At 31.4% G+C, this 144,179-nt stretch overlaps 1 protein-coding gene and 1 pseudogene across 1 annotated transcript; both read right to left on the reverse strand.

Moving 5' to 3' along the window:
• Window positions 1–32,419: 32,419 nt before the first annotated feature.
• LOC125064442 lies at window positions 32,420–32,582 on the reverse strand (annotated as a pseudogene).
• A 6,842-nt stretch (window positions 32,583–39,424) lies between these two features.
• On the reverse strand, window positions 39,425–101,281 carry LOC125064275 (netrin receptor UNC5C-like). Its single transcript, XM_047671232.1, has 12 exons — window positions 101,064–101,281; window positions 89,045–89,129; window positions 79,920–80,492; window positions 74,259–74,458; window positions 70,036–70,114; window positions 60,749–60,919; window positions 53,066–53,218; window positions 43,343–43,480; window positions 42,772–42,919; window positions 42,318–42,439; window positions 41,799–42,032; window positions 39,425–41,458 (listed from the first exon to the last, which is right to left on the reverse strand). The coding sequence occupies exons 2-12, from the start codon at window positions 89,103–89,105 to the stop codon at window positions 40,287–40,289; spliced, it is 3,051 nt and encodes a 1,016-aa protein (XP_047527188.1). The 5' UTR covers window positions 89,106–89,129; window positions 101,064–101,281; the 3' UTR covers window positions 39,425–40,286.
• Between the last annotated feature and the right edge of the window lie 42,898 nt (window positions 101,282–144,179).

Here is a 144,179-nt window from a genome sequence, read left to right on the forward strand (position 1 = left end):
GCGACCAGCCACCCGTGAAGCCTCGATAGCGATGTTACGATAAAACTAATAGAGTTTTGGACTAACGTCCAGTTAATGTAGTTTGGGTAACGTTTTCAGTAAAAATTAGTGGACCGTGAAACGTGTGTTTTATGAAATTATTAAACAGGCACATTTTTGGGTTAGTATGCGGTTATGGAATGGAATTGATTTAGGAGAAATTGTGTTAAGCGTCCGTCGTATTTGGTTATTCAATATCGATACATTTTATTTTTTACAATTTAATGTAATACCTGTGGTAGTTAGTATACATTAAAAGAAAAATTACGATGGAACTTAACGAGGAATTTCAATTAATGAGTCTTATAGTTCTTTGCGAACGAAAGTTTATTTTTTTATTATATTAAAGATATTCAATTGACTATAAGTTGACCGCTTCATTATGTAATATTCAACATTTTTGAATAGTCAAACTATTTCTCAATATTGCGACGCTAATATCGGTTTAGTATGTTAATTGGGTAATTTTGGTCTATGTACATTATATTGCTACAGTATCAATAGCATAAGCCAATATGCTACTAATATTGCGTGTCATTTTCTCAATTATGACTGCCATTACACTGAGCTTACCACCGGTATGCAATGACTGTAAGTTTTGTCGCTAACTATCAATAATTATTCTAAATACTATAGTAAATATTTGACAACATCATACATCATACTCTGATCCCAATGTAAGTAGCTAAAGCACTTGTGCTATGGAAAATCAGAAGTACCGACGGTACCACAAACACCCAGACCCAAGACAACATAGAAAACTAATGAACTTTTTCTACGTCGAATTGGCCGGGAATCGAATACGGGACCTCGGAGTGGCTTACCCATGAAAACCGGTGAACACACTACTCCACCACGGAGGTCATCACTATAGTGGAATATATTCTGGCCGAACGGTTAGAACACATGTATCTTATGAGTACAAATCTGGGCTACTACCATTGAATTTCTTAAGGAAAGCGTCGTAAGAAAAATTACATGTATCCGGTGAAAGATTACTACGTGAGTACAAATAATGGTGCAGCGTGGCGAAATAATCGGCAAATTTTCTTCTTAAAGGGGAAAGTAACCTTTAGCCTAGTATTGGGACTTTCACAAGTCGTTGCCGTTACTCCAATTTTTAATTGACATGTTCCTTGTACCAAAGTATTCCTGATTGGCGATAGATTAGGTTGTACCCAGACTTGTAGAAAGTACTGCTGACGTTTATTATATTCAGATATCCATATTAATTATAAATATTAAAAGGAAATCTTAACAAAGCGTTAGTGCAATGTAAAGAAAGCAATTCCAGCGTTTTCCAGTTCCAATTTGTCATGAACATCGCGATGAAGTCTTGCGTCACGGCGAGGCGAAATCAAAACGTGACTTTCAGCACTGCTGAGGCATTTTGTTGTTTGTTAGTTATTCATTTCATTTTAATTGTTTTATTTGATTTTTTGAAACGATATTCAATTAATTTTTATGTTTTTTTTTTTCAAATTGTTTCTTTGATTAACTTATAAAAGTCGTGACGTTCTGGTGGTTAGAACATCAATATTTTAGGCGAAATGCAGCAATTGAATGCATTTGGATTAATGATGCGTGCACTTTTGAAACACACACATACATAAAAAAATAGCTAACTAACAGCTGTCTAGTACATATGTGAATTATTTTCTGGTTCAATACTTTGTAAAGGGTCGATAGCCGTGGGTATTAACACCTGGACCTTAAAAGAAAGTAATGCTGCTTCGTTTTCTATAAATAGTATAAAACAAAGTCTCTTTCTGTTGCTGTCTATCTGTCTCCGATTACTACTTGTAAACCACTCAACGGATTTTGACGTCGTTAACATTAATAGGGGAAGGTTTTCAAATATCATTTGTAAATGTTTTGTCCAAACTAGCTGATCTGTGACGGTTTTTTATCCAAAAATTGGTTTTGTATTCTTACAAGTGGCAACGTTGGTAAATGAATCATTGTGAATAGTTGATTCTCTAGCATTTGCAATTTTTAAAATTATTTGGGCAAAAATTATATTATAGATACTACGCTCGCTCAGAATATATTGCTGGCATTCTATATAACTCTATAAAATTATTTATAAAAGTAAGGGCCTGTTAATGTTCCACTGCTGGGCAAAGGCCTCCTCTCCCTTTTAAAAATAAGGCATGGACCTTACTCCACCACGATGCTCCAATGCATTTAAATGAAAACACGATACAGATCTCATCTGCCGCGAGCAGGTTTCTTCACGATATTTTCTTTCAACTCTGAGCACGAGATGAACTATAAGCACGGGTTTGAACTTAGAATAATCGACTAAGATTCCCGTCTTGGAACCACTGGGCTACGCTTCTTATTTATTAATATACAGTTAAATAATTGAAGGTTTCCTTTTCAAATAAACTGTCTATTGTTTTACTTTATAAAAGCTTAAAACTTGTACCAAAAACAAAATTTTGACTTACTATGCAATTTTATCTACGTCGATAAAGAAAGCGCATTGCGTTGGTAATATTTTTCCAGCTACCAGACACAAAGTGAAGAAATTCTCACAGGACTCATAAAATATGCGTCACATATGCAAAAGTTATCGTCACAGTGAAATACGTGGCCATTCGAAGTTTTCGCCGGCAAATACTTACTCATAATACGCTCTGTAGATACAGAAAATGAAACTTAATTTTCACGTATAAGGTATCAACATAATTTTGTCGGATTATAAGATACTAAGATAAATTTAAAGAACTAGCAACCCGCCCAGGCTTCGCACGGGTTCAATTTATTAATACAGTAAGATCAACATTTTATCGTTATAGGCAGTTATTCGTATTACATAATTTAGAATCATATTTTCTAGAAAAAAAAATGTTTTTGTGTCTTTATATTCTCCGACCCGCTAGACATAAATTGTGATAGATCGGCTAATATGCATGAACTAAATATAATTTATATAGAACTCAGGAACTCTTCTTAAAATTAGATCAAACCTGTGATTACATTCCAAATAAAAAAACGACTTTTTAATATCACCATGCAACCGAATAACCTTTACCATTTTCATAGTCACACACCTTTATTACAAAACCTTTATTATTGATCTTAGTTTAGAATATTTATGTTTGAAGATTTGGACAAAATCTATATTGTCATACTTAAAGACCACCAAGGTTTTAGGTTACCGATACTTCTATGTCTACATTTTGAATCAGCTGGTTCTTACTAGTATATATTTCTAATTCTGAAGAATCATATTGATTTTTAAACGCAAAGTCTGTGTAATCTAAATTCGAATCAATTTCGATTTCCATTTAGTTTAAGTCATATTCTGCTATAAGATTATGCTTAATATTTTAATCGTCTGATATATTTAGCGCTACATTTATTCGGGGAATAAGCCCGAAAATTACCCAAGAACACGATTGTGACGAAATCAATATGCGACATTGACCAAAATAATTAATACGTTTAGAGAACATATTCGTCAAAAAAGTGTATGTAAGTACATACAGTAAATACCTTTTTAACATTACACGAACGAGATACGAAGCGAGTTCATACCGAGTAGCGCTGCAAATCTTATCAAATATCAGAAAATGTCATTACTTATAAAATATCAACATTAATTTCGTCCGTGCGAAATCGGAACAGCTACCAAGTTATAATACAGACATGTCTAGGCTTTTTGTCTAATCTTCAACAGGATTTGTTTTGTCATTTGAATTTTACGCTACTGCTCGCATTTCAGAGATATATCGTGACGTTTCACTGATATTGCAATATCGTGAAGAAGCGTATGATATTTTCTTTGTTGTAAATCTGCTTGAGATGATAAAGTTATTCTTGTTTTAATGTCAATTGTTGACTTTCTTCGTGACATTACTTTCATTTGATATTTCGCTTGGACTTTTTGGTAGACTTAAAAATTACTCATAGCATCGTAGCATATTATAATTATGACGTCACGATTGCTTCGTATTCGAAACTGCAATTAGTATATTTCTATACAAGCTTTATTGCTAGACCAGTAATTTTCTTTATTCACGACATTTAGATTGAATGCTGTTCATTTTAAATTTTCTATTATTTTATTCAATTTAAATATTATTTGAAAAATTTGCTCTTGGATGTCACATTTCTTGGCATCTCGGACACAAAGACCTCTTAGTAGACCTGCTGTTCAATGCAAGTGCGTGTGTGAATAAACTGTGCGACAATTGAGGTTTAGTTACATTTATACAAATTTCAATTATAAACTTAAATTAGGCACACGATAACTTAATGTTCTGACCGTATTTGAACACGTTATTTTAAAATCTTATTAAAATATTCTTCATGTCGTCCCTTGCAATCAATAACCATTGACTAATCACAGCTACGATAAATATAATACGATTCCTTTCACATTGTAAACGTGACTTTATAAATATATTTTACGAATATATAGTCATTTTATTATTCTCTTTAGCATTAAATAAATTGTCTGATTCATCTTTTACCGGTACCTATAAATACGCACGAATCACAGACAATTAACGACAGAATAGCTGCTCTGTGGGTGGTAGGTATTGTGTGATGGGCCTACACGGGCTGCTACTATTGGTTAAAATATTTGAAGGCAATTACCATCACGTACATGTTATCAAATTAAAGTTAGACAAGATAAGATTACGAATAGACCGATAATTTAAATAAGCGATAATCAAAGAAAATAATTCCTTATTAAGCTTCTTGTTATTAGAATTTTATAGCTATGAAAGTTCATTAATAAAACTTAATTAAGTTCACATTAAGACCGTCAGAGCGGATTTACTGAACGTCACTTAAACGAATTAATGGGGATCTGGAGAGATTAAAGGGAACACCTTTAAGTGTACATACGGGTAGAGATTGGGTCTGAAAACGCAGCGTGTGAAAAACGACAGTCATTGATACTTATTGGTACAGTGAATAATAAATAATGTTGTAAAATTATTAAATAATTAAATATCGATATCACAATAGCTTCCTAGTTGAACAAGTATAATACCGATTTATATTCTTTTTAATTATCATATGTCATTAATTTTTAATAATTATTTTTGTTACATACCTATATATGATATTTCTATATAGATACATCAAATTAATCACTTTATGTACAGTATTTTTAGATTTATAATAAACGCTAATTATACTTGTTAAAAAATATGCTTCGATCTTTTTCTCGCACGACTGAACGTATTTAGTAATTTTGCTATGGAAGTTGATTAATGTACAATCGGTCAGACGTTACTTTTTAATGATTTCTAATTTAAAAAAAAAAAAAACTATTCTATTTTAATTTACGTCTAGTAAAGTAAAACGGTAACACAATTTATTTACATTTATTTATATTATTTTAGAATAACAATAGTTTTCGACAAAATATCGTACTGTATGTCGATGTCAAGTTACGTTTTCGCTTCAGTTTTGAGGCGCTTTGACCGTCTGTTTTCGTGAGATTAAATCTGTAATATAATGGACTTTTCTTCGTTGTTAATTGTGGGCAATGATTTAATCATGGTGCGGTAATTTACCACAAAAGAAGGCATATTTCATAATTATAAGGAATATATTATAAAATAAAAAAAATATATATATTTTTAGGATATTGGTAACACAATCAATTCGGTATAAAGTCTTATATTTTCCATAAAAGCGGTGTACACACTACTCGACCATGGAGGTCGTCAATGTTTTGTTATAATGCATTTGATCTAAAAAAAATTATACTCATGCTCACATGTTGCCGTAAGCGATTTCAATACAATATTTTGTTTTATAAAAAAAGTTAAATCGTAAATACTTATAATAATTACTCCCAATAATTTTCGGTAAGTATCGAGTGACGTTCATTCTTATTATTAAAACTGAACTGAACTAGCAATGATTGTTTGTCAGTTGGTTGGTTTAAGTCTATATTGCAACCTAAATTGAGACACGTCCGCGGATCTGAAATTTGAGTTCCCATGACAACGAATTTTTATGGTGAGCATAATCTAATTCTACATCCCGAATTGGCTCCAGGTTTCTTTTTGTAAGGATTCCTTCAAATTTATCATTTAATTTATTTATTTGAAAACAATATATAAATAAATTATAGAGCATATGTACATTGACCGTAGTAGTACTCTTTGCTTGACTCCAGTAAATAAAAAATAAAAAATCTAATTTCTTCATAATACTTCAAAGTTTTTTGATCATTTATATAATTAATGCGAAACAGAACAGTGATTACATATCAACATAAGTAAATCTTTAAAAGAAATCTATACTAATATTATAAAGATGTAAAATTTGTTTGTTTGTATGTAATCTCCGAAATTAATGATCCAATTTTATTCATATATTCACTGGTAGAAAGTTAAATTTATACGTGCGAAGCCGGGTCACAGGTCGCTAGTCATTTTTAATTTAAACATGATAACATAATTTCTTATTAATGTTGGTTACATTTTCCCCTAATAACGCGCACGTTACAATGCACAGTAATACTATTTAAATAAACAAAAATCTAGCAAACAAAGCCATACTGAATGTAAATTTCACCTCGTTATTTTTATCTTTCAGTTCGGAGTGTCAGACAAAATAAATATACGTATGTCACATCAAACAGGCGAGACGGAAGCAGAAACGCAACGTATACAAATACGACGTTTATTTCCGAAATTGTCTTCCAAATGTTATCTTTCTTCATACTTTTGTTTCTTATTTTAGTTTCTATTTCGAACGTTTCACAAATATTTAAACTGTAAATTATTAAAAAAAAAGATATTGTAAAAAGTATCCGTTTTTGATCTCGCTGATAAAATGCGTGATGCGTGTAGCGTATTTGGGAGTCATTGGTGTCTAAAATTCCTATCACACCAGTGTCACAGTTCATAAAACATTCTTAAAAGTAACATAATCTAATCTATCTCCTAATTACAATTATGTTTACACATATAATATTAAGGTAGTACTCATCACTTATTCTACCACTAGTTAGTACTATTTAGTATCGGTGTGAAGGGTGAGTGAGTCAGAGTAAATGTGTATAGGTGGTGACCACTCACATCAGCTGATCCATTTTCCAGTTTGTCAACCTATCGTAACTAAAAATGATTTTGTATCGCGCATAACTCTGATTTGTATTAATCTATTGTGACAATGGAATGAATAAATACGGTTCGATAGGCTTATAATAATTTTGTGTTACAAACGAAATGTCATCGAAAATTGATTCATGGTTAGAAATACATAGTGGTTAGTGGTTGTTTTATCCCAAATAATATTGTTATGAATTCATATTTCAGTTTGGTTTTATTACAGAGAGTAATTTTTTGATCTTATTATAGGAACAATACCATTTAATATTTTAATATAGTAATTAGAAGAGGTTTGACTAAAGTAATAGTTTGTATATGTTCCATCACTGGACAAGGCGTTCAACACTTGAGGAGAAAGTTTACACTGAACGAAAATCAAATCAAGACTGCAGAACAGAATATTGTTGAAAAATATTCAGAGCCGGGAAGGCCCAATGGTGAACGTGTTCATCTTAACCGATGATTGCGGGTTCAAACCCAGGTAAGCATCACTGAATTTTTATGTGCTTAATTTGTGTTTATATTTCATCTCCTGCTCAGTTGTGAAGGAAAACATCGTGATAAAACTTGCATGTCTCTAATTTCAACGAAATTCTGGCACATGTGAATCCACCAATCCGCTTTGAGCAGCGTGGTGGAATATGCCGCTAATCTTCTCCTCGAAGGGAGAGCAGACCTTAGCCCAACAGTGGGAAATTTACAGGCTGTACATGTGTATGTTGAAAAATTGATAAGTGGGCAGAGTACATCATCTGTCCAATATAAAAACTCTCATTAAAAGTTACACGAAACGTAAATAGTCTATTCGTTTGTGTATAAATCATAAGTTAGATAACCTACGGATATTGAGTTTGAAAAAAAGTTTACCCGTAGCTTTATTTAAGTACATTGATAGTATAAAACCTATAAGTATTATCATAAATTTCTCACCTCGCTTCTGAACAAAAATTATGCTAGGATTACGGGCTCCGAGGGCGGTGTTGCGGTAACTTCCAATGCTCATCCATAAGCCTGTCGCCTGCGTATTTTCTAAAACTGTTAACATTGCATTGAAAAATCGCCGAATAAATTCTGGGTCAGGTACAATTACTTGGTCATCTTCTTTGTTGTCAATTTGTGTTTATAATTCATTTAGTATTTGGCAGTTTCAGAAAATGGTTGAATATTACGGATAAAACTCTGCATTATGTCATGCCAAATACTGGAACATTTTGGTGTCTTTCAACTCTAAGTGTCTCCTTAACCTGTATCTATACCAAAGGGTTCGTTTTCACTTCATTGAAAAATAAAATAATTTTAGAACTGAAGGCTATAAATTACTAGCACAAAAATGTTCGAATACATACAGGTATATCCGAATAAAGGGTTAAGAATAGATAGCGTTTTTAATCAGCTGTGGTAAATTAAGACACAGTTACTATACTACATAGTAATACTATAAATAATTAACTTATTAAGACGTTATATACTGTTCAATTTGTACGATCAAATTTCTCAAAATAAAATTGCGTTATCCAATAAAAGATGTATAATTTTTTACTACGAGTCAATCAATGTGGACAATACGTTCTTATCTTGACCAATCCTCTTTGAAACTATTTCAAAGGGAATACCATTAAAAAGAAATCCGCTTACGAACATACCTACAATACCGTAATCAATTCTGAAGTACCCTTCTAATATTTGGGGTCGATTACAACATCTGTTACTGCAAAACTTGACAACTTTTCAATAAACATTAAATCGTTCGAAAATGATTCTTATAGCAACGTGATAAGAGACCCTAAAATTGTAAAATAATGTAACACGCATCGTGTTTGCCACATACCGAAACACCGATACAATACAGGCCTTAACAAAGAAATATGACCCTTATGTCCTTATAATAAGATTGGATCGGAATGAAAAATTAAATTTTTATAAATCTCGCGTTTACCACATGCTAGTCCGTAGCAGTTATTAATATACAATTGGGCCTTTTTTACCCCGATTTTTAAGCCCCGTTGATAAAAAGATAAAAATCATGCCATTTTCGTTTTTTTTATTAATTCGGATAAATTAAATTGAATTCTGTTATGTTTCTGCGTGTTGATTGATATTTCAATAATAATGTAAAAAGATATGCGGAGTAAATGCAGTCTACAATTTTGTACAGCAAATCGTTTGACTGGTTTTGACAAATTATTTGGTTTGTGTAAGTACTGAGTAGTGTAGGAGTTTGACGTGTAATTAGCTTTCTTTCTGCACGACTTTGTTCCTCACCGTGAAGAACGAGATACATTTTTTTTTAGTAAATTGTTTAAGCGATTCTGACGGGTCATCTGATTTTAAGTGGTTACTAAAGAGAACTAAAGAGTCTACTCTATTAAATGAAAACATCTAAAATAAAAATAATCAAAAAAAATATAAAAAAATAATTGAAAATGTAAATAATAGAACCATAGTGGAATTATCAAATATTCCCAGTAAAAATTTCAAATACTAAAAGCTAATAAAGCAGTGTTTACACTAGCAGGGCTGGCAGTCGAGTTCAAACTATCCCTATCACTAGCGTACTATAAAAATACCAGGATAGAAGCGATGGTTACTAAGATAATAGTGCCAACCATAAAAGTGGATGTTGCGATAGTACCGTCGTGTTATACAATTTTAATTCTTCGCTATCAATTTCATTGAAGTAGTTTCTCACGAGCGCTTCGAAATCGCTTTATACTATTATGAAAAATAAAATGTATATGTTACTGTAAAAGATCGAACTACGGCAAATCTTAAGATTTTCCAGTAAAACCTAAGATTTACCGATTATGAATGGTAAATGTCCATAAAACTTTGGGATTCGAACTTTTACCATCATTCACTTGGTAAATCTTAGGATTTACATGTAAGGTGAGGTTAGGTTGGAGTGGTAGAAGTTCGAATTAAAGTCGTCCCTTTATAATAAATACTTACATTTACCAACTCATGTCGGTAAATCTTAGGTTTTACAGGTAAATCTTAAGATTTACCTTAGTTCGAGCTTTTGCAGTAACATATACATTTTCCAAATGATATTATACGAATTATAATAAAACTATTGAAATTTCCTTTTTCAATATAAAAGCTATCACTCATTTGGAATGTAAATACCATACGAGCAGAACTGATAAAAAACGCAGGAGTTATTTGTTTTCATTAATCATTTAATCAGTATCACTAACGACATTGGTTTCACATGGGTTACATTTAGTATGGTGATCAGAGGATGTTTGGGACATTTTTTATCGCAGTTTTAAGAGGTCGAACGTTATGCTTTAATGCTTTATTTTACTGTCCTTTGTGGTTCTACTGAATTATCTTTCCTACGAGTAACAGCAATGAAAACAAAATAAAGCATAAATAAAGCGCTAATGATTCTTATAAAGAATGTTGGAAATCGGATGAGCAGCTCCGGATATTTATCCTTCATCAAAACTTTAGTTTATTTATTGTACACTCTGTAAAAAAATATCGATCAAGCTATTAGAGCGTAATATATAATTTTGAAGGATTCAATTAGCAACATAAAAGCAGCAGCATGTTTGCAAAAATTTGAGTGAATTGACGATTCTAGCTTTATAGACGTGTTAGACAATAATATAAAAAATAGATATCATTAAACATATGATTAAATCATTAATCTCTCTATCTATGAAAGCTGTTTTCACAGAGTTCAATGATACAAAGCAAGGGGAAAATGCAATTAATTTTATCACAAAAGCCGTTTCGATTGGGGCGACCAATAACATAATAGTTTGGAATGTCTTATTCGCAACTAACGAGGGAAGAATTTTCTATAAATCTCCGGGGAAATGTCTTAATTGTTCGTTATGGTATTTGTTATTTGGTCTCGTACAATGTTTTGTACAGTTTCCAAAGTTGTATTTTATTATGACTTAATTACAGTATATCTATCATCGATACCAAAGAATCATTGTGGTTCTAGTAACAGGACTGAGAACGAATATTTAGAGACTATTGATTGATATATATCTTAATAAAATTTTTGACAGTTACAGCTACAATAGAAGTGCCATAGTTACGCTGTTGTTCAATAAGATAAATTTATATGAAGGTTGACAACTTGATTTCGATTTTCGGAATCTTTGGAAATTCGAGCATATTCCACCAGGATTAATAGTTTGATATAATCACTTTACAAAAATTTTTGATAAATAAATATTAACTTTATTTATATAAGAATTGTTATCAATAAGGCCGTAACTAAAATAAAAGTTACAATGAATAACAAGAAACGTTTATAAATTCTGTTCACCAAATGACTTATTCATTGAAAAACTGAGTGGAAGGGATGTCGGGGCACTATATAACGCCCAATGCATAGAAATACGGCTTGTTGGATTAAGCTTGATCCTTAACGTAACAGCGAGAGAGGCAATTACTTACATATTTAATGCTGTAGAAAACATTGCTTAGGAGTTACGATATATTTAATAAAAAAACAACTCTGTATAATACCTTATAGAATATCAGCCTTCGTTTAATCTTTTAACCTCAATACTCAATCAAACATTATAACGTATAAAACCGGTTCAAGTTCTTGCTGAAAAAAGTTTAACACAAGAGGGCTGAAAACAAGCAAAATCGCATGCAACCTGTATTTACATAAAACATCGCCCTTATCCCTTGAGCCAGGGTCTTGAACCCTGAGCCTTTCACAATTAAAATAGGTCATTATCGGCTTTCCCTAATCCAGCAGGTTTAGGGTCCCACCTGACCCGACCTGGCACGACTTGAAAATGCAAATCAATAGACGATAAGAAGTAATGTCTGCCAGGGAAATATATTTTGCTAAATTTTCCTTGTACACTATAGGGAGATATAACGTTAAATGTAATTTGGCATCATGGGTTCCACGCATCACGCAAGGACGAGTGCTCGGTGGCTCTTTGTATCATATACATATTTGTACTCACTAAAAAGGTATTTCTTATGTATTGTAGGACAACAAATTCTGTATATGTTAATACATTTTAAAACGTAGTGGATTTTTGGGTTTGGATACATAGTTATCAGCCCATAGTAATATTATACGTGAGAAAGTAACTCGGTCTGTTATCTAATTACGCTTAAACCGTTGAATCGATTTAGAAAAAAATAGTGTGGAGATAGTTTGAGTCCAAGTTTTGTTAATCCGCAGTTTCAGCTAGTTCTTATATATTTGAAATGCACACGATATCATGAAATCAGCCAATATTTATTTATATTTCTTACCATAATACATTTTAACGTTAATAATTTAGTAAATACTAGCGAGATTTCATAACCAGATTGACTTGTGTTTGGACATACTTCTACCAATAAAGAAAAAGGATAATTTTGTTTAAGGATATTCTTAAGGAAAATCTATACAATCCCTTTTCCTTTTGCAAACTCTTGCCGATATAACTCTTAGGTAACATTTTCAACCTGTAAATTTCCCACAGCTGGGCTAAGGCCTCTTCTCCGTTTTTGGAGAAGGTTAGAAGCACGTTTACGCTTCCCCAATACTATGTCTCATGTGAATCCACCAACGCGGTGGATTCACATGAGACAGAATTTTGTTGAATTATAAACGTAAATTGAGTACATAAAAAATTCAGTGGTGCTTGCCTGAATTTGAACCCGCAACATCGGTTCAGATGTACGCGTTCTAACCACTAGGCTGTCTCGGCTCTCACTCGAGTCTACTGAACGGTTTTAAGTACCAGTAAATCATTGTTGCAATAATCGTTGAGGTCCACATTGAAATTGCTTTCGCTGCGGTTGCCTTAAAATAATAAGAACGACTTAATTCGATAAATAATAATAATAAAAATCTTTGATTGAAAAGTGGTTGAATTCATTAATTTTATTCATACAAAATCAAAATCGGAAGTCACTTCTGTAACATTCATAATTTCTCTGGAACAATAGACTTAATAACGAAAATTCGGCAGAAGAGAATCTTTAACTTGAAGATACAAAAGCACATTATACCAATTTTAAACACTCTCAACCGGGAATTGATGGTCGATTATGGACGTTGAAGCGATTTTTAGAAAGAGTCAATATGTCGTAAATAATAATAATATTCAACAAATATTAAGTTAATCATTTTTTTAATCTGAATCTTTAATATTGGTGCATAATTAGTTACATATGTATTTGGTGTGTACCTATTTTCTCCCAATTATCCCCTTATATGTATTTTCAATTGAAAGAAAATTATGACATCACAAATGGCTACCAAGCAAAATTCTAATTGCAAAAATATTCTCGACCACGCATGAGGATCGCTCGTTGGCAACTAAATAGGAATCTTGAGATAAAATCGACATCGTGTCGACGCCGCTATTGTCTTCAAAAGAAAGGCAAGACGCTTCGAAGTTAAGAATCTAATTAACATTTTAAATGCGAATCAATTATAGCCCTTACCTTTTGAACTCGATGATAGATATTTTTTTACATATAAAATATACTAAAAAAAATTGAAATAAAAAACAATATGAGCTCACTTGTCTTTTGCTATGTTATATTCTTAAATATATATAAACTTTTTAAGTTTTTTTATGAAATAAATAAACGTCATAAAAGTTTTTTTTTCATTTTTTACTGGCTTTTGTTTAATTTCATTTATCTTGTAATTTAATTTTTATTTAGTTACACCTAACCTTTTTGTTTTGGTCATACAAACCAGTACATATACTGAATTCGATTTGTTTTAGAAGAGATGACATAATAGCTCTTTATTAAAGTTTTTATATCATCTTTTATTACCTTTACTTGTTTAATATGATAAAATTATTATTAAATCATAAATATTTCGATTAACATACGATTTGATTTATATTTTTATTGAAATTTAATTGTTAAAAGTTTCAAAAGGTATAGAAATTGAAATACATGAAAATACAAAATAATAATATCGAAAACACGTAGTAATCTATCAATATTTATTCAGCCAATTATGCGTGCAAAGCCTTTAATTTATCGAATAATACCGCCTTGTATTCGATAATCAATTTAAGTCGTTTCCACAATGGTTTTACGAATGTATTTTCTATGTTAACTAATTATTATAATAATACATTTTAATGCTAAGCACTTTACAAAATAAAGCGACGATTCTTGTAATTGATTTATAATTATTAAATAGTACTTTATTTGATAGTATTGGGATATTTATAAGACTAGGTGGTTCTAGGTTCCACAAACTGCATCCAGCTTTTCCATTTACCCCAAGTTTTATTACTTACACTCATATATGTGTGTGTAAGTGTTCACACGCACATATTCAACTGTTTTTGTGTTTGTGCACTAGTGGGAGAGAACTGAATATCACTTTAAATATATAAATAAATAGCCGTAAATTAATTAATTACTGTTAAAATTCAATATATTGCAATTTATATTTGTGCATTGTTATGAAGTGTTTTATAAAAATATATACACTCATTTTTGATATTGATACAAAAATACATCAAATCAAGCCCTCAGGCTTGAACCACGCAGGACTTATCTGCCCGGGGGTCTCTGCGTTGAAAGTGGGTCATATGAATAACGCATTGGTATACAAAGAAACAAGAAAGTTGCCACTGTCTAAAAGATAAATTGACTACATCCAGTAAAAAAAAAACGTGGAAATAAAACAACAGATACATTTAATAATTGCACAAACAACTTACATGTCAATAGTATTGCTTTCGAAAGCTATGTCCGTTAATTGGAATTCCGCTGGCCTAGACAAAGTAACGTATCGATTGACAAATTCGTTTGCAGAAAAGTACCGAAATGTACACGGTTTGTGTATGGAAATTGTGTAGGTATTTGATGTGTCACGTGATCAATGGGTGTTGTATTGAAAATGACGAAGGTAGTTTATTTTTTAAGTGACATTTCATAAAATCAATATTTATTTCACGATATTTTTATGTTAGTGCCTCATTCACGTGAAAATTAATGAACATTTTGCTAGGAGACTATGACGAATCGAATATAGGGGATAAAAATATTAATTCCATTAATCCCTTAAGTATATTCCAACTTTTTTATTTTATTTTATGATGATTAATTCAGAAGTTAAGACGTGAAAGCATAACAAATATAAATAACAGCTAAAAAAATATATATTTTTGGTAAAGTTGGACGGGTAAATGGCCCGTCTTATAGTGAGAGGTCCCCGCTGTCCATAGACATCGGCACCGTGAAAATAAGAACTAATCCTTACATCGCCGCTGCGCCACAAACTCTGGAAACTGAGTTTTGTCCCTGCAGTTACACTGTCTCACTTACCCTTCAAACCTGGACGGATTGGCTTTCAGAAAGCACTACCACTAATCATTTCATCGTTAATTTTATATTGAAATCGCTAAAGAAAGCGAATCACTATTATAGTATATTTTTTTAGCCCTGTGACGTCATAGTAAGAAATTAACCTGCGTATACACTATTAAAAAAATACATTCGCTAAATAAATTGTCTTATAAGAAAACACTTACATTTTAATTATTATAAACAATTTATTATAACATAAATTCACTCATGTAAATACATCTCAATCCGCATACATCCTAGCGTTTGATCGAGTTATGCATTATTAATGAAAACCGATAGTAATTATGGGGCTTACAGATTTATCGCTGCAGGCCTTCGACGTTTAAGGCGTTTCTCCGAAGGGCGGTGCGTGCGGCCGAGATTGATACGTCCGATTTTATATTGAATACTGATGTTGATGTTGAGAAGTGAGTTAAAATCGAGTTACGTGTATGATATGAATCGGATTTGAGGACTTTGTAAATATTTGTAAAAAAAAAACACGATCGTAAAACGTCTGAATGTGAGTGTCGTATTGACTTCAATGATTATTTAACATTTAAATGATATAAGCATCGAAATAGCGTAAATTTTTACAGAGAAGTACCTATTGTTGTTACATTTTGTTTTCGATGAACTAGCGAGTTCGAGTCGAGCTAACACAATATTAGTAGTTTAATTACATACTACATGATTTTTATCGTTTCTTTTGTACTCTAAGTATATAATAACTTAATAATGGTATTTATAAATTTATTAGTGGAGGCGTTTGGTGTTCACAAAAATTAAGGTATAAAATTCATATAAGTTTTTTATTGTTTTTTTCCTTAATTGCTCTTACGAGTGAGAAAAGTACGTGAGGATGATGCGAGTGAGGATCGACAAATAATTGCAATGGTAGGAATATGAATTATGCATTCTGGTACAGAACTATTCTTATGTTAGCTACCTATTTCGCCTTTACGCGGGTATTATGTAAACATTATTAATTGCTGTCTATTTATTAAATGGGATTAAAAAAAAATTATCGCGTCAAGTCGTCTCTTCGTTTTAGTATGATTATATATATATTTTTTGTTGGTATTTAATGAACACGAATGATAAAATTGTAATTAAAAACATATGATTAATATTATGTGCATACTTCCAGACTTACTCAACATATAGTTTATGAAAGTAGAATATTCTTTGCTCTTAATTTAAAAATTATTTAAATAACTTTTTGTGGACTTATGTCTTATAAATTTTACAATATTACTATTTAAATAATTGTTTTATCAATAATAAGTCTTCAACGACACGCGTCGCTTTTTTTGGTGAATTGGTAAAGAAGGCACACGTAACGGGATATGGAAGGTGGAATGAAGGTGGGATATGTCCAGCAGTGGATTAGATGAATGATGATGAAGCAAGAGTTATAAAATCCTACACAACTAATTGTGTCGGTTTAAGTACCCACGTACGACTATTTACGTCACACATACAAAATTGTAGTGAAAGTCTTATTCCATCTTGTTCTAGAACTCGATACGGATCATTAGATTTAGTTTATATATATGCATCTAATTTAGTTAACTTTTATAGTTATTATTTAAGCAAGCCACCTTTACTTACGGGCAGGTCTGTGCGTAGATGACCTGTTTTTATAGTTGATATCAAATATTTTGTCAAATAAAGTGATATATCTGCACGATCACGCCAAACTACATAAAGTACCGCATTTGTACTAATATTGAATTAAATAAATTATAATTTTAAACCAAAATTTTATTAATAGACAGGTATTATTTGTATGTCACGTATGTTAACGAGGATGACTCTTAATTATGAATAAGTTAATTAGAAAGATGAACTATTTTAAATAATAAAATAAATTTTATTTGTCATTAAAATTTACTAAGTGAATAAACGCAATATGATGTCCAAAAACGGTGAACTTGATTACCACTTAGTGGTGGAGGTGTGTGCAAGCCCGTCAGTGTAGGTCAGCAACAAGACACCCTCTGTGATAGTGTCATGTTGCTAAAGGCAGCTTAGAGTGGAACGTAAGGAGTATGTTTCCGCTAACTCGCTCCACCGAAGATGACCGGGGAGAATGCGTCGGTGCTATGCGTAAGCGCCGAAAACAGGTCTCTGTAATCCGAAATCCAGGAACCCCTCTAGCTTGAACGCCTGTAAAGCTGGGCCAACCATCAGGACATCACGGTAGTATGCACAAGCGATCTCCTGGTGCCTCTCGATAGGGCAGAGTGGGTACCCCTGTTTTTTAGTGAGTATTCCGGAGTGCTGGAACGTACTAGGAGCTTTAGAGACCGGCGAGTCCTAAATAACGAGTCCGACAAGGAAGCCTTAAAACTGTTAACTTCTGAACTCCGTAGTATATTGAAAATTTCAAAACAAGAGCTTTATCTTTTATTATAAGCTTTACCCGAGTCAAGTTCTCATTAGCCACTAGATCAATAATGCAGTTAAACTGATATCGTTACTGATAAAACATGACCTGATCTTACTGCTTAGTCATATTAAGGAATATATATCTTATATCCTAATCTCGCAAATCATTTTGTTTAAATAATAAATAAGATAACGCAAAAGTGATATAAAGACACTAAGTAAAATATTTCTCTTTTTATAGTTCTCTCGTGCGTTGTGCAATTGACCGATTAGAAAAATGGACGCAAAGTAACACGCAAATATAAACATAAGCGAGTTGCCTAACATTTTCGTGTTCGGACAGTTAATGCAATATGCGAACATACAACGCGATGTGAAGTGCCGTCATAACGTGTCCTCGCATTAGATAATTATCCGATGAATATAATTTTATGAATATTTTGGTAACTATAATAAAATGTTACTATAATTTTTTAATGTTTTTTTTTTTTATAAATTACTGTAGGTTTAAAGGAAATTTAAAAGTTTACAGCAAGAGCTGTAAATGCTGTCTTAAATTGTACTATTACGCTTCTTCTTAGAATTAACCTTAGACTTAGACTTCATTCCAAAGCGCTGCACCAAAGTAGTTTAGGATTCATAATGATGTTACAGATCGGACTTATGCAGGTTTTAAGTGAGAAATAATTTATAGAAACAAATGAAACACTTGAAAATTCTATGTTTTTTACTGATTGTGATTTATACTAATATTATAAATAGGAAAGTAACTAACCATGTCTGTTTTACTGTTACGATTTTTCGGCTACACCACTGATATACGATAGTTTTTATCACATAAATCTTGACTAGAGGGTGAAAAGGTGGTTGGAATTTAGTATAATATATACAGGGACGAGTCGTTGGCAAAAGCTAGTATAACATAACACGCGAATGTTAATTTTATGGTGGTTATTCTCCGTTTTGTTAGTAATCGAACAATTGTCAAAAATCTCCAAATTTTCAAAAGTATAAATCTGGGGCCAGTGGACTAAAATTCAATATTTAAACTGTCAGACAGTCAGACATTTTTAACTTTGCCGTTTTATAAATTCAAATCATTTTTAAAAAAATACTTTGGTAAAGAAGGCATATTATTCGATACAAGATTATATAGATGATAAAAAATCGTGGAGTTAATGCTTGTTGACTTCCAGGCAGGATATATAACATAAATATATAATTGTATTTAACTAACATGACTGTATTTTTAGATGTTGAAAAAGAGTAACTACTGATTTTCTTGCCGGTTCTTCTCGATAGAATCTACATTCCGAACCGGTGGTAGCTTTAATTAATTCAAAAGTGACTCAAAAGTGCTTGTAAAAGCCTACTTGAATAAAGTTTATTTTGATTTTGATTTCAAAGATAATATATTTTCATTAAATACTAAAACAACTAGTTTTCTGTACGCCATACATATAAAAGAGAAATAATCGATTTTAATGTTCGTGCGTTGCAAAATTGCCATACAAAATTTATAGTTCACTGACACGCGAATTACAGCACATCACATTATTGGAGTCTCGTTCAAAAATTCGTTTATAATAATTAACAACGCACGGCGAGCTCGTATATCGTATTTGTGAAGTGAATTTAATGCGAATAAAATTGTTGAAATAAATTCGGGGATATATTTTTTACCTTCATTCTGCTTTTAACTCTGTGTAGGGTACCAGGTATTATGGAGCATTGAGTATTCCAATATGGAAATAAGAAATTTTGTAGGCTAACGCATGGACGACAGCTAAAAGTATTTGTCTCTATAACAAGACTTAAAATTACTATACTTTATACTTTAATATTATTGGAATTCATATGTAGGAATTTAGCAAAATTTCTCATGGATTGGTTTAATTATGATGTACATATCATCTGTCTACGAATAGATTCATTAAATAAATTTTATTCCTTATCAAATAAAATTAATTTGATGGTATTATCAAAGGTATGATGGATATCCGCTGAGTTTCTTTCGCCGGTTCTTCTCAGGTCAGGGTGTTTTCTTTTCCGAACCGGTGGTAGTGTTTAACTTGACAATCAATAAGAAAGTGTAATACTTCTATATTGAATAAAGGAATTTGAGTTTGAGTTTGAGTTTGATGATGAAGAAAATAGTTTTGGTGAGCCAAAGCAATTAAATCTATTATACAATTTGTATCCTTCTGACTGAATTTCGTCCCCAAAAATTGCGCAGAATAGGATTATAATGAACAAGTATGAACACAAACTTAGGTGCATTAGGTATTTTTAATTTCCATAACCCAATGGAAAGGCAATCCACGAGCGGAGAGGAATTAGACTCACGGCGTTATATGCTTTACGAGGCATGAATTGCCAAATGTCTAACATTGAAATGTTCCTGGAAATTCATTGATAAAAAGGCTGAATAACATTTATTATTACTATTTGGGTCCTGCAACCATATAAGGATAGAATGAAACAGAAACGCAACGTAAAACCATGAAATTGAAATTAGTGAAAACCTGTTAAGAACTATCGGATCCGTGTGAACATTATCTTGGTTTCATCCAATTTCATCAAATTTGATCAGAAGAATTAGCTAGATTGCTCGGTATGTACTGAAAGACTTGCACGGTTTCTGCCAAGCTGACGACATCGTCCGCAGATCTCAAGTGTGCAAGGTTACCTTTATGTTTCTGCTCCGTCTTTCAGTGTACCATTTTGAACATTATATAATTTAAAGCATAGCGAACGTCTACTATGACCTACATAGAAAATATATTGCCTTTGCTCAGATAAAACGGTCAGGTCAGTTTTAGAAATATTGAAATATTTTTAAAAATACAGATTAATGTGCACTGTATCAGAGGGAACGGAGAAAGTTTTATTTATAATATTGCATCCAACTTCGCTGAGGGCCACGACACAGTACATAATTATATAACAATACAAATGCCTCGTCATCGTCTGCGATCAACAAATAACGAGCTCATTAACTGTTTAAATCCGATTTGTTTGCAGTTAAAAGCTTGTTCGCTCTGATTGGGTTAAGCTGTGGTAAATAAATGGCGGTTTAAACACAACTAACGGTGTCACAGAACAGAAATCGATGAAATTGGTATATAAATTCAAGATCATAAATTTTGATTTTCAATATATGATTGTATAAATACGTCTAGCGTATTATTTTTATTTTTTCAAGGCAAAAGTGGTAAAACGAGAAGGAAGTTCACCTGGAGAGTGGCATGCCGATGCCGGAAAATGAATGGATTCTTGTCTTCACGAGTCGTATCGGATCGTAAAAACCGCCAGCGAAAGCTGCTTCCACAGAGAAAATGCTTCAAAATGTCTTAATATTTGTCTGTCTGATTTTATTTTTCTTCTTAAGTCTACTGGAAATATCTCCACCAAAGAATACACCCGTCTTTATACTTATTTATAATATGACGTCTATATACTTATCTATATATAATTCATTGATGTGTATAAATATGTCTTAAATATTTTACAATATTAATAAGTATAATACGTATTCATTTAAAAAAATCATGATATAAATTTTTGATATTATAGATTTGTAATATATGTATAGAGTAAGGCATATATCATCTTCAAAATAAATCAAAAACTAAAATTTTTTAAGCACTAAGTGATGGATAGTTCGATTTTCAATCGAACGATCATTTTATGTAAATTACAATAAGCATATTTAATAAATATTATAATATAGTACCTATTATATATTGTTTGTATGAAGAATATACGCCAATTTCTAGTTATTTCATTTAATTAAAAACACAACAACAATACCATACGATAAATACCATATTATAGTAGTAGATAATGATGTCAATTTTATATATACTTACCTTTCTATGTAGTATATCACATTTGAACTAACGCTAAAGCTTGTTATTTCGCTTTTATTTCGACGTACCTTTAATCCGTGAGCTCGATAAATACGCCGAAGATGCCAATGTACGGCGCCCACGTGCAATTAAGTATTTAGATAAAGGACAGTATTGTGTGCGAACAGTGAAAGCATTTTGGTGATGATAAACTCTTGGCTCATAATGTATAAAATGAAATAAAAATAGCCTTTATTTCTGTAGCTTAATATTTATTAGCCAGTAGATTGTATTGATTGCTATAATTATAAGGGAAGATAGTTAATAGAAAATTAATTAAAGGCTAGATTTAACGCAGTAAGGTTCTCTGCAAACGTTATAAGTCTAATCTAGATCATTCAACACTTGTTTTTCATGATTTATACTTGTCAATTTTTCCGTTGAGACTTATATATGTAGTTTGTCTTTCCTCCACCTAATTTGGTTTATCCTATAAGACGAGGTAGAATGGGTTTCTATCAATACGGGTTATCTATTTTCAATTGTTGTATTTGCGTATACTGAAATAATTCGTTTCAATTTTATTTTAATCAGATAAGGAGAAAAAGAAAGTACAGTCAGCAACAAATGTTATTTGTGATATAAGCATGAAAGTCAGCAAACAAATTAAAATGTTACCAATTTAAATTATAGTTTAAAGGGAGATATTAATAGTAACGAATCTGTGTTGTTGCACCACACATTGAACTTACATGCAGATACGTATTTACAAACGAGTAAGCTGAAAAATTCTTAAATATTAAAAATAATATAAAGCGTTTACAGGTGTCTATAGTTCTTGAACAAGGACATATTATTCAATATAAGATATACTTTATTCAAGTAGGCTTTTAGAAGCACTTTTGAATCGTCATTTAACAAACTATTTAATGTAAAGCTACCACCGGTTCTTAATGTAGATTCTACCGACAAGAATTTTGTGATAAGTTGATTTTTAAACAGTAAATTATTTTTGGCTGCAGCTTTAACCGCGCGAAGTGTATACAATTTTATAGCAAACAGATTGTAATTCCCCGGGGACTCAAACGATCTCCTCCTAGACCAAATTTCATCTAAAACAGTTCAGTGGTTTAATCCTGAGTATTATTAATATATTTATTGATATTAATATTAGTAAAGATATAAATCGGTACTTAATTGAAATCAAGGAGCATAGCTTTTCAGAGTACTAAAATCTTACATCATCTCTGCTATAGCTTTCATTGACATAATGCCATTCCATAGATTCCCATTAGCGTGTAAAGTCTATTGGTCAAATCCGGTAAGTATATTTTGCATGTCAAACTTGTGAATATATTTTAGCATAATTTTAACGGACGACTGGTTCGATTCCAGGTCAATAAAAAATTATTGGTATTTTTGAATCCAGCCATTCTCAATGGCATTCCGGAATTAGGGAGCGGCCGATTTTTATGCTCCACTTCCACCTTCGAAAATACGGCATTAGCCCCGCGCCTGACCTCTGCCCGGTAGTATCGCATCGTCTTCCCTTCGGATAAGTATTAGAATCATAAAAATAATGTACATGTGTTTTCGTACATATTCTTACACAATAATTTCTCCTGCGGTATTTGAGGTTAGTTGTGGCTGAAATTCGATCAGAAAGATACTATCATCATATATAATTTCACGCCCTCAAACAAAATAGGTAATAATTTTAATTAAATATACAAAGATGTATTAACACAATTAGATATCTAATCTTTACAATAAAAAGATGAAGGAGGGTGAAGGATTTCAAGTCAGTATTGAAGACCAGACGCAAAGAAATCGACGGACTAGTCTAATCAAATTTAGCAGCCGTTTGAAAAACCGTTCGTGCAGTTCCTTCTTCTTCCGTATGAGGTTTCTTAGTCAGTAAATAACGCAGTATTATCAGGCCCAAACTCCATTCAGATGGTTCTACTAAACTCAATAGTGATATTCAGAAAATCCAGATGGCCTGATACCTCTAGGTGGGTGAGGGCTACAATGAGCCTTCATTTTCTTATGATATAGGTAGGCGGACGAGCAAATATTCCACCTAATGGTAAATGGTCCCCACTGCTCATAGAAATTGGTGCTGAAAGAATTTTTTATCAAATAATCTTTCAAGTCTTACACTAACATGTTATATCCCTTCGCCTGTAGTTACACTAGCGTACTTGCCCTCCAACCATCAAACTCAAAACTCAAACTCAAACTCAAATTATATTATTCAATATAGAAGCATTAGACTTACTTATTGATTGTCAAATTAAACACTACCATCGGTTCGGAAAAGGAAACACCCTGATCTGAGAAGAACCGGCGAAAGAAAATTAGCAGGTCATTTTTTTTTGTCAAAATAAGTGCTAAGTCTCATAAGGCGGTAGATTTTATGATCAGTAGGTATAGTAGGTAGGTAGCTAGGTAGGTAGGTAGGTAGGTAGGTACTCTAGCAAGCTTGCACAAACCCCTATAACCAAAAATTATTCCAGTAAACTAAAAAAAAATTACATGAATCATAAATAAAAGAAATTAATATTTAATCGGCGCCATTGCTTTATATAACGGCTGTCTCTCATATTCTATTAATATTAACGAATAAAAATTCCAAATACTGACTAGATTAATATGCTAATGTAGTTCATAAAAATTGATTTACTGATCCAATCGATTTTACATCTCAATCATTAATAAAAAAACAATTATAATTAATCGATACATTTTTACAACCAACTCTGTTATTATATACGTTTTATTTATAGTCGATATCTTTCAATAATAAATTGTATTAATTACATGTTAGATGGAATAATAGTACATGTTTCATTATAGACTTTGTTGTCTGGTTGAATTTATAAGGTTTTTATTATAATTCGGTCGATGAGTGCTTAAGGCCTTATTCACACTAGTTGATTCTTAATTAGCCTCTATTACTTTTGTGAATAAAATTTACAAATTTTTGGATTTTCGAACGACATTGAATTTAGCCAACTTGTCGAGAATCTATGACTTTCATAATTATAGTGCGTGATCATTTTGTACTATATTGTGATAGTTCATTAGAAAACATAATTACACTAATTAAATGAGAAATATAATAAATAGTAATAGTCCTATATTTATGACGTCACAATGTATTAAATATAATAGTTTAGTAATTATTGTTTGAATAAAAATATAACGAGTAAAAGAAGTTTTTCTAAAACTTCTTTTGGGTCTTTGTTACTCATACTATTTACCTCTTTATTATTTTTTTAATTTATTAAGCAACATCCACTGGGTCACAGTTGCACGTGCCTTTTTTTTTACTTTGTGTTTTTATTTATTTCTGGAGGTTACAATTATACCCCTACAATTTAACAAAGTGCTGAGTGGGGATGACGATGATGCAAGGGTTGAGGATCGTCCCTGCCAAAATGGCATATACGGCTAGGCTTTAAACCAAATCTTATTTGATAATATATATAATATAATACTCTTTATTGGACTGAGAAATTTTACATGGTAATTTTACTCATGAGATTATTGTTCACAATGGCGGGCTTATTTCTAAAAGAAATTTCTTCCAGCCAACCCACAGCTGTAAGAGATAGTGTTATGTAGCAGGTATAAGTAGTGCAACATTAGATACTCTTACTAATAATATATAAAAGAAACAATAATAATATGTTACTGATATTAAAATTATTTTTTATGATATTATCCATAAATTTATGTAATATGTTTTGGATTTCATTGCATTTTAGGTCAGTTTTTAAATATAAGTTTTTTGTAACGGCAACATTCTGTAGTAACAATCAAACAGCGTCAAACTTTCAACAAATTCAAACAGCGTCATTTTGAGAATTTCACTCTTTTTAATCACGGAATGTACAAAGCATCTTCATCAAGGATCGGTCATTAATGACTTTTGTGATCGTTTTTAAGACTTAATGAGCCGAAGTTTATTTATGGATAGGGTTATTGACATCATAAGTAGGTAATTTCTTACTTAATGGACTGCATGGAAGCACTTTAAAACTATTGTTAAATACAGTCAACATTTATCTATACGGTTATAATAAATAGGTATGTCATATACGTCTTGTAATTATTTTAGATTGAGATATAAAATGCGCTTGAATGAATTTCGGCTACCAATTACGGAGTACAATCTTTATTTTTCTATGTTTCTGATTATTATTTGTGTTTGTAATTTCCTCGTTGGTCTCGTAGCTAGCTTATAAGATGACTAATACTAAGATTCTGAGGTTGTGGGTTGTAATTTTGGATTGGTCCAAGAAAAAGTCGTGTCAAAAGATTGAGAACATTTTCAAATAAAGGCCCAAATTATTTTATCCGTAGAAGCGATTTATTAGTATATTTTTTTGTAAAAAAAATTTACGTCGGATAGAATATTTTTTAAAGTTATAGGTATGGTTATATCATGTTTATAGGTATGGTTAAAGATACAATTTTTATTTTCAATTATACTTAAAATATTTTTAAGATTTATATCTGACATTAAATTTATTTGACTGTAAAATGTTATTTCAATAACAACTCCCTAATCAAAAGAGACTTCAAAATTTACCTGAAAGGTAAAATCACTCCGAAAAAACGAACCCTCAAGTCAATTTTAAATTTACCCTCGTCATAATAAAAGTCTTAATTCTTATCAGTATTGATCTCCACATAAAGGCGAGTTCAGATTAGTAACTAATTTATAAAATATCACAAATATAGAATAAAGAATGATAATTATGAATCATAATTAATTAAAAAATTAAAAAAGATATGTTATATCAAGCATACATATTGAATATTTGGATAAGTGAATATTTGGTGTCATACAATTTAATGACACTAAATATTCACTATCATAATAATATATATATATACATATAAATAAACGTTTCATTTAGTGGACTTGAGTGGCATAATAGCATTATTAAATATAATTATTTTTAGTTATCTTAAATTGATTTCCAATTTAAACATACCTTTAACTTCAAAGTTCTCACCGTATCTGATCCACCTGTCGTGAAGATTCGTATAACATTTTATTATTTTGTTCCTAGCTCGTTTGAGTAAAGAGACGGCCTCACAGTGCGCCATGATTTGGGTTGCCAGCTAATAAAATATTTTTACCTACAAATTTTCCTTACCTCTAATAATATTTATTCTACCCTAACTTTAAATGTTCTGTTAAAACATGAAAAATTATCAAGACTACAATGTTTAATACATTTTTATAAAAGGAAAGATATACTTATAATTCGTAAAAATAAAAAGATACGTATAATATGAGTGAATTAATTTAAATATTGGTAATCCGCAAGTAAAAAAAAGGGTTTAAATTTAGGGGTAATAACCCAATGTGGCAACACTGGCCATGATATATGGTGAGCGATTAATGATAATGAAAATCGGGTGGATCAAAGCGACGAGTTAAACGAATGACGCTGATGTTAAGAATTCACTGTGGGTGGTAATTAATAAAGAAATGTTTTGTCTTGTTTTATTTCTATACCGTGTTTTCTGGCTTAAATAGAGTGACAAATAGCCGTAACGCTGCAAGCGATTGCTATACGAGTGCAATTTATAACAATTGATGCATATTTTTCAAGTAAACTCTTTTAAAATCGTTGTGATTTGAAACTTGGTGAAACTAAAATTCGTTGCGGCAAAAAAAACAAACATGAAAAATCACACACATTTTTTTAATCAATTTTCTACTGAATATCGGTTTTATAATTGAGGTTAAAGTTATAAATCTTGGTATTTGATTATGAATTTAACTCACTTTGCTAAATTTAGGTTACATTAACTAAAAACTTAATACCTACAAATATTTTTCTACAAATAAAACAACTTCTCAGTTAAGAAGGAACTCCTCAGAATATATACTGAAGAATTAAAAGATACATACATAAAAAATACAAAATATACATAAGAAATTAGAATCCCCGCCACACAGGTGGAGTCAGTAATAGAAAACAACATCATATCTCCCTAATCATTAATTTCAAGATTTTTGGTAGTAAATAATTAAAAAAAGTAAAGTCACAGCTTTTAAATGTCCCAATGCTGCGCTAAGGCTTCCTCTCCTTTTTGACGATAATATTTACACCGTCGCCACCACGTTGCTAAAATGTGGGTTGGTGGATACACGTGCGACTTAATTGCATTTAGATGCATGCAGGTTTCATTTAAAAGCGGTGGTGCTTGGGTATAAACGCGCAATCATTTGTTAAGATGTACGTGTTTTAACTACTGGATCATCTCGGATTTTGTTAAGTAAGTAAGTGCTAGTGATTGATTTAGTATTAGAACCACATGACACACACGACCATTTTTTTATCTATAATAGATAAGTGAACTTATATAAGTGAGGCAATTGGGGCACCTCCTATTACCACACTAGCACTACCCAAAGTCACTGGCGATGTTGGTAATATTAACCAATACTAATGAACCACCAATCCATTTGATTGGGAACTAAGATGTTATGTCTATTGTGTCTCAAGTTACACTAGTTCAATTACCCTACAAAAACAGCATTACCTAATATTGATGAGACGAAGACGGAATTGCACAATGTGTTTCTCAGATCAAATGGATCCCTCAAAGAAATCCCTAAGATCGATTTTATCACCATAGAAACGTGAGCACATTGAAATATTTTAATAAGGATTTTATTAATTTCTTTAACGGCCCTTAGTAAGCGGAAAACAAAGCGATTAACAGCTGGCTTCCTGGCGCGATCAAAAGGTTTGAATAAATAAATATCGCTTTTTCCTTTGACTTCACGCCATATGGATATAACTTTGTATATTGTGGATTCTATAACAGTGAATAACAGTTTTGCTTATTTTTATAAAGCATCGATACGGCTTTGCATGAAATTAGACTTTGAACACTTGAGAAATTGGACCAGTGTATTGAATACGTACGTACGTTGGATCTTAATCAAAGGTCAAGGGGTCGTTTTAAGCATGAATTAGCGGTTTTTCTTTTGATTAATTTCACATTGCATTCGTCTCTTGCTCCGTGGTAAAAAAATAATGTTATTTTATAAAAAAAAATAGTATAGAATTTCGAAATTTCTCATCAATAGGAGAGACACCTCTTGTCCATTTGTAGGACCTTTATTATCAACTTTATTATTTAAAGAAATAAATGATCTTCATAAATCTTTATAGTTTAAAAGTTATTTGGTGAGCTTATAACCACGTGTTATTGTCTCTACCCGATTGTTTTGCGGAATTCGCCGTAGCATGACTCACGCGAACGATCGTGGGTCGCGCTGGCAAAGATAAGGATTTCCGAGGTCTAATTTTTTCGCTACACTTACCTCAGTTCTAATTGGTTTTCTTTCAAAACTCTTGTGTGATAAGATATTATAATATGCCGTGTAATACATTTATAAGTTATCATATATGTAATAAATTTATTAACCGTAATTGAGCGACAAAATTTAAAGCCTTTACATTCAGTCATAATCGATTCTTGGGATAAAATTATACCTACTCGTATAATTTCGTATGCACAAAGACAATTGAAAAATAAAGTATGACAATAGATCATTCGTTTGAGAATATTAATATTAATAGGATATCAGTCAAATAAGACCTCGGTTATATAAGACTAGGTGAACCTGCGGCTTTACCCGCGAAAATATATAAAACACAAACTTATTGGAAGTTTGTGTTTTATACCTCGTTTTACCTCCTTAAGTGTGGAGTTTCGTAAAATTCGTGAGATTTCGTGATTGAGTGGTATTTATATATATCAATATGATATAGATACGAAGATTACTAAAATTGTTTTTAATTTTTTCTTACTGTTACTCATAGTGAAAAAAAAAAACACAAAAAACTTAGTTGATATTAATGTGTTTTTTTAAATATTATATACAAAGTACAAGAAGGAAATAAATAAAACAAATCCTTGAATATCTTAATCAATTCCAATCGCTACAACATTGCTCTTAGTCTAGAATATATTGTAGTCTCCGTTGGTGGGCTTTATTATCAGCAGAGATCGCTGTTCCCAATCATTAGGGCATGTTTGATTATACCGTGTGTGGTAAAAATCGTTACGTTTTATCTCTATTACATCGGATAGCGACGTGATCGTAAACATGCCCCTGCGATCGCTTTGTATCTTCATAGATAAAAAAACATGATGTATTGTTAGATCAATTTGACTCATTAGATTCAAAGTCCGACTGCGTGGTTAAAAATAGAATTTCCGGTGTTGCCCGGTGAGAAAAAAACTTTTGAAAAATTAAAAAAAAAGTTGATAAAAAATATACTATTAAAACAAAAATAAAATAAATAATATAACGAATATAATTAAGGGTGTGGGTATTTATATATAAAATGTATGTAAGTGCAACGGTTTTATATGTTTTTCTGTTTTTGTTTTTTGATATAGGTAGGCAGACGGGTAAAGGGACCACCTGAGTGCAAGTGGTCACCATTGCTCATAGACATATGTGCTGTAAAAATATTAACCATTATTTTCATCGCTAGAGCATCGTCAACATAGGGAACTAAGATGTGATGTCTTTTGTTCCTGAAGTTACACACACTAACCCACTTCAAACCGGGATAAAACAATACGTTTACGGCGATAGATTATATGATGCATAGGTGGTATATAGCCAGAAGGACTTGCACACAACTTTACGAAATCCTTAAATTAATATAATTAATCGCAATGGAATTTGAATTTATTTAATTGTAATCACCACGAAATTATTACTTATGTATTTTTTCATGGTTTTTTTTAACTTAATTAAGGTATTTAATTAATTGAAGCTCATCATAAGATGGTGCTGCAATTTATGTACTGTTCCAACGACCGCAATGACAATTGCTATAAATTTGGTCACGGAGTATGTTTTACGAACAGAAAAAGAGACACTGCAACTAATGGCGGTCATTAGCTAGTATAATATATTTTTGACTTTTTTATTTATATAATTTAAATTTATTTCACCACTAGACTCGTATTTTTTATCTATAAATGTGTATAAAATAATAATATATAGTGATGTAATAAAAATATGTAGTTCAATTAATTTTTAGATTGAAATATTATGCCTTAATTATTTTAATCTTCCTTTGTGTCCTGAACTTCCTTGCGTCGGAAACCACGTGAAGCAGTTGGTCCCGCGCTCCTCTTTCTAGCAGCACTCTAGCGGTTTCGAATTTACAATCGTCGCTAGAGTGCACATGTTTGTTTACACCTATGCACTCTTGTATGTCTTGTCAGTAGTCTTGAAATGGACGCTGTGATCAATGTCAATCAAGAAGACTATCACTATAAAAAGCTAATATCACAAAAGTTTAAACACGTCGATGGTATTGCGCTAAACTAGTGCCGATATGTGGTTTTAAAACACACAGTACACAGTATTTCGGTCGAACGTTGTTGTGGCTGCGGCTTCAAGTACAGAAAGCTTTAGCTAGAAATTCCTGCTGACATATATTATGATGCAAGAAAATATCTTAAACTGGTTTTAAAAGATAAATATTCATACCTTTTAAGCAGTCTTTTATTTCAGTTACACTGTTTTTTCTTAAGAAATGTTCTCCTTTAAAATTTCCTTTATTGTTGAGACTAACGCTCAATTTAAGACCATTACTGCATGTTTTGAGCCTTTGAGTACTGAATTTTCAATCAAGATCCATATCTTCAGCTCATTAAACTCAAAACAAACAGTATCCACTCTTAAATTAACAATTGTAAAGCCGCTCGCATCATTCTTCGCCCACTCCTTTGTCCGAGCTATTTAGGATACAGGTACACGAAGAAAGATGTAGCGGATTTATTAACATTGTTAGGAAAATAGTATATATTATTTTAGTAATATGCCCTTTGAATAAATCACATAATTGAGTTGTATTGACAGCAATTGTAATATAATTATCGGACGACCCATATCATTTTATTCATTTTTTTCATAGAAGTACATTAAATTTATATTTTATAGTTAAGTTCTTAAGTTTGGAAAAAAATCATTTTTTTTTTATAATTTGCGCGGGAAATTATTTTCGTATAGTAAAGTTAAGGCTCTCATAATAATTCTTATAAACATTGAATATCAGACCATTGTTTCTTTTATTAGTACTTTAAGTTGTACTTGAAATAATTTATTAAATGACTATTCAAAAGTACTTGTAAAGGCCTACTTGAATAAAGTATATTTTGATTTAATTTCATTTTAAAATTATTTATTAAATAATTTCGCTAACTTAAACAAAAGTGATTAGGTACCTTAGTGTTTTTCATCGTTTTATCATTTATAGAGTACATTAAGTAATTATTCCTTTTAAATATACAAAAGTTAACTGTAAATCTTCCAAGAGTCGCTGCCGCTCATGACTCAAACCATGTACCGAACGTGTAAGGTAAGTCACGACCGGCCACCGAGCCAAAAGCGACATTTGATAGTATCGTTCCCGTTTTCTATTGACCCCTTACGAACCTTTGAACGCTATTGGACCTCGCTTTGCATTGGCTAATGTTTAGCTAAAATTATTCAAACCCTTTAATGAATTAGTTAAAACCTCAACAATTTTAGGAAACAATGACAAAATTTGCTGCAAAATTGTGGTTTAGTTTATCTTGCAGCGGCTGCTAACAAAATTGTTTGCATTCATTATTAAAATATTCATGTTTGAATTAATAAGGTATGTAATTATTGTTGATAGAAGGTTTATCGCTGTATTAAACAACGAAATATTGTAATTTTACTGCTGGGATATATACCGGGATATACATCAGAACTAGGTGAAGGAACTTTCAGATATTAAGCTGAAAAGAACAGCTACTAAACTACACTTTAAATTTAGCCAAAAGGCCGAGAAGCGATACTAGTGTAACCGTTTTAATGAGAAGGCTTGAACCTTTTCTCACCACTTCTCGTCCAGGCTGCTCCAGTTCTGATTCCGGTAGTAGCAGTAAGATTATCCGTCACAGGCGAGTTGCTTCACGAGTATCGCCGAACACTTGATAATTATAAACAAAAATTAAAACACTGGCACTGAAAAACCCCAAAAACCTCTCAACGGAAAGCTTTTGTTTAGCAGTACGATATTTAAGAATAATTTAAATCTTGACTAAGAGTAAACGTAAGTATTGACATTTTTATAACCAATAGATATACAATGACACATTAACACAAACATAAATTTTCAGATTCAATAATACATTTAAAACAAACGAATGTATTATATAACATAACTCAAAATCGATTCTTCTTCAAGTCCAACTACAACTTAATAATAGAGGGAATATATCAATGTTCATTACCTTTAATAATGATACGCCTTCATGACATTATCCTATTCGATAAAAACATCTCACCCCTAAATCCATCAAAGTCTCATACCAGAAAATGACACACCGCACAACGTTACATGACTACAAAATTGACGCCGTAATTAATTTGCCACCTACAAAAAGGGCTCGCAGGAAGTCCCTCCTGACCTTCCGTTGATGAATTACCCTTCTTAGCCCTTTGTCGCTGTCGATAAGGGCCCGTGCCCTTTGCGATTGATTAGCCGACATTTTAGGCCCTTTCATTTGTAGGGCGTCTTGGAAGAAGCCACACAAAATAATGCATAGGTCGACCCTAGCTTTGAGTTGCGGTGTTGATGAGAGGCTGATTGATTTTTGACTTATGGAAAGGTCATATTATACGAACTGTTTCTTTGTAAAGTAAAAGTTTTATGTTTAGGTTATGTATTTTACCCAACGGGGTTGGTGACGATGGACGGCGGAGCTAGATTATTGATATTATATAAACCTGACAAAACCTTTGACAAATTAAAATAAAGATTGACATTCAATTGATTGTGTTTTTTTTATATTATCGTAGCTGCTCTGGCATATGAACCACCAATGCTTACCACCATAAACACAGGCGCTGTAAGTATCTAACCTTACACTATGTCCTTTATGTAAGGATTAGGAAATAGAAATTAGCGTTTTGTCGTACTGACTACTTTGATCTGAAATATCTCCTCTTAGGTTAAAATTTCCAAATTCAAATTTATAATTTTTTTTTATCAATTCAATCAAATTTTCATTTAACTGGTACCATTGAGTTTTGAAAACAGTCATTCATTTGTTTTTTCCTCATTATTTTTTTCTTTGGCGTCGCTTATTACCGCACAATGGAAAACAATGAAATATTGGCATATCAACGAGTACGAGTTCTACCGTGGCACCAGTGCTGCAGCTCGAAGGATTAATGATGAGTACGGCGCTGGTGTCGCAAAAGAAAGCACGGTACGATTATGGTTTCAATGTTTTCGTTCTGGAAATTTCGACCTTTAACATTTCATATGCAAGGACCTTATATTTACTAATCCTTACATCGCCATTACGCCATTAAACCATGGGATCTAGTGCTTGTTTAAACACAACAATTTGTTACGGCTTGTACAAAGCCCTAGTAATTCCTATATATGTGATACTTTAGTTATTAGGTTCCGTAACGTAATTTTCATGATAGATCCCAGATCGGCTTGGCGAGGTAACAAGTGACAGAAAGTGTTACTTTCGTATTTATAATATTTGTTTATTTTAGGAAAAAATATATTAAATATAATTTATAATTAATCTTCTTCTCAGCGGTGAAGGAAAGTTTAGAAAAGAAAAAAATTAAGACGAAACCTTCTAATGTAGTATGTAAATGTTCATTAAAACAGCGTGGAGTAATTAGCTCTAAGCCCATCACTGGAACATTTTTATATTTATATTATAAAAATATTTTCATAATTAATTATTAAAAAAATAAAAAAGATTAGTCTTGTAACGTCAATTAATGTGTTTAAAAGAGAAAAAGGTTTTTTTCTTATGTATTAAGAGAATTTTCATTATTATACTCAATAGTGGATTTTTGGTATACCCACCCTACATTCTCTACTCAATACTATACATACATATGTTTTTTTTTCAGCAGTTAGTACTTTTGTAAAAACATATTATTATACCACACCAGAAAAGTTTCGTCAATCATCCGATTGGCCATCGGAAAAATTAACCATTTACTCAGGATTATATTGCAGAAGTGTCGAGGCTGTTATTGCTCGAGGCTCCGGCACTAATCTCAGTATCAATGGATTTACGTACAGCCGTAGTACAACCGGAACATCAGGAGGTTTTTTTTCGCTGGTAACGCGCTCTTACGCCTATCTCCCGCGTGAAGTAGGTATGTAGGACTCGCCAGTGCTGAGAACCCTTAGTGCGCCCCTGCTTACTGGAATACCTACTAGAAAAATCAGTGGTACCCACTCTGTCTCTTCAGAAAGGCATCAAGGGTTCATGATGCCTCTACGGTTGGCCCACCTTTGTGACCTTCCAAGCTAGAAGAGTTCCCGGGGTACCGAGAACCCCCCTACTCCTGGCAACGCTTACAACAGGGGAGGAAGGACGCATAACGCCGACACGGAAGAGTAACACTATTCCACTAAAATTTGTTTACAGAAAAATTTAACAACTTACGTTGACTTACCCAGAATTTGAACCCAAAAGTTCGGTATCTGTTGCTTTATAGCGACTAGACTGACAAGGCTATATATAGTTTTGTATAATACTGTACAGTAAATTAAACAGATCAAGTCAATCAAAGTTTATGACCCACTATAAAATTACTAGTGTAATTTAAAGTAATTCATTAAAACGTAATAAACTTTTTGTAAAGCAATTATAAATAACGGTAGCATATGGTTACATTTTAAGCGGCACATGCACTGTTTATTGTTCTCACTATACCAAATGTCATTTTAATAATATATTCAAATATATACCAAAAAATGTAACTAAAGGTATTGCATCAGTATCAGCGGGAATGCTAAGAATAATTGACGGATTATTATTGAATCTTATAAAGTTTTTGAAAATAATTCGATAACTTAGTTTTTGATTTCATTTGGTAGGGAAATGTCTGTATTCATAGTTTATATTTTATTAACATATAATCAATCCATTTAAAAATCCCAACGTAAACTCAAAATCATCGAAAGATTTATTCGTTTTATTTAGATTAAGAAAAAATAGTTCAAAACATTAAAACCACCCTAAATTTGTGTGTTTACTAAAAAAATATCATAAATATATATATATTTTTAAATTCTATCTGTTAATGTGTTATATTAAATTCATAGAGTTACCATTTACAACGAGTGTCATGAGTTTCGTCAACCCGCTGCAACTGACACCACAATAAGGTCAATTAGTCACTGCCCTGACGTGTGAAGTAGCCAACCGACACACCTGCTCACTATACAAAAACACCGGTCTATGACTATTTGCATTATAAAGTGGCACTATTTATTTAAGTCGGTAGTTAGAATGTAGACTGGTATTGTAAGAAATTTAAGTCATGGTAACATTTGTTTTTAAAATATACAATCCTAAAGAAATATTTCTACTACGTATTGGCACACTTGGTTTTAGATAACTGTGACAAAAAGTTACAACAGTGAAAACTATGTAAAATATATCGTAGGAACAGATATCTAAATGTACTGGATGACCTACGCCATACAGACGAACTATAATATCCATATATATTTATAGGATAATTTTAATTTTTTTTAACCGTTAAGTAGAGCTTCTTAAATTGAAGGTATGTTTTTTTTTGCGTAAGCACTACACTTTGAAACGATTCGTTTTGGAATAAATAAACTATTTTTGAAAAATCAGCAGGTTGTGACCGGATTTCGATAAACAATTGATTTATAATAATGACAAAAATTGTTAATACTACCAAAAGAGGATTAAATTATTCGTAACTTCAATTAAACAATACAATTTATTTCATTACTGATTATATTTTAACGGAACAGTTTAATTGTTTCTGCTTTTATTTAATTCCATACTGTGGTAACAAAAGGTATTAATTTTATATTTGGAAATTGTTATTTCGTCTAAAGTATATGAAATAATAATTATTATATAGTAATGGAGCACCGACCACTCATTTAACGCCAAATTTTTTTTTTTTGCTGTGGCCTTTACTTGTTTTGTGAGCTAGTGTTAATCTTCAACACGCGGCTTGCGGAGTATTAGGGGTGTAAAAATTGGTTTATAATTTCTACTACTTACCAATGAGTGGCACATTTGCTCTTGTGTCTTTAAATAACAACAAATAAGTCAAAGGTCATATTACTCCAATCAAGATGAAAAAAAAGCAAAGTAAATCATTTGCAATCGTCGTGTTTTCTTTGAACAGTCAGGGTTTATTGTTTAATCCGAGACTCGAGGGACAGATATTGTGATTGTGCAAGCAAATGTTTATACTTTTATTTATTTTGTTAGAACACTTAACAGTAAATACAATATCATGTCAAAAGAGGAAATTATATTTCGAAATTATCTTTGGCAAATGCTCTATTATTTAAGGGTGGTCTCAGCACGAAATATTATATTACACAATAAATACTAACAATATTATTAATATTTTGGACCAATAATGTTTAAAATGACACTCTCAGGCTCATATACTTTCCTCTTATAAATAAAAACAAATCTTGAATGAGTTACGCAAATATACTCCAGGAAGATTAGTGACATAGATTTATCTCTATGCATCGAATGCTAAATTCCAATTTTGAAATAAGTTTCATTATTATAATTTTTTCACCATCATTATATTGTATAAGCTTACATCGAGTAGGTCGTACATTAAGTTCAGTTGTATAATTAATTTTAATTAATTGAATTAGTATTAAGAATTTTTTTGACGGCTTGTAGATAAGGTAAATAATGTTAAATTTTGCTTACAAATAACCATCCGTCAAACTTAAAAACGTTTTGTGTCCAAATACTTAAAATATGTCGCATGAAGGGATATTTCATAGTTGCATCCAACAAGACAGCTCTTTGTTAACGGAATTTTAAACGTGTTACTAATGCTGTGTTTTCACGGTCGATTTTGTAAATTTTCCGCCTGTCACTTCTATGAATTCAAAGTCAAAGCTCAGATATGTAGACTACGTTTTAGGAATATATGTTTTGGTTTGTTTATTTTTCTTTCTAAAAATTTTGTTATTCATATGTAAAGTTAAACTGAAATTTGTTTATATTTTAATATATTACGAGTAATAGTATTATCATTTCTTTAGTTTTCAGCTTTAGTAAATAGATAATTATATATATATTTTTTTAAATCCAATATGTACATTAAGTAAAGATGTGATCATTGTGCAAAGCAAAGACACAGTTTTATATCCTTAATTTATGGGTTCCATGGAAGTATTATTATTTTTATTTAGAATGCCTTTCCTCAATCCATTAGACATTATTAGACATAAGCAGCTTGTAAATGTCCCACTGCTGGGATAAAGGCCTCCTCTCCCTTGAGGAGAAGGTTTGGAGCATATTCCACCACGCTGTTTCAATGCGGGTTGGCGGAATACACATGTGACAGAATTTCGTTGAAATTAGACACATGCAGGTTTCCTCACGACGTTATCCTTCATCGCCGAGCACGAGATGAATTATAAACACTAATTAAGCACATGAAATTTCAGTGGTGCCTGCCTGAGTTTGAACCCGAAATCATCGGTTAAGATGCACTTGTCCTAACCACTGGGCCATCTCGGCTCAATCCATAAAAGATTGGTTTTAAGGTAAATTGTCACAAATATGACTGTCTGTATATATTATAATATAATAGAAATAATAAACTCTGCATTAAAGAATCATAATATTAGTCAATACTTAGGAGAAATCAAAGGGGTTGTTTACTACAGGTCATAGATTCATACTAATGAGATTAGATGTTGTTTGTTAAGTGAAAAAAATGAAAAACGTAAAAAGTCTAAGCATAGTTCTTATAATATTTTTCCAACAAAGTATTCCTTGAAAAATATCTCTATTCCCATATAATTTAATCGCATTGCAATCACTTTCCAATCACTTCACCTCATTGTATCATGATTTTCGTATTGGATGTCTGCAACACCAGGGGGGTTACAGGTGCGTTGCCGGCCATTAAATATTTATATTAAATAGTTAAAAAGACGTCGATTCAGTAAATAGTTTAAGCTTAATATTTAGTTCAAGAGTGTGTTGCCAGAGCTGAGAAAGAAAGTGTGTGTTTTTTCGCATCAGAAGTTTACATTACATTCAAAAATAAGATATAAGACAGTTATAAAAAAATATTCAAACATAAAAATGACGTAAAAGTTGCACACACTTGGATTAACCGTCCTTGTTAAAGAGATTAATTCTCACCAATCAGTATTAGTATAATTTAAACTTAAATTTTCTCTGATTTGTTTAAATAAAGTTAATAAATTAATATTCTTGTATTAATTATATTTATTTGATATAATTATAAGATAATTATGAATATAATAAGGCATTAGAAAATCTATTAATTACAATATTACTTTATTTCTTTAAAGGGAAAGTTTTCACGACAACTTAGCTCAAATTTTATACAAAGATGGCTTGACCATGAAGAAAGTTAAAAATATCCACTCCGAAAACATGAATAGTAAAAAATTCCCTGAACCGAACAAAGTCGTAGCTAAAAACAAGTATGTTAATTAATAATTTTAAATGAACGAACGAAAATGTTGTCATCGTAATTAAAAAACAGCGTTCACAGTTAAACATAATTTATTTCATATTATTTTAATTATCACAGATCCATTTATTTTAATAGTCATCACGTTAACAAAAATATATAATTATAGTCTAATGTGGTGACGATTTCATACAAAATCATGTTTTTTTATATTGATTCTGTACCACTACATGTATGTTTTAAGAATATTTACAATCTATGACATTATATACATACGGTAAGTAGAAAATTGTATGTGAGTCGTAATTAAAATAGCGTTCAAGCCAAAAATCTTTTCCGACAAAGATACGCACTTCTTACTTTAGACATGTCCAAATCCTCATTGAATTCGTTCAGGTTATTTAATATCCTTGCGAAAAATTCTTAAGATTGGTCGTTACGAACGAATGTGAGACTAAATTTTTGGCTTGAGCACGAGGCAGTGACCGTTTAAGTGAGATAAATGCATTGGACAAATTATTTTGTCTAACAGGAGAACGCTAAAATCTACTTTTCGATAGTTCAAGCTCAGCATAGTGCGTATAAATTTAATTATTGCCAAAATTAATGCTGTGACATCGTTCATTTGGCACGTAGTCTTAAATAATTAAAACTCGATACATCCAAAAAAAAATTAACTCGTAAGCGAAATAAACGTTTACAAAGCGATATATTTTCGATATAATGAACACTCAAACACTTATAAAAATTAACAAAATAACCAACCGCGTACCAACCATAAAACGTTGGAAAATTCTTTAAAAGATATTAGGCACTATTATTGCTACTATAATATAATTTATTCTTCCGCTTATCTACAGCATAGATAGCTCTATACAAAAAAAACTACCACGATTTTACAATTTAGACCGGCGGTCTAAGAAACTAACTCTTTCTCTAAATAACATTTAAACTACACAAATTTACCAACAAACGTACGTTAGAAATGCACATTTCTTAACATTCACTCGTGTATACGGAGTTAGGGATTCATAACCAAGAAGGTCTTCCGTGCAATAGATCGGCTGCATCGTGCCTGTCCATTTGACGTAATGCGGCTGCCAGTGAGGCGGTGGCGCCGGGCCCGCGGTCCCGGCACTCCCACAACTCGAGGATAGCCTCAGTGGGCGAGCTCTTTGTGGCGAACCACGTTGTATAACGATCCACTCCCAACCTCGATGCGAGTGCGCGCCAGTCGTTACCGCGAGCGTTCGGTGGATCCAATATAGCGCATAGTTGCCTCTTAACTCGAACGCTCAATTTAAATGGACTCTCTGCACATTCGTTTATGCCAGTTTCGTTAACAGTCACGTTCCTCTTAGCACTACTCTCACTTCCGTCTTCGCTTCGACACATCCTAGATTCCAGGAGGTTTTCTGTTATATTAAAACTACGTTGAGATTCACGTGGCGATCTACCCCGTGGTGATCGGCTTCGTAAATCGTCTATTGATATTCGGAATGTTTGCTTGTATGATGGATTAGTTCTCTGGCATGCGGAGATGCTAAAATCAATATTGTCACAGTCGTACGTCCGTTCAAGATTGAAAGTACAATGAAGAGCGTTGTAATTCGAGCCCCAGACATGATTGAATGGAATTTCCTGATAACCAATTCCAGGTTTAGCCTTCCACCCGGGACTGAGGTGTTCTAAATTTAAACACAGATTCGATCCGCCATCTTGAAACAAAAGTGTTTTTGTGCGTTCAAGTAGAACTCCGCCTAATTTCTTTTCTTGCTCTTGACAGTAATACGGTGCACATGGCGTGTCTTCGAAAACATACAATCGTATAGTATATTCAGTACAAGAGTCAATTAATGTCGCAGGTGCGTATAATGCTAATTGAAGTGTTTTAACAGCTTTTCCGTTAAAACTTTCACCGACAAGTACAAATGTAGAAAGCATGTCCGTAACAAGGAATATTTTGTCAGTGTCGAGTTGCGTAAAAACTGGTGTATTTATTGTCTCCTGTCCGAGACTTACGACTTTTTTCCATTGAGGTTGGATGTCTGTCTTTGCGTTATTGTGGTCTATAGCGTAAAGGGCAAGATTCCAGAAGCCGTGTTTAAGGCTAGCACAGTGAGGAATTTGAAGGATAACCGACTTATTAAGCTGAAGACGAGGCGGTCCGCATTTAACTACTGGGCTCAGTTGCGTGATACCTGCGGGCAAAAAATTGTTTTAACAAAATGTCTACGATGTTACCGAGGTCGCCCGAGGCTCGCTTGATATAGCGTTGCATAAATTACGCGTTTCGTTTTCATTTTATAATTACATAGAACGCTCAATCGTTTAGACTTCTTTATAGTTAAATCTAGGTTTATTTTTAATAAGAGATCTTATCAAAAAGCAATCTTCAGCGTACACAACGTGTCGTTAATATAATGAATAATTCTTTTCGTAAATTAATTTTGCATTTTGTATTTGAAATATAATTAAGAATTAAATCGATAGATTAATTATGTCTGATTATTATTGGCAGCAAAAAGTAATTTTACAAACCTTTTCCTAGCTTCAATCTATATCTATCGTCTTTGACGACAGCTACATATATTTGCTCCCTTCGTCCTCTGTTGAATGCACCTTCTGGTATGGACAAAGCAACACCAGCTGCTGGTAGTGCTAATCTTGCACCAGAACTCGATACCGATAGTGATTGAGAAATCGGTGAGTTCGAGACGAGTTCCGCTAGTTGCAGTGTTACCGATTCGTTTGCTGCATCGTACATAGAACCGGCTGGAACAAGGTCTTTTATGAGACAATTGTTGGTCGTTGAATTTCATTTGTGTTTATTTTGATTGTATTCCAACTACATATTTTGTTACTTATTATTTCCTTTAACGGACTCATTGAATGTTTATTCTAGAAAATAATGTTTTCTTCAATAGGATATTTACAAACTAGAATTATTTTACATATTATCCTGTTAAAGTTATGTTAATTGTCAATTAATCAAACACCATGTTGTTTGGGTTTTAGCAAGAAATTGAGATCCCTATCAAATGAGTTTGAAATACTTACAACTTGTAAAGCAACTGGATGCTGAATGTTCTGACTCTGTATAAGGCTTGCTATCGTATTCGTCACTGGGACCCTTGCTTGAAGCACATGGAGTTGTTTGATGGTCTACTGGTGATGCGTAACTATAGACAAATTGATAAAAATGCTTTTAATTTTCCGTTTTCATCAGGTTTTAAATTTTTTTATAATTAAAATTAGTACAATTTATAATAGAAGGATGTTCTGTCTGATCTATCTCTTATTGCTTGAGTAATTTATGACTTAATATTATTATTATTTATTAGTTTGTTTTTTTAATTCTTATTGTTAATAATTTTTTGAGCTATCGATTTTGTGTCAAGTATGCGTTAGGAATATAGATGAAGGTGATGTTTATAAATAAAAAACATATTTTAACGTACAAATTAAATATATTTGTATATATTAGATATTATACTAGTAAGCTTTTAGTTACCTATTAGTTAAATGTGGAACATCATAATGATGTTCAGTCCTTGGATCTGGTTGTGGATGTTCGTATCTTGGTGGACGGTGTTGCATGAGATCGGGTGCCAGTGACAGCGATTGCTTCTCTACAGTTGGGTACATTTCGGGTTGAAAATCTGTGAGAAATAGGTATTATTAGTATTGCGTTTAATTATATCACCACTTTAAAATGAAGACATTAAACTGCATTAAAAATGTTTTACAATTTCAATTTCAAATTCCGACTCGATTGATAAATCCCATCACTAAATTTCTCACATGAACTTTAAACATTATTTAATAAAGTTTTCTATGTGGAAGCATTTCGAATGAGGATTTCATGAAAGTTGTGAAATAAATTTTATTTTGTATAATATTCAATTTTGCTTTCGTATACTTAAATATAATTAAAAGATGAAGTGTAACAATTAAGTACAAAGTAACGGGACGAGTTCCTCTATAATAAATTTAATTTACACTGAGGTAATTCCTTATACATCGTGGTTCACAAGAGAAACTTAAGATGTACTACAAAGTTTGGCACAAAAGTCTGAGCTTACCAGTCCTGGTCATTGTGTACAACGAGTGGTCCCGTGTCTTCCTCTGCAATAATTTGTAGACCACAGCTGCGCCAGCCAGGAATACAACCACGGCGACCGCTATTCCGATGTAAAGCGGAATATCGCTATGGGCCGCAACTGTCAAATCGAATTTTAGATTAATAAACTTATAATTGGTTTTGTAATGTTATACTAGTTATTTACATAACACATGGTTCATGTTTATTGTGTAGCATATTCATGACAATTCTTAATATATTTTACTTCAGAATTCTTTATCTTGTTGTATACATAAAATATTATAAAATTTCTGTATTCCATACTTAGTTGTATGGTAAACATAGCTTATTGTAAATAATGAACGAATTTATATTTCGCTCCTTTGACTAAAATATAACTTTAATTCGAATTTAGTTGGAGTAGATCAATTTAATAATTAATAATACTCGAACAGTTAAAGTAACTCAGGGAAATTAATCCCTCTTAATCCAGACATGGTATTACGATGATATAATAAGCCGGATAAATAATAACTCTTTCGAACAAAAAAATGATCTAAATAAATAAACATCCTTTGAATAGTTTAAGTGAAGAAAATATCATGAAAGACGAAATCTTCTAGCACTTTGTTCTAATCCGTTTATGTTTGGATTTATTTTAAGAAGATTGAGTTTGTAGCGGTATTTTCACTCACAAAATGTTTTCAAAACTGAACGAATGCAGCATAAATTACGAACTTCGCCGTGAACGTCGCAAACTTTTATTACGACAAAATATTACCGCGTCACTCTGAACAGTGGAAAAGTTGTTTCACCTACAAGAAATTAAAATGATATTTTGACTATAATGAATATACACCTGTACGACGAGCTTCTAACGTACCGGTACGTCCATAAAACGAAATATGGCCGACAAAAATAGCGGTGGTATTCACCGCAGTGGCAGGAATCGTTGCGGCTAGAACATAAGGTGCAGTTTCGTTGTGGTTTAAATTTATAAAACGAAAAATTATAGTGAATTTTTATAGCATTCGAATGGAATAGGCATCGAGTTTCTGGCAATGGGCTTTAATATTATTTATGTCATCGCTTCTCCGAGTTTACGATTGGTCTCGCGGCGCATTTTAACGAGTCATATTTTTTGTGTAATTTGGTGCCGTGAAAAGGACTTAGAATTAAGGGACGTTTTTAGTTAACCATTTTATTGCTTGGAGAATTGCTTTTAAGACGCGCGTCCTTTTTGGGTTTGTCGTTTTTAGATGTATACTAGTGTATTCTGTTCACGCATTTGTGACGAGTTTACAAACAAAAAACTTTCTTTTATATTCGACCGAGAGATGGTTTGTTGAGTGGAAAATATTTTGTCATTATTTGCAGACTAACGTATAATATTATAATTAAAAGGATATACATAAAGTATTCTGTGTAATAAAATAATATTATTTCAGTTCCCAAAATTCAGTTGACAAATAGATAATTCATTTATTAGTGTATACATTTATTTTACTTTGAAAGGCGTCTGGTTTGAAGTTTGAATGAACCCGTATAATCACAAGTATAACGTCTTATATAGCATGGTTAGCGCATACCATAGAATATTGGCCCGGAACTGTGCGAAAATACGTATGCGCCGCTGGTTCGTGGTTCGTAGTAGGTATGGGTAGTAGAGACACTTCTCTTAAAGGATACGAGAATATGCATTTTTTTTACATCATGATTGTATTTGGCTGAATATTTTAACAGCTTATTTATAAATAAGTTTAAAGAATTAAATGATGGAGGTATTTTAATGCGATCTTAAACCAGTTAAGAGATAGTATTTTTTACAGTCAATACACTTATCGGAACGTTTATTTTTAACAATCTCATTTTAAAATAACCCGAGGCGTAATATACGATTCGATTAAGTTCAATTACAGCGACAGAATTTATAGATTGAAAGAGTTCTTTCCAAAATTATCTCCACAACTAATCAAGAGTTACGACGAGGCAGTCGCATACAATTCCGATAATGATCGTAAGAATTGATAGTTGGATAATTAAAAAGACGATTTTGTGGTTTTAAATTTGTTTTATAAAAGATTGCTAGATTTTATTTCTACTACGCGATATTCTTAGATTGTCTGTAAAAAAAAATATATATAAAACATTTTTTTGTTTATTTAAATCGATGCAGACTAAATTAAAACTGGTAGATACAGGATCTTAGATGTTACGTCCCTTGGGTCTGATTACACTGACTCACTCACCTTTCACACTGAAACATAGAACTATACAGTATAGCTGTTTGACCGTGGAATAATTAGTTAGTGGGTGGCACCATCTAGACTGGCATAAAGCCCTGCCATCTGAGTAATAGTAATATTATTTTACTTTTAACATTAATCGCAGTACATATATATATCGGTAGTAAATTAGTAAAAATAAATAAGCGATACTTCTATATTGAATAATAATTTTCAGTTGGATTTTGAGCTTTTATAAAAATGACCAACCGCGTACTGTTCATATAAATAAATATTAACGCAAAAAGTTGTTATGTCGCCTTTGACGTAGTTATTGGTATAGTTCAGAGAATTAATAGCAAAAACGAGTTCATATTTTATGAATGTTAAATAAATAAAAACTCTATTTGCGGCGAAACCATTTTTAATTCACGTTAAAGCTCTTTTTTTTTTGTTTTGTTTATTATATCCAGAAATGCATAACGCATATTTTTATATTACGTTTTGAAATGTTAAATTTGTAGGGATGCATCGTACTTAAATATCATATGTTTTTAACTGTACATATATAATTGAAAACGCATGTTACTGTAACTTGAGAATAGATGGACGAAATATCTTAAATATATTAAACACAAATAAAAAACAAAAAATAACGTAACGTTTACACAGATTGCAATAATTATTCAGAGACACTTGATTTTATTAAACGTAAAAATTAAAGTTTTCGATTTAGATCAGAATTAGCACTCGAATGACACCAATTATTTGTCAAATAAAGGGCTCATTACGAGGAATGATTCATACGCCATTAATTTAATTTCGATAAACTTTAGTTAAATCTTAAATCACATTAGATTTACTATCAGCTCTGCAATGGACGGAGCTAGAGGTTATTTATTAATGCTACAAGTCTAGGCACTTACATTTAATCTAGACTCGATACAGTAACAATTGTCACCCAGGCCACGTTCGACCTACATCTAAGCACCGAGAGATTGCTAAGTTTAATACATAACATGTCAGTGTTTTTAAATTACCCGTTACCTGGAAAAATTTATAAATTCACGAGGAATCTAATAGATGCCTGAAAAGGTATTTTAATTTAATAAGAAAAAAATTAACATATGTACAGTACAATCTAACATCAACAACTTTATTAGTTAGTGTTATTAATAAGTTAGTGTTGAGCCTTTTTTCCTCGTTTCTTCTCGGTACCGGAATCTACATTGCGAACCGATATTTCGGCGATTCAAAATTGCTTGTTAAAACCTACTTGTATATTTAGATTTTGATATTGAAATATGAACAAAAGCTACGTGTAATTAAAAATAAACTTTAATTACATGAAAATCATCAATTAAAATAAAATAATAGTAGCCTACTAATTAATAATAAAATTATTAATATTAATAATTACTATTTTTTTTACTTTGATACTGAGTCACAAATTAAAAAAATCACAATTTAATTTGTAATCAATTAAACATTGTAAAATAAGATGGGGTGTGAAGTTGTCCTTTTCGAGCAACTTGACACTTAATTGGCGGTTAAGCGAGCAACTTCATAATATTGTACATGTCACAATTTACGCGCTAATCATAAAAAATCACTTTCCACTCACACAAGCCGAAAAATTAGGTCTAATTTGAGGCATACATCACCTCAGAACACGCAATATTTACTATAACTTATTAAGATACACGTATAAAAATGTGAATATTTTATAATATTCCTACATAATTATTTAAGAAAAGAGAATATGACCTTTAGACTTTAGAACTATTTAACACTCCTATTTCCCATGATCTTGGGCTCTTGTAGGTATATGAGACCACGAGAAGTAAAGTTATACTTGCAGTTTCCGATTTCCCAAAGTCAATATATCCTTCCTGGGGCAACGTATTCGACTTTATAATAAAACGTCGTGGATACTTTTACGTTGTTTATAAAATATATTCAGGAATATAAAGCGTAGACTTGTTATAACTTGATTTTTATTCTGGATATAACTGTAGATTTATTGTATAGGCGATATGATTAAGCAAAAATATATTAGTATATTGTAGCTGAGAGTCTTGATACTACTCGGTAGAATTTAGTCTCAAATGGAAGATGTCTACATTTAAATTAATCTGACTTAAAAGTGCTCATATACTATTATAATATTTACTTAAATACAGTAAATTTTGAATTTGTCATGGTAAGAGCATGTTTGCATGAACATTCATTTAGCTTACAGTTTGTGTTTTTTTTTTTAATAGAGTTAGGTCGATTTGGCCACCTGATGAAAAGTCACCGTCGCATATAGACATTAGCGCTGTAAGAATTATTAACCATTCCTTACATCGCCATTGCAACATCAACCTTGGGAACTAAGATTTTATGTCCTTTGGCCCACTAACCATTCAAACCAGAACATAACAATACTGAGTACTGCTGTTTGGCGGAAAAATATCTGATGAGTACCAAGTAAGCTATTATATAAAAAACGGTGTTATTGAGCTCTTGTTTTAAACGACAATAAAGTGTATTCGTACGTCAAACGCCAAAAGCTTTGCACTCATATCGCACACGACAAAATCCTGCGCTCTCATTTCGCGTAACTAGGACATGTTCTATCTAGACGTCTAAATGTCATTTCTTATGTCAGGAAATGGAGCTTGAAAACTTATTACATACATTTAGAACATTATCAGCCTTAGAGGAATATTTGTATTAATATATCTCTCTTAGTGACAATATAGGTCAGGTAAATCTTAATCGATAGTAGTGGGTCTAAATTCTAGAAAGTACTATTAAATTTTCAAGTACTTAATTTTTATTTATATGTTACTTGCTTAGAATGAAAGCTGGGACATATGATGTATCCACCAACCCATATTGGGAAAGCGTTGGTTCGAAACGTTTTTAAAAAGAGAAGCCCAACTGTGGGATATTTTTAGGTTGTTCTCTATTTAAAAACTCCAAGAAAATCTTTCACTTACGATAAATATATTTCCTTATATTTTATTCGCTATAAAGTGTAATTAACCTAAGTTTAATCTCCAGCTCAAATATTTGTGTATCGAGACTTATATCGCTGGTTCGACAATAACGGGATTTAGTATCTCTCAATCAGAATAACAATAACTGTCGGCTACTTCTATTAAAATGGAAAAGGTATCGGTTTCGTAAAATAATATCATAGTGCTATTAATATTTACTACTGTAATATCTTTGACGTGATTACAATAAAATTCCAATTGAGGCACGATAAGGGATTGTAAATCAAATTCAGTATAAAAGAGAATTATTCGTTTCCTTAGACTTTTCGTCTTTATATCTGTACAGTTTTATGTGTGTGTGTGTGTGTGTGTGTGTATGTGTGTGTGTACTTGGTTGTTGGGCTTTGTGTAAGCTCATCGGGATAGGTACCACCCACACATTACATAATTACAGGCACAATGGACGTAACTTAGTTCCCGAGGCTTATTAGATGAGAAGGAATAGTAATATTACAGTTTTATTTCTTACAGAGTCAATGTCTACGTGTAATAAAATAAAATATTCGAAATAATTAAAAGTTTGTAATAAGAAACACAATTGAAAATGTATTATTCCATCCGATTCAAAACACGGCAGGCAAACAAACACACACAGATAAAACCTATTTATTCCTGATATTGTATATTTAACATCGTTTGCCTTGACCATCCGTCAAATCCTTAGTGTTAATATTACAATTTATATTATAAACACCAAAATAAAAAATAAAAAATCAAATACACTACTTTATAACAATATAAGTTTAAGTATTTAAATTAAATGTAAACGATTTTATACCATAATATTAACCTAACAAGTGTCCACACTTTAATCGATATCTATAAATCTCGAACATAAACAAGTTCCGCGGTTCCATAAGTTTTATGGCGGCTCATATTTATTACTATAAATTATCCATCCGCTACTCGACTAGCTATAACTGAAATATCGTAAAACCTTGACGACACCAGAATTAATTTGCGTGATACGTGCTATCCGATTAACCCTTTGCAGGTTTAAGCTGTGAGCAGTGTATTGAACACGTGCTGGCCTTTACGACCCATCACAATAATGATGTTTACGATGAACATTTTGTTGGAGGCAGATAGTATTCTCACTATGATAAAAATATGTCATGGGGTTTGAAAACATGATATTGATCAGAAAAACAATTTCGCAAATATTATTTTCTATCTTTATTTTATACGCTTCGATAATGGTTTATAATATTTATGTTTCAAGAAAAATGATTGTCAATATAAAGTCAATATAAAACAGTCGGGGTATAGTGCACCCCGCTGATCTAGCCAAGGGTTACGTTGAAATTTGTACACTGTGTAAACATTTGTCAGTGCCAGCCGTATATCCGAGTCCACTGCAGAGAGATTTGAGATACTGAATCCAATCGAAATCTACGAACCCTTGTCGCTTAGCCATAACGTGGTAGGAGGCCATTCTGAATTAAATTCTCGACCTCAGCTGTGCATCGAAATATAGTCCTATTGCCGTTGAGTATAATGGTTATTACAGCACGTAATGGTTAGAGGATATGTGAATGCAGTTTGCGATCACCCGCTGAGCCCTCTCGACGAAATCACAACAAATCATTTACGGAACCCACCTCCAGTAATGAGAATTGCATCGCGTACATCCCTTTACTTATTTCGTTTGTATTGAAAAAAAAAGTTTAGCGATTCAATTTATTTCAACGCCAAACAAATGAAAAAGTACTTTTCGGTAAAATTTTTCTACATTTAGTTTAAGGATATCAGTAAAATACACATCAGGTATGTGTACAATAAAATTATTGATTATACATTTTCGGAATTCTAATAATTTATCATATTAATTTGCTACTAAACTAATTTAAAAAAAGTAGTTTGTATTTTGTAAGTATGACGGCATATGACATCTCATTTATTAAAAACGATAAGTAGGTACTGCTAAAATCATAACGCTTTTTGTCCATCTTAGTCGGGTAAAAAGAAAATTATCGCTTCCCACGTCTATAGATAAACTGCTTTGTCACTCGGTAATAATACAAAAAAAGATTTACAAGCGTAGAATTTACATTTGAAAAACTCACATGACATAAACGATGAATAAAAAATTTACGCCGAACATAAATGATAAAAAATATACGAATTCGACAATAAATCACCGACAACAGATTAACAAAACACTTAAAAAGCGGTAAGATGGAGCATTAACAATTCAAATTTCTTCAAAGCACCTTCGCATGCCTAAGCGAACGTTTCGTGAAACAAACGGGCCACTATTCTAATGTTTAGGCAACAAAAGATGAAAAGAGGCTATAAAATTTCACCATTTCCCCTTTGTATGTAGGCAATTAGGCTAATGAAGAGGGCGCTCGCCAGTGCAAATGAATGAGTCTTTTCCACGGTCTTCGCATTCAGCGGTTTACCTTTCATGTGGGCAATTTACTGATGCTCCACTGTTGCTTTACTTGAATTAGTTAGAGCTGCGTTAGGAGATCCTACTGACCGCTTTATGCTTTTCACGAATAAAAATTTAATTAAAGCAACCCTATTTAGATTATTAGCGCTTTTATACGTTCTGTTATAAGGTTTTTAGTAGGAATATTTTAATAAGCAGCTTTTTTAACTTCGATATTATATTTACTTTTTTTACTAACAATTTTATAAATATGAATACTAATCATTGTCATATAATATATTAACGAAGGAGAATCTTTCGGCATCTATTGTATAATTAGCCCAAATTAACTATGCTTCGTCCAAATTTTAACTGTTAAAAGCTTTTTAGATTTGTGAATGCTGCAGCGTAATAAACATAAACAGATGACCATTATTATAGCACCAACATTTTAGTAGGAAATGTTTTTTTTGAATACTTAATAGAAGTAACTAAATCAAATGAAATGTAAAAAATACAATATGATTAATAAATTGATAAAGAAAATGATTTAGGAAAGACGAAAATCATAAGACCAATAAATAACAACGAATCTGTATCTAAAGATAAACAAAAGCTATTTATAGGCAAATATGTCAGATTGCAAATTTATTTAGCGTGAAAGAAAGCGCTTGTGGATAATGTTAAACCAAACATTGGTTGCCTGCGGCTATTTATCAAAATGTACGATAAACAGAATAGGAAATTGAAACCGAGTCAACGGGGGCCACGAAAGTGATTTATTGATATTATAAACAAAATATGGACTGATCATTTTCCATTCAGTATATTGGATTGGGCCCGTCATGGGAATTACGACCGATGATGTAAAGGTATAAAGAAATCTATCATTAATAATATAATCAAATGCTTTGACAAATAGTCGACATTAATATATGGGAACAGATTTTTGTGTAGTCGAAAGAAAAAAAGGAATACCAACTACCAAAAAGAAATAATATGAATCCATAAAAATGAAACACTCTTAAATGAAAGCCTGAGTCATAATAGAACTGATTTAGACGCAAATCGTTTGCATTTATACCGAAAACTATAGTGACATTACATAAATAAGCGTTGTTGGCACTCACTGAGGACGTAAATAAACTATATGGTGCATTTATTTTAAAAAGAAAACGTGGTATCAGTTTATCCAATTTAGACGTGCGACATAAAGATATGAATTTTTAAGTCAATGTTACGTAAGTGTACCATAAAGTTTTAGGTCCTCTTCTATATTTAGACGGTATGATACGACCCAGATGGTCACGGCACCCGATTTTAGTATCTCTCCAATCTTTTAACGTGACCACCCAAAGCGGAGCCTTTGTGTACCTTATCTACGTGCTTAGCTCATAAAATTTCATGTACTCGCAGAAGGTACAGCGGGTCAATTTATGCTGGTAGGTTAGGGTTACAACCGATAGCCTGTTATAAAGAGACCAGTCTGTGTAACATTTCATAGTTATGAGCGAGCGCGGAAAAGGAAGTGTATTTTTAGTCTTATGGCATCTGGTTGGACTGAGCCATACGCTTTTCATAGAATCAGCTTAATTAACATGTCCCTTAAGGAATAGTTTCATAACTTGAAGACGAACCAGCGTCAGCGGATCATATACATCCGAATCTTCTAACCGATATTTATTAAAAGTCTACACGCTATTTCTATTCGGAGCATGCAATAAACATAAGATGTTGCGTAAATTTGTGCGTGTTGCAGGAAATGAAGGCGTAATAAAGTTCCTAAGTTTATGAAACGGCTATCTTGGAATTTCGATGGCTCTTGATAACTTCCTCTTACGGGAACTGATATATTTGACACTGGTGAAACTTACTTTGAAAATATCAAGGCTGAATTTATTTAATAGTGCACGTTAAATGAGTAAAAAAAAATTGCTCTGACAAGCTTTATAAATAAACTAAGCGGGGTTTCCACTTTGTAAAAATGTAACTTTTTATTATTATCGTTCAAAAATTTAAATAAGTCATCATATTTTATACAATATCTAGTAGTTTCTAAATAGATGGTAACATACCTCCGTGAACTCCGCAGTAGTCACCGACACAGTCAGCATGCTGAACTTGAGCTCCGGAACATGCATCACCCATGCAGGCACGTCGCCTAGTCTGTCTACAGTCAGATCCGCAGACAGACCACTCCGTCCATACTCCCCATCGACCGGGTGACGCTGAGAAAAAAGAGATATATATCACTACAAGCATAAGCCGAAACCTTAACATTTTTTAACTATTTTAAAGGTCAAAGAACCTCGCACATACATACGATGTTTTGTTCGTAGTTGCTTTATGAGAAGACGCTAAAAATAAGCAAAATAAGAAGAATTTTTATCTCGGGATGAATTGGTTTCCATATTAAGGATATTCTAAAACTTGCCCCAACTTTAGTCCATCGTTTGCCCCAATGTTGGTCATGTTAGCATAGACGATATGTTTCATTAGATATTTAAGTTCTTGTTCCGTAATTATTATGATCCTGTTTCATATCGCGTTTCAATTTAATGTTATCTGGTTTAACGTGTCATATGATTTCAGTGTTAATTCCAGTAATATGAACAAATATGCTATTTGCGGTCGAGCTTTGCATTAATAATATTATAACACCGTAACTATTTGAATCCACTCAACTGGCTTAATCAATCGACGTCCCCTTTAATATTCATGCCCTAATCCTAATCAAGGACCACCATACATTTATGCATATTGCGAGTAAATTCAGAATATATTATTGGTTTATTTGGTTATATATTATAATTAGTTTCTATACATGCGTTTGTTAGGTAGTTTATACTAATTATTCGGTCAGTGTAAACCTACGTCCACTGCCAAGGCTGGAACTATATTGTGTAAAGTTTCCTGATGATCGATTAAGACGTCAGGACATGGAAACTTAAGTTTATGTATAGGTATGTAAGGTTGGTTATATTTTATTATATATATTGATTTTATTGTACATGGAACGATATTCTGATTGGCCTTATTTACTGTTAGAAGTTTCAGCCTATCGCTCCATTTGGGATGTGATATGAATAATGAATTCACTATTATTAAAAAGAATTAGTCTTCAAAATAATTATCTATAATATTTTTTAAGTGTTCATATACTCGTCAGTTCAACAAAAATATTAACATACTATTGATTCAGAATACAACTAATAAAAATAATGAAATTGGAAACAATATCTATTGAATATGTGTCGAGGTTTGCATGATGAATCTATTTTAACAAACAACGTTAAAATGTTGAAGTATACATGCAGGACACGCAAAAATTCGAATTGAATCGGGAATCTAACGGAAACCCACTGATAGAGAACACAGATTATAAATGATTAAAACAAATATGACAAAAAGGTGCAAATCAAATATACAACTCCGCCGATTCCCTCTGGCACTTCTAGTAAGTATTAATCAGCAATAAATATGGATACGTGTAATATATAAAACAAATAACGATAAATGTATTTCGTGTTTCACGAAAATACATCCCTATAATAACAGGGAAGTACTAAAATACCATGTATCGAATTTGCAAATGGTCAGATCGCATGTTCTCCCGTATTAATAATATTGCACGGACCTGACGTAACATATCAATTTCCTAATAGGTACAGTCGGCTACGTTTACAGGTGAACATATAGTTCATATTGTAACAGTATGTAGCTATTTTTACTATTGTGAAATAATAATGGATTAGTTTGATGCTGAGTGTACAGTTTTAAAACGATTGCGTTATTTTCTCGAATGCTTTTATATCGACTTTGATATTTAGAAATAGTGCATGATTTATTATTCAATACTTAAAATATATCGTATAATTATTTTTCTATTGTCGATTATAATCGTACTAATTTATAAATACTATAAAATATAAGCCAACTATTTAATCATTAGTCGATAAGTTAGGTCTGAGTCCATGCTTTTACATTTTATAGCGTTATATTTTAAAACCTAAGGTGATCAATCATGCTTTTATAAAATCCTGCAAACTAATTTACGTTTACAAACAATGTTTAATGACGGTCTGTAATTGCACGTAAGGGTCGAACCCAATCCCGTCTGACCAAATAAAGTTTATTTAAATTAGATTCATATTCGATCCAAGTCTCAATTCTTGTATTTTCTCTTTTAATCTTCAATTTAAACGAATGCAGTTGAGAATAAGACACTTTTCATATCCATATACATCGTTGTCATGTTATTAATTGTATCTAATAATACAAGCACGTTAACTCATAAAGTATTACCCTATAAATTGAAATTAAAGTACTCGGAGACGCCCGAGGGCCTTACAACGGGGATAAATCACATGTGTTTTTTACAAAAGAAATAATAGAGTTGAGAATTCGTCCTGCATTGTGGTACAAGTAAAGAACTAGTAACGACTTTAATATTTACATAATAATATATAATTAATAAAATATGCTCTTGTTAAAGAGGCTCTTATAATATTGAAGCGTAATTTATAACACTTAAGGCTGATATTATAGTCAATAGTCAGTTTAATGGTATTAGGACTTTATTTAGAAGATTTTTTTTTCAGTTTTCTCCGACCTTAGTCAAAGGTAATCTAATCGCAGGTCCAAAATATTGTGTCAATTGAGAGGGATCGGCAAATCAGTATTTTTTTTCATAAATTTAACAACTTATGTTTTTTCAATTTAAATAAAAGGTTTGTATAATATGTTAAGTCTATAATTGTAGTCACATCATATTGATTTATGTATTCTGTATATCCTATAGTCACAAGTTCAGAAAATTTATTGAGTTGACTTTACATATTTTAACAGAAATAAAAGTTTTTTGCTTATATCTTGTACCAATCAATAATTCACTCCCCTCCGCGTGGGTGTTATGTACGCATATTAAACTACATATGTGTGTAGCGTTACTTATTAATTAAAACACACACATAAATCAGTCGAGGTTCGTTAGAGATGGAACAATGTGAACTTTCATATTCCGGTCATCGAATCTTTTCGCGTTAAACAAATTACTTGATGACTGTGAAGCGCTCTAGTAATATGTAGGTATATTGTCTCAATATCAAAATGTACTTATGGAAGTAAACGTTACCTGCTCACTTCGATAAAATATGAGGTAATCTATTTTTATTTATTAAAAAGTATCTAAGTACTATACTAAGCAACGTAAGTACAGCTTTGTTGATTGAGTAAAAAATGTTGGTACACTCATTAGTTTATTTTGTATACTATTTTAGTGGAATTAACTTTTATAGATTATATTATAGTATTTTTTATCAAAAAAAGGTTACCGTTTTTTTTTTAACGGTACAACCGCTCAATATTTATAAAACTCTATAATGTTTCGAAAGTCATAATTAATCAAAATAACTTAAAATAATATTCTTTAAGATAATACACTGAAACATAAAAAAACAGTATAACAATATATTTGTAGATGGTTAAGACTTCACACGCGGGTGGATCATGACGAAAATACGCTGGAATAGTAAAATTGACATTTAACGGAACACACTCAACATGTGTTTGCAATTATAGACACAATGCTCTGACATCTCACTGAAATAAACGCGCTTGATTACGTTTTATTGTCTACCCTGTTGGTCCTCTTTGACGTACATCGTCACCGAGTTCAGTGTACAATACAGTTCTCTACAATACAGCATACTAGAATACAATCATAATTTAACGTACAATTAGTGCAACATACATTCTCAGATTGCGTACGCCGTTTGTACATTGAAACTATTAAAAAAATTGCAGAGCTTGTAATAGCTAATTTTATCAACCGAATACAAAGAACAGCTTAAAATATACTATGCCAGAATTAAGAATTATGTAGAAAAAATATCCCTATGATTGTAGTTTCTTGTATAATTTACATGACTTTTAAATAACGTCTGTTATTTTTACGTCATGTAAATTATACAATGTAGTTGAAGTAAATTATGCAATCTAATTGGATGACCTGAAGTTGGGCAATCTGAAAATAACAATCGGTCGTACCTATTATAACAGATTATATTATATTTCAATTCGTATAAAAAACAAATGAAGAACTTAGATAAAATTTAATAAAAGTATGTATTAATATTTATAACAATGATATTTTAATTAAGTCTCAAACTTTACTTTGCTAAATGACTATTGAGGCTTTTAATTCGATTTATTGAAAACAATTTGTTTAATATTATAAAAAAAAAATTTAACATTAAAACGCCGTGTGTATCGAAACAAATCCTTTACTTCTACAAATGCCCTCGTGTAGTTTTACTAACGTTATGAAACACTTACGCCTTTGATGTGAACAGCCGCTGTTTTATGCCTTATACATAAAACCGCAGGATTTTTATAGTTTATAAGCAGTTCCAAGCCTTTTATTCTGAACATTGTTTATGATATCTCGATCTTTATACAGATATTTTAAATAAAACTCACAGACATTAAATATTGATTCGTTTTTATTTATTTTATAATTATATTTACGGAAGATACAAATTTCTAATTTTGTTTCAAGATAGGTTGCTGTATTGACTCACTGCTGGGCCATGTTTTAGTTACCAAAAACATCAGAAGCAGTAGTTTTATAATATATAAAATATGAAATCACAATATGCGATTAAAAAAAATGTTATTACGTTAATAAACACTAAATAAACATGCTTTTAAAGCGCTGAACACGTTTGTCATTATATTTATACAAATTATTCTATGACGCACGCGGACCTCGGATTGAGTTACCCCTGTTAGATGGCAGATATATTACTTGAAAAGAAATTTGGGCACGTGCGTTTTGTTCCTTTAATTTTTTTGTGTAAGTATGAAGTGGGTGTTCCTGTTGTTCCGCGCAGTTGACTTTATTTATAAAATTGTGTATTATGTAAGAATTCCTCTTATATATTTTTGTTTTAAGTAATTATTAGTGGATAATTTTTTTAACTGATTTATACATATCAATTATGTTATGTGTGTGTGTGTGTGTAAATTCGTTGTAATATTTTTGGGTTGTTTTTTTAAAACCATCACATTAACCGATCGTAGCAGTTTATTTTAAATTATAAAAGATTTATCGTCGTTGCTATTAAAAAATGAAATAATTGATTTCTTATTAAAAGTTGTATATGAATAACAAAAGTGTCAAGTTGCTATCAAGTCCAAATATTTTTAAGAGCTTTTAAAATTGAACTTAGAAATTTAGAAAAACGATTATAGCTTCCAATTATTAAATAAAATATTCTGATCCGAATAATAAATTTAGAATTAAAGTTTAAAGTAGTTTTAGTTTTAAACTCACTAGTAATTGATAAAATATTTTTAAAAAACGATCTTTTTTTATGCCATTACTTACCTATTAAAAGTTGCTGCGTGTTATCATACACTTGAAGCTCCATGTTGTATCCGTCTTCAGAATAAGCGTTAAAAATAAATGAATATTAACTTTATTGAATACAATACTACCAACTTACAAATATAACATAAAGTAAAGTTGTGCACACAAGTTTTCAAAACATAATAAGTCAAAACTAATTCGTTGAATGCATTGTGTATTAAAGTAATTTATAAAGTTTTCCTGTTAGGTAAAACTGTGTACACCGTTTCATTAACAGTGTTTTTATTATCACATATTCGAAAGTACAATTGCAAACCATAATTTTGGAATAGTTTACCAAATACGTGTACAGTAATTAATTTATCCGTATTGTATATGTACACTTGCATGAAAAATTTATTGTAATATCTATTTAATGTTAAAGTCCTCTCCCTTTGAGGAGAATGTTTTGGAGCATATTCAACCACGCTGGTGGGTAGAATATACATGTGGAAGAATTTCGTTGAAATTTGACACATGCAGGTTTCCTCACGATCATCCTAATGATAATGTCTAATGACGTCACATAATGTCCTATAGTCAAGCGGACCATTAGTCAGAATCGAGTGAGTTTGAGTTCTAGATTTAAAATAGTAGAATAAATACATATAAGAACAAAATATTAGAAAAATAGCACTAACAAGCTAAAAGGTAGCTTTAAACAAATTAAAAAAAAAACGAGTGGTGTCTTGGGACATTTGATTGTAATGCTGTGCTTTAAATATATATTACATATTAAATAACCGACTCAATAAAAAAAATTAACAACATTTGAAAATCTAAAATTAAAATACCGTGTGAAATAGAACAATAAAACATTGAATAATAAGAAAAGAAGTAAGAGAGGGAAAGGTTGGAAGAGACATAACGCTTTCTCCTTCCGTTTGCATTTCTGACAGTTCACTGGCCGCGTAGAAGATTGAAGTTGTTCCAAAAATATAAATAAATACCATTATTATTACCTCGGTTTCCATATATCAGTAATAGCATCTTTGATGTTCGTATACATCTTGCAGAATTAGAAATACGCTTCTTATGGATTCATTAATCTTATGCGGCTATTACTGCGTAAATCCAACGTCCCATACTTATTATACTTGATATGTGCCATCAAAGGAATCGACTTACCAATCAGTGGGAGTCTTTCATTCCTTGTAATTATAATTTCTTGGATCACGATTGATGTTTGTACTTTTGTTGCAAGTGTAAGATCAATTTGATACGGTCTGGCAACACATGGCTTTAACTCCACAGCTTATAGAATTGAATAATTTAAAATTTAATGACAAATTTTGATGCTGGTAACATTTTTGTTATGTATCTTTTCGTAATTTTTACTATGCTAGTAAAAAATCTGAATATTCAAAATAAGAACAAAGGATAAAAATAACTTTATTTTGATTTATTTTTTGTTTTTATACGCAATATTAAAAGCTTACATTTTTTGTTACATGGATAAAAAATATTGGACTGACATAACAGTATCAGATGCCTTCATATTATTTTACGGAATTTTTATAGTTCAGATTTTGTTTGTATGTAACCTTTTTCATATATTTTATTTTATATAATTTTTGACACTATTTTATATAAAAAAATGGTGTGACAGTTCTTTACTATAATAAAAAAAATATGAAGTCTTTAATATTTTTTGACTGAATTTTTATTTTTAAACTGAATAGTTACTGTTTGTAGTCATTCTAAGATCTCATTATTACGAACATCTATGTATGTATATACATAATTTTTTCTAATTATATTCACGAATACTCAGGTAATATTCAGACAGGCAGAGTTACTTTCGAAATTATAATATGACATTTGACTGATATATTATACATCAATTACTATTAGGTATATAAATGTAGACGTTGGTTATCAAGATATCGCTTTAAAACTTCGAATGACGTCACTATATTGTATAAATATATTGAGACTTTATATTTTTAGCGATGTTTTTGATGTATCTATAGTTTATTTAAATCATAGCAACATCTCACTCCGTTATTGAGAGATACAAAGTAATAGTGAAGGGCAAAGACCTTATACAAAAAGTGATGAGGCTTCTGAAGCGTAAATTTACGGGGAGATGGTAATCTTTAATTACTTATTCAGTGAATCTATACAAATAAGACCCGTCACAGTTCTCATCAGTTACTGAATAAAGTTTAAGGGCTTTTAAATATGTTAAAAACTTACGCTATAAGTGTTTGTGTGTGTTAGTATCTATAATTGTATGTGCGATTAAAACTTGTTACAATATTATTTTTTTCATCAACTTAATAGTCATGTGAATTTTATCATCTATAAAATGTAAAAAAGCTAAAACTTAAGAAGAACAACTCACCACTCTGACATAATACACAGTCAGCTGTTTTCTGAACGCTTTGACCTTGACAGGGCGCCCCTCCATTCAGGGGGTGGGGATCGGTGCAGGTGCGCGTGCGACGCTGTCCCGCCACGCGACCGTTGCAACGGCACTGCGTCCACGGGCCCCACGAACTCCAACCGCCATTAACTGCAAATTTAATAGTTATGAATACGAGACATGTAAAAATTTCTAAAATACCAAATTAAAACATATTCGGATATTGTGTTCTAATGTTATCAAAATATGGTAATAAATAATATCTGTATACGTTGAAAGTTGAAAGAAAACAATTTGGCAATAGTGACTACTTTTATTTACCTATGTATATGTCTAGACAGGCTGTCAAAGCGTAGAACGCGTTGAAAAAAAATGTGTCCAATCTTTGGCCACTAACTACACGCACATAATAAATAAAAGTCGTATGACGTTTGGCGAGTGTCCAGGGTAGCTATCACGCACACTAAGATAATAAAGTTGGTCCGTTTAATTTAGTTCGTTTGTGGTACGACCCTTTATCTAGATATATATTGTATACATAAATAAACTAAGCATTAAGTATTAAAAATATAAATTAAATTCAATAAATTATTACAGGTTAAATATAAAATACGCTCTTTAAGACATTATTATAAAATTAATAGGTACGCAAAGTTTTTACTTTTCTTTTACATGGGTCTATTATAAATCTCAAATTTCTAATGGTATTATTCGGATGTGAATTTAGTAGCTACATACCAACATTTGAATTAAGTAGCTTTACGTTCAAAATATTCCCTCCCATGGCACCTAAATGGCTTAAGTAGCTTTAACGTTGGCAAGTAAATATCACAATATGTATATTACATACAATGTATACAAGATTTTAAAGTGTGAATGTTACTGATTTTCGTTGTATACATTTTTATGAAATCATAATATTCATGACGCTTTTTCATAAAAAAAAAAACACAATACCAAGAAGAAAATCGTTTACCGAAATTACTTTTCGTCACGTCTTTGATGTCGATCGAATAAAATATTAAAATACAAAGGAAAATAGCTATTTGTACATTTTATAGAATTAATTTCAGGTTCACACGAAAGGCAGTCGTTCGATTCAATTTCTATTTCGTAAATTACAAGATTTTTTTTTTCTTAATAATACGTTTATTAAGAAAAAAATACCAACAATGAATAACGATCATCAGATATTGTACCGACAAACGGCAATACTTAGTCGTTCTGTTCCAGTTTGAAGGGTGAGTAAGCCAGTGTAACTACTGGCACTAGGATATATCATCCCATTGTTGATGGCGCATTGGCGATGTTAGGTATAGTTAATATTTCTTACAGGGCCAATGTCTTTGGACAGTGATGACCACATAACATCAGGTGACCAACTCAATGAGGATAAAATTCCGCCTCATGTAAATACACCTAACAGCCATGAAATTTATTTACATTTTGAGTAGAGCGGAAGTCATTGCCCAGCGGTGGGACATGAACAAGCTATTACCGCTATAATTGTAAATAATCCACTTCGTATCGAATCACAATTATACGTAAAATAGAAATCCATCTTGCAGTGACATTCATTCATCAGTGGTACGCTATTTTGTCTATACTTCAATATTTAAATTAATATAATCAATGAACTATCATGTTCTACGATGAGTTTTGATACTGTTCTAAACAGTATCAAAACTACACTATACAATAACTTTACTGGAAGTTGTAACCAACTATTGTGAACGTTCAAGTTATAAGTATACTTCAAGTATCCTTCACACATAATATTATAATAACTTATTGATTGATATTTAATTAACTTAAGTTAATAAGTATATTCTGTTTTAATGGAATAGTAGCTATGTCTCATTATAAGGAATTACTAATATTCTTATTTACCCCTCCATGTAAGCTTAAGAATTACGTACCTACCAATATAATAAATAACTATAGTAAATAAATTCGATTTCTTTGATTTGATAAATTCATTGAAATGAAGGATTTCATAAAATCAATTGAAGTTCTAAAACGAAACTGTCTAAAAATATCTCAAAACATAATATCAAATTCATGCGTAGGTTTTGAAACCTGAATATTTAAGAAATTATGTTAATTCAACCCACGCGAGCCATCAAAATCAATATGGTATTCAATTAAGTTAAAAACTCAATTTAAACGATGCCATAAAGAAGTTAATCAAACGGTTAAGAAATACTAAACTAAAAAAGATTTGAACACGCAACGGGCATAGAGAACGTATCTTATTCCAGATCGCACGTTAGGTTTAACATGCTAGGTCGCGTGTCTAGGTGACCTGGGCGCAGGAGTGATTTATATAAAAAAAATCAACTCACAAATTTTATACAATTTGTGATTAGTTACGCTGGATTGAACTTAATTTGCGGTTTTTATCATTTTTATGATTCAATTTTTAATTGTGAAACCGTTATCTAAATTTCACTAATGAAATAAAATTTGTTTTGTTTTAGAAAAATAAATAAATGGAAATATTACTTTAATAATCTGTTGATGCTATGTAAATGAAAGTTAAAGTTTTATTTAGTAATTAAAAATTTCGATTTCTTTAAGAATTAGTAATAAAAAATATTTTTCCCCTATTGAGGAGAAGGTTAGTAGCTTATTTCAACACTCAGCTTCAATGCAGGTCGGTGGATACAAATGTGGAAAATATTCATTTGACCCATTTAAGATTTATTTCTTCACCATCACACGCAAAGAATTATAAATACTTATTAAACACACACATGGAAATATGTGAAAATTTTTTTGTTCCTTTTTTAAATGCCTTTGTTATTTAATTGGTGGATAATAGTAACTATTAAGATTCGTGATATTTTTCGATATAAGCGATATTTCAAGCCAGTGGTAGTTTTACATTTAACATAATCTTATAAAATGAGAATCTTATAATACTTCGAAGCGCTTTTAATAGTTTCCTTAAACAAATTTTCATAGTATTTTGATTCGATTTAAATAACAGAAAGGAACAAGATACAATTACAAATAAAAAATTTCAAGTCTTCATGAACATTTTACCAACAACGTTGGTAAAAGATACGAAATTATAATAAAAGACAAATTAACCTACCAAATTAAAAATGTGATCACGTTTGAATATTAACATAATTTCCTTTCCAGTCGAAGGATGTTTTCTAAAACGTCGTATAATAGCGGATACTTCCCTAAATTACACGTAATGGGGGTTATATTATCTTAACGGTTATAAATTGTAAGACTTCACACTACGCCACATGTTCCCCGGGAATTAGTATTAATGGCGCCATTTTTTCTTCCTTCAGAAATAAATGGAATTTTCGATCTCAATAAAAAAATATATTTAAAGGAACTTATACTTTTTTTTTATTTTAAAAGTCATAGTTTATTGAAGATTATATTTTGTTATTAAAAGGAAAAAATACAATAATAGATAAATATAGACAATATTTTTACAGCATTAGCATTAGCATTAGCAGCCCGTAAATGTCCCACTGCTGGGATAAAGGCCTCCTCTCCCTTTGAGGAGAAGGTTTGGAGCATATTCCACCACGCTGCTCCAATGCGGGTTGGCGGAATAAACATGTGGCAGAATTTCGTTGAAATTAGACACATGCAGGTTTCCTCACGATGTTTTCCTTCACCGCCGAGCACGAGATGAATTATAAACACAAATTAAGCACATGAAATTTCAGTGGTGCCTGCCTGGGTTTGAACCCGAAATCATCGGTTAAGATGCACGCGTTCTAGCCACTGGGCCATCTCGGCTCTATTTAATTTGTTTCAGGTCTATTTTTACAGACCTTAAACAAATTAAAGACTCTTAGATAACATATGAGATAATTATTATGTACGCGATGCTAATAAAACACACGAATTTAATAAAAAAAATTAATGAGTTAATCTATAGGTAACATTCATATACGTGTAGGAATGATCTAGTATCGTATGAGGTATGAATCTTATAGGTACCATTTTTAGATAAAACTTTATAAATATAATAATTGTTGTTTAATGAATTGACGGAAGCTGTAGATTCTTAATAAAATAATTAGTATTAACTATTTTATTTTGTCGTCTCATTACTAGAAGAAGTCGTGATGGACCGATGCATAGGACAGATCGAATAATCAAATGTCTTGATATTAAGGCGACCTTTACCATTCTTTGCAGTTTATTTTGTTACTCGTTAATTGGAATACATTTTTAATTATGAATTCGAATTCTAACGTTCATACTAATATTCGCTGAATATTCGAAATTAATTAAGTACATTTGCAAACCTTTTTCTACGAACGAAGGGTAAGTTTCATTATATTATGAGTTAAAAAAAAGAACAACCTAATTCAGTCAAAGAAGCCCCTTTAATTTCGTAATTTCCGTCCATCCGCCCGTCTGTCCGTCTGTCACAAAAATGCTTCCCTTTACGTCTGGCGATGTTCTATGTGTTTAGGATATATTCTTTGTCTGGCTGACTAATCATCCATTATATAAACATATATAATATAAGAATGTGATGGCACATGAAAAGGGAGTGCGTCGTTTAAATGGTGATCGCAGGTTTAAATCCAATTCAGTTTCATCGTATATTATATTGGTATTTTTAAGTAATTTCAAAGTTTATAAAAAATAAAAAAATAAACACATGATTTAACTTTAATAGGTCATAAGAAATTTAGATACATCCATATAGTGTTAATTTATCCGCAGAGGAGCAGCGTAGCAAGTACACTTTAAAATGTTTTTAAGGTTTTGACTAGCTGGGGGATGATTTTAAACAGCTGTAAATTTTTTTTTAACTCTGGTAGGACTTGATTTACTTACAAACCCATTATTCTACCGCCAAACAACTTTATATTGCTGTGTTTGGCTTAAATGGTAAACCTTTTATTCGACATTTTTTTCATCTTTTCTCCAATACAATTGTTAAGGGGGTGCGATCACTAGTGTGACCCATTAGCTCGATTGCCTTTCTAAAATATTTAAATTTAAAAAAATATTGTTTCCTGTCTTTCGAAATGAATTTGCATGTATAATGAATCAAAATCGTTGCGCTGTTTTTTGCGTGATAATCGAACTCTTCCACCGGTACGTTTAGAATAATAACATATAAAAATTAGCGCGAGCACGATTGATAGTAATTGTAGTAATTTAAAAAAATATTACGGCTTTAGTATAAGTCGTCGTGTTTTATAATTTCCAAGCGATGATATGTTACAAGGGACCGGTGACCACCCGCGGGTAATCTCTGATCGCTGTTTTGACGATAAAAATTCATTGCCCATTACATTACGGTTTAACTATCGAATTATTAATATAAATAAAGATATAGCTTAATGGAGATTTTTGAGAATCTATTAAAGCTTTGGTATTTGGTTTAATGATAATGGCTATTAAGATTTGACTAATTAACTTTGTGTATTAACAACGGTTTAGAGTCCCTTTGATTGTATTTAATATAAAAGGAATTCTATTTATATAACAGAAAATTAGAGCGCGTCGAATAAAACAATTGACGGAAATTATACTTTAATAAATAATTAACTATAGCTTTTATTTACTTCTTATAATATGTTCATGTATCGTTGTTGATATATATGTTAGCAGATTAGTTTATAGGGTTATGACCTTTAATGTTTATTGAAAGAAGAAGAAATAGAACTGGATTTTGAAAAAGGAACAAGTATTTTCATTGCATTTTCTTATGCATATAAAGTATAATTTACGATAAAACCTTAATGTACAATTAATTTCGAATCAACGATGGAGGTGCCTTATGAAAGCCCGCTCGAGTAAAGTACTTTTTAATTCAAGTATTAATATCATATCAGATTGATAAATTAGCAGGGATAATTAATTTTCATTACACAATAACATTTCGCGGTAAATGTTATGTTTTCCAACAAAATTCAAAGTAAGCCATTCATCAATTACCCCGTGCGTGACGAAACAACAAACAAGTTTACTACATAGTATTTGTTTTGTGAACAAGCCTTATAAAAGGCTTACCGGCGACAAACACGGTCGGTTTTTCGTTAAGAGTATTTAATATTTCAACACGAACAAAGTGAATTTAATTAAGACGGTTGATTGATTGTCATGCAATGGGGAGGAGGGATTATTTATTTGTTTATTTGTATAACAGCGTTATGGCGATAAATTCAATATTACAGATAAAGGATTAAGGCAATTAAAATAGATTATTTAATTTGTAAAAGTTGAGTTTTTATTATATAATGCCTATTATTCATTATTACTCTTATTAATATTTGAGCTCGAGAAACAGTTCCGTACCTTTTTTTTTCATCTGTCAATCGATTTTTTCTTTCACAGATATTCACAGATATTCACCTATGTGTGCGTGTATTTAAGAATGTTGTAAATGTTTGGATACATATCCATGTATTATATTTATATTAATGCCTGCAGGGATGTTTCAAAATTAACGTACTTAATTTTTAAAAACATTTGAAATCACACACTCTCATATAGTGATTCCGAAGTGCACGTTGTTTAATTAGGCTAATCAACTTCAACCGTCAAAACGGAAAGCGGATTATGAATATGTTTGTAGATGATAGCAATATATTTAATGATTCATGATGCGGAGCAACAGAGTGCATTAATACTGAAATGGAGGTTCGTCTCATTTCGGCAACTATTTTTATTATTGGACTCAATATAGTTTGCATACCGTTGTAAAAATATTTCAATGGTCATCAATTATGCCTTTTTGCAAAAATGATTTTTTTTTAAAAAGTTGCATTTTTTTCCAATCAACTGAAAAAAACCCGATAAGACTAACTTGCGAAAAAAAACGACTAATGTTATGTTTTTCTTTTTTTTTATTCCAGTAATTATGATTATTCGTTACAGTATTGCGAATCAATTTTGGATTTTCCATTGTTTTACTTGACTTTAAGTTTCGATACGAATAGCATTAATGAAATGCCCGTGTAGCAGTAGAATGTGATAAAATGGGTAGTATCTACAGACGAGCTAGCAGAAAGCCCCAGCATCAATTTAAGCTTATAATTTATTTAATATACTATAAACAGTTATATAAGAAAACTATTAATCTTAAAAACAGCAATATATGTCTTTAGTATTTTTATACAAGCGTTAGTACAACTTAACTAATGAGGAAAACAATTATAGGAAGTAATAAAAGTCATTACCAGAACCGAATTTGATAACAATTCGATATCGACCACTTACGTATCTATACGTTTCTGAATCAAACACAAAGGGCTTTTGCCCTCTAATAAACTTAATTGGTCACAGCCTGAACAGGACTCAACTTAGAATACCAGATAGACCCTATTTCAAAACGCATAAGGACTAAATTCAAACGACACGATTCTTGCCTACAAACGCTCGACTATATCAAGAACAACTATTCCAATTAGAACCTTCGTTTCTAAAGCGGAATTTACAGTGTAAACAAGGCATTTCCCGCGGATTCGGTCACTTCCCACTAGGTAGCCACTAACTGCACTATTTGACTTCGGTGTCTGAAGGGAAATTAATGAAAATTCTGTGGGCAAACTTATCTACGTAACGCTTTTAAGAGACTTTAACTAGTTTTGTCTACGAATCTAGGTAATTCCGCTCTATGAAATTTAGATTTGAAGGTTTAACTTTGTGATGTACTTTGTATATTAATTATTAAATTAGTTTAGTTCTTCTGTTAGAGTATAGTTTCAACTGCTTGGTTCAGTGTATTGTTTAATTTGAATTATTGAAGAATTTAATATAAGTTATACATTAAATGGTTTTTGTTCTTGCTTTTGTCCTTTATTATGTGTAAGTTATATAAACTTCTAATTAAAAATCTACAATACCCAACTCGGGATAGCGAGAGCATCGACTTCAACCAGCACTATGTCTTAAAGCCGAGCGAATAATATTAGGCCTCGAAGGAGTTTTATTTATCAATGAAATATCTTAGGTATTTTATAAGAGACCAGATTTTGGACGTGCCAAGTCAGAGGTACTGATTGCAATCAGTTAAGCAGGCGCCATATTTCCAAGATGGCGTGGGTGAAGCGGCATCTCTAATGACTCTCCCATGCGCTTGCGCTGCAATAATTGCAAGGCATCGGCGCGTGCCCTTTGATCTCACTAAAGTATAGTTATTACGGACAAGATAGGGTGAAATGAGCGTTAAAGAGGATCGAGAATTGTCGGTTGTCAGATAAATTATACATGAAATAATAAAACGTGTTATAGGCCTCGTTACGTAGGCTAAGGTTAGGTTGCACGGTGATCACATTATAATTCGTTTAGATAGCACACAACAGCATGAAGGAATTAGTCACTTCATTTATGTCAAAGCGCTAAAGTGGAAAACCGGTAAAGGGATTATTAAAGCGATTTACAAGAGGTCTTATAGCTCGAGCGTGTTTCAACTTCCAACACAAGATTAGGTATTATTTTATTAATATTCGTTAGTACAAATGGGAAAATTTTATGTGTTCGTGTATTGTTAGTCCGTTATACGATTAATTTTGATGTAAAGATTATTTGTTACATGATAAATATAAATAATAAAGTTGTCATCATGACTCTTAAAATCAAAAATCGTCAATACCCATAAGACAATAGACAATAGTCCAAGGGACGCTAACTTGGACTATCTTCTTCCATAGTCCTAACTTTAAGGTCACTTAGAGGCGTTAATAAGTATATAAATAATAAAATAAATATTGCACATCATCACATACATTACTCTGATCCCAATGTAAGTAGCTCAAGCACTTGTGTTATGGAAAGTCAGAAGTAACGACGGTACCACAAACAGCCAGACCCAAGACAACATAGAAAACTAAAGAATTTTTTCTACACCGAAATTTGACATCTGTAGCTTATATAGTATGGATAAGCGTTTTGGGGCATATTATTAAAGCTAACTTTATACTTAATCCATTGATAATACTACTTGTTTTTATAAATATTATATTTTATACTTATAAAAAAATCTCGAAAAAAAAGCACTTAAATATTAAGTATTAATATAAATCTGTGATTGTACTTGGCCAAAGGCCTTTTCATTTAGTTTAAACAATCTTCAACCATATACATGTAACCTAATTACAATAGTTCACCGTGAAATGCTGTCTCTACACGTAAATTTTACCTTATGACCTACTTCGCAGGCCATAATTTAAACATTCACTCGCTATAATTGCTGTTAAACATGAACACTTAAAATTAATTACTGAAGCATTGTTATATTGTATTAGCATAAATAAACTCACCATAAACGGTTAATGTGGCTGACTCCGAAATTCTTTTTCCTGCAATGTTCTCAGCCACGCAACTATAGTTCGCCATGTCCTGGATAACAAAAAAATAAATAAAACGTAAACAAATGTACATAAAGTAATAAATATTAAAATGTTACAATGAGATAATCAAAACAGGAACTTTGTCATACCAGATTAAGTAACAAAATATAATATAATAGTTAGCTATAAATTTAGTAATATAAAGATGAAGTATGCAAACAATAAAAACATCAATGTGTTTATATTGAACTCGTTTTAAGTCTAAAGAAACATTAGATGAAGATAGCTTCGAACGATGTAAACGCATGACTGTAAACATTACATTTAATTAAGAAAATGGCTCCAACACCTACAGAGATAATGTTACGGAGCGAGTGACACTGGTTGCAATTAATCCATGCCTCGCCGCAAAGGCTAATTAGTGAGTTCTCTGTGTAGGAAACAGGAGATGGTGTGAGTTATTTGCAATTTTGTCGTCATGGTGCTGCGTTGAGTTGATTACGGGGGACACCGGACCGTGATTGTAATTATGAACCTTTATAACGAGTTATATACTTATTTGATGGATAATCTAAAATACGGCAATTTATTATATATACCGATATTTTTTTTGACAGTCAACTTTTATAAGACAAATAAAATTATAATTTTCTACTTACTGTCAAAATGTAGCTAAAAGTAGTTATTCAAGAGCCGGCTCTTACCAATATTTTAAATAAATTTAATTCGAACGCTTTCCTTGCTTTGTTAAAAATATTTCAAAGAGAATTTGAAATTAAAGTTCGTTCTAAAAATATTTCATGTTCATACGCTAAATATTCCTTATGAATGATATATTAAAACCGACAAGCACAATAAAATTAAATTAATTACACAAGACAAATGTCCCTTCCCATGAAATGTAGAATTAAATTAACCCCAGCTCTCAGACTTTTATCAAGCACCGTCCAGTATGCTTTGAAGGAGTGTAGCGGAACGTGACAAAAAGGTGATTTCAACCGGCGACACCGACTCGCGTCGCAATTAATAAATGTCTGTCGCGCTCGACTAATTAGTCGCAGTCGGAAAGATAAATAAACAATTCGCGACAAGATGCTGCGATTGTCCGCACCAACACCAAGGAGTTGGATGTAAAGTAATAAGGACTGCCGTTCTTATCGGATTCAAATCTTAAGTGAAGAAAGCACCGACGTTTAATAGCAGGCATTCAGTAACGTTCATTGCATGCTTTTAAACGATAAGACGTCTAGTTGACTATAATGGAAGAAAAAAATACTAACTTTTCCCTACCATATTCCATTGAGAACGAAATGCTTTGTGCTGTCAGTGAGTTTTTCGAAAAACAAAATAGCGCTACAAAAAAATCTATTCAAGTGACATGCTTACATCAGATTCGCCAGAATAATACCATTAAAAGATACACGACAAGTTGAATGAAGGGGTGTCACGTGTGTCAGAATAACTGACTCATCATTTTGAATAACCAAATGTACAAACGAGCTTAAATTAGGATTTGCTCTCTCATCTTAACGATAAATTTGCTTACAGCGTTTATACTTTAGATTACATGTACGAGTCGACGCCTAATTAAAACACGTGTTTTTAATATTCGAACATCAAAGTCATTGTTTGACTTAGTGGTTCAATTAATTACGACTTTTATTACTATTTTTATATTTTATAATAAATCATCGGACAAAGGAAAGGTTTTAAGATCATCATTATGATAAGTGGGGATGAATAGTTTAATTTAAAATTGACGACGAGTTTAAATGCTAATGAGGATATTTGTCCAAGTCTCACGCTTATTAAGACATAAAACTGTCACACTGACATGGAATACATTGAAATGGAAATTTTAATAGAAGATATCATTATATAATGAAAGGTATCGTATCTTAAAATATATTAAATGATTAAGACAAGTCTTGGTATTAGGTTATCTAACTTTTTTTTGAGCTCGATAATAGTTACTTAAGGTTAATAAAGGATTTGAAAGTATGCATTATCGAACTTAGTATCGAACTTATTAGCTAAGCAATCCTTAGTATTGTTGTGTTCCAGTTTGAAAGGTGACTGAAGGGTATGTCATCTTAGTGTCCAAGGATGTTGGTACATTGGCGATGTTTAAAATAGTTAATATTTCTTACTTAAAATGTGTGAGTACCAGTCTGTGACTGACTCATCATTGGACAGTCCTATGGCTAGTCTGCTTATATATATAAAGTGTCAAGACAAAACATTCTGAGGTTTTAATTCAGATGTCAATAATAATTATGACAACACGAAACAAAGACTTTGGCTCAAGTGTTGCAATAAGCTAATTTATATCGAGATTACAGATTTATGATAAGAACTTGTGAGATTTGTAGCGAACTCTAAAATATACAGTTAAAATTAATTATGTAATCAAATTTCTGTCTGAAATAAACTAAAACATGAAATGAATACTCTAGTACAATTTCGCCTTTGACTTTAAGAGCACTTTTGGCTCGTTAATTTTGAAAGTAATGATTGCGTTAGTTCGTTACGACTTAACCTTTTGTAAATTGTTGCTTATATTCAGAAGCGATGGCTTTAAATCCTTAAATTTTTATTATCATTTCATTACAATTTGTAAATTAGAACATTAACATTAGCTCTCCCTTTGAGGAGATGGTTTAGAGCAAATCCCACCACGCTGCTCGAATGCGGGTTGGTGGAATACACATGTGGCAGAATTTCGTTGAATTGAAAGTTGACTTTGAAAGTTACGACTCGGACAATTAAATTCTACTTCTTTTTTTTAACTTAAATTGCTTTTATCTTTTCAATCTCTGCTAATATCCATTATTTTTCAATAGTTTCAAATTAAACAGGATCAAAACTGACCCGTGGAATAGGCCTACCGGGGAAACCACAAAAAAAAAACGCGCTAAGTAGTAGCGCGCTTTTTGGTCTAATTTGACCGGACTATGGGTTGTCGGGCTTCATATTTTGCAGACAAACTTAGATAATATTTTACTCATAACACTACACAAGGTGTTGTGTCAAGAAGGTTTATTTTCCAAAGTTATTTTTAGATTTTTCATTCACAAATTTTATTATTCAACTCAGGTAAGTCATTAAAGATTATGTACATTGAAAAGTGTGGATCAGACAGAAAAAGTGTTTTGTATTCTATAATAATATCTATTAATAGTAATTAATTTTTGATTCTTGGTAGTTCCTCTAAATATAATCTACATTCCGAATAAGTAACACAAATAATGACGACATGACGATTCGAAACTGCTTACTTAAATACAAAGTATTTTGATTTACTAACTTTGGTATTTACTTGTAGTAATAAATCGTTCTGCCCATTCCCACATATTTTATAATCGATCGCTTGTTCTGAGGTCGTTTAAGAGATCGTTGCGTTAGCGATGAATTCGCCGGCGGCATTTTTTACTAGTTTGTACTTTTCTTTAATTTATTTATATATATTAATGTTATTTTTATACAACAAATAATAAAAATATATGCAACGAAAAATAGAAAGATCAAACTCGAATCGAATTAGATTTTGTTTAAATGATACGCTTATTTATAGCCATTGCCATTGAAAGGTAAATTACAAACAGTTTATGTTCGGTTGAAGTTAAGGAGATATACGCAAAAAGAACTGTATAATTAAATTAAATAAATTGTAAAAGAATCAATCTCGTGAATGGCGCGATTTGAATGTATTTATGTAAATAAATTCGTATTTAGCGGAAAAGCAACTTCAATATGCAACGTTGTAAGTTGTTTTGCAATTCAATATGTTTCCAGAAAATCGTGTAAATGTAAAACATATGCAAAATATTACTGTATATATTTTATTTGTGAACGTTGATGAACATTCCCGTAAAAGGCTTTAAGGATGTAAAGGATTAAATGGTTAATACTAGCACACCGAAGAAATGGCAATTCAATTAAAGACTAAGAAGAAATGGAAGAGAAATGCCTTTAACTATTATTATCTGGTATCGGGTCGACATTAGCGTAAATTCTTTAAAGAAAAATATGCATTCCTTTTAAGTGAATACGTCTGTTTTCATAATTATAGTAATATTTTATTTTCAAAGCATACAGTCTTCTTCTGAGAGCTTTTTTGGCAAAAACAATGGAACCATTGAAAAATAAAAACTTCTAACATTAAAAGTGTAAAATATAGATGTAATTCTTACCTGTAAAGTAGCTCTTGATATAAGGAGATTTCCTTCAGCAGAGATAAGTACATTGTGGTCCTGTTGCAATGGTATTCCATGTTTCAGCCACGATACTCTCGGTGGAGGGGCAGCAGTCGGGGGTGAGCAGCGAAGCGAAGCAGCAGATCCTACCTCCACCGACGTCGGTGACGGCGATAGCACGAATTGCTTTTTCAGATCTATGAATATTTTTTTTAATATTAATTACAATATCTCAAATATTACTAATATTCACATACCTAAGGAGAATAATAAAACATAATATAATAACTAAACTACCACAAAATAAGTTAATATAAAATCTATCCCGGATTGTGACGTCAAGAGATCCAAAATAGCTGAAGCGTTCGTCTTTCAAAATCTTCTATCACAATGTTATTGATTATTTAATTATCTGAACTAAGACAGCAGATAGGCGTGTGAATTTGGAACTATTGATTGAAATCTCGGTCGCATCTCTGATTCAATAAATTGCTTTCCAATGCTCCTAAGCCGGGAAGAGAGCCTTTGATCAACATAAGAGATATTTAGATTTGATTTTTGGTAATATTTAAAATCTTTAATTAGTGGGGTTATATTTTTACCTTCAATTATTTTCACTATTATTTGTTTAATAGTAAAGTGCTTAGTTATTGCAAATAATTATAAATCTATACTAAAATTATAAATTCGAAAGTGTCAGTCAGTATATCTGTTACAGGGCCAAATAGAACCTTATTTCATGAAACTTAATATGAAGCAAGCTTAAACTCCAATAAGAGACATAGCCTACTTACTACGACCAACCCCTATAACGCAAGCGTATCCGCGGACAACAACTAGTCACATAAATTTCACTACTTTTCTTTTTAATGTCCGTAACTTATAAAGATTATTTTTCTATTGTATAAACCATCAGATATTGACCATCTTTAACACACGAAAGTAATAAAAAAAACGATTGATACACAAATTTATGCTGATTATGAATGGAATATAAAAAAGCCATTGCTATTGTAATGCTTTTAGAATACAGTAATCGTAATTAGATCGGAACCCGCATACGTCACAATTAATATCGAACAAAGTAATCCTTGATATGAACGTCAAACGTCAATATCAATTTATAGGTCACGTGATATCTCAACATTGGCAATTGAATAATTGTTGCTATTCCTAAAAGCGATCTCGTATTGTTGACGGCATATGCGGTTAGCTTTATCTTCTAACAATTGCGAAGTGGTTTCTGTTCTGCGACGTCTTATTATAGTTGTGGCGACAGATTAATGAAAGTATTTGTTTTGGTTATTTTATCTTTTCATTGGTTATTTTTTTCGTGCAATTGTTGTACTTTAAAAGGGCTTCGTAGATATCGTTTTAAATACATATATAATTTTATAGTGTAGTTAGGCCGACGGGCAAATGGGCCACTTGGTGGTAAATGATACCACTGCCCAAAAATTTACCGCCAATATACCGCCAATATTGGGAAGAGGATATGTACCCTACGCCTGTAGTCACACTGGCTCACTCATCCTTCAAATCGGTACAAAAAGGAGTATATGATGATTGGATGGTACCTAGCCAGACAGTCTTGCATAGTCTGCTACCAAGCAAAATTTCCTTAATAGTTTATTTATACATATAAATATAAAATTAATTTTATAAATTATAATTTTAATATAATAGATTTTACCTTTATTTTATATTATTAAAAATAAACAATCAAATTTGTAAACACATGTTTATATCAAAAAAACGTTTTGGTAATATTGTCAATAGTATAAACATTTTTCCGAAAACAATAATTGAAATCATGCTGATTAATGAAGACATAGAAATTCAATTCAACGTCATTCATTGGTTGCGTAATTCTATAGCATCTCTTCCCACATCAATCTTAATAAAAAACATAACGAGACCACCTATTACATAATATAGACCTCGTTCCCTCCCACGAACGATAATTGCTCTTCATTAAACAATTAACCGCTGTTTTGGCGCGTTTCAGCCGATCAGTTCTTAATTAAATATATTGACATCTTGTACTTACGATCAATTATTAAGACCAGATTAAAAATAAACAAAATAAAGTGCAGTTTAATAAAATTCTAGTTACGGAAATTGTGTGAATTTATGAAATAAGAAATTTCTTGGAGACATATCCGAGAATAAGAACAGTACCGAGGAATGGTACATAAATATCAACTGTTTTGAAACGATCGCGAACGAAACTAATATTCTCTAGTTCACGTACACTCAGTGCAAAATGAACGTTTCAACTCTTGAGTGCTTTAAGCGAAGCGGAGCTATAAATCTGGCGAGTGTACGCTCCATTACTCGTCCGCGTCCCGATGCCAGTATGCACGTTGTGATGTGTTTGCTTAGCTGGCGGCCTCTGTGCTGCGGTTGTTTTAAAAGAGATTTGCTAAGTCTATTGTTTGTCCTCTATGGATTGAAAACAGACTAACCTTTTTTGTGTTGTCTATGTTTCAATTTGAACGGTAGTATGATACACCAATGTTTTTGCTCTTTTAAATGATACAGCTCCGGTTTTATTTTGTTTTTCATTCATGGTTTTATCAAATTTTGCTATACAATTTAAATTTGAGAAAAAAAATATAAAATGTTAATCAACGATGTTACAATATATATTTTATAAGCACCCTACGATAAATACTGAAGTTACTCAAATGGTCTATTAATAGAGGCTTAATGAGAAAACACAGTTTTGTGCGCCGTTGTAAAAGACAACATTCAAGACAGATGTTATAAATTGTAAGCGGACTTTATTAAAAGCATTTTAAGTCACAACAGATAAATCCACGACACTATAAATTATTAGCCACAAACTATCGTTTATTTTTCGGAGCACTTACGGTTCGCAAAAACGAGCATCTGGATGTGAAGCTACATAAATTCTTTTATCTCAATTGTTGTTAGTCTTTACTAATTTATTTTTTTCACACATTTACGCGCATTTTTTGTTTAGATATTTTTTTATTTTTTATTAGATTATATTTGATTTGTATGAAGCAGTCAAATCCATTTTTCTTTATTTTTGTAAATGTATATTGATAATCGCTTATTTCACTTTACGATACGATAGTACTCTGCTTGAAGCTTTCACACAATCCTACAATGGCTGTAAAAGACTTTATTCAATTTGTTGAACTATGTCCGTAACGTATACCAAATAAGCAAGCACAATTTCCTTGTAGGATAATTCGAAATCTAATATCTTTCTATTTTGTATGATTAATTTTATGTAATTTTTAATTTACTTAAAATAACTTGAAACTTCATTTCTGTAGATAAACAGTCTTATTTTCAATGTTCATTTCTGGACTCTCAAAGGTTTAAAAGGTAGTTAATAAAAGCAGTAAATATTCTAAAGCAAAGAGACGAACTAACAAACTGTTGGCATGCTACCAAATGTTCAAGATTAAGTATACTTTGGCATCAAGTTTCAACACTAAACGCTACTTCAAACACGGCGCAGTAAAAACTTAGCGAATTCGGTGACAGTGGTACAGAACAAGCATACGCAGTTGAAACTCATAAACGTCTAAATATACACGAAGCAGAAGCTTGTGAGACATCTCCACTCGCTCCTAATTGCGCGAAGCAACCGTGTGTAATACAAACGCCTCTAAATTTCAATTCCGACAGTTTTAATTGTTCCGTGAGAGCTTTAAATACGCTCTCAAGTGGTATCCATGTAGCTATTAATGATGATACCTACGGCATAGTGAGTGTAAAAGTGTCACAGCTAAGTCTTCTTGTTAAAGATTTACAAGCGACCAATGTACTTTACTCAATCTCCTAAGTACCAACGATGTTTAATGGCGTAACACATGTTACTAATAAGACGATAATATTAACGTTCAAAAAAGCAAGATTATATTAAGAGACGAATTTGTAATAGTTATAAGTAACATTTGCTTAAATTATATCTTGAAGAGATTTCATAAAATTTTGTTTGCTAATTAAACTTTTAAGGAGTAATTTTCTCAAGCTTAAATTATGAATGAAGAAATAATATTTCATGAAAAACTTTATGGTAAATGTAGAACTGGTTCAGCTGATGGGCGTAAATGATAAGTGATGGGTAACACCGGTGGCGGGGTGTTCGCGCAGTGCTATAAATTCAGCCAGCTACGTTTCATTTCCTGAATAAGATTCGTACCAAGTGAACCGTATAGATATAGCGTAACAAGTAAATCATTTCATATGCACGCATATTTTTATTCATATTTAATATTAAAATTATATATTTTTATAATTATTTTATTTATTGTGTCAAAATGTAATTTACAAGCATTAAGTTATAATCCATGTACGTAAACGTTTTTGTCATGTTTAATGTCGTTGATATCATAACTAAATTGGCGCATATTATATTTATTAAAAATAAAACATTAAACAATTTGTAATTTAAAGAAAATTACGAAATTATCCATGCACTTAATCTTCCTTCACATAAATCTGAGAAGCGACCTCCACCGACATTCATTTAATATTCACAGAAGATTTACTTCCATTTTAGATTGAATTTAATCGAGGCCCACCGTAATGGATTTTATTAAATAAAAAACAGCGTTTATAATATAAGAACAAGCGCATACATCTTTGTTGAACATCAGTTTGATGGCTGCCTTTGGTTCCAGCCATTTGTCTTGTCAAAATAAATCCAAAATTATCGTGTTTATATGGAAATAGACAACTGTATAGCTTGTATGCGACATGAAGAATGAGAAAGTCTTTAATATTTTTTTCATTTTATAATTTAAATTTCGAAATAATTTAAATTTATGAGTTTTTTGTGATTTTGTAACGAGTTGCGCATTCAGTAGTTATCGCAGTAAAACATTTCTCTCTTGCGTTTATCCAATGAGATCTGGTGGAAATTGAGGCATGTTATCATACGAAACTTATTGTGTTGTATGACAATCTTCATGCTGATTTCCTTAACCGTCGAGAGATGAATTATAAGCTTCAACCATCACAAGTTATTAGTGCTTTCCTGGACCTGAACCCGCAATATTCATATTTTATAATTACTAAGATATAAAATAACCATACAATTTTAAGCAAATTTCTAATATGTTTGGTAAGGTAATTAAGCTCTGACCATTTTTAATTTTATAGTCCTGACTATATCTTCTAACATAACCCGTTTAAACAATAGCGAAGTCAAAAAGTTTCTATAGTCATTTTAAGACGGCGGTAAACGACCGATAAATGTAGGTTAGACGAAAATAGCTAACGGAAATACTCAAATTATTAGTTTTGATGAAATACTTTACCACGCCTCGTTTACAACGGAAACATAATTTCATACATAGTTTTATTGATGTCATGTAGTTAACGATAATGTGAAAAATTGTATAACTTCTTATTTCGCGGTAATCAAATATTCATAGTTTTAATTTATTTCCCAATATACGTTATTGTTATGATATGAATACTATAAAAGCCGGGCCTAGATTAAATTTACATAATATTATTTATGGAAATTTAAAATTGACAGATATCATAGGAATTTATAAATGTAGACAGCATTTCGTTGAAACATTTAAATTTAAAGTAATATTTTTAAGTTAGCATCGATATCGCATTCATAGTTTTTAATTAAAATTAAATAATTGTAATACTCACATGCTAATTCAACGATTGCTGGCTGACTCCTGATGTCACCACGACTGCTCCAAGCATGACAGGTGCATGAAAATCTATCTTCACCAAAATATTCTTCCAAATGATCTCTCGTCACGTTACACTCGGCTTCAACGATTCTAACACCACTTTGAGGATCCACGAATTCAAATTGTGTACTACCAACTGACCGGATGTCATTACATTTAAAATAAACTTGCAATGCATTAGCTGCACGACACCTTAGCATTGCTGGCTTATTACGTACTACGTAAGCGTGTTGAGGTTCAAGTAGGAACATGGGTAGATCATCAGTGGAACTTTGGAGTAAGTGGTCTCCAGACAATGACGGCAGTTCATCAGCATCTTCTCTATTTTCATGTTCATCTTCTTTATGATTTTCATGATCATAATCCTCCTCTAAATAATCGCGGTGATGTGGTGGTGGATTATTTTTTTCAGAATTATATGGATCTAACGCTTCGACTCCCGCAGGGTGTGCATATTCGGGGCGCAAAGGTATTGGTGGTGTTGGAGGAATCGTACTGTGATCTGGTTCAGTGGAGCTGGGCTCGTCTGTAACAAATAAAAATATTGTAATCAAATAGTATCTAATCATGACTTAATAAAATTGAGCATTTAAATCATTCTACATGTCTACTAACACAGAAGTCGTGTTTTGTTAAATATTTTCTATAGAAATTGCTATATACTTATCATTGAATAGCTTTTGAAATAATTGATGATTATAATATAAATATGATACATATTATATTAATAACTATTTAAATTAGTAATCTTGTACGCATTTGGTTCAAGGTAATGGGTGTCATGGCTGTGCTCATTTGTAACTTAGTAAATTGGTCCGAATACAGTAATAGTATATTTATTTTATTTGAGAACCATTTCTAATCTTAATATAATCCACTACAATTGTTAATAGACTGTCAGTTGAAATAAACGGCAACTGTCACAATAACGCGTCCCCCGAGTGCCGGCATCGATTTCTCTCAAAAGTCCACACCTGGTTTGACGCCTCACTCACGCCTGTTTACACGCAAAACATAGCTGATATTTTGATACAGCATACCCTACAGAAACAGTATGCCTCAAAATTCTAAATTGAACCTATTGTGAATGTCGTAAAGTAAAAATTCCAATACACAATCGAACACCCTCATCAAAATTTCGTTTAGAAACTGTTATCAGTACATCAGTGTTCGTTACTCTTGCAATAGCGTTGACAGTAATACTAGGTTTGTATTATTATTTGAAACGGGGAATGGCACGAAAATAAACCGCAAGTCGAGTGAAGCGAGGATAACTTAATTAGTTTCACTTCCGTTCAGTATATTTCTATTTCCGTTTTCGTTGAGACCGAACGTTATTTCCTTCTCGATTGTATTTTTCCTTAATGGGATTTGTTTTGAGAGCCTTTTTTGCTCAATCCCATAACAACCTTTTTAATATTCACCTTAGGTGTTGCGGTAATCCGTGCCTTATTTAATTTTTTGCCTTGCAATTCATAATTATTTTAATAAATATAGGTATTGAATCATTCGAGTAGATTTATTGGTACGATTCTAATTAAAAGTATATATCGGTAGAAATCTCGTTGAATTTACTAAAATTTTAAGATTTTTTTTTTAATTGGCTTATTAAAGATCTTTTTTTCTCAATGCAGAACATGATGCAGGTGTCCATAGTATATTAAATGTTGATGTTTTTACAGGGTTAAAATTTATTTTAACCTTGGGTTCAGATCGATATTTCATTTATGTTCATGTCATTTACGTACTTATTCTGACGTGGGTAAACCAATTACATATGCCATTAACCTTCAGATCGTCCAAGCATCTGATTGAGATTGGGAAATACGTTCGATTCGCGTTCGATTATCTCAGGCGCATAATTCATTACATCTTCTAATTTCAACAATACATCAATTACAATCCGCGTAACAGGAAATGAAATAATGCGACGTTTTTAGTCTGACGATATTTGATAGTTTGAAAGGCACACGTGACAGCTTGGTACTCATTCAACTGTTATTCTTTTATTCAGTCAAACAGTGAGGCATTGTGTAGCTTCTTCCTGCATAAGAGTATGTGAATCTGTTATAATTACAGATTCAAGTGACGTACCAATTTAGTTCCCAAGCTAACACAATAATTATTCTAACTTATAGCTTCTTATAATCAAAATTGGACATAAATTCTCTTAATGACCTACAGCCTCCGGCATATCTATTATCATTTCTGATAGTGAAACAACTTCATCAATATATCTTTTTAATTAGTTTTTATCTCTATAAATAAAATCTCTTTTCTTTTTCTACGTCGTTATTTGTCTTAACTGATTTGTTAATTTAATTAACGTTCACCGTTAAATACAATTAATCTCAGAGCGCATGAAATTCTATTTAAAAATCAATATTTCCTAATTTAGGTCGTTCTTTGATTTGTGAGATAGAATCGCCTTTTAAAAACATTGACCTACATAAATAATATATTCCAGATAATTGTAAGAACCGTTAGCTTATAAGAAATCTAGAGAGAGTTATAGTGATGGGAATTGTGAACGAAGCATTCCATTAATAATATCCTAACTTAAATGGTCTTACCTAATCAGAACTGAATCTGAACTGATGACATGTCTATAATAAATTAAGAACCTTTAAAGATATATGATTTATATTTAAAAATACCTATATAAAGGTAACTTGTAGTTTTATATTGAGACCTTTTAACTTTTTTATTATATTATAAGACTGGATGTATAGTAAAGATAATTTATTCAATTCGCTGTTAATCGTATTACCTGAGCTAGATTTCATTTCCAATAAAGATTTTTCCCTTCTGTTAAGCCCCCAGCTGTGATCGAAATCAATTTTATCGTTTTGTAATAAGATTAATAGAGAAGTGTGTGTGGTCCATACATAAATGTATTTTTATTCGTTTGTTTAATTTGTAATTTGTGTAGAATGCTTAATTTTAAATATTTATGCAAATTATCAAAACGTATGGCAAGGGACCAATCCGGCAAGACTAAACATTCTTTTAACATTGAATTGTTTTTCAATATCGGAGTCATTAAATACACGATTAGTTATACAAACGTCATATGTATATCATATCATATATATTTAAATTATTTTTGTTGGATGAGTGCATTTAACATGACATCTCTGACTACGATTGCCGTGGTAGTATGTATATTTTCAACTATCATTCTGATGTGAAAAATGAATTAATTCTAAGTATTACTTTTTTAATTCAGATTAAAATACAAACATCTCTCTGATATGAATGTTAGGCCACAGTTAGTGATTAACGACCAAATAAGCTTTGACCCGAACATAAATATTATCACAGTTTTAAAATTCCATATAACACAAAAATAAAACATGAATAAAATGGGAAAATTAATCGAAATGGAGAAATTCCTTATCACCGACACGATGTGAGATATGTTTGAACTGATGAATGTTCGGATTCTTGACGCGACTAACGAGATCTAAAAACAAAACAACATCGGATCAGAGTCATCCAGTTGAAAGGAACCGCATCTTGTTATTTCGTTCGAAATTTAAATAATTAAGACGGGAATTGATTATATTTAGGAACCTTGAGATTAATTTGATCTGCATGAAATTATAATGTTCAAATGAATAGCTATCGAATTTGCAACAACTGAATTTGAAGTAGTTAATCTGCTTTAGAATTTATCTCCTTATTCACACTTTAGAGAAATAATTTCTCATTGTAATATAAGTCTCCAATTAGTTCGGATTTAAGATTTCACTGCAGATGACGCAACTTTGTAAGACTGAATTGTTGCAGCGTATTCAAAATTTCGCCACTGCAAGGAGTTTAATTGATAAGAGCACCTTCAGCTCAGACCGGGTGGATTGTAGTTCAAATCTTGCTGAATCGCACTATTATACAATTTAAAATAAAAAAAACTTAATGTATGCCTTGACCAAACACAATTCCAGATAATACAAAATGTGTTCTAATATTCCTTCGCGCTGACGTTTATGTAATAGCACGTATGTACATACGTACATAAAAGCATGGAAAACTGCAACATTATAAATCTCTAATAAATTAACATTATATGGGTCATCTAGTGAAATTAAAGTCGCTAGTTCAATTCTAGCTAGCATAAACTAAATACTTCAAAGAGAACAATAATGAATAAGCTCCAGCTCTAAAAAAGCGAAATGTCATAATTTCTTAATATTATAATTGTTATTACAATAGAAGTTTTTTGTCAGGCAGTTGAAAAAGAAGCAATCGCTCGTATATTGGAATCGATCTCACACTTGACCGATGTTATTCTAGATAGAGGAGACTTTATTGATGAGAAATACTTAATCAACGTCCGGAAAGTATTCTTGAAGCTCGAATGCACTTGATACGTTTGATTCGTTCGTTCAATGTATACAAAGAACCGTTCGTTAAAATACCTTTTTCATTATTTACTATTTCATGCAAACACAGAGTGATTAATCTGTGCACACAATTTCAATACAATAATTATTTTTGCTACAGTATATTGTAGTTGATGTACAGTTATTTGGCAAATAAATTTATAAATAGGATATGTGTGTCTTAGAACACTTTTACTCTAGATAAATTGCGGTGTTATATCAATATGCAACATACATATAGCAATATTGTATTGTAATATAAAGAAACCTTAATAAAAAAAAAAATGTTCCACTGCTGGGCAAATGCCTCTTCCTTTTAAGAGGAGACTCGGAGCTAATAATACAACGCTTCTCGCGCGGCTAGGTAGGCGAACATATAGGTACATGTTGTTAATTTTCCCTCGAGACATGCATATTTACCTATGACGCATATTTACCCCTTCATCACCGAGTACTAGATGAATTATAAACACAGATTAAGCACACGACAATATTTCTGTTGCTTGCCAGAAGTGTCGCCCCGCCGAAACAGAGGTTTACGGTTAAGACCCAGTTCTATCTAAACTATATCGGTTCGTTTATTCTTTTATAATTGTTATATATTTATCATAAATATACACCATAAATTCAATATAAATTAATTATTTAATACGTTTTTAAATTAATATTAATAAAAAAAAAATCTTTATGCGAGAATTTAAATAATTACGTTCATAATTAAGTCATAAAATATTTAATAGCTAACGAACATTCATATTAAAATTGACATAAAATCTAATTTAATATATGCAAAACTAAAATTTATAGTTGATTTCAATTATAAGCGTGTATAAATTTCGAATAAAAATGTCAAGTATTTTAAATATCGAATAGAAAAAAAAAATAGACACTCCAATAAAAACTAACGACAGCTCTGATAGCAACATTCCGTAACGTTTGGTCGAATTCTCAAGCTTTATCAAACGTCAATAGATGGTACTTTCTTAAATTACAACTTATGTAACGAGCTTCATTAAAAATGCTTCAATGCTTTACTCACACATTTTATCACTGAGCATAACACATGCTAGCAATAACGCGTTACGAGTGGTGCTTGAATTATATGTTATTATATCGTCCAATAGTGGATATCGGACTTATAAAGCGTCTGTTTTTTGAGTGCATCGATAAGCCTGTATCTTATTATAGTTTCCCGCAGCTTCAATTTGGTCTTTTATTTTCATGTTCATAAGACTTTCTGTATGATTTAAAATAATTACAAAAACATCTTAGTTCAGTTTTTGCTTTGATCGATGATGATGATGTCGTCCTGACTTATTTTGGTTGGTAATTTTATGGGAGATCAAACAACTACGCAGGACAAATTATAGTATATAGGTGTGTGCGTAAACAGAAGCGCACACTTTTTTTCCACACTTTCATAATCTGACACGACCGGAAATAATTCACACAAAGGACCAAGGAGTTTACGTGCTTTTTTGGGCACGGGGGTGTACACTTCTAATTTCTAGACTCCGGAGTGTTACTGAGAATTTTTCGTTAGGGAAACCAATAACTTTTTATAGGCCCGACCTGGGATTTCAACCTCTGGATCTGTGGCCTTATATAGCCACTTAATCAACGAGGCAGTAAAGTGGCTTTAGTTATTGTGCATATAAATTTATCTGCGTGACAAAATTCATGAAGTATTTTTGGTATGATTGGTGAAATGTCTACATTCATAAAATATCTTAATTATAAGCTTGATTCTTTTATTTATATATTTCCATCAGTAAAATAAATATATTAAATTGGTAGGAATTATATTGTGTTATACTTATTTCATACCCGGCCTGGGTATGAAATAAGTTGTTTTATGTTAAATCTAGTCTTAGCAAATTTTAATGTTCATTATGAGAGAAAACATATTGCGTACGTACAAAATAATATATAGAAACATTAATTAAATTATATATTTAAATTTGCAATGAAACACATGCTACTGAAGAGCCATTAGTACTGTCAAAAAAAAATATCAAAGACTGCATTTGATATATGTAGCGAGCGAAACGTCATAAAACATTCAAGGATAGAACATTCGCATCCGTTCCTGAAGATGCTCGCTTGATGCAGTTACTCGTAAATGCACTTAGCTCCGAGACGTAAAAAGATGTGCTGGTTAATGGAACCGTGGGTGGTGATTTGCTCATAAACTTTACTTAAATCAAATATTAAGGGATATCATTGCGATATTTTTACGTTTTTTTAGATTATTTAAATAATTTGTGAATAGTTTACCGTTCATCATATTTCAATACTACAAGGTTTATTTTATATTTGAACATATCTCGGATGTCGATTTTAAACTATTGCTCGTATTGGTATCGATTTGAAGTTTTTCAAGAAACTGATCAATAAAATGGAGCTAGGACATTGAATCAATTTGTTTTGACGTTTTATATTTCTAATATTTTGTATTTTGTTGAAATCGATTTTATTTTTGGTATACATTTATGAATATTTTAAATATTATGATAATAGAGCATTAAATTTTTTGCCTCGTTGAACGTGTTACATTGGTAATATTTTGGAATGTAAGATAAACAATATAGGAAAATATTTATTTATTTAAAATGTTTCAAGATTAAAAAAAATGTAAGGATTAGTAAATTCGGAACCGAAGCATCCATTAACATAATGTACCAACAAGGTGCAGACCCAAATCTTAAAATTACCTCCGAAAATCTTTTGAGCGTCGGAACCGACAAATTCTCACCCTATTGCAGAAAAAATACAAAAGCCGACCACACCTACAAAAACTTTGAATAGCCACCTTTTACGTTAGAATTGTAACACGATATATACAAAGAGTAGTCGAGTGCCAGTCAAGAGGTTCCCAAACAAGATAATCCCTTTGTTAGTCAAGTTATAATGGTGTCTCCTGGGAGTCTTCTATTATTTTCTATTTCGTTCACAGCAGCTGTGATGTGTATTAAAGTTTCATATTCCAACGTAAATGATGTTACAGTTCCTGGATGGGGAGCTACAGGTTACGTGTTGGAAATCTTTTCTGTTTTAAAGAATTCGCAAAAAAATAAATTATGACGGATCTAAACAATTTTATTACGGAACTATATGAACTTTTTGTACATGGGAACTCGTTAAACTCAGCTTTGCGCGTGTAGGTAACCACCACTCAGCATTTCATATTGCTGTGTTCTGATATGAAAGAAGAAAGGAGGATACGTTAGTTTACATGGTTTATATCTTACAATTCCAATGTCTGTGTGCGGGTTTGTTCACTTCATATTCGAATTTAAAAAATCACCATTTGTTAAAATTATTTTATTGCTATAAGTAGGTAAGAAATGAAAAGTATTTTTGTATAAACAAACAGATTCTATACAGATATTTCATCTCTAAGTATCTGTAATATATAAGTCGTACATAAATATGTTTAAAAAAACCGTTTGATTATACAATAATCATTTAACGCAACTGAAATTAAGTCTTCATTATAAATATGTTCTTTGTTTTAAAATCATAAGTCTGTGCAAAAGTGACGTCGTGATGAATTGTAAATTTCAAATTTTCATACATTAAGTATTATTCTTGATAAAATGAATTTCTTAGATTTTGTTTCTATAGACGGTTCTAATGCGATAGTCGTGTTCGGAAGTCGCCCGCAGGTCGTCACGATTAAGTGACTTTTTTGCGAGAGCTTCTTCCTTAGCTTTCTAAGAACTGCCTTTTTTGGTAACGGTTCCACGAACGTAATGAAAGGTCAAAGAATTTTCATTGTAATGTCTTATAAGGCGATTTCAAGTAACTGTCTACTAGAATTGTAATCACTGCATCGCATGAAACATTGTGTATTTACTGCTTAAGTCTTATTAAATCAATTTTGAAAAACATTTAAAAATATTTTTTTTTGTTGGCAAAGATGACTTTGCAGAAATAATCGTCCATAATAGAAAATAAAGGGTTCTGGTCGCAGATTTTTTAATTCGACCTCTAAAGGCCTTATAATGTTCTTCTTCACCGCCGAGCACAAATTAAACACAATGAAAATTCGGTGATATTTAGGTCTTATAATTATCAGTAATATTTTGAAGTTCTAATCACCGGGGTTATCTCAGTTCAAACATTGTATTCAATTTTCGTTTCAGCAACTACAAGCATTTTACTGAGACCAATCTGATTTAACGAATTTTAAGCCCTCCAAAGTACAATTTCAAAGTTCCCGTTTCTAAGTCGTCGGTGTTTTTTGCTCGGCAACCTCTTATCTTACTCAAGATTAGGTGCTAAGTCTTTAAGTGAATTTTCGGCATCTTTAATTTTTTCCAGACCTTGGGTTGGGTTTTAAAATGCGTTGGGTAAGTGGAATTTATTAGGGTTGGAACGAGGTACTGTTAAAAGTTTTTACGGTTGGTTAAATTAAGAATTTTCCATAGGCAAAACTTTTTCGCCTATATAATTGAGTGCGTGTGTTTGAATAAAATAAGTTTATTTTGAAATTTGTATTACCGGTATGTATTCGGAATTATAGTCAGAAGGCCGAATTAAAAATGGAATCGATCCTTTGTTGCTGATTTAGATTAAATACGTCATTTCAAATAATATCAGACCTTACAAATTCACATTTTACAATTACATAATCAGACAAAACAAGATCAATTTCATAGCTCTTTTATAAGAGAAAAAAAAATCTTACCATGTTTATCCGCGGCGACGGCGACCACCCATAGCACGAGGAGCACGCTCCTGCGCGCCATCACTTACATGCGCGCGCGCATCACCTAAAACAATAAGCCTTGTTTGAGTACGTGAAAGCTGACCAATATTTGATCTTATATATTTATTTTTGACCAAAACGTTGAAACAAAGAATGTCTAACATTTAAAAATAAAAAGGCACATACAACAGGACATTTCAAGGTCAAATATTATGATATACAGGTTAGGTATATAACAAAATAAATATTTTATTTATATAATTATTTGGACATATGCATCAAATGCATCCTAATAAAAAAAAAAATTGTTTGTATTTTTATAGTAAGATCGTTTTAGTAAGATTATATACCCCACTTAATACTTTTTAAGTAACACTCTCGCCATATCTCTATCAATGTACTTTTTCCATAATAACTTCATATCCGTGAAGGATATTAAGATTAGGTATTATTATAATGCGCTGGAGCGTCGTGGAGTTTTTTCTAAGCCACGGCGGAACTAATTGGGCCCTTTAGGGGCTTTTGGGGTAAAAAAATAAACGACCGTGTGGGCTCCAACACGAAATGTGGTAAAACCGCTTTTAAATCGGTCGAATTGTGAAATAATAGAGTCGGGAACTAATGCTTGGCAATGGACTGGGCGTGGATTGGATGGTGCGTCATTATGTATAGTCTACCGTATACACTTTGAGGACGACTCTGTATTTATATTTCTTTGTGACTCTGTTTTGAGGTTTTATTGATTTATCGACGTACTAGCTCAAATTGGTTGACAAAATAAGGTGAAAGTAAGAATTCCATACGTAATCCCAAATTCAAAATTTAAAATCCACCAAGTGAAGTTCTAGAGCCGAGATGGCCCAGTGGTTAGAACGCGTGCATCTTAACCGATGATTTCGGGTTCAAACCCAGGCAGGCACCACTGAATTTTCATGTCCTTAATTTGTGTTTATAGTTAATCTCGTGCTCGGCAGTGTAGGAGAACATCGTGAGGTAACCTGCATGTGTCTAATTTGAACGAAATTCTGCCACATATGTGTTTCACCAACCCGCACTGGAGCAGCGTGGTGGAATATGCTCCAAACCTTCTCCTCAAATGGAGAAGAGGGCTTTAGCCCAGCAGTGGGAAAATTTACAGGCTGCTAATGCTAATGCTATAAGTGAAGTTCTTTGGGTCAAAAATAATCCTAAGGGTACATAAAGGATACCATAGTCCAAGTAATTTATTATAAGCCTACTATAGAAGATAAATACTATTGTTTTTTCAACAATTAGCTTCTGCATGTCTTAGATGATTTGACGTGTAAGGTTTTAATTTAATATGTATAAATTTCCAATTATTACTTCAAATCGGAAGGTGTTTATAAAGCAATGGGTGCGTACACAAATTCGACTTAATAATTTTCAATCGCCCAGATGGCGCAGCATGTCCAGTAATCACTGGCAGATCTTAACTGAATGATTAACATGATTAACATGATTCGACAAAAATTAATAATATTATTATTGTAAATTATCTGTTTTGAGATGCATAGTAATTTAATTTCTTTTTAATTTATCTTTTGCTGATGAATTTTTTAGATACAGTTATAAAAAAAGAAAACATATCTAAAATCCTGTCGCAATTTCCTTTCAAAAGTATAATCTCTAAGCAAATTGTGACGTAAGTAAGCATACAGACGTGGGCGGTCGTGTTACTGAGATCAGATAAGACGGATAGAACAGTAGCACCTAGTTAAGGCTTTCATAATTACCACGATGATAACGACTTTGATAACACTGTTGGAGAGATTAAACTAGTTAATGCTTGTGTAAACGTCATTAATATATTACCTACTCGAATAAGATGTGATTAAGTATAACGACTTTGTATTTATTTAATAATAAACATTAATAAATGAACTTGGGAAATGAAAACATATCATTAGATTTCTTAATAACCGGAAAACAATGGAATATATATTATGAACAATATAAGCGATAAGATATTTGCGGTTAAGCAAAACAATTTTTCTTTCTGATTTCTCTTCGTATCTTTTCAGGTCTGAGATATTTTTTTCCGAACCAGTACATTTATTTTTTCATAGATTTTTGACTTTCCGACAGGGATCCGAAATGATCTAACGCAGATACATGTCATCAAAAACTAAGATCGTTGGTATAATTCTCGGCATGCACAGTTTGTCTTAAATTGTGTTCAAAATTCACCTCATGCTAGGTGTTGTATGAAAACATCGTCGTGGGACCTGCATCTCTCTTACGAAATTGTGCTTCATATTAAACACACCGCTGTGGATTAACGTGTTAGATATTTATTTAGCAGAACCAGCTTGTCATAGCAGGCTTGAGCTTTTTTACTTAACACATGGACTCAGTCACATGTGTCATTTATTTATAGTTATTTTAAAAATATTATATTTTATCCAATAACTTTTATTAAAGATACAATTAAAAACAAGAGATAGCGTTTTTGGAATGAAATAAGTCTCCCTTTGTAGAGATATACAAATACAACCATCGACCAACATCTGTACAAATATTTGTCATCAACGAGAACCAAATCTGTGACCGCTAAGGCAACAGCCAATTGCTGAGACCATTATGTCAACTAATCATCTGTTTTAGTCAAGATATTTACGAGTCGTTAGCTTTACTATTATTACAATTCTTAAGTCTCGTCGTAAATCGAATTAACCATAAAATCCACAGTTTGTTTAACTTTCTCGTCATTAGTTCAAGAGTCGGTACACAAGCTCAGCGCCATTAAATTACAAAGTCAACCTTAAAGTATTTTCAGATATTTACCCGATACCTTTTAAGGGTATCGGTACTAAAATTTAACTACGTATAATTTGTAAGATTTTAAATATAAGCACTGCGAAAACCAAACTTTAATCTTTGGAAGTAACAAAATACTTAACTAAATATGACAATAAATATTCGCAACGTATGGGACTAAATATGATTTCGGCATAACATAATATACATTTTGCTAACATATAATCGTGATTTTTTTTAAAAGTAAATTACGTACTTATTTTTCCGTTTTCAATTTAGAATACTCTATACATCTGAAACTAGTTATCGGCCGCGGCTCCGGTCGCGTTTTAGTGGATTTCCTTCTTTTGACTTGAAGCTGTGAAAATTTAATTAAATTCGGTTAAGTGGTTTGGCAAACAGACTTACTTTCGAATTTATAATATTAGTATAAATGAACAAACTGAATTAACGATTGACACAATAATATTTTAATACTGTCTTTAAACGAAACTACCAAAACGCGACATCGACGAGACAAAATTGTCATGTTGACTTCATTGTATAGTTGATATTTAATATTAGATCAGCTCCCAAGGGAACATTGTTTTATTAAAGATAACGCGTTTCCGCCGATCTTATCAACGTTCGTAAATAACCTCGATGTTGCTTTTGCATCTTAGATGTCTCATATTATATAGATGATGAGCTTTCTCAACCACGACAGTGTTTTTATGGGCGTTTGTTATAAAGATTGCCTTTTTAATTATAAGCGCATGATATTATTATTATTTTTTAAATATATTGTAAGATATTGATAATGTTCTTTGTATTTAAAAAAATAAACAGCGGTGTGTTGGTAGTTTAATTTTTTAATATGAAGATACTGTTGATTTGGATTTTTAATACATCGTTAATAATTAAAATATCTTTTTCAAATTATGTTATTACGATATTTGTACATTAAATAATTATATAATTATTAACTCTAGTTAGCATAATTCTCTTTATACAAGCGATTTGTTGTAAGTTTTTGAATATCTATTTTTAAATCTTACTTGGTGGTAGGGCTTTGTGCAAGCCCGTCTGGGTAGGTACCACCCATTCATCTTCTACCGCCAAATAACAGTATACTGTATTGTTGTGTTCCGGTTAGAAGGGTGAGTGAGCCAGTGTAATCACAGGCACAAGGGACATAACATCTTAGTTCCCAAGGTTGGTGGCGCATAGGTGATGTAAGGAATGGTTAATATTTCTTACAGCGCCTTTGTCTATGGGCGGTGGTGACCACTTACCATCAGGTGGCCCATATGCTCGTCCGCCAACCAATGCCATAAAATATATATATACTACCTATTTATTCGTATATATTGCGTAGCCTTCCGTACTTTATTATGGTTCCTAAAGCTCAATTTATTCGTGTCACAATATTATCTACTTGTTAATAAAGGGTGATAGATGTCAGTCTAATGCTAGGCTTCGTGTCTCAGGTCTTGATAGCTACTGAGTGATCATTAAACGGCGCTAGTCTCTGAATTAGAACGTTCGCTATATAAATACTGTGATGTAAAATATTATTTAAAATATATATTTTTAATGTAGGTAAAACAATATAAATACATCTAACTAGTGGCTATTCGTATTCAACTACCAATGTTAAATAATAAAAAGAAACGATTACATTTATGGTGGTATAATTTACTAATTTTAGTAAGACTGATGTTTCATTTATAGTAAGCTCTGCCAGTGTTAGAAATATAAAACACTTCATACAACGTCGAAGCGCTGTTGATCAATTATTGCATTACATTAAAATTTGTATTCTGAAACGTAATCGTGTTAACAAATACAGTACGTATTATATAAAAACTTCTTACAGATAACATATATTGTAGTTACATATAATTTAACTTTTTTAACCATTACCTTTATCACAGAGCCTTCGCCCGTTTAAAGTTTGTCAAAGGAAAAACGTAAAATAATTACTTTGTCACTGAAAACACATTTTAACAAATCCACTGCAAGCTACGAATTCCATATTTAAAATTTCATATTTAAATGTCTTTTAACGTAATTAAAACTTTGTGTTCCATTTTTGAAACCAACTTTGTTCCAATTTATTTAACCACGTAACTTGAAAAATATGCGTCCCTATTTGAGATGTGTGCTTTAAACATAATATTGAGCAATTATTTATGTAGCTGTTTAATTTGAATCACGAGTATCTAATTCGGTGTGATCACTGACACAATTGACATAATGGTTTTTATAGTTAGCGGCACATGGGTAATATGTTACAAAGCTATTGTTTGTGGCCAGTGTTAACTTTAGCTACTTGCCTTTATCCGTATCATAGTAGCTGATATTTAAAAAAAAACTATTTTTTTTTGATCATCCCTTTTAAACTTACATTCCAAATAGTATTATTTACATTTAATCTTTTTAAACATCGAATACTACTAAAGTAAATTATGTTTTGGTTTAAAATATTTTACTCGAAACCCTACAAGTTCGAAATAGTTTTATTTATTTATTTATTCCAAATTTAAATATTAGGATTCGAAATTCAAAGTGCGCCTCCTTGTAAAGATGACATAAGTCTAACCGATTAATTAATTATTCATTAACAGACCGTAACTCTCCTACAGCTGGTAGCTTTCATCTCTCGTTAAGTAAGACAACTGAGCTCAATCTATCATACTAAGTCAACACATTTCTTTATATAACACACAGCTGTCTTATTATCAAAACAACTACATCGATAAAAGTTTGTAAATAGTTTTTGAATTCTGACATTAGAAGTAAATTCGGCATCGATTTTAACGAATACGCAAGTTTGTAGACGGACAAGCAATACGGCGGATGTAGTTGGTTTGTATTTTTGCGCATAATATACGAGATGAAATTTACGTATATGCATAATGTACATATACAAATAACTACCAGTGCAGGGCTTTGTACGGGCCAGTCTGTGCGGATATCAGACCCAATCTCCATTTATTTTATTGCCAAATAGCGATACTTTGTATTGCAGTGAAATTACAGATACAAGGGACATAGTATTTTGGATAACGTTGTTCACAGCACATTATTGGTAATTGTATTATAATTATAATTAATAAATTAAAAAGAAAACAACACAGTTTTAGGTTAATCTATACTTCGAGAAGAAATGTGTGTGCTTTTATATAAGAACTATTATTATAAAGAAATAATTATTGGCCGAGATGGCCCAGTGGTTAGAACGCGTGCATCTTAACCGATGATTTCGGGTTCAAACCCAGACAAGCACCACTGAATTTCATGTGCTTGATTTGTGTTTATAATTCATCTCGTGCTCGGCGGTGAAGTCTGATTTTGTCTAATTTCAACGAAACTCTGCCACAATATGTGTATTCCACCAACCCGCATTGGAGCAGCGTGGTGAAATATGCTCGAAACCTTCTCCTCAAAGGGAGAGGAGGCCTTAGCCCAGCAGTGGGAAATTTACTGCTAATGTAATTATTGGAAATGTTGAGATCGACTTACGGTAACACAAAAATTTAACGCGTATATTATAATCGATGTCGCTTATAACTTTCTGATATTACACGATCGTATTCTGCAATGAGTTTCTAGTTTCAAACAAATAGCTTAGAGATCATGACGTTGTACATCTTTATTGTATTATGAAAGTCAATTTTATCAGATTAGTTAATTCTTTACTACTTATACATGCGATATTTGCGGTTTTACACATAGTCTACGAATAATACTATATATATAGTAATTTTTAAGAACTACAACAATTGTTCGAGCATCTGTGATGGCCTCTCATCAAAAACTTTAGTATATTAACTTTTCTATACAATACAATCGTGACTAATTACCAATACAAATCCGTTGATAATCCAGCTTGTTAAGAAATAGGTGCGTGACGGCGCAAAACTCGTATTGAGCGTAAAATCGTTATTAATGTTATATTATAAGCATTTTATTTGAGACGAACAAAAAGCTCGGCGAATGGTTTGGGGAATTTTATATAGTGCGATTTTACTTATAACAATTTATCGTCCAGTAATAATTTAATTTCAACTGTGTATCAATCAAAGTATATCAAAGTAGGACAAGAATTTCACTTAAAATAATTATTTTGATTTTTATTTACAGAGAAATAATAATGTACCGTCGATACTTCTGATTTTCTGTGCTTTAGCTACTTACATTGGGATCAGAGTAATGTATGTGATGTTGTCCAATATTTATTTATATTTACATATATATAAATATATATATATATATATATATATATATATATATATATATTTATGTTACATATTTAATAGTCAATCAATATGTCGAAGTGTTTTAAAACATTAAATTATTATAAAATTAATAATAAAGCTAGTGCGATTATGTACACAAGATAAAAGTAAAATGTTTTTGCGTCACAAAAGTTTTACTTAAACGTCACACAAGAATCGTTGCAGCTTAAGGCGACCAACAATGTTTTATTTATAAGAACAGAGGATTAATTCAATACCACACTCTAATAAGGTTATACACACACGAACAAATAATATTCTATGATTTTAAATTACAAGAAATCGCATCGTAGTCGTTAGCTATAAAAACGATATTATAAGATATTAATCTTTCATGACAAATAAGACCTTACCTAAGATCAAAAGGCCTTCGGCAACCATTAACGAGATGATAGTACAATGAATATCTGTTGTAATAGGCGTTGGTAATCTTAAATGTCAATCTGTAATTTAATAAAACTTGCTTTAGCACTGACGACTTGAAGCAAGACATTCAACAAATTGTCTTTTAATTCATAATAATGTTTATTATATCGAAAATCTCGAGTTTAATACCGGGCAAGCAACTCGATTTTCATGTGCTTAATTTGTATATTAATTTTGTGCTCGTGAAAGAAAACACCTACATGTTCTATGAAGATCTGATACGTGTATCCACCCGCAGTCATTCAGGATAGTGAAGTGAAGTGCTACACTTCTCATCAAAAGATGAGGAGCCTGTGACCCAGTAGTGAGACGTATATATGTTGTTACTCTTTAACAAAAAGGAATATTATCGCCTATTTTTTGCGCCACCTGGTGGCCAGTGGTAACAACTGCTCAAATTCGTGCGTCACCGACCTTAGAGGCTAAGATGTGTCCCTTGTGCCTGTAGTTACACAATAAAGTCACACTGACTCACTCACTCTTCAAACCTGATTACAACAATGCTATGTATGGTTGCTTGGCGGTAGAATATTTGATTTGTGAGTGGTACCAACTACCACCAAGTCATATTGCTACTCGCTGTCATAAATTGAACAGTTGTTATTTTTAATTATATTTTGCGCGTAAGTATTCAATGTAAATAAGCCTTTGTGAATGATTAAATAATATATTCAATTATTTCGATACCCAGAATTAAATCATACAATTGAGATCGGGGATATCCTCTAGTGGCGTAAATATTATTCATAAAGCGACAACAATTTATACAAAAACTATTCGGATTTTCTTTTATGTAATATGTACGGAGAACGAACTTGTTTCATTATATTTTTGATATAAAATTAATGCTATAGAAATATGTTTATAAAAAGTAACAGCCTGTATATAATATATCTTACTGCTGGGTTCAGACTTCGTCTCTATTTGAGAAGATTACCAATATATATGTGGCAGTAATTCATTTGACATATACAGGTTTCCTGTATAATTTTCTTCACCGCCGAGTATTGACTTACAAACACAAATTAACCTCACGCTTGCTCGCGCTTAAAACCTATCCTATCTTTCCGTGATGGACCAGACCAGGACATAGCTGAGATAGCTCAACTTATAACTACATAAGGAGATGATATATTCTTATGTTAAATATAAATTTAATAAAATATAAAATATTTTTTAATGATCAAACATTGTTACATAATAGTAAAACACAGTACTTTTACTCAAAAGTCAAACGTCTAGCGATTGTGGAACTAACGGTAATAACGCAGACCTCACGAATCAACTTGGGGGCATCGCTACACATATCAGGCACCTTATTAAAGTTTTTTTTTATCTGCACCCATCACCACGTGACTGAGCATTATAATGGGCCCCGCTTTAACCTATTTTACGAAAAGCGTAATAGTGCGTTTTATCAAACGTAGGAATCTCTTGAGAGAGTTGCATCACTTGAGGAGAAAAAAACAGTTGAATTTCGTGTATGTAACTCGTTTCTAAGATGATATTTCGTAAACATTTTAACTTTCCCAATTAATAGATGTAAATTCTATGGTAAAAAAGGTTTTCGCACATAAGTCAATCATATTGAGTCATATGTGAAATCAGTATTCTTCGCCTATGTCATTTCAATTGGAAAATAGAAATAATGAAATTACTGATTCTTTCCCTGTCCTTTTGACAAAACTTACGATGGCAGCTTTAAATTCAATTTCATTATTTAAAATCTAAGGCGATTGTAAAAGCCTACTTGAATAAAGAATATGCTCATTTCAAATTTTGATTTTATAAGCCATTTCAATAATTCGTACAAAGTGAAACAAAGGAACTAATTAACGTCTCCTTCTCGATGAGAATTTTTAACACAATTTCCTTTGAATTTAATTCAAAACAAACACAAATAGAAGTAAAATTACGTTAAAATTAAAGTAGTGAAGGACAAAAGAGTGTCTCTCTCAGGAATGTACAAAGATCAAATGTATAATATTTTAGGTATGTATAGTCTTTCTCTGATATTATTTACATTTGTATTTTAGAGATCGTTTTATTTTTATGGATCACCTGACGATAAGTGGTACCTCATAGGTGCACAATGGCGCTGTGAGGGATATTAACCAATCCTCATATCACCAAAGTGCCACCAACCTTGGGAGAACTAAGATGATATTAGTGTTAGTACAGTACGGAGTCACTAAGTAAAACTTGTGCCTACGAAGTAAATTGTAAATGATAATATTTTTTGTTATGTATTATGTCTTTATTTAAAACAACTGTGAGGGCAAAAAGGATACTAATTATGTTAGCACTAGCTATAGAAGAGCCGAGATGGCCCAGTGGTTAGAACGCGTGCATCTTAACCGATGATTTCGGGTTCAAACCCAGGCAGGCACCACTGAATTTTCATGTGCTTAATTTGTGTTTATAATTCATCTCGTGCTCGGCGGTGAAGGAAAACATCGTGAGGAAACCTGCATGTGTCTAATTTCAACGAAATTCTGCCACATTTGTATTCCGCCAACCCGCATTGGAGCAGCGTGGTGGAATATGCTCCAAACCTTCTTCTCAAAGGGAGAGGAGGCCTTTAGCCCAGCAAATTTACAGGCTGCTAATGCTAAAATTCTATAGAATCAACTTCAGTATTATTTTTATTTTGTAATGATCCCTATGCACGAATTTTTAAGTATTATTTCTAGTCTACAGACGAATACGTTAGTGGATATGTCAACATATATTACTAACGTATATCTGATAAAAAAGCTTCCAGTGCAAATTGAAAGTCGAATAGAACGCGTTCCTAATTTAAAAATGTTTATACCAAACAATCGTATTTTATACAGTTAAATAACAAAAGTTTATCACTCAAAAAGCCGATACAAAAATAAACTCAAACTCACTGATAACTCTCTGACCGAAATTGTTATCGTTGACAGTCTATAAATCTTGTTGTTATCGACTTATCGAGAGTAATGACTTGTGACTCATCTCATAATTAATTATAATAAAATCATAACATAAAAATACCAGATATAAATTAGCTGGTACAGTACTTGTGGAACATTTTTCAACTATGACTGCCTATAGTTGGTTCAGAGGGAGTGATACAGAATATTTGTCTTTGATTTTGTGTGTGCATTCTTATAAGAAAAGTTTCTTAATAATAATTGGAATATTTAATCTTACGAAAGATCTGTGTTTAATTATATATTTAATTTATTACATCATTATTATAATTTAACTTAAAAGGAATGATTATCAAAAGATATAATTAGATAAAAAACATCTCAATCTCAGTTCGATTGTTCAATGTATATAATAAGTAAATATATTTATTAATACTTGATCTCTGAAAATATTAATATTCGATTCCAAAAGGAAATTCCCTTTTTGTATCTAGAGATTAACAATGGCGGTTCGCTATACGTAAGCTTCTTGGAAAATGCTAATTTGTCTTTAAGCGAACTTAATCAGACAAAAAAAATAAGAAAAAACGAACAGCCCTTGTTAATAACGGACTAAAGGATGAGGCGACTGTTAGGGAGAGAATTTTAAAGGCAAGTAAACAGAAAAATCAGAAAGGAAATTCTTTTAGAGTACCGTCTTACTAGAATACAGAAATCTTCATACATATTCAATTGAATTTATTTTATACCTTGTATTTTATTTATATGTAAGTATTACTTCAATATTTACATCAGGCTTGCGTTTTATGAATCGAGTTCTAATTGAAATTACAATGATAATGTTAAGCAGCTACGACTGGTTTAAGTAATAAGCCATATCAAATTGTACACATTTACAATTCTGCACGAAGAAAATATTATAATGATAAACAATAATAGATTCTTCTGAATGTAATATTATTCAGTAAAAATAATTGATACATGAATATTTTTTTCGTATGAACCTCCGTTCGGATTGGTTTAGGATTTTATAGCTGTGTCAACGCAAAAACGTTATTTCTAGTAATTAATATAAAGAGTTCTTTGAAAATCGATCCATTATTATTTTTCATAATTGTTTAAAAATATATAACTACAAGTTGAGTTCTAAGATTACTACAGTTGCTTTATACAATAAGTACAAGTAATTCCCAAATATAATAATAGTAAACAAAAAACTATATACGGTACAAAACATGTTCATACCTTTTTTAAACCATTTTAATAGAACAGGTGTACAAAAAGCGTTAAAATATGTTAGTAAAAAAAAAATGGATTGTTATTGTTACGAACGACGATCCCTCGTTAATATTAATCATTATTAATTAGAAACTATAGACCTCAGACTACTCTATAATTAGATTTTTTGCTTGTCGGTAATCGTTTGATCAAAGGAAGCTTTGAATAAATAATAACGTCTATTTTCATATTTTGTTTTGGGCTTGTTAAAACTATTTAAAAACTTTGTCAAATAAAATAAAATATAGTCATCATGCTGAACTTTCTTAACACAAATGTAATCAATCAAAAATAACCAGAAAAATACACGACAAAAACAAAACGAAAACTCACAGGATAAATATAAAATCCGAATCGTGCGAGCACTATGAATTAATAATCCACAGAATCCTATGTATTCAGTAAGTTATGGTAAACAGTTCTATTCACATCACACCGGTAACAAATCAAGTTTCACTTCACGTATGCAAATGACACCAATGAAAACAGTTTCCACAAATTCGCGCTTACGAGAACGGAACCGATCGGGAAGTCGACACGTCCGACCCTCACCGATGCCGCGTTTCGACTGCCTTAACTGCTCCAAACAGAGGGGAATTGGGAATGGTGGGGGCTGGGACGGGGTAAAGGGAGACTCCAACTGAGGAGATAACTTTTGATCTTTTTGGTACCGAAGATTTTTAATGACACACTCACATCTGGATATTCGACAGAAAAAGTGCACGTCAGCCCTAAGTGTTAATGCATGTCAAGGGCTTAGTGGAAACGATGTGTTAGAAAATTTGAAGCGAAGGTTGCGGGTGACATATTTAAAAATAGCCCAAAATAAAAGGCGAAGATAAACTCCACGAAATTAACGGTAAAATGTTGCGATAGTAAAAAAACGTTTTAGGCAAGATTAAAATCTCTTCATACGAATATTGGACGGAGATCAAGATGGAATATTGCGTCGTATTCTTTCGTATTATTTTCACATCATCGCAGACGTCTCGGGGCAGATATTGCACAAGGCAGTTTTTGTCGCAGCCCCGCACATGTCAGGGGTAGTACAAAAGGCTCAGGAACAGAGCAGGTACAAAGAATCCCAACCCCGCTTCAAGTTACAACGGATTCATAGATTAATGACGGGAACATTGTGGAGTTAAGAACCCAAAAATTTACAACTGCATTGTATTTTACGTGTAACAAAAGGGCACAAAAGATCGGATCGGCTTCTGTTATTAACGTATCGTTTATCGGTTCCCTGATTCTCTCACTTTTGAGTAATACGAGATCTATTATATTTGAAGATTTCTTTATTTGTGAGTATTCCATACACATGTTTTGAGGGCGGACCGTTAACTTACTTTTTTTATTTATAATATTTGTAATAAGTCATATCAAAAATATGCATTTATAATATAATTTTTCAAGCAAATCAATATTGCCTTCTATTGTAGTCCAAAATTTTAATATAGGTCACTACACTTACATACATTCATGTTCTCATTTTGAATACTAATGATATATGTATTTGATTTGAAATAATGAATTGCTTTAACAGTAAGTAATGCTTAGTTACATTTTAAAATGTTTACATACAATTCTTCAAACATTCGATAAAAATAAGTTTTCCTTCCCATATCATTCTTAAATGATTTTTGAGGGTTCATTAGTCAACGACGCTCTGGATTTGAACCGTCATCTGTCATCGCCGTCTATCTGCGGTATACCTTTATGTTCCTTTGTCTTCAAATATGTGTCAAATGAAAAAAAAAAAACAAATTATATAAATAAATTCAAATTTAGAATGAAATTAATTAGCAGTAATTTAAATAAAAGCTTTCAAAAGTCATTGTAATGAGTAATGTTCGAATGTTCATTACTCAGCGACGCCCCGGAGTTTACCCGTCATCTGTCATCGCCGTCTCAGCGGCGTTGTCTATAATGGCCCTACGCTCACTTATCTAGACATTCGAGTGTGAAATGCTAAAATTTAGATAACGGTATAGTCGGTATTTGTTTGTACGCTTGTTCAAACCTTGGATGTCTGTTAAAATCGTACCGCAAAAGTGTGTGTTAAGCTTTATATGAATATTCAATCAGATAAGCAATACAGTATGTGTGAGTTTGATATGGAATAAGAATCTTCTATCAATATAATGGACTTTTTTAAATTAATGACGTTTATTTTTAATATATATATATATATATGGACCTCGTTGGTCTGGTAGTAGTAGAAAGGTCTGGGATAGATTATAAAGCAGATTTTGATGTGATGAAACCCCGGGTCGAGTGAATAAGTAGTTAGATTTTTGATTAGATATTCTCAGTAACAACCTGTAATCTGGAAATTGACAATATTTACACTCGTATACATATGAATCCATTTTTCGTGCACTCGAACTTAATCTAAGCGTGTTGGATTGGTCACCCTATCGGCTTAAAAAGTAAGGAAATAGGAAGTGCATTTATGTTTGCACACATACTTGTGTATAATAATATGCCCTGACTGTTGCTTCCTCGAGTGGTGGAATCTAGTGTCTGCAAGTGAAATCTCTTGAGTATGATCAGTGTGGCCGACATCGGCCTGGACGACATCATTATCTCCATGAATAGTGAAAATATACAGAAAAGTGTTCATTTCATTCATTTTAACATAAATATACAAGTACCTTGTATATTCATGTTAAAATATATTGAATACTTTAAGTATGTTCACTAAACATATTTCTGCTCTTATCGATGTCACTGGAATTATGTCGAATATGCTTTATGAATTTTAATAAAACTCGAGTTTGTATCATATATATGACAACTTTGTCTCGCAAATCAAAGATTTGCCAACAGATAAGACAAAATCTATACATTTATATTTAAAGTTTACTTTATGGTAGTTATACTTGGTGGTTATCAAATGAATTACCGCCACACAGCAATACTAAGTATTTTTTGTATTCCGGTTTGAACGATGAGTGCTGTGCCACTACAGGAACAATTGATACATCGCCAATTCACTACGGACCTTATTTTGGTGGCGCCCATGGTTGCTGACTTCCGCGATGGTGGTTGAGGATAATGGTTAATATTTCTTACAGCAACCATATCTACGGGCAGTAACTTACCATCATGTGGCTTATTTGTCCGTCCACCTACCTAAATCATGAAAAAGTTTAATCACAAAGAGTTGATTTGATAATACAAAGCCTGTAAAACTCTCACAGCTGCGTTAAGGCGTCATCTTATCTTTAGAAGATGGTTTGGAGCTTTTTCCGTCACGCTACTTAACAGCGGCTTGATTTATCGGAATGTTAACGAATACATTTTATCAAATAAAGATTATTATGTTTACACCGAATCCTTTTTTCACCATTTTACTCTAACGCGAATGTCTGCTACACATGTTGCACATTTTCATCTTCATTAGTATATATTTTCATGCATCTGATAGTGATACTTATCAGATGCATTATAAATACAAATTCAGCACATGGAAACGCAGTGGTGCCTATTCAGATTTGAACCCGCAATCTTTGGCTATGGTTCACGTATTCTAGCCATGCCGCTTATTGGCTGTCGCTTTCGATATATTACTGGTTATATCCTGATATATTTGTCACAGTTTTCGCCCTGTTTCAATAACGTGTGGTATTTTTGCTTAAAATAAATTCTAACAAAAATACCAGAGAGCGAATTTTATCGGTAACAAATTTACCCCTTTGACTCGCTTTTTGTAAGCTCCGGGTGGTGCTTTTTTGGTTCGTCTTAACTATCTTACTTATGAATTTAACAGGCGGTTCTTTTTCAACTGCAGGCCATATGCGTACACCCGTTGAGATCGCAATCTCGTTTGTAGCCTCAAGGAATTTATCACCTACAGTCTTGTATTTAAATTTCATAATTACTACTGATAAGAACTTAACAAGTGATATTTTTTGAGATTCCTTTGATGTTTTTTTAACATATGTTTATCTGGTCAAGGCGTTTTTATTGGTATGTTTTATCTGTAAAATGTCTGCTCATTTATACATTAATAAATTTTCCACATAAGTATCGAATCTATAAAATCTGTTCAAGATTTTATGCATAAACTTAAACTTGTATTGAATATAACGTAGAAATTTTGTTACCTTTTTACTAATATATTTATTCTTGGAATAGTTTGAAACGTAATGTAGACAGTAGACAATAACTCAGATTTGTCATATTTTGTTATTAAACTATAAAACATTTTCATCTTTTTAAATAAACGTCTTTATTAACATTTTAATTGTTCCTTATTAGAAGTTTCATTTGTATTTCGCACGTCAATTAGCAAATCTTCATTTGAGTTTATCATGTACAATACAAAACAATTAAAAAAACTAAATCATTCTCGAAATTCGAACATTTTTTTTATTAGAACAGCTCTACTTTTTCTTTAAACTTTCTTTGGTCATAAGCGTTAAAGATGTCCGTCTGTCACCATCGATTCCTTGAACAGATAAACATATCTGTCATGTAATCGATATGTCATAATTTAATCAATTAAAATTCTCGGTTCTTGTAATGTAATGATAATTGCGTTTTATTTAATATTCATGTGGCGACGTCTTCATAATTATGGTTATGAGGTGAAATAATTTATATTTTTATCTCGAGTACAAACTTTCTCTTTATGATTTAATTGTAAGATAAATGAAATCTTTTACACTTATTTTGATATTCACACACACAAACACATGTGATATAAATTTTAGTTAAAAGAACTTAAATACATACAAATCCTTGACAATGTAATTAATGTAATGATCTTGTGTAAATAAAATTAAATGAGTCGAAACTCGAGAGATTTATTAGGAGCCATTCAAATTCTACTATATATATAGCGTCATTCCAGATTACCTTAATAATAATGAATTTTATTAACAGGATATACAAGATATACGTCAAAAATATTAGTCGCCAAACAATTTTATCCTTGTATTATGTATATATACTTGTAAAGTTAAAAATTAATGAGACTATTAAAATTTGATTATAATTTACGTATAAGATAAACCAATAGGAAGCGTGTAAAAATTAAATTACAGTCACTAAATAGGTTATATATTTTTAACGATACGATATGTTTCCGTAACTGCCCATTATTAGTAGAAACATATTTGTACGTACAGGCTTTTTGGAATTATGATATTCTATTAGTTATCACAAGTAAAAAATAGAGTCCATAGAGCAATAAGCATATTTACATAAATAAAATGCTTCCGCGAATTTCTAATAATTATGCAAATTTTAAATCACAACAAAATAACAGGGCATTTGATGAAATTTCATAAAAAATTAGTAATTTCGTAGCTAAATTGGGTGTTGTTCGAGCGTCCTGATTTACTTGTCTTTTTTCGCTGCAAAATATTCGGAGATAATTAAAAGGCTCCGCGTTGATTGCTTTCCTTAGCTTCTTTAATCCCGCCATGCTAATTAATCTATACAAATTGTAGGCTCTAACCGCCCTTCTGATTGCCTCTGACCACTGCGCTTGGTAGATGGTATCTGGACTGCGTTTACTCGTTTTAATGAGCAAATCTATTTAAATAAACCGGATGTTTTATGTTTGTTAAGTAAAAACTATTTATATGATATTATTATTTCATTCGGACATCTCGTCAAAATTCCAAATATCACCCGCACCACCTAGATGTCCGAAAATCCACAACAGCGCGATTTTTAAGACATTTTCTGCCTCGCACAACCACTCTGTGGAACCAGCTTTCGCCGGCGGTTTTTCCGAACCGATACGACTTGGGAACCTTCAAGAAAAGAGCGTACTCTTTCCTGAAAGGCCGGCAACGCACCTGCAAGCCCCCCGGTGTTGCAGATGTCCATGGGCGGTGGTAGTCACTTTCCATCAGGTGAGCCTCCTGCTCGTTTGCCACCTTATGACATAAAAAAAAAAAAAAAATTATTATTTTGATCATAAAAAAAGTTTCCGAAACGTTAATGATACATTTTTTAAACTTTAAGGTGTTAATATTTTTATAACATTATGACGAACGAATCTCTTGTTGAAGTATTGAGTCTACGACAAATAAATAGTTCAATTGAATCAGACATTTTGTGTTAGCTATCATTATACTATGAACGAAAGATTCATAAAGGTTATAAACAAAAATATATAATTGTTTTCTGTTTCTTGTCAAATAAAAATATGAAATGGAAATTAAATATACCATTTCATAAATTACTCTTTACTTTAACCCGAAAGTAAGTTAGAAAAATAAAATGACTAACTGAGACTCAAGGATAATAAAAAAAAAACTAAATTTCCTATTAAACAATATATCAAAAGATATATGTAGAATTACAATTAACAAAACCAGATTAGAGCCCAATCCCTATCAGTACTCCATAAATTAAACTTGTGATGCTACCTAAAAAATAAATATGCAGGCACAGAAAACCTAAATCAAAATAAAAGAAAACATACACCAAAGCCTCTTAATCAATCGACTTTTCCGTTCATTATATCCCTTTCGAAATTACAATGTATTTAGATATTTCTCTGGATGAAGTCATTGCCGGAATCTATTCTATTGTTATGCACGAAGCGTTCCACCTTTACTCATCCGCCGTCGCGTGTCGGTGCACTGCTATCAAGAATTTCTTCACGCTCAATGCATTGTACCCACGTTATAACCAATTTGCCGAGCTGAAAGAATTGCGAACATGTCCTGCAGAATTTTATTGCTGTGGGCAGGGCTATTGCTTTGAAGCCTTCAATTCATATATGTTATTTATAGACTTGTTGTCTGACATTTCGTTCTCTTTGTGAAATAATAAAAATATTTAAGTGGTCTGTGAATGTGGGACTGCTAATCAAATATACGGCTTAGGAGAATTCCTTGTCTTATTACTGTGCATGGTCACTTAGTGCTCAGTAATGTAGTAAAGTAACAACCTATAAATTTCCTACTGCGTCCTTCGATTAGAAGGTTTGGAGCTTATTTCACCACGCTGCTTCAATGCGGGTCGGTGGATACACATGTGGCAGAATTTTGTTGAAATTAGACACATGCAGGTTTCCTCACGATATTTTCCTTCACCGCTGAATACGAGATTAAATATAAACATAAATTAAGCACATGAAAATTCAGTGGTTCTTGCCTGAGTTTTAACCCACATTCATCGGCACGTGGCACTTGGCCGTCTCGGCACATATAGTAAGTACTTAGTAATGTAAAAGTGACATAGATGGAATATTCAATAAAAATAAATAGAATTTATTTATTTAATAACCAACTATTATTCATGATAGTTTTATAGAAATTTGATATAAAATTATTTTTATATCATAAATATAATATAATATAATTACTTTTATTTTGAGAAACACAACATTGTATATATATACTGACGCTACCCGAGAAACATCTGTAATCTAAAGACGTTTTTGCACCATTCGTTTTTTGTATCTAATCTTATGGTGGTCCAAAAAGAAAAAGGGCGTTAACTTTTTCTTTAACACGGATAGCTAGTGATTCCATTTGAAAGGTATCTGACAGAATCACAAACAGTTAACGGTCAAGAAGCATCAAATCGTGACTGGAGGTGATGCAACGCCATTGAAATGTCTAATAAATTAAAATATTAGTTAGGGGCCCGAGAAAGCGTCCGCATTCGTATCGTAAGTAGGTCTTTAACCAATTGATATTATTTGTTTAATATAGACCTCACGATTACATTAATACACTTCGAAATTAATTTATTTGGTGTCTAAAGGTTGCAATCTGTTTTCTTAGTGTTTGTTTATAAATCAAAAAACTAATATTTCAATCGATACTTTAATTAATTGTATTTGTTAAAATCTCTCTTCTATAGTTAGTAACAGTATTCTTGAGTACGAGTCTCCTTCGTGGGACAGGCATATTTTAGACAGCAACTGCGTGCTCAAGGATTATTGATTTCTCCACTGTTCTATTGTGATGCAACGGCTATCTGATCTATCTGATCAGGTCAGTCACCTGACGTGCTTTCTGAGACATTAGGGTGTAACTCTACGAAAATTCTTAGATCCGCGATGCTAATCCATTAACTTAATATCAGCTTGCCTCGATATTTGATACCGAGAGTTCACGATCTAAATAAGGCTGCGGAGTTTAGCTACTAGATAGTTTCCACAATTAGTGATATTTACTATGTGTGGTAAGTTTCTCCATATATAATGTTGATAAAAATCATCACTAACATTGGAGCAATGTCAAAAATTATGATAGTATTGCTTCCTTTTGACGTCTCTCATTATTGGACCAGTCAAAACTTACATTAATCATTTCCAACATATTCACAAGCGACGTTGACAATAATCCTGAGAGCATGAAATTACGGTGCTGACTCTCCCTACGGCCAATGCAGGTTAAACATGGAGAAAACCAATCGTTGCATGTTCCTTTATCATGACTTGAAACGGTAGTGCTTTCTAGTTCAAATTGTGTGCAATTTTAAAGTGAATTATTATGATTGTTGTAAATTTGCACAACACTAATATCAAAATATGATTACTTATTTTATTCAAGTAAAATGTTATTAATTTTATTCGATTATAATGAGACAATGATGATGACAAAGGTTCAGTCGAAACAAAACGCAGATGATACGTACGTAGATTTGACATTTGACTTTTGTCAAAGTAATTTTGTATACAGTTCATCTCGTATTCGGCGTCTATTAGATGTTACACGTATGAACAGTTGAACAACCCTCTATTACTTTACGGCTTAAGTTCTAAGTATTTATTCTTAAGCAAAATTAATATTTTCCACAGGATTGTGATATACTGTATTTCATAACATACAATTAAAATATACTAACTTACATACCGAAGAGAGTAAATAATGTAACAATCAAAGCTACAGCACAAGAAACGCTTGAATAGCTTTAAGATTTGAATTTACATCCAATACTGCCAACTCAAACTGAAAGTCATAATATTGACGAAACAGACGAGCAATCCGAAATCGCTTAGGCCGTGGAAGTTTGTCGGTCAACAGACGATTTTGCTTTAATTACTTGCAACTCGAATAATATCTCCGGTTTCAGTGAAACTCGGCGAAAATTTTCCCTATTTCGGAATAACTAATATTTTACGTGACTTCGCTGATAATATCGTGTCTAAAGATTCCATTAGGCCCTTCGAGGGTTTTTTACGTTACGTCCTTTTGTTAAAGAGTAATCTTTCGTAACGGTTATGCTTTCCGTTTACACTAAAATTTTAGAGTTCCGCAAAAAATGCTCAAGATAAAAATAACTTATAGAATTGTGAGTTGGATTCGTAAAAAGTATCGTCGTCGAGTGGTCATGTTTTATATTTATTTATCACACTTTTTTGCGTGGTACACCGCAGTGGAGCAAAAAATGTGCACCTTTTGGAGCACTTTCGTTTTTTGTTAAATATTGTCAGCTTGTATGTATGTATATGTATATTCGGTATTTAATTAAATATCTTTACTAATATTATAAATTCGAAAGTAACTATCTCTGTATTTCTGTGTGTCTGTTGCTAGTGCAAGGCCAAAATTGAACCGAATTTGATAAAATTTGGTATGAATCTCGCATGAACTCCAAGGAAGGACTTTTTATACCTAACACCTGATAACGAACCCCTAAAATAGCAATATACATTTACAAGTTTTATTTTGATATCACTGTAATCGTTTCCTTTTTTATTTAAATTCGTCAAAAAGAAAGAAGATAGACAGATGGCAAACATCAATTTTCCAAAATATATAGGCAGAAGTGAATTAAATTAACACGAACGTACTGTGGTTTTATATTACTGACTAATAAACTGAGTTAGTGTCTTTTGACGGCGTTATTATCGGAGGCGGTTTTATTAGTAATCGATACTTTGCCGATAATTCAAGGTTACTAAGAGAAAGAAATATTTATAGATCAATGTATAATAAAGACGTGAATGTGCGTGTAATTGTAGCTGCGGGTGTAGTTGCGAATAGGTGTTAAATTTACATAAACTATGAACAATTTTCAGCTTATTAACAATTTATCATATATGACAATGAAAATGTTGAGCGAACATTCTAGTATTAAGGCGTAACTTATGCTTTTGAATTTGCCAAACTTATTGCTGAGATGGTCTAATGTATATTAATGGCTTAGGTATATAAACTGATTTATATATACAATATATTACAGTCGATAATTAAAATAACTCAAGAAGTACATTCAATAATTAAAATAGCTCAAGAAGTAATCATACGTTTTATGTATGATGCAAGCTACCAAGATAATTTTCACTTTAGAAAAGTCATTTTCCCAGCCATTCCCATTTTCATTTACTTGGTGGTAGGGCTTTGTGCAAGCCCGTCTGGGTAGGTACCACCCACTCATCAGATATTCTACCGCCAAATAACAGTACACTGTATTGTTGTGTTCCGGTTAGAAGGGTGAGTGAGCCAATGTAATCACAGGCACAAGGGACATAACTTAGTTCCCAAGGTTGGTGGCGCATAGGTGATGTAAGGAATGGTTAATATTTCTTACAGCGGGTTTGTCTATGGGCGGTGGTGACCACTTACCATCAGGTGGCCCATATGCTCGTCCGCCAACCAATGCCATAAAAAAAAAGCCACGAAGTATATTTATAAAATTCAAGGTCAAATCATCAATTTACTTTATAGTATTCCAACCCTTTTCGAGTCGTCTAAAAAATTCATCTGCAATTTACATTTGCCGAAGGATATAGGTCGCCTTAACACTTAACCTTATCAAAGATTTACGCGAAATGTAGAAGACAATGTGGAATCTCCTGTTAAACTTTCAAAAGACCAGGGCGACATATTTCGTCGGAGGTTTGAATAATAAACACAAGCCTGCGGCTCGCGTCGTGTGCTACCGGTGCGGTCGACTCACGAACACCATTTGTCTAGCGCCTCGGGCCGTGCAATTTTGCATCTACCACGCCTACTGGCTCCTACACTACATTACACCAGCTCAGTTTTAACGTTGAATGATCTTTAGCACAGGATTTTTCCGCTAGCGACATCGGAGTGACATTTGCATGTTCGCCCGTGACTGCTGTTGATGGTTGAACGGTAACTACTGTAAATGGATTATTATTATTGGCTATTTGTTTCTTCAATTTGCATGGAGTACGAGGCTAAGACGAGCTACGTTTACTTTTGCGAATAATTGTTTTAAATGTTTTAATAGTACATTATAGTGTGTGTTTACATAATTGTACTTTACTTTATGATTAACTATTTTAAATAGGTAATACATAACTTATCTAAATGTAGTATTACTAAAGTAAACATTTTTAAATTTAGGCTACGGGAAAAGCCTCTGAACCAGTCAAGAGATAGAACTACAGAACGTCCGGTTAAATAAAAACTAAATAATTCTTGAAAGTACCTATTTCATGTAAATTTATTAAATTCATTTTAGTTCAAAGTGTAGCTTCACAAATCTTACAAAAAGGCAAACTTTAACTCATCATACAACTTCTTATCTCATTAAATTTAAAAATATTCAAGTAGAATACTTCTACAAAGAAAATAAACGATGAATTTAAGTTCATGAATGAGAAAGTAAATAACCATTATTAACAATTGAAACGTTTCATTCATTATTGACAATTGTCATTTGTTTTGAATAGCTTTTTAATTATTTAAATTGATTTCCAATTGAATATGAATAGATAAAATTTTACAATGATATAATCCTGCAATTTACAATACTGAAATCGTAATTCTTTTGTATTTTGTTTGACCTATTTTACGATCAGATTGTAGTTGTAAGTCACGCGAGTCTAACTTTGGGCGTAAAATCTGTAAAATGTTTAGAACTAAACAATGAAATGTATTACTACTGGTATTTGATAACAGCTATGTTCTATTTAGTTATACTTTCAACACTTGATGTTTTTACAGTTATTTATAATTTAATTGTTTTTGAGTAATGTTTTTAGTTATTATTGTCCAACATTTTTTACATCAATAAGTAAAGTTTGTCTTCTTTTGTTAAAAAAAGGGGGAGGCCTTAGCCTAGAAGTGAGATATTTAATGAATGCTTTACTTTACTATGTTTACATTAAATTTATTAAAAAAAAAACTGTTTTATATGAATGTAGCAGTGCCGGCAACTTCGTGCGCGTTTGAATTTAACAAAAAAATTATTGTTGTAGCCTAAGTTACTCCTTATTACATCAGCTATCTGCCAGTGAAAGTCCCGTCAAAATCGGTCCAGCCGTTCCAGAGATTAACCGGAACAAACAGACAGAAATTGGAAAAAAAGTGTTATTTTTGTATGTACATATACAAAAATAACACTGTACACATACGTGTATATATATATATATATATATATTTAGTATGAAGTGGTTATTTTAATATTACAATATTACAAACTCCAAATTTATTTTATGTAATAGAAATGTATATAGCATAGTTCTATTCGGTATACGGTATGAAAGTATTGTAATCAATAATTTTTAAGGGTTTTTCAGTCATTATTACCAGCAACACAGGGATAAATAGGCTGGGATCAATGGTCACCTTAGCACATAGACATTGATACTACAAATGTGTGCCATTGTACACTGGAATCATCTATCTTAGGACCTTTGTACTGCTTTTTTGTTTTTTTAATGTTATATTTGTATCAGCATAAACATGTTGTCCGTGCTTTTATTTTATTTATATATCCTGCATATTTTCATTGATGAGGATTAATTATTATTTTTCTTCTTATTTATTAATACACGATATTCATAAGCAATATAAATATCTGTTTGTAAAGAAGTGGTAGATTCCAGGTGGGCATTCGGAATGTGACCTTGAAGGGGTTTTATTTGACACTTGAGATTCTGAATTACTTTTCCAGTCGATGATATTCAGCCAGTCTGTTTATTATCAGATCATCTCTACAATGGATCGGTATTTCAGGTTGTAGTTAAGTCCTTGGTAGTCGCCAATTGTGCACTTCTTCATCGGTGTTCCCAAAGAGCCTTAAAACATTGTTATTTGGCGATAAAACAATTGACAAAGTGAGAGTCACCATGCTGATATAGTGCATTTTGGTTGTTATAGGTAGAATGTCATCCAACACGTGCAGGTTTCCTCACGAGTTTTTTTTGTCAAATACGAGATCTTTATCTGAGATTCTTTAGTAATCTCGTAAAGACAAAAATCTCATATTTACATTTTACTTAGCTAAATCTGTTTTTCAGATGTGTTTGCAAAAAGCCTTCTGTAAAATATTAATGACGAGGTATTTCAGTAAAACCAGTTGATATACGAGTATAAAATTCAATAATAAACAACTGCGTGCTAATTATTATTCTCGATCCAAAACGGCCGACTCTTCCATTATAAACATAAGATATACTTGAATCAAAGTACGCAAAGTGATCAAGTGTTAATTATAAGGTACATGCGAGACTCGAGTCAGAGTATGAAAACAGCCTCACTAAAAATATATCACATGATAAAGAATATGAAGCAGAATTTTGACTCGAATGAGTTGAGCACAAGAGGTGATAATCGCTTGCAATTTGGATTGATGCAATTGGATTTGGAGTATTAAGTCATAATAAGTTTTTTCCTTGTACCTTTCTATGTTGTGCTCGTAAAACGATCATTTGGCGGGACAGCTACAGGCTCATGGAGAGCCAAGATTAATGATATTAATATTTTACGTGGTCCAAGGTTTCTGGAGATTTTGTTTATATTGAGAATACAATAAAGAACAAGCTATGAAAAAGAACCAGGATTTAGTTAGGAATAATGAATGAAATATTCTATATTATAATATTAATTATATTCTACGCATTCAATTTAAGGATATAACGTTCCAAATATTAATATAAAATAAAAACACCTTTAAAGCGTCATAAATTTTTAGTATAGCAATGCTCCCATAATATAACTGAAGTTGTTAGTATGAAAAATCATTTTAATTAGAATTATCATGGGTTCTAAAAAATACATTATATTGACACCACTTTTTTCAGGTTTACCTGGTACGTGTATGCTTTGTATATATTTTCTAGAAAACATCTAGACCGATTTGGGTGATACAAAGTATTTTTTTTTCATATATGTATTATTATAAAGTACCTTAAAAAAATCCCTATTTTAAGTATTTTTCTGTTTAATGCATTGTCTGGCATTTTTAAGTCAGCTTAATTTTTTATAATATAATATTTAGGTCCATGAATCTACTAAAGATAAAAACCACTATATACTCAATAAAAAAGTGGTAAAATATTATGATGTAAAAATATCAGCTTTTATTAATTTTATTATCAATTCCGAGTGTTTTATAAAGGTTTTGTTGTGTTACACCAAGTCAAGCGTTATAATGCGCTTACAATAATTATTCAAGATTACACCGCGATTAAAACCTTTTACGTATTTTTTATTATTTTTCCTATTAAAGTATGCTTATTAGGTTTCAATGTAATAAACTTGTCAGGAATATTATTATTTTTATGAAATTTAACTACACGGTGATAACACGTAATTATGCTGTTATCAAAAGCCTGTCCAAAACCACAATAAATACAAGATCCTCCATCTTCTTGAGGTCATTGGTTCACTTGGGTGGATGATACCCTACGCCTGCTATCCAACGCTTACTAACAACTGTTTTCATTCTCGGTCTCGTCTGCTCCAATGATAACGATCCACCAACATAAATACATAAGTAATGTCGCCATAATAATAAACACGTGCCAAATACAAACTAAGTATAAAAATAAACTCAATTATAATTACATTCTTGAGTTAATGATAAATGTCAAAGTATAATTTAAAGAAAATCCATTTTCATTTCAACCGGACTTCTGAGCATCCCATTTCTAACTAAGCTGTCAAGTCGAAATTACAAAAGTGTGACATTTATAAAGTATAAAAGACAAAAACATTGGATAAATAAAAATAAAAGATCGGTTTATAAACAATCTTATATTTAGCGTGTTCGTGAGCGAAATAAAAAACGCCCAGACGTCAAATAAAACATCAGCGATAATCCCACGGGACAAGCCTCGGCTGGAAATATTATGATTTATTTAACTAAGGAAACAAATGCTTACAACTTGTGAAATATACGGAAAAGATGTGAAAAAATTGGTACAGAATTTTCTTAAGGATATGTACCATGGACTTGTTTTGATAAATTATTAGGATTTAGGTAATATAGAACAATGGCAAAGTTTATTATTGTTATTTATATTTTATTATATTTTATTATTGTATATTTTATTATTGTATATTTTATTATTGTATTGTTATTTATGTTCAAGTAATTCGAGAATATTACCTTTAGTTTGCTATCTATGCAAGAGATCTATATCTAATAATCCAAACCAAATCGCTTCTATCCGTCTGAGTCTGCTTCGAGCCTATAATTACATTTAAACGCCTAATATTGATTGCTATTCGGAAATAGAATAGCTTGTAATTGAACTCTATCCACAAATTAGTAAAATTTATCAAATATCAAAATATGATATTATTTACAGAATATATGGTTCAAGAGCAAAATTCATGCCGACATTGTAACTGTATATAAATGATCCAGTATGCTCTGCGTAAACCGTGCATATACTATATTGTTAACAAAAGATTTTTTTTTAATGAATTGTCTCGATTATTAGCACGTTAACTCAGACAAATACATAATAATAATACATATACATAACAAATATAACAATATATATAATATAATAATACATAATAAACACGCAATTCACGCGACGTTCACATGCATGTTAATCTAATGTTCAGACGCTTGTTTTATTTGATTAAAATATTTTGTTGTTTTTTAAAGTTAATAGTGAAAGCGTGTCACCAATATTGTATGAGGACATACGTATCATTTGTTACAATTTAATATAAACGTGGTAAATTAAGACGGTCATTATTTTATATTTATACCATAACGTAATGTGAATATTTCATTTACACAAATTAACTTCAATAGAAAATATTAAAATAGCTTAGATTGGTAACGAATTCGTTGATCTTAATTGTAAACATTATCACGAGTCAAACTTACTTAAATTACAATTCACTGTGCTCGTCTGGGTGTTTATTGAAAGGTAATTTTGAGTATCATATATATACTCGTATAGTATACACGAAAATAGTTCATCTTGATCCGAGATCATAATCCAATCAGGTGATCAATATCTAATAGTTTTGTATGACAAAATTAGGTGCGACAGACGATTGTATAAAAATCACTCAAATTTACATAATTTGAGTAATTTTTATAAGATTAATTTAATTTAACGAGTTAAACAAAATGTACTGATGAGTTTATATTCTTTAATTATTATACTTATAAAATGGCTTCCCAATAATTTAAGAATATACAAGTATTAGATTATATTATAATCGTATTAGCAGGTCGTTGAACCGAAAAAAAATGTGTTACCTATATTACTGTGATTTCTGTCTCTAAAAACTAATATTCATGTTCCTTATAAGATAAGGTCTTGACCAAGTTACATTCCGAAAAAAAAATATCCACTTAACCGGGACCGTCACGTACTTGCCCGTTACGTACCAATTTTTCATTGTTGTAGATTTATATCTCTTCCCTTAGAGTTAATGGCCCTGTGAAATTGTCTTCCTTTTACATTGAAGCCCGAATGGCCTTTTGTGAAAGGCTTGTTCTTCAGATAAAATAAATAGCAGTTTAGTTTTGTTGGTAGGTGTAACGATTGTAAAAATTGCGACGTTTTCGTAACTTTCTTTGAAAATACATTGTGAGGTTTTATATTTGCCGTATAATTTATTATTGTTGTTTATAATATTTTAGTAATAGATATTTGAAAAAAGGGTACTTTGATTATTATTTTTTATGTTATTAATTAAATTGAAATAAAACATTTAAGCGGCAGCAATAGCATACGAAGGTTAACTTTGGGTAGAAACCAAAAATTCCAAGTTTTATATTTTCACATTTTATTACTGGTATACAAAATCCGGCTAAGATCTTTATGTTAATTTTTCGCCCTCGGCTATACCCTCGTTGTGGTTCCTTCATTCAACATATGTTTTTCGTAACATTATTATGTTTCGGGAAAATATTATTTTGTCTTTTTATAATCTTGTTATTACATTCATAAGTGTGGCTTTAAACGTAAACGCATTTTGGGTAATATACAACATATATAATGGACTATACTTTAGGTCTCTTTATGAAGCGTCATGAATTAAATCTTCGTCATCCTATATAGTATTAAAAATACGAAATTGACTTTGTTTGTCTGTTTGTCATACACACACATTTTCATGGGCACAGAAAAAGATACACAGCGTACCTAATAACCTCCATTAATATTATAGAAATATATCTATTGATACAATTTTTCTATTGTAGAAAATAATAGAAAAAAAAACATTTAATAAAAAGTCAATACGAATCCGCCAATGAATTAATATAAATTACGAACCCGCTGTGATGATGAAAATCAAAGACGTTATCTAAATGAAGATACAATAAATTTGTAGATAGTTCGAAATGAAAAAAATAATATATACACAAAAAACAATACCATGCTAAGTTTCTCATAGACGTGCCATAAGGTTCAATCAATCAATGTCCCTAAAAATAAAAAAGGTGGGCATAACACGACCCACGTAAACTTGGGGTATGGAAAAAACACGGCTTGTATACTTTTTTTTGACTCGACCACGCTGGAGATTCGTTCCGAATGCCTATTAACGATTCTTTACTTTCAACTTCTATTTTAGTTTAGAATTAGACGACCGTTTTAAATCAGTTACAGATATTTGAAATTGTTATGTCTTCGAAATGCTTTGGTGCTGATGAAAATATAATGTCAGTTATATTTATATTGTTGAACATCCAAAACGTAATAAATAAAATTAATTATTATTTTTAATACTTTTCTAAGACATTGAACCCAATCTATGTAAGAAACCTGATTTTTTTGGCAGAGACTGTATATTCATTTTTAACTGTGATCCGTGAGATGTCCTTTCTTCTTGTCTGTGAATTTTAAATGACAAATTGTTTTAATGTCATACGAAATAATACCAAGAGCCGAGATGGCCCAGTGTTTAGAACGCGTGCATCTTAACCGATGATTTCGGGTTCAAACCCAGGCAGGCACCACTGAATTTTCATGTGCTTAATTTGTGTTTATAATTCATATCGTGCTCGGCGGTGAAGGAAAACATCGTGAGGAAACCTGCATGTGTCTTATTTCAACGAAATTCTGCCACATGTGTATTCCACCAACCTGCAATGGAGCAGCGTGGTGGAATATGCTCCAAACCTCCTCAAGGGAGAGGAGTCCTTAGCCCAGCAGTGGGAAATTTACGGGCTGCTAATGTAAAAATGTATGTAAATGTATGAAAGAGTTCATGAAGTTCACATGATCATAATAATGAGAGGAATATGTCTTTTTATTTTGTATCTCTACTTTGTAAAGCTGAATTTTAATATTACAAGGAAGCAGTATTACACATAATTTATAAACAATAAGCTTTATATTTAAAAATAAAAAAGTGGTTCACGTTATAAACAATATTTCATCCAAAATCAAAATATACTTTAATCAAGTAGGCTTTTACAATCATTTTTGAATCGTAATAAACATACAACTGCCACCCGTAATGAATGCAGATATAGAAAAACCGGCAAAAAACTCAGTACCTAGTTACACTTTTTGAACATTTGAAATACAATGTAATGTCAGTTAAATAGGATTTCATTAATATAATATATCCAGTCTGAAAATCAACAAGCATTAGTGTTAACGCTTTTTTATTATCTTTATAATCTTGTGTTATGCCTTAATAACATTTTGTTAAATCATTGATGATAATGAATTTCACTAGAAGAATTAAAAATACTCCAAAAATAATATATAGTACATTACTGCACTGTTAAATATTAATTTAAATACTCACCTTATTTGATGACATGCTCTTGAAACGTAATCAAGAATTCTGTAACGAATTCCATCATTTGTTAGTAACGAGCTTATGTTACGAAATCTCATACCACCTCATGCCATTAAGACGCGAGATGTTCTCATTTATTCTCCCGCACTCGTCGCTCCCATATAAATGTCTTTGATACTCTCACATTTGACACATGCATAACATTCCACATAAAAATTATGATTACCTTTCTCTTTGACAAAAGCTATATATCTAGCACTTAGTTCCCCTTACGCTTTGCACCGTGATCCTCGGAATGGATGAATATTTATAAAGGTCGGGGTACATTTTTATCGTTTTCTTGCTGACGATGTATACCGAGCTTAGAACCTGACGAGCTCCCGCGTTCCGAGACAAAAAGTCTTATACGTTAGTTTCATTAGGGATAAATTAGGATTCGTGTATCGGTCCCGACATACCAAATTTAGACATGAGGTTGGGGGTTTGAATAAGTATTTGTTTATTATACTTTTAAATCACTAAATTCCGTTGTCGAGCAGTTCTTGTATTGAGATCGTTATATATCTTTTTTCATTTAATTTGACCTTGAAAATGAACTTGATCGAAATTCATATTCATTACTATTTGTGGTTTAAGTTATTGTTCTTTTTCTTATTTTTTTAATCAATTCAAGTTATTTGATGTTAAAGACATAATCAAAAAGATTTTATTCAAGACGTTACTTTTATTAGCAGTTTAATTTTAACATTGGTTTAGAAACCTGAAAAGACTGTGAGGAACTGAAAGGAACTAAGAAGTAATTCCATTCTTCAAATGATAATACACTATATCTACAATATATAAATATAAATAAATTAAATTAAATATAATTAGATTTATCGAACCAAATACTAAGCCCACGCTTTTTCGACAAAAGCTTATGTTTTTTTTACAGCATATAATTCAAATTTAATAAGAATTTTAGTTAAAATTATAGGTGGAATCTTATTATAAATAATAATAAAATAAAAAAATCCTTATATTTCTTACTTAATTATACAAATTTACAATGAAAACAAAATAACAGTTAGTATATTCTAGTTATGTAAGATTTTTTGTTTTTAATGAAAGTAATATCTCGCGCCAGGACTTCAGATTTATTGACTTTGGAGAATCGATAACTTTGTGTTTATCTTATAAACTTACCATTACTTCTGTTTCTATAATGTTCGTCCTAGATTCTAAGATTCATAAAAATAGTAATAATAATCGAGTAACTGTAACTTAGCTGGAACTTTTGGTTAGACCTTTACATGAACAAAATGACGTATGACAATAAATTCAGTATGAAATTATTTCCACACATATATTCAAAAGCGGATAATGAAGCAGCATTTTGGACTGAGTTCCAAATCGTAACTTAAGATGAGAGGAGGCATGAGTCCTCTGGTTAAATAAGACTGACAGACTGCTAACTAATACATATTACTATATGTATGTAATACTAGGTTATGGCTTTTTTAATTTAATTTTAGGGCATGTTCTTCAGCTATTATACATATAAAGTAGCCTGTGACCTTCGTTCGAATTTAACCTTGCTTCACACAAAATTTCATCAAATTAAATTCAGTGGTTAGGCCGTGTAAGAGACAGACGGAAATATTTACTTTCACATTTATAATATTACTAAAGATTAAACTAATTTAAAATATTATCACTAATGTATTGCGTAAAAATAGAGTTACAGATACAGAAAATATTTTGTACGAAATCAATGTTTAATCATTACATAATATAAAAAAATATATCTTAAGGATAACTCACAATAACCATTTTTTATCCTTTACTTTTTACGAGAAATAATGGCTTATTTTCGAAGCGATTTTAAGCGACACAGCTTTAATCCTTATCCAATTAAGGGTGTCCTTAAACGCATTGTGCATTTAATATAGATCAATATGGCTCTTTACAGCATGTAATTTAATGATGAATTTAATGAATATTTTCGAAGATTTAAAATGCAGGGACATAGGGGTTTGTATTGTCTATTGACATAAAAGCTGTGAACGTTGTAAGACAATCTGTAGTATATTTATTATCAGCATTGCATTCGTGCGAAGCCGGGCGGGTCGCTAGTTTGATATAAATTCATATTCGTTTCATCAAGTTCGGTTGTTAAGGTTCCAAGGCTAGCTCGTTTGACCGACTCATATAATTTTGTTATCGGCGCATCTATTTCTGAGCCTCGTAAGTTTTTATTCGCCTCAGCGCTCACGATCGTTGTTATTATTTATTTTTATATGCTACGTCTTGACGGCAACATTGTTTTATTGAAGGTGATTTTAGGTTACATTTTGTACAAGCTTTAGTCATACAAATGCCCTTTAACTGGAAGAAATATTTTTCTAAAGCTTAATTTTTTTTTCTAATTATTTGTGAGTGACAAAATATATTCACTTCTATATATTCAAAGTATGGAGTAATATGATCCCCTGTCAGTATTGTAAAATAACTTCATTAGTAATTACGATAGGTACGAGTATTTGTTTTTGTATCAATTTCTTGTTTTTATTATAAATAAACAAAAAAAGTATCAAATTGTTTTTTTATAATATCACATTAAACAATAGTTGACCCGAATAGATACAATAACTTACATGATAAATATGATACCGTATAAAATAAATAAATCCAATCATTTCGTTAGTCAAAAACCGATTTCAAAAAAATCTCTCGGGAAATGGTTTGTCGTTACCTCTCATCAACTATGTAAAGTGACTTTCATCTGTAATGCACTCATGGTAATCATATATTCAAATCACAAAATAAATTGAGTTCACGACTTCAATGGAAAATTAGTTTTTTATGTTAAATATTTCATCAATTCTATTTAAAATAGTGTAAGGCTTTTTGCAGAACCGTCTGGATGGGAACTACCAATCATTATAATGGTCGGTGTAATATGTGCGATTCACGAACTGCCGGTTTGATTTTTCCGTCGTCTTTGCCCAAATCTCATTAGGAATGTTTCGCTGGTGAATTAGTTGGAACCACCACTAGATACGCGTACTTACTAACTACCTTAAAATTATCTTACTTCCCTTTTTTGTAAAATAGGTAGATGGGGGTGCAAATGGGTCACTCGTTGTAAGTAGTAACTTCCTTGCATATACAATAGCCCTGTAAGAAATATTAATCATTCTTGGATCCCTATAATTATTTCATTAACGTACTTCATAACTGTTTGTACTTACTTGCTTCTTATTATCTTATTACTGTTAACTTTGTTAACCGAGATAGCACAGTGACTAGAACAGTCATCTTCTTGACTGAAGACAGGGGAATCATGTCATTGCAAAAATTGTCGTGAGCTTAATTTGTACTTATAATACAAATAATTCGTATGGTAAAGGGCATGTCTCGTATGAAAATCACATATCTATCCGCATTGCAGCGAGTTGGTAGAATAAACTCCGGACTTTTCCTAAAAAATAGATTCTATAGCATAGCTTTGTATATTTACGGTTTGATAATTTTACAAAGTTTTATTTTAATTATTAAATTCGTGTATTTAATTATCAATATCTCTTCTTTCAAGCTAAGGCCAGGTTTAGATAAATTAATACCGAAATATATATCTAACTATACTTGTAGGTAAAATTTAGTAATACTTTTTAATATTCTGAAGCTTCCCAGTAATGATTGTATGTATCAAGATGTTTTAATAAAACAATCAATGTCTAATTTTACTGTTGGCTAAATAAACTGTTAAGCAGTTTTTTATACGATAAAAATTACATAAGGTTGTCTACATGTTTTATATATCTATATATATATATATATATATATATATATATATATAAATATACATATATACCTATTTGGTTTTGAATCTTTTATGAAGAAATAAGAGAAACAGAGTTAGAGGGTATGTAAAATATTTATTATAAAGTGCCAGCAAACCGAATTTAATTAAAACAAATTATGTAATTTTTTAAAGATAATTTCACATGTTTTTTAGACATAATTTTTAAAAAGAAACTTCCTTAAATCAAATCAAATTTAAATGCAATCCATACATTAATGTAAGGTTTGTCTATGTTATGTTTTTGACGTTTAACTTGTATCTGCTTGAGTTGATAAGACAAATAGAAAATCATAAAAATGGCAAATTACTACTGGCTTAAAATTATCGGTATAGGTATAGCATTATTATTTAAAAGTAAATTCCACGAACACAAAGTACGTCTCGAATCTCAAACGTCATGACTGATCATCGTGACTAGAGTTTTTGTTAATTGATTGTCTTATACGTGTCGTAATTAACTCTTAATTAGTTAGCTTTTAAAGTACACTTTTTTATTCTCATCTATCATCGTTATCCGTCTACTAGTTATTTGTTATAGAGCGTAGTGTTATTACAAAAGGAAAGTATTTTTAAAGTTTTTATTAAATGAAACTTTATATCTATGTTTAGTGTGAGTTAGTTACCGTATCATACCACTTTCCTGAATATTCCAATCGTATAGATATTACTATTACTACTAGTTTTATTTCATTAATAATAATAAATAATTTAGTACTGAATTAAAGGGTAGTATAATGAGTATGTGATTAAAAAAAAACCGGACGAAAACCTACAAATAATATGGGCATATCTGTAATGTATAGTAAATTATATGTAATAAATAAAAGTTAATTTTATTTCATGTATTTTATTATTATTTTTACAAACTATAGAGATTACATTAATGAGAATTTAAAATCGGTCAACTAAAAGTATGAAATGAAATGAATTATGTAATAATTCTACGCAGTTTCGTTTTAATGAATAACACAAGTAGGGCCAAGTTTGTTTCCATTATATTAAAACGATTTAATTTAATTTCATCTTATTTTATTTTACATTTTATTTCATAACATAAAATATGTAATGTATCAAAGGCGGATTTAATACATAAAAGTATTACCTACCATTGAAAGTATAGGAAAAAACGTTTGTAAGAATGCAAAGGAAAATAAATTAATTTAAGAGAAAAACAATGCATGCATACAAAGTTAATTGAAGGTAGATAAATTGTTGTTTTTTTTTTTTAAATTGTAACTTATTTGTTCATTAAAGTACGTTTATTGTTTTATTAAAGTGTTATTTTACTCGACGTCTCGTTTTTGTTACTGTATATTTGACAGACAGTTAAGTAACTTTAACATTGCACTTCGAAACAATGATTTAAAATAAAAATGTCAAATAAGGACCAATTTTTAATAAAAAAAATTAAACGTTTTAATCTGTGGATTAAACAAGTTTTAGTTAAGGTTTAGTTAAGGTTTACGGCATATTAAAATATTCTCGCTTTTAACTTATTTATTTTTACAATAAACTTGTCCGACAATTTCAAGACTAACTAAAATTGAAATTTCCGAATACCCGTAACTGAGAGGATAAAAAGTAACCCTTTACTGTATGAAGGTGTTAATATTTAAAACACTCGTTTTTGACTGTATATCCTACAAGCTTATATTTTGTCGGTATCTACTTACATGCTATTTACAAAAGACTTTATAGAGTAACCGTTTTGACAGAAAATGTATTTAATTTTAACATCCAAGGAGTAAGCTATTATTTTAAATGGTTGTAAGGCTTTGTGCTCGCCTGTCTGAGTAGGTTCCACCTACTCATCAGATATTCAACCGGCAAAAAGCAGTTCCCAGTTTTATTGGTTGATATCAGATTGGCAATGTAAAGAATGGTTAATATTTCTTACCACGCCATTTTCTATGAGTGGCTTAGACCACAATGGGTCACCATCAGGTGGCCCATTTGCTCGTTCACCTACCTACATATATAATAAAACATGTACTCAATAATTATGACGTCATATTTTAATCCACGAGGCTAGTTTTACAATATTTATAATTATGTTCTATAACCAAGTGAAATTTTCCTCTTACCAATAACAAAATAAGCTTTAATTATTGTCATTTGAAACTAATACATAATTTGATAAGAATTATAAATATACAACGTGATTTTCAAAAGTAAACGGCACAAAACCCATAAACTTCGATTTCGACATTGCTCGGGTCTTCTCATCTGCAATATGTGGTAAGTTGAATGAGTTTTCAGTTAGAAGCTGTGTCATATATAATACATATAATTTAATTAAAATAGTACTAATTTAAATATTCAATAATATTTCTTAAGAAAAATCGAAATAAAAACCAAATTTTTAAAAACCCTTTTTCTTTTCCAAAACGATTTGTATTGACATAAACACCAATTTTGCAGTCATTCAGTACAGAGCTGAAAATTTAAATTTCACTAGCTGGTGCTCCATTATTCAAATATATTCGAATTCAATTCGATTAGATTACCATTGTAAAGTTAATAGTGATTACAGTATTGATCAAACTACCAATACGATACTTTACGAGTTTTTTTATGGTAGTAATTATTAATTGGCTAAATAAAAAAAGTTTGTAATGAGTGGAGTGTGAGTGTTGTAGGTATTGATAAAAACTTATCGTACGATCGCTCTAATTTATCAATTCAATCATTGTTATCATTCATCTTAAAATCGATCCAATAATAAAGTTCTATAATAATTTGTGGTTTTAAGTGTACCTGTAAAAAAACCACTTAGAATATTACGGATGGTATGATACACTCATCATCATATTATATAATGTATTGTTTTTTCTCACGATGTATTTCAAGGTGACTTTTGCAAGTGATGAATTTCCGAAACCTAATATGTTTTATCAATCGTGAGAAATAAATCGGTATAGTACAATGGAAACATTTTCATATTGTACGCATTTGCGATGATGGCCGCGATAGCGTCACTTTTGAAGTTTCCTGCGATAAGTCACGTTCGCTGGTAGGGTGTTAAAACTCAACTTCCGTTCGCGATTTCAATTATATGACCAAAATGTTTACGAATAAATTCAGTTTGATAAATAATGTTTATGATGTTTACGCTAAATTAAATGGTACTTAATCTTTAATTACAAACTAGACCTGTTTATCGTTCGTTGAAATTTTATTAGATTTTGAATTACCTAGCTTTCGCTTAACAACTTCTTTATATGTAAATAATAATAATAATAAAAAAAACATATTTTTATTTGTTTCGTAAAAAATAATTAAGGGCTCATTTATCTAAAACACAGTGGTGGTAGTAATATCTGGTAAAAGAAACCTAGACTGTTTGTTTTCTATTGCTAGTAACAAACGCCTTGACTTACCTACTAGTAGCGTATTGCATAGCATTTAAAAATAAATTAAAAAATATTCATATGTCATATTAAATGCAAAGTAATATTCACTATATTATTACATATTCGATGATATGAGTGTATATCTGCATGACTCAGAAATCAAACCGACTGTTGCTATCATGATGTTGCTATCATTCCGAGTAAATAATATTCGTATATCCATCTATCGAGTAATTCTATACCACTATTAACGCGCGACCTTGGACTTATTGCGCGTTCATATAAATCCCTTGCGATTCCACACCCCCCGTCATCGTCACACTAGGTTTTGTTTTCATTTCGTACCATCATGCCAATATTTATTAGTAACATTTGTTTATACATTTTTATAATAGATCAAGAAAATAAGTGAAAATAATAATTATGTCGTGATTTTTGAAAATGGAAAAATACGCAACGTTTCTTTATGTAATTAACTCTTTTATTACATATTTCCTATTTATAAGAATTCAAAATAATATTCATAATTTGATGAACATTATTTTGATCAATTAAAATACCCCACGACATTAACGTAAGATGTTATGTTTTGCAGACTCCAGGGCTTTAATTGAATAAAATTATATAGACGATTAAAGGTCGCTTCAACCATATTCCATGATAACGAAGCGAATTCATAGTGACTTAATATTTCGGCACTTTGATAATCAGGTTAGCCTCTATATTTACCACATTTAAATGTCTATTACTAAATCCTCAAGGCTCAAGTAATAAACCCGACTTACTATCTAGATGACCATATATAGTCACGTGTGATTGTATATTTATTATCCCGAGTTACTTCATACATTTATATACGTTTTATTTTATTACATTTCTTATTATGTTAACAGTGACAGAGTCTAAATTAGAATTCTTTACGTATTTTTAAATAATTTATTTTACGGAATGTTTTAGTTGAAATTAAATGCCAATGTTCAACATAATATCATTGTCATTGACATTATTTTTTATTTTGTTATATATTTTACATAATTTATTATATTTCCATATAATTAGTAATATAATTAAATGTATATCGGTAAATGAAAAAACTGCAATACAGTATTGCACTGAAAATGCTAGAAGAATTTCCATTTTAAATCTAAAAATAAATGTTTTCACTAATGTGCATCCATTAGCGAAATGATCTATTTTTCAACGACTTTTTTATTTAAGAGATGTATTATCTTTTTCTTACTATAGTAATCTCTCTTAATATTCCAATGTCAATGGGAAAAAATATTTATGTTATTAAAAGGCATTATAGGTGGTCTTGTTTGTCGTTATAATCAAATGAAAAAAAAAAAAAAGAAATAAGATTTTAAAAACTATTTTTTATTTTATATTCTTCAACGAAAACTAATTTTAATTTCTACATAATAAATTATGTGGGACTGGTTTAAAAATCAGTCGCAAGATTTGTCTTTTACACACTAACGGGCACCTAACAGGTGAAGCTAAATAAAATAATTTAAGTACAGGTTTCAAAGTATTGATTGCATTGGAGCGTGACTTGTGTTCAATTATTGTAATTGAATATTCATGTAATAATTACATTTAGATACATTATGTCAATGATCATTTAAATAAATATCAAAATAAATTTAGATTTTCTTAGAAACATAATGAATGTTTTGTGCTGCATACAAATTGTGTATTATTAATTTTACGCTTTATAATAGTTCGTTTTAATTTAATGAATACCTACGAAAGAATTATTCTATTTATTTTATAACGTATGTTATATTAATGAATGTCTAAAATGAAAAAGGGGATATGACTTATACCCTTTAAGTAAACGAAGACGATGAAGAATTCGGTGTTAAATAAAAACTAAATAATATTTTTACGTTTTCAATTTAATATAAGAATATATACAATTGAATATTTCAATAATTGAAATTGTAATCTATTATACATACTTAAGGAGTTCGTTAAAAAATGATCGTTGTACCTAATTTTTTGCGAGTCTTCAAAAACCAAGTTTAATGTTTGAGAAGTTTTTAAGTAACCAATAATTAACTAGAAAAATAAAAACTATGAATTATTTGAACAGCCTTTTTTGTTCCACCGCGTCCGGATAAAGATTTTAACGTATTCTATCTAAACGTTGTTCTGAATGTGTTACTATCCAATGCACAGATAACAAAAAAAAAGAGTCGCTAGACCAGTTCTTGAACCTCAAATGCGATTTAGATTTATTCTCTCCGCTCGTCCTCCTGTTTTTTGTTTGTCTGACTGCATTGTTACCTTTAAAACAATGGCCAGTCTTGTCATATCCTGAATTTATCATTCTAACACCATCAACGGAAACGCGTAGTGATATGTGTTTATAATGTGGTATCACAGTCTTTTTACTCTTTAACTGTTTGTATGGCTAATCCGAATGACATAAGCATTACATTTATACTTGATATGAATATTGATATGTTATCGTGATTTCGTGGTGTGGTCTATGGTTTTCACTTTCTTTTTATTCATATATTAAAATACAAGTGTTCCAAATCTTAGTTTTTTTTAAATAAAATTTCTATTTGACATTATTGTGTTAAAACATTTCAAACGGTAGTGATGAATCGAGTCAATATTTTGAAACTAACCGAAGTCAATCCTACAATAACATGACTGTCTATTTAAAAAACAACGCCGCTAAGGGTGGGTGCTAAAAGTTCGTGTTTGTTTGGGACTTATTTTATGTTGAGGACGTCCGCCACTATCCGGAATTCAGGCGCCAGTCGCATTAGAAAATCCGATACCAGAATCGAATTGAACATTAATGGAACATAAAAATGTTTAGCGTCACATAAATTATTCTCTAAAGAAGCCGATGAATTCTCGAATCCACGACTAATGTTTTATTACTAATGGATGTTAGAATACTCTATAATTTCCGTTCGAAAATTTATCGGCGTCGTCTAGTATACCTCCGAATTAAACATTTTATTAGCACTAAATCACTTGATATTTTTGATTGTCTGGAATAAAATTTTCATTTACAATAGAACCAAACATATAGCAATTGTTCTCTGAATGAGGAAGGAAGGTAAATAGTTCATAAATTGAAATAAAACGCTTTCTGATCGCCCTCTTGACAATAATTTGGCCCACGCTCTGTCCATACTGTCGAATGTTACAATGCTCTTGCACAGGGAATGATTTGAAGGACGCTGAGGAATAATGATATAAGTCCCTAAGGACCAACACAATGCTATGGGGATAATAATAGTTGTAGATTTGAAAGTAATTTGAATATGAATGGAACCCTCCCGCGAGGTCCTCGTAATAAATATGAAGTGTTGCTTTTGTACGTACCCTTGATGATTTTGACTTTGGTATAACGAATCGGGTTCGGAATGTTGTCGGTAATTATGGGTTTAGTTGCGTATTTGAAATACGTTAGGTGTGTATATAAGGCGTGAGTTGAATATATTAATTCTGCACCAAAAGGGGGCTTTGATTATATTATAGTATAATTGATTTAAAATATTATTAATATTTGATCATTAAATATTTCTTGAATATTGTTATATATTATAAATCAATTAGAGCAATATTATAGAGTATTTTTAGAGTATTTTACCCTAAACATGGTAAAATAGTTGTTTAATTATTCCATGGTATTTATTTTTATACATCGTGTACACCATAATAAATAAAAATTAAAAATGACTCCAGCACAAATCATGACCGTCTGGATTGGTAGCAAGAATGCTAACAGCATTTCCCCGTTGAATCGCAAGTCCGATTCTCCGAATTAAGAACAAACTAGACATATTGCCACCAGTGGAAGCGAAAAGCTTCTAGTGGAACGAGTAAAAAGTATAATTGTTGTAAATAATATCCACTGTACTCACTGACAATTTATGAAGCTGTTTAAATGCTATTAAGACAGAGATAAAATGCATGAGACAATTTGATATATACGAGTTTCTTTCTTAGTTTGAAGGCGTTAATCAAGGGAATCAGGCAGTTCGATAAAAAATATTTTTGCGTTAGATATTTGTTGAGACTTAAAACATCTATGGAGCAGTTAAGTTGGATGCGGATAAAACATTCGGAACACTTAGTAGTTTTATAATGCAGTCAAATTATAAAGGAGAAAGGGGTCATCAAACATCGGTCAGTACACCGTACACCGTATTGATCGTGCAAATTTTCACACACTCCGTGATACATATGACGCTTTTCCATATGCAAATTAGTTTGTGTCCCCCTATAAAAGTGTAGTATTTGTTTTGGACGTCTGACCGGTTATACCTCTAGATTTATGTGTCATAGCAGCAGGGATTTTAATTTGTGCAGCCACAGATTTTGACACTGTCTTTTGGATTTTAACCTCTATGAGCATTGTAATACAGGTCAGATGATTCATTGCATGCAATTTTTATTCGAATATCCGAATTCGTTTCTGTTTCGAATAAATCGTAACTGATGCATAGTTGTAATTCGATTTGCTTGGTGTCATTGTCAATACAGTTTTCATTGAATATTGTAATAAATCATTTTGATACGTCTTGCTGGTAATTAAAATGATATTGATGATTTGTTATGACTTTTTTTACAATAAATTTGTATTGAAATTAAATGAAAATAGTGTTTATGTAATTTGCTTCTGACTCTTGTATTTTATTTGATTTTGAGGAAAGACAATGTTTTTAACTAATAATGATTATCAAGAACAAAATAAGTTCCTTTAAAATCATTATATTTATTTATAAGTTTGTAAATACATAAAAGAAAACCCATAATGATTATATTTATTATGTATGCATATTTAAAAACCAAGATTTTGCTATAAGTGACGTATGTCTATTTAATGTTCGTAAAATCATCAAAATGAAAACGCCTTTGGATGTCACAAACACGTCTTAAAATGTCGACGTGACATAAAATTATTTCAATGCAAATAAATTGACGCCCCGAGGCGTATGAGAAACGAAAAATATCATTTTGCACGCGTCTGTCACGTCCTTCCCGTTTGACGTCGCACGTGGCAGCTAACAAGCGCTTTTGGATGAGTTTTGCTAGCTGTTTTAATTAGGACCTCGAATTGTGTTTATGGGTTTCGTCTTCTTAGTATTTTAAACAAGAGTGACTAAATTTATTTTTAGATTACTTTTTTGGTTTAAAGATTAAAGTAAAAAATTAGAATAATAAAGTAAAAAATTCAGTGTTGTCAAGCAAGTTGGTGAAAACACAGATGGTAAAATTTTCAAAAATTATTCTACTTCCTTTTTTTCATTTCAAGCACGAGATAATTTATAAAATTAAAATAGATGGAATGTTAGTGTTCTTTGCTCAGAGTTCATCCCAATATCTTAGCTTGAGACAAAAGGATGGGAAGGAGTTGGGTCATTTTGGCTCTAGTATATCCTCTCAGTGTATTGAATATAACTTTTTCAAACTATCATATAAGGCAATTATATGGGTATTTTTATTTATACTATTGCAATAATTGCGAAAGAGACTAAAGTTTTCAAATCAATTTAAATTACCATTTAGAAAACAAATGTTTATCAACTTGGAAATTAGATATGTCCAAAAAGCCGTTACCAATAATTATACATCCATATCTCTATAAGGCAAGACAGCCTCATTTTAAACTTGGAGCAATTAAAAACTTTCAAAACTAAATTGATTGAGCAATCCCATTAGTTGCGTAAGATCTTCACAAAGCCAAATCGATTCCGATACTATCTTGACTATCAGAGAGTTGTGCATTTAATGAGCTCTGTAGAACTCGCATACGTTGGCACAAGTTCTGCTGTGAAGACGTCATTTCGACTTCAGTATTCAGATGAGCCTTTTCTATCATAATGGAGAAAAGACTGAAACTTTTATTCATTACGCCTGTTATGTGTCTTAATAATTATTTTAAAAATTGGCATGGCTTTATATAACCAATTGGAATGAGACATTCAGTCTAATTTTAGTAATAATTACCAAAATGCTTGTACGAAACAAAATTGTAAGCCTTGCAAATCTTTCTTTAGATACTTTATATGTAATTCCAAATCAAATCAATATTTCTTAATGTCATGTTAGCTATGTTCAAACATCTAGACCTCTAAACATCTAGTACAAACTGCTTAATAAATTATTATTATTATTTATAATAGGCCCTATTTCAAGTTAAATTATAAGTTCATCAACCACTACAACTACGTTAAATTAGTTCCCACGGAGTGCAATAGTCTAATTAATTTAACACGACTTTTTTCCAATTGTCTCGTCGTGGGTGGTTCAGTATTTGGGGTGTGTTTTAGTTGTATGCCTAATATCGTATTTCGATGAAGGGAGTCGAATTTTTTAAATGTAATTCCGTTAAAAGGTCGTAAAGGGTTTTAAAAAGTTTAATTATTTTTTATTTTCTAAACGTTCGATCAAATTTTCCTTTTGTTATGTCATTTACTTTGATAATAAGCGTGGTCTATTGTCCGTGCTTTTTGTTTCATAACTCTTATTGTTATTCCATTAAGTAATTAAAAATATGAAGTTGTTGGTATAAAAATCTATTTTCTGAGGCTATATAAGCTATCGACTTGCCCTGGCTTTGAACGAATGAGTTTTATAAAGAAAGACAGTTATGTCATATGAATATAATTTGTATCCCAGCATCGCAAAATATTTACAAAACGATATTTTATATCATCGATATCGATAAAAACATCGATGATTTTGATAGAAACAGACAAAGCATAAGAAAAAAAATTGCATAAGCACGAGAAATAAAGATAAACTACAAGTTACAAGATATACAACATGCTTTCGACTTCACGAAGTTAGTACATTCTTCCTGGGCCTGCGTTTTAGATTCATGAAATTCCGCTGAACTTTTTATATTTACCTATATTTTAAAGCTATATTATAAATAAGGCATATTATACTGTACAGGATTATACGAGAGATAGAAGAGCTTGGAGTTAATATTTTTTGATGTTAATACAGGAAACATTAATTTAATTGAATATGAGTATTGCATGTAAATTGTTTTTAATTGAAAAAGAGCAAGACTTTCTTTCTTCGGAAAGACGGTTCTTCTCGGCACGATCAACATTCAACGGTGTCGTGTCGGTGTAAGTTTGATATCAAAATTAATCTTGTAAAATGACAATTCTAAAGTCCATGTAAGTGCCAACTTGAATTAAGTATATTTTTATTTAAACATTGACTTTATTTGAATAGATAGTTTTTGAGTATATTGTTAAACACCAGAAATACTGTAATCGACATATTTAATACTAATATATAAATCTAAGCAATTACCAAAGTCTGAATTTTACAGCACCAATAAAATAAATAAATTTTAAATGCGTCATATATTTTTATTTTAATGCCATAAGGAACTGAACTCTGTACTATTTACCATTCAAAGATGCATAGATAAAGACGCGCCGGTCATTAATTTGCATATTCTCTCTCAATAGGACTTTTTCAGTTGAACAACTCCCATATTTTAAATCACTAGTTCTCTGTAATGTCAGAAACCGCTCGACGCATTTTGAACTTTATAGTCAATGTTATAAAGATTTTTCTAACATATTGTGCTTGCTTTCGGGCGTAGTTTTTGATTCGCTAAATGAATTAAGCGCTGATATTCCTCGCTTGAGAATATTTTGCTGCCTCTCTGCATAAAGTAAGCATAAATATCGTGCGTTTTATCGATAAGGCAGCGCTTAGTGCTTGAGCGGAGAGGTTAGGAGGTCTAAGATTAATGGGTATTTTATAATTTATCGTTGGATTAGTTTGAGTTAATAATGGGTTAAGGATTAATGCTTCGTAGAAAATGTATCTTAGAAAACAGGGTTCATGATATTATAATTCATATATTTCGCCTTCTTATCTTTTCCGATTAATTATTATTATAGGTAATGTTTAAAAGCGAATGAACTGTGATTATAGTATACTTCTTTTTTTATGAGATTATTTGATGTTGATTTTTTTTTTCTTTTTATTGCTCTATAATATAAGGCCCTCTTAGATTTCAATTTATATATATATATATATATCTTTGTTATATATATATATATATACTGAGATTGCTTTAAGTTAAAAGCATATTTACGTGCCAACCACGGTCTCAAAGATGTTCTGTCTCATTTGCTTGTATTAACATCTAATGCTTCCTTCAAACCAGAACGCATAAATACGAATTATTGTTTTTAAGTAATAAACACCTATGGGTATTGATGAAATCCACTACCAAATTAATTAATCATAAAATAAAAATCGTTTAATTTGCCAATATCAAATAATACTCTTTTCAATCTGATAATAGTTTATTAATTTTAAAAAACGAACACATTTATTTCTTAAACTCGTTTCTTATCGCTTTTAACGAATAATAAAACCGCCGGCGTATTCAGCTATCCGTATTTCACGGGCGGTCTGCATTTAATAGCCGGCGGTTCTCCGATAATTTTATTATTGGTGGATTTTTTTTTTCTTCACTGCCAGTGACACCCTAGCCTTTATATGGATAAAAATAATAGCGGCAATAGTGAAAGTCACTTCGGGTGGTCCGTTATGTATTTTTTAATTGACGATGCCTAATTCGATATATTTTAGCTTTGAAATTGTTTTAATAACAATAGAAGGTCCCTATTATGAAATTTTATACTGATTTCATAATATTTTTCTAGCAAATATTAAGTGTTCAAATATTTAATTTTATTTTATTGTATCAGAATGGCATAATAAAACTTCGTAGACTGTAAATATGCTTTTTTTATATATTTTACAATCCGGCAATGTTATTCTAGATCAAAATCAAAAAAGAACAGAACAGAACTGTATTAAGCGTAGAGATTTCGGTTCGGAAAGTAGATTTTACCGAGAAGGAAACGAGAAGAAACTCAGTAGTTACTCTTTTCCAACATTTGAGATACTAAGTTATTTTAGTTAAATAAGATGCCAAAAGAGACCTGCCTGAAACTCAACTAGTATTCGTTTTTTTATTATTTATATTATCTTGACAATTATTTTTAGGATAATATAAATATTTATTGATAAGTTCTTTTTTAAAAGACGATTTTAATTTAAGAATTGGCAAATTTAACATGCGGAATTTTATTATAGAAACGAATATCGGGCCCCAAGAAGAACTTATTGAAATTTGGCACTATAAGCTTATCCTTACTTCTCGTTTTCATACAATAATTATCACTGATTCTATCAAAGTGATCAATAATACTGTAATTATAAATCACATTGTTATAAATATATTGTGACGCATCTGTAAGTATTCCTACTTTGTTAAAAACATCCCGAAGGGAGTCTAGAGACGAGCTAGAGCTCCAAGATTATAAATAGATCGGCAAGTTTTCATTTGCCAAATGAAAACAGATTAAATATTTGTGGTAACACAATAATTACCTTTAACCATTAATTTTTTTTTTTCATTAAAAACTCAATTAGTTCCAATAAGGAATCCGTGGGAACAACCCATATTTTTCTATGACTTTATTTACCTAATTTAACAAACATTGTAATCGAAATTAATAAACTTTCGTTTTACCATGAATCATTATTAAGCTTTAGTTTCCAAGCTAATTTATACTTTACTTAAACGTTATAGGGTTTAAAATAAATGCAATGTTATGCTTAATAGTTATGGATTACAACTTTTTTAATATAATTAGTGTTTCAATATGAGCCTTATGCAGTTGTAATATGGTTCAGATTATGGTTATATTTTCAATAGTTGAGGGTAGAAATGAAATGTGTGGGTAAGTACAATAAAATAAAATGGTTCAACGGATAGATCTTTACAATGGTAGGGTTCAAATCGATTAGTCGCGTGATAATAGCCTAAGTTAGGTATACCACAAATCTATTACTTTTGAGGACTGACCTAATTTAAATAGATATCATTTTTGTATAGTTAAATTTCAATGTAATAAATACTGCGTTTTAAAAGAACTAGACGACAGTACCGGATTCGCATGGGGACTCATATAAAGTTGCCTCTCCAATTTATATACCTTGAATTTGAAATTTGTAAATTGTAAACAAATACAAACATTTGAAATTCTTTCTTAGTGAAAGTCTACTTGTACGTCGCGAAAGAAATATGCTATCTTTCAAGTCAATCGGTCCCTTCGAATTACCACGAATTCACTCTGATAAACCTTTAAATAAAGAAAATAATATTTATAGCAGAATCAAATATTAATACGTCCTGGAGCATACTACTACTACATACTACCTGTATACCTCAAGACGTATTTTAACTTGATAGCGTCTAAACGTCTTTACTTCTAGTGTTTATACAAAGTTTGTCATTGATGATATCAAAATATTCGATTTTTTTTATATATATGATTTTGTTCTAAATATACTATGATGTGTTTACTTGGTGATAGTGATTTGTAAGCCCGTATATAAAGGTACCACCCACACGTCACCTATTATTCACAACAGTAATACTTGCTAATGTTTAGTTCCGGTTTAAAGTACGAGTACGCTGGGGAAATGTCTGTCATAAGGAATAAAACGGTTAATATTTGCAAATGTGCCAATGCCAATTACTACCGAGTTGCTTGCTAATTAACCTACCTATTAGGTAGTAGGTAGTATAAAAAACGTAAAAAAAATAAACAATATTTTTATGATTACACCATTGTAAAAAGGCGTATCGTAATCAATACGTTGAGTTTGTAGCATAAAAAGAAAATTCATAAGAGATTTCTCAATAATTATCAGTACTAGCTAATAAATACCATGTTACTTTAAACATCATTCTTATTAAGAAGGAGGAAACGAGGTTTAATCCACCACGCTGCTCCACTGCGGATTGACGGATATACATGTCTGAGTATTTTGGCCGGCTCTTGTAGTTTTCTGAAGATTGTTTACCTTTAACGGTGAGCATGAGATAATTTGAATTGCAAATTAAATTTTAAATATTAATTAGAAATGCAAAGTGGACTAACTTCAAAGGAGCAGTAACTAAGTTATAACTTACAAGTAAACTGTTATCAAAATAATATAAGACAATAAATTATGATGTAATTTTAACACAGACACAATAAAAAAAACAAAAATACATTTATATAGATGGAATTTTTAGTTTAGACTTCAGGAGGAACAAGGGTCTGTCCCTTTTTCCTATTCGATCTTAAGATCTACGTAGGATTAAAGTTCTATGAACGGTTTATAAAGTGCCAGCGTCTATGGGCAGTGGTGACCACTAATAGTAGGAATACACTACACTAATATTAGGAAGTGTTTTCGCTCGTCTACCTTAATATTTTAAATAAAAAATAATCAGTCAAATCACACATGTCACAGGTTTACGGTATTTCGCAAATATCCTAATACTAACATTATCATGGTGTTTATATAAACCCCATGTCAGATCACTTGCATTGATCAGGCAGAACCCTTTGCCTAATAACCTATAGATTACGCTGCTTTTTTGTATTGTTAACACAGCTCATGATAAATGTTTTAATTTAACATCGAATAATATATAAAATAAAAGACTGGCAAGATTAATAAGCAAACATTTATAAATCAAAAATATACATTTTTTTTTTTAAAAAATCATATTTTTTACTCGTGAATAAATCCTTTACAAACGATTTTAAAATCGATATTCAAACGCAACCGACCGAAGCTATGAATCAACATCTTAAACATTTTGACACATACGAATTTAATACAGCTCGTGCAGTGAATAAAAATCGCATGCGACACAAAGCCTAAAATAAATCATTCATAGCACTCAACACTTTGAAACGATTCGAAAAACGACCTCCAATGAATCGCAAACAATGAAATTTGCCGTAACAAGAAACGAACAAAAGACACGATCGTTTTTAAGTCACGAGAGAACGACCGAACTAACATTTCTGTACAAATTTTTGCTATCGAAATTATAAATATATTTCCTACTTAATAAGACTAATTTAATTTCTGTACATTTTTTTATTAGATAGTCCGTCTGTATTTGTATTTGTGTTTATAATTCTTCAGAAACACACCAGAGCCGCAGAATATTGTAGCAAATGAAATTGACTTAAGGTAACTATAGAAAATGTTGTATCATAATTGAGTAAAATAAATATTTATGTAAAATAAAAAGTAACAGCCTTTAATTATCATATTGCTGGGCTAAGGTCTCGTCATTCTTGAAGAGATACTTTAGAGATTACTATAGCACGCTATTCCAAATGCAGGTTGGTTGATATGGCATGCTCTCATTCGCTATGTTCAAATTTCATCGAGATGTTTACCTTTCTGTACTCAAAATCATCAGTTAAAATTCACATCTTCTAACCCCTGGGCTTTTACAATTGGGTATAACACTTGTGAAAGTACTTTGTACGAGGCCGCCTCGGTATGTACCACCCATTTACTAGGTAGAATATATCTACCTCCAAATAGCAATAGCGTATTGTTATGTTTCGGTTTGAAGGGTAAGTTAGCAAGTGTCAACAGGGACATAACACCTCAGTTCTGGTTCATGGTTAAAAATTGTTACGACGTCAATATTTATGGACTGTGTGACCTATTAGTTCGTTAACATACGGTAGATAAACAATAATAATCAAAAAGGCACAAGTACATAAAATTAAAACATAAAAACGTGACATTCATTTCATTTGATTATTTATTTTATCAAAAATAACCGAAATACATATAAAGGGTAGTGATATTAAATCGAGAGAAGTTGTTTGAGTATCTGAGATTAACACAAATTCTTTCTAAGTTCATATAACCTACTATAATCAACTATTTACTTAAGAATTACATTATGAAAACGTTTTAAATCGCCAATATACAAATCTTAGACTAGACATCAACAATGAGACTTGCAATAACAAAGCCCCTCAGTGTGTAGTTTAAAAATATTAACTAACAGTTGGACAATAACACTTCAATGAATTGTTTGTATTTGTAAGCCCGTATATAAAGGTACCACCCACACGTCACCTATTATTCACAACAGTAATACTTGCTAATGTTTAGTTCCGGTTTAAAGTACGAGTACGCTGGGGAAATGTCTGTCATAAGGAATAAAACGGTTAATATTTGCAAATGTGCCAATGCCAATTACTACCGAGTTGCTTGCTAATTAACCTACCTATTAGGTAGTAGGTAGTATAAAAAACGTAAAAAAAATAAACAATATTTTTATGATTACACCATTGTAAAAAGGCGTATCGTAATCAATACGTTGAGTTTGTAGCATAAAAAGAAAATTCATAAGAGATTTCTCAATAATTATCAGTACTAGCTAATAAATACCATGTTACTTTAAACATCATTCTTATTAAGAAGGAGGAAACGAGGTTTAATCCACCACGCTGCTCCACTGCGGATTGACGGATATACATGTCTGAGTATTTTGGCCGGCTCTTGTAGTTTTCTGAAGATTGTTTACCTTTAACGGTGAGCATGAGATAATTTGAATTGCAAATTAAATTTTAAATATTAATTAGAAATGCAAAGTGGACTAACTTCAAAGGAGCAGTAACTAAGTTATAACTTACAAGTAAACTGTTATCAAAATAATATAAGACAATAAATTATGATGTAATTTTAACACAGACACAATAAAAAAAACAAAAATACATTTATATAGATGGAATTTTTAGTTTAGACTTCAGGAGGAACAAGGGTCTGTCCCTTTTTCCTATTCGATCTTAAGATCTACGTAGGATTAAAGTTCTATGAACGGTTTATAAAGTGCCAGCGTCTATGGGCAGTGGTGACCACTAATAGTAGGAATACACTACACTAATATTAGGAAGTGTTTTCGCTCGTCTACCTTAATATTTTAAATAAAAAATAATCAGTCAAATCACACATGTCACAGGTTTACGGTATTTCGCAAATATCCTAATACTAACATTATCATGGTGTTTATATAAACCCCATGTCAGATCACTTGCATTGATCAGGCAGAACCCTTTGCCTAATAACCTATAGATTACGCTGCTTTTTTGTATTGTTAACACAGCTCATGATAAATGTTTTAATTTAACATCGAATAATATATAAAATAAAAGACTGGCAAGATTAATAAGCAAACATTTATAAATCAAAAATATACATTTTTTTTTTAAAAAAATCATATTTTTTACTCGTGAATAAATCCTTTACAAACGATTTTAAAATCGATATTCAAACGCAACCGACCGAAGCTATGAATCAACATCTTAAACATTTTGACACATACGAATTTAATACAGCTCGTGCAGTGAATAAAAATCGCATGCGACACAAAGCCTAAAATAAATCATTCATAGCACTCAACACTTTGAAACGATTCGAAAAACGACCTCCAATGAATCGCAAACAATGAAATTTGCCGTAACAAGAAACGAACAAAAGACACGATCGTTTTTAAGTCACGAGAGAACGACCGAACTAACATTTCTGTACAAATTTTTGCTATCGAAATTATAAATATATTTCCTACTTAATAAGACTAATTTAATTTCTGTACATTTTTTTATTAGATAGTCCGTCTGTATTTGTATTTGTGTTTATAATTCTTCAGAAACACACCAGAGCCGCAGAATATTGTAGCAAATGAAATTGACTTAAGGTAACTATAGAAAATGTTGTATCATAATTGAGTAAAATAAATATTTATGTAAAATAAAAAGTAACAGCCTTTAATTATCATATTGCTGGGCTAAGGTCTCGTCATTCTTGAAGAGATACTTTAGAGATTACTATAGCACGCTATTCCAAATGCAGGTTGGTTGATATGGCATGCTCTCATTCGCTATGTTCAAATTTCATCGAGATGTTTACCTTTCTGTACTCAAAATCATCAGTTAAAATTCACATCTTCTAACCCCTGGGCTTTTACAATTGGGTATAACACTTGTGAAAGTACTTTGTACGAGGCCGCCTCGGTATGTACCACCCATTTACTAGGTAGAATATATCTACCTCCAAATAGCAATAGCGTATTGTTATGTTTCGGTTTGAAGGGTAAGTTAGCAAGTGTCAACAGGGACATAACACCTCAGTTCTGGTTCATGGTTAAAAATTGTTACGACGTCAATATTTATGGACTGTGTGACCTATTAGTTCGTTAACATACGGTAGATAAACAATAATAATCAAAAAGGCACAAGTACATAAAATTAAAACATAAAAACGTGACATTCATTTCATTTGATTATTTATTTTATCAAAAATAACCGAAATACATATAAAGGGTAGTGATATTAAATCGAGAGAAGTTGTTTGAGTATCTGAGATTAACACAAATTCTTTCTAAGTTCATATAACCTACTATAATCAACTATTTACTTAAGAATTACATTATGAAAACGTTTTAAATCGCCAATATACAAATCTTAGACTAGACATCAACAATGAGACTTGCAATAACAAAGCCCCTCAGTGTGTAGTTTAAAAATATTAACTAACAGTTGGACAATAACACTTCAATGAATTGTTTGTAATGCACGTAGAGTTGTGGAAGTATCATTCATTGTAGTAGATTTTTATACAAGTTTAATATGAAACAAATGAAAAAGGTGTTCGAAACAGACTTTTTTTTTAATTTATGCCAAATGGATGAGCAATTTGACAATGAAATCTATTAAACAATGTCAAGCTTTACGTTTTGGTACAACCTTGGCCGTCTCATATTTAAAAACTTCATAAAACAACCTACGGTGACCCTTTTTCTAAAAATGATCAATAGAAAGATTCATTTAAAATTTATATAGCTATATATATGAATACAAAAAACTGGACCATACATCATAGAAACAACGAATATACTTGATAATTTTGTACATTGGGCAGTTTCCATCCGCTCATCATATATTCTACCGCCAAGCAGCAATACACACAAAGGACGTAACCACTTAATTATCAAGGTTGGTGGCACATTTTTTTACGGCGCTAATACCTAAGCACGGTGGTGACCACTTACCATCAGGTGGCATTTGCACGTCCGCCTATGTCATACAAAAAAAAAAAGCAAATTCATAAAACTAGTAGAAAATTCTCTAGTATAGTAAATTTTGCCAATGAAAATGATTTGGTTTTAATAACACTTTGTTTATAAATTCAAGATTAAACATTAGGTTATAATTTCATGATAAAATTATCACTACTTAAAGAGTCACCGTTACAGAGCTTACTAGTCATTCGTATGTTTGTTTGTGCGTAAATGAATGAAATTTTCGCTTCGAACTCGAACTTATGTCATAAAATTAGCAAGCAATGAAGAAGTTTTATCTTAAAGCAATAGATAGTGCTGTGTCTTCAAAACAATTTGAAATGTTACAAAATTACATTACTTCGAAGACTGTAGTGAACTTGTTTACAAAACTCAGTTCGCAGTAAGTATAACTATGAACTCACTTGTTTGAACATTGTTCACAGACTATTTATCAGCTCTTACTAAAGGCATTGAGATAAAACCTAGCTCAAGTCGCTTGTCGAACTTCGCACTTTAGTGCTGTCGAGATAAAAGTTTACGAGTTGAGAAATCGAACAAACAATATACTGTTTGTTATCTAACATCGTCGTAATTAAAGTCATATATTTTACTGAATATTCAAGAATATCTTACAAACATATTTATTTACTAAGAACTTTATCAAGCATCTGCTGGTTACACTCTCGAGACTTTTTATTGATAAAAAAATCTTATAGTCGTTCGAGTTTAATTGATTTCCACCTGACCGTTTTTGCCACTATGGACACTTTCAAGGGAGTTTAACCTACGCAGGACATTTCCTAGTGCACAACTATATGTGCAAAGATAAGTGCACACTCTATTCCTTTATTGTCAGAATTCGATGAGACGAAAAACCCGACACGACCGGAAAAAAAACAGTTTCAGGATCATCGGCTTACGTTCTTTCCCTAGCATGGGAGAATAAGCACTGAAGCGTACTGAGTGTAATCGACAAATATCCAAACACACAAACTTTTGCATTAAGATTAAAGTAAAGTGGTCAAATCTAACCTCCAGATTTTGAAGCACTGATGAAAATCAAATCTAAATCATTTTGGGCAATAGGCATCACAGAATACGCAATAGTTCACAAAATAAAGGTAAAACAGCAACTGTTCTACTTAGAGATCAAACTTCCCGTTATATTTTGATATGAGTCACAGGAGATAATAGGTTGTTAAACGGCTTAGGTCCGGTTGGCAACTTATTGACAATATACGCAGCGGTTACGTGACCAGTAGCTCTATCAGGCATATTATCTCGTCCACGTTGTAAATCCTTTACCACTACGTACTCTAATCTTACGAATGTTTAGTTCAATGTCAAAACAACTAAACAGGCCAT

This window comes from Vanessa atalanta, chromosome 5 (assembly GCF_905147765.1).
Source record: "Vanessa atalanta chromosome 5, ilVanAtal1.2, whole genome shotgun sequence".
Taxonomy (NCBI): Eukaryota; Metazoa; Arthropoda; class Insecta; order Lepidoptera; family Nymphalidae; genus Vanessa; species Vanessa atalanta.

Bases quoted from the DNA above. Each gene is read 5' to 3' on its own strand.
- LOC125064275 (XM_047671232.1), bottom strand. From the start codon at position 89,105: ATGGCGCGCAGGAGCGTGCTCCTCGTGCTATGGGTGGTCGCCGTCGCC. The intron at 80,493-89,044 runs GTAAGATTTTTT...TATTTGTTACAG, and splicing joins CGTCGCCGCGGATAAACATG to ACGAGCCCAGCTCCACTGAA. The intron at 41,459-41,798 runs GTTTGTAAAATT...TTTTGCCCGCAG, and splicing joins TAGATTGAAGCTAGGAAAAG to GTATCACGCAACTGAGCCCA.